We start from the raw sequence: 127,759 nt of genomic DNA, 5'->3' as shown, positions 1-127,759 counted from the left end.
AGCAAGAAATGGACTTCAGTTTTAAAATACTTTATCTCTGCTACCAGCAAGATAGTGTAACAAATATGACATTCTCTTTAACAAACAGGCTGTTGAAGAAATACACAATTTCACAGCACTGCAAAGTCTTTTTTTTTTGTTTTGCAACTAGTTCCTGCTTCATCAGATCCTCTCATCTAAAGGTATCAAAGCAGCCGAAAAATGTGGAGTAGGTTAAGCTGAATGTATGTTGTCACTTGTACTCCTCTGGTTGGGAGATAAGTACAGTTCAGCATTAGAAAATAGGCATTTTTATTGCAACAGTGATCCACCAAAATTGGTCACAATGGACCTGAATAAAAGTCCATTAACATCCACAGAAGATGAAAGTTTTTTCCACTGATTTAATAGACCTTTAATCAGACCTACTGCCTCTTCTACAATATCCATCTACTCTAATTTTAGAAAGAGGAGATTAGTACAAAGCAAAAGATATACATGCTGCAATGAAGGTCATGTGCGCTGATCTGCCATAGCATGTGCCATATGCAGAATTTCCTGTACCTTGAGTTGACATCAGGAGCAATTCAGAGTTAGAGGAGAGTATTGAATAACAGCCTTTTAAATACAGTAATTATAAGGTCTTTGAAACAAATACTGGCGTTGTGATTTGGGGAGCCTGAGGAATTTAATCAGCCATTCTTGATCTAATTGCCAGTGTGATTTTCACTCTATCAGATGTGAGTTGTAATTGGTTTTAAAAAGTTTGACATATGATAGGCTTCTGGGTTCTCCCTACTTAAATGCTTTATTTATTTTACCAAACAGCTTTCTAAGTAGAATAGGTACCCTGGTCTGAAACTCTCACCCTCTTTCCTAGGACACAGTGAAGTAGATGCTGAAATGCCTGGAAGAATAGCTCTGGAAAGCTATCACGGCTAGTAAGGTCTGAGGTTTCAATATTTACAAAGGGCCAGAAACCACTTTCTGCTAGCATCCAGTATTTTAATTTTAATGGAAAGAAAAACGAATCTTTGTCTTAAATCCTACAGTAGAAGGACAACTTCAGGAAAATGAAAGGAAATGCTTCTTCCCAGAGTGGAATTCATTGCTGCAGGAAACACTGGAGTCAAATACTATGTCTGGGTTTCTACAGGACTGCAGTGGCATTACTAATAACAACTGTAATTTCAATATATGAGCTCAATCTTGCACCAATAGAGTCTTTGCAGGATCTGGGCTTAGATCTGCAGATTTGCTGAAGCAGGAACCTGTGTTCAGAATTATGACAACAAAAAGGGATAAGAAAGGCTGAGTTGCCACAGGCATTGTGGGAGGCTCCAGCAAAAGTTGATACCCTCCATCAAAATATCAAGGATTTCTGATATCTGTCTCAGGTGAAAACATTCCTTTTTCAGGTGCAGAAATTGCAAACATAATTGCAATTCAGGGGTAATACATCTCACACTTTTCTCTTCCTCCTAAATTTAGCATGCTGTGGGGACTTTGGAAAGAGCAGCAAGCTGATCCCATTATTTGGGTCTGATTATGCGGCTGCACCTCTTCCTATATGGCAGAAAACAGACAAGTACTTTCTGTCAACACAGGAGTGCAGAGAGGGGAACGTAAGGAGGCTGTAAGAAATGTGATGCAACACGACCTGGGCCTGATCCAGAGCTCAGCAGAGCCAATGGAAAGACTCGTAATGAGTCCTGGATCCCGGTCCAGAGGGATTGTAACTCTGCTCTGCCGGGAGCCCAGGACCCACCTTCACTGGCTGCACAGCATGCCCTTGTCTTCACACCAGGCAGAGCCAAAACCTGCAAAAAGGTTGTTTGTTATTGTTATTGTTATTGTTATTATTGAAAGAAGTATTTTCACAGCAGTGAAGGTCAGCTACAAATGATGACTCACTTGCACCGCAGATCTACACAAATAGCATGTGCTAAGATTACCATCTGGTATAACAATCTACATCACAAGACACCACATTTCCTGTTACCCAGGGTAAGTAAATTTCAAGCATGAGGGAAAATTTTACCAAGTTTCCCCAAGTACCTTTGCAGAAAGAATAATGTGGCTTACACAGAGGGGGGAAGAGAAAGGGAAATTATGAGGTAAACGCTATTCCCCTCCCTTCTGCCCCCTCATCTCCCAAGAAGAAAAACATATTAAGTTTGCAGTTCTCATTTCTATCGTATTTAAAAAGTCAAATCTATGTAATGAATACCTGTCTGGAGGGAGGCCAGCGGGATGCTGACAGCCAGGCTTTCTGGACACTGTGTGAAATGGAGGGTGTACATTTCACTCACTCACTCTCTCGCTCTCTCTCCCCGTCTCTCTTTTTCTACTATTTATTTAACGTCAGGACAGTGCGGCGTGTGCCGCTGCAGTGAAGGGTGTTGGATCTCAGTGGTGCTGATGATGATCTCCTCTGCACCCTGAGGGTCTGAGCCTGTGGTGAGAGCAGAGATGGGCTCATGGTAAGCTGAGTCACCCCAAAAATGGAGGAAGGACCCACTCCTTCCCCCCCTGCTGCAGTCTGACTGCCAGGGGTGTGCTGGCTATCAGCCCCTCTCGTTGGGGATGCTAAGTGGGGAACTTCCTAAGCAAAGCACAGAGGAAAACACAGAGATGAATCAACGTGGTATGTTTCCATGGATGACAGAGGCCTGGCTGTGGCAGGAGCTAAGAGTCTTTTCTCAGCCAGAATGGCACCCCCTGGCACTGCATCCACCCAAGGAAACAAGGGTGACAGTGGCTTTCGGTGACAGTGCTTAGCATACACATGCCACATGCTAGAGGCCATATTCATAGCCTGCTGAAGTTTTCTGGTGCCACTGAGCATTTCTTTTTCACCTCTCTCCATCCTATTTGCCTTTCCCATCATCTCTGTGTGATAGGAGGCTGTATGCCTTCTAGAAGCCCAGCCCAGGGCTAAAGCCACGTCCCAGAGTGATATTTCAGCCCCACAACCTTTTCAAGTTGCCAAACATCACAGCTCCTACCCGACATCTCTCTCTTCAGTTTTGGAACCGAATCCCTCCCCTTACAGGTCCCAGTCACCTCCCAGGAGCTGGCTGCTGACCAGCCGGACAAGGGACGCAGGAGGGCTCTTCCTCCAAAGAGGCTCACAAAACACGTGGCTCTAGGATTTGGCAGAGGCTGAAAGAAAGACCTGAGCCACAGGAGGAGAAATAGATAAGCCTTTTCCAGACAAAACAGAGGTGAATTAAACAAATAAATAAATAAAGCTGGGCAAACCACCAGATGCCAGAGGTACTGCACAAGTGAGGTGGCTGGGAATCCCCTTTGGGATGTTGGCAAGGATTTCTTTGGCTTCAGGGAGTTCATAATGTCTTTTGCTGTGACTCAGTGCCATTCAACATCAGCTGCAGAGACAGGCCTCAGCAAGGATGAGAGAGATTTCATCTCATGCTTGCATTTCAGACAAAATCCAGCACTTGGGAGGAGGCGTCTTTCTTATTGCTTGTTTGCATGCTAAGGGCTGAAGCCTGTGCTGTGGTGGAAATACTGGGAGACAAGGAGACAGCAGGCCAAGAAACACAGAGATAAAGTGCCAATAAAAGTGCCCTTCTTTCCCAGCCATGGGCACCCTTCCTTCCTGCCCTGCCCTGCCCTGCCTCATCACATCACTTCCAAATTTCTCATCCAAAACTCTCCTTTCTGTGACTCATATGTGTTTTAAGCCATCTCTGGGTCAGTGCTGATGCCTAGCCATGAGCACATCTCCAGCCAGGATAAACTCTGTGAAAGAAGCCTGAGACCATAATCATCTGGAGAGAAAATCCTTTGAAGTGAGAAAACTTGTCTTGGTTTTCTCCACAGCTTTAGCTATCTATTCTTCGGTGAAAGGGAAAAGATCAGGTCTTCCTCTTGCTCTCTTTTGGTCTAGGACTATTATCATTGCCAGCAAAGTAACTGCTGCTTTCTGAAATAAAAAACCAGTAAGTGATGCAAAGACTGGGAGTTGAGGCCTGCACAATCTGCTTGCTCACCATTTTAATCCATGACATCAACATAACTCTAACAAAATTGAGACCTATATATGATGTATACTGGCAGACCTTTGTATATCTCCTTTTGAATCTCTGTGAAAACTGCTGTCCAATGGTGCTGAGAGAGCTTCCATTTTGCATTGGCCATTTGGTCCAAACAGCCTGCAAATGCAGGGACTACACCTCATATCATATAAGGGATCAGCCAGCAAACATGAGAAGAGACTGAGTTTTATAGCTGGATTAGAGAAGGCCATGCTTTTCCACCCTGTGATCCAAGGAACCTTTTGAGAAACTTCAGAGAGTCAAATGCACTCATGATCTGGTAATATACACAAAGCACAGTAGTGTTCCCTGTGAAATGCAGCATCTATTGAATATACAATGAAATATTCTGATGCCCCAAAGCTAGTACCACCCAAAGTCAGGCCAACAACCCTTTTGTTTCTCTTTCTGTTTTATCAAGGTCTGGCTCAGACTTGTGCTGATGTAAATCAGACCTCCCTTGAAATCACTGGACTGAAGTAATGCAGCAAACTGAGACCCAGCGTGAAAGCTCAGTGTGCATCAGGACAGCTCGAGGTGTGACACAGTCATGTGTATCTTCATATCTTAGTGAAACAAAAGCTCTATAACCTCCAATTAGTTTTATATAATTTCTTTAAAGGATGATGCACTGGACACAACAGATGGGAAAAGTTTTAAAGCAGGACAACTGAAGGGATGTTACATTTGCCTTGAGGCTGAAAACTCGGGGTGGGGGCTGCATTTTTAAAGCTTTTTTCTTAGTTTGTAAAAACATTGCTTAAACCCATCTCTAAAACCTCAGTACCAAGAGCACAGCTTTCATTAGTAACCCTGCAAGAATAAAAATGTGACTTCAGCACTTCTGAGTTATTCTTAACATATGAGCCATTTTCTGCAGAATCCAAACCTTTGATCAACTTTATGAGAAATACCTGTGACAGAAAGAAAACATTTAATGAGCCAGAGATGTCAATTATGAGCTTTCAAGCAATTTTATACCCTATATAATGCATATAAACCAATATAGTTTAAAGCATATTTTATAATTCTATAAATGTCCTAAGCTATCCCTTTTAATATTTCAACTTTTTTTTTCATTTATTTGTTTCAAAGCATGAAAGATAAACCCTTTTCACATGTTCATGGTCTTTCATGACACAAGGCAAAACAAATTGGGAACAAACCAGGAGAACTGCACAGAGATTGTAAATTTCAAACAAATGAAACACTTCTGCATTTTTTATTTTAATCAAAATTTGTTCAAATGGATAAGTGATTGATGTTGATTTTGTGCTTTTTATGGTTTGCTTCTTTTTTATATTATCCTTTTCTAACCATTATGCTCCAGGACCCAACCCTGAATTACCAAAGTAAAGGAGAAACTTACCACTGACTTCAGAAAAAACGTGTTCATTGCTCAACATCTTTGAGAGATGATTTTAGACATCTTGAGTGATTGTTGGTGTCTATTTTCAGAAGTCTTACAGTGCCTTGGTTTTTAGTGAATGCTGAATTCCAGTCTCCTGAACTGCACAACCATTATGTGACCTGAAGACAGACGTTTCAAACAGCTGTTTGCTTTGGTAAATCTCGCTCTTGAGACCTGGAGTTTTGCAAAGCTGTCCATCAGAATACTAAGAACTTCTGATCATCAGTATAATGAGTGATAAAATAATCCTACTTTAGCCATTCAAAAGTCATATAGACCAAATTCTACCTTTTACCATTATCAGTACACTTTGACTGAGAAGGAAGAGGATGTTTCCCTTACACAATTTCCCTTAGACAAACGTCCTGGACAGACAAAATGTTAAAACTTCTGATTTAACTTAGGTGCTCAATCAACAGACAGGATAAATCCAGCTGCTTTTAAAGGGTTTTCATTCCTTCACAGTCTCTGGGCCTATCTGTAATACCTTATGCTTCCATTTTGTGAGGTTTCTTGCAAAACACTTCAGCCTCAGTAAGAACTCTTCAATTCCCACGGAGAATTACATTTCAAAATGATGCTCCATGCTAGTAAGTAATATTTTTCCTGGGCTTCCACATATGGCAATATTTATCTTCAAAGTTTTCCTCTTTGGCTCGTAGGCTGGTTTGCAAACCAGATGGTCTTGTGTGGCCTAATTGTAAGATGATTTGTTGTGTGATTCAGTAGCATTGTTTATTTGTACAGTGGTTTGATGGAATTTGTAAACTGCATAATATTGTTTTACTGTGTTTTCTTTTATGACAGAGCCACATCTTGCTCTGGCATTTGTGGCGGCGATTATAATTAAATGTAGTTCTCGAGATTCTTTGATCTCTGCTTGCTTACTGCATTAAACTAGTAACATAAAACACAGTATTTCTCATTTAAGCAGGGAACCAGTGCTGGATTTGAAGGCTGAGCGAATGCATCAAATTTTATCTTAAGAGAACCAAAAATACACTAATCAAACAAAAAGATATTAATTGAATGCTGGAAATTCTATGGCTTTTCAGCAGTGTCAACTTTATGATTTACTTGGAGCTAATCATAGAATCACAGAATAGTTTGGGTTGGCAGGGACCCTAAAGACCATTTAGCTCCAACTCCCCCACTGAGGCCAGGGATGCCACCCACTAGATCAGGTTGCCTTGGGCCCCATCCAACCTGGCCTTGAACACCTTCAAGATGTCCCCCTTCTAACAAGCCTCTTTCACTATGGGCTCTGCAGAGATGTCTCCTTTGGTTTTTTGAGACAAGAATAATTTTGCCCTACTTGATCACTTGCATCACAAGTGTTCCTTAGCTGTGAATATGTTTAGGCTTTCAAGTCTATAAACAGATCTAAGAGCTTTCTGGCCTTGCTACTCTGTTTCCATCATGAAAGGTACCTTCAGTGGCCTGTTTGGTTTCTGGTAGGCAGACTTGTGGAAGGGTGGCTGTGACTGGGAACTCAAAAAATTCTTTGGGGAATGGGCTCCAAGCTTAAGATATTGGGAGGCTTCTTTCACTTTGAGGAACCCAGCTGCAAGCCAACCCACTTTACTCAAAGTCACATGTGTCTCTCCTAGCTATCAATGGTCTATATAGGAAACTGATGGACAAACTTCAATGCTGTACACTGTTTCAAGAGATGTCAGCATCAGATACAAGAAAATCAACACCATGTGCTCATGGCATTGATACAGTCAAATCTCGGAAGACAGGCTGCATAATGACAAGATATGAGAATCAGATTTGTCTTTAGCCTCTGAAAACAGTTCCCTTAAAACAAATTGAAAATATTTTGTATGGATTAGGAATTATTTTAGCCCAAAGATGGTGAGCGTGTAATCTCTAGTCAGATTTGGAATAAATCAGAAGAACCACAGTCTACTAAACAAATCTTGTAATTATTCCAGCAGGAAATATGGGTGCAATGATGATTCACGCAGAAAGTGTCTATTTGACCTTTATTTTTCATTTGGTCATTCGCTACTTTTCATCCCTTTATACAAACACATTCTGTGGCAGATTACTCTTGAAAAGATTTCAAAGGAATAAATCAAGATTCAGAGACAGGCACATACCACCAAGTAACCCAAGTGCATGAGGAAGCTGAAACTAGACTGCGATGAAGCTACTCCCACGCAGTGCCTGGCCAGCCTGGGATGTGTCATCAGTTTTTGTAGGGCCTTGAAAGAGATAGTCACTGCTCTTGCACTTTCCTAAGCAGGTCTTTGTTTGGTATAAAACCTTCTAGTTCTGCCTGTTTGTCTCTGGAGATGCAGCTTACAATTCTTGTTCTTTGTGGTCATTTTTTGCTGAATGAGATTCCATCACGCTTACATTTTCTCTTAGGTCAGACAGTGGTTGAATATCAAGACGTGCCTGAACACAGTTTGTCTTCTTCTGAGATCTACCTCATCTCAGAGGGCCATCACAACTTTATTCTCTTGTCAAATTGCCACTACTCAGCAGTGAATAAAGGCCCAATTGCAAGTGAGAACCGCAGCTAAAAACTCCTTTAACCGGCATCTGACATCCCTTCCCATTATCTGATGGAGAGTATATTTTTTTTTATTTCTGGAAAGAATATTGTCAAGACTGAAAGCAGTTTAGATGACTAGCTATTCCTTTTCCCTCAGATTTCATTTTTTCTCAGCAAGAACCTGAAATCCTGACATTTTCATTTTTAACTACCAAAGAAAGAAGATGATGACCGTCTCACTTGTGGGACTTTTTTGCTGTATGCCAGAGGCTTGGCAGAAAGGCCATTCCTCTGAAAAGAGCATATTCTCCATTGATAAGCTACAAAGAGCCCAACTTCAGTCAGTTCTCTGCTTCAGTAATTCTGCAGACTCAAGTAGATGTTGCCATGTTAATTCAACACAGCTCACAGTTTCATTATTTCTTTATGGTCAGGAACATTGGGAACTTGCTTTCATGTTTGAAATGAAAACTGATACACTAATCTGACTATGACCCCATATGTGAATGACTGAGTTCAGCTCTCAAGTTGAGCTGTGAGTGCACAGCCTTTCTGATTGGAAAGTATAAGGCAAATATACTTACCTGTTCTCTCAGAAGTCAAAGATATCTCAACAAAGTCTGATAAAACTTTGTAGACAAATTTATCTCTGGGCCGAATTCCAATATCAAAAGTTCAGACTGAAAACTACTTAAGAACACTATAAGCAACTATGGAAAGGATAGTTTTACCAAACTATAGTTATATATTACACCCATGCAATAAATACAGCACAAGAACTGAATCCAGCATTAAAGAATGTTATTTTCAATACTGTTGGATGAGATAAAAATGGCAGCAACACCTTATAAAATCTACCCATTTGAATGATAATAAGATCAGTTTCCTTCTCCAGAATATTATCATATTCATCATCTTCCTAGATTTCAAATATAAACTCAAATATGCAATAGAAATGCCTTCTTGCAGGCTACTGTGGTAATCAGTGTTCAAATACTTTACAAACACACATGCTTTGTGTGAAGGCTCTAGTAAAATGGCAAACTGAGCCTGACTGTTCCTAGACAAATGACTTTAGAGTCTGGGTTGTCCCCTGTTGAAATAGTTGTGCTGGAGTAAAGCTGAAGTAAAAGAGCTGGGAATAAGACCAGTCAGTTCAACTCAGTTGCCTCCAAAAGTAATTTCCTGCATCCAGCAACGCAAGTTACAAACCCCAACTGCTATCGCTGGAGTAACCCAGAAGTGAAACAGTCTCTGAAATTTCCTTTTTACCTCCCTGGGGCCATACAGTAAGACTGCTAAGAATATAAGTAGTGAAACTATCCAGAAAGTGCAAAGATACTTAGCAAATAGAGGGAGAGGCTTACAAATATAGAAAAAAATATATAAACTTTGCAGCCCAATGCAAATTTTAAAGAGGCCTTTAAATTTATATACACCACTTTAATCTATGTATCCACAGAAATGAATCAAACATGACTTGATTCTTTCCCTTTTCACTATGTACATTCTTGCTTGCAACTGTGTAGATGGGGTTTTCCTATCTGCAACTCATGACACATATTTTTGCATAAACATATTCATCAGCTTCTAAGGATAAATTCCCCCAGCATGGGTGATTCCTCCTGCACTGCTTACAGTGGGGGGGAGGTCTGATCAGTGACATAGTTGTCTGAATGAGTCCATGAGGATCTTGTGGAGATCAAGACAGAATATTTTTGCATTTACATGTATAGCCCACTGTTGAGAGTGCATTTGAGGTCCTGCTTTGTGCACCGCCTGCAGAGCATCTGGTGTGTTACAGCACTGATTTAAGGGACCAGGAACTAGAGAAACCCGGGGGTTTAATGCTTGAGATCTCTCCCTCAGTCCTTAGGATACTCGCTGAGATTTCATATACTTGATAGACAACATCTGTTACCACAAAGCAGTGGAGGAACTTTTAACATTAAAATAAGAGATAGAGGCCAGAAGAGCAGTTAGGGGTGCTTAGCTACAGGAAAAGTTAATTAAGGTCTTGTTAACAGCTCATTTAAATTATGTCCTCTGACTGATAATGATCTCAAAATGTATCAGTGACTTTCAGTTGTTCCTAGGTAAATTCCTACCTCCCTAAAGACGCCCCTTTTCTCAAAGCATGGCCCTCTGTGCTGTGGAAGCATTCCAAAGCAAAAAGTACAACAAAAACTAGTACAGTTTTCCCGTGGTGCTATGTAGGGTCTGTACTTATGCTGACAGAAACCTTCTGTTGTGTTCATCTTTTCCCCTCTGCTTTCTGTGACCCAACTTTGTGTACGTCAGTTGGTCGTATTTGACAAAATCTGCTGTGATTCACCTCCTGTCTTACCCATCATAGCTGCGTATCAATGTGAAAAAAGTCAGTCCATATGCTTATTGACAGCCTTCTGCCTTTTCTTTTTTTTTTAATTAAGTGTTTCATAGAAGAGGTGAGGAAATAATATATTTCAGAGTATCTCAAAATCCATCTTTCCCTCCCAACTGTTCACAAATCGATCCAGACCACCTCTTTGAGAACAGGTTACACACTGCAGAGGAATGCATAACTTGCCCATGAACTGCTGCATATTTTGTCTTGTGTATTTACATTTTTCCAAAGGAAAAAAAAAAAGCAGTTTTTTCCGGATATTTTCTGCTTTTGATGGATGAAATTAGTCTGCATATCCTTGGAGACTGCCAACAAGTTTACACTAGGAACTGGAATGAAGCCATCAATTTGTTTCACGTGAGTTCCCTTAGAGGCAAAACCCCATCACATAGTCCCATAATGCTGGTCTTTTAATCACTGAAGAAGGAGGTGACCTATAACACTACTGGTTCTCTGGGAAGCACCTTGATGTGTAGGGACATTTTGATTGTTTCCAACTGTCATCTATATGAATGGCAATTAGATTTATGCATCTTTGTGCTTGGGAAAAAAAAACAAACAAGACTATTCTGTGAGACTTGCATCTGCAACGCTCAGAGCTATTCAAGTGCAAGAACTTTTGACACCTTAAGCTAAAAGCCCTACACACCCCAGCAACAAATTTGGTAATTACAGTTTGGTTATAAACTGGTGGCAGGGATTGGACCTAATTGAATTTTATTAAAATGGCTCAGGTTTGAACACTACGTAAGAGCCCCAATCACTTGATTTTGACTTTAGTAAAATGTGTACTCTCATGTTAACATTTTGGTTTCATCCATCTCTAATTAGCTGGATCAATTAGTATGGAAAAGCTCCTTTCTCAGACTCATGATGTACTTCACTGAACAAAAAGAGACTCTGGTCCCATTTGCCTTTTGTATCTTTCTTGTTCCCTTTCTTGTGGTAAATTTTTTTTGAATGAGTTGTATGGATCATTAAATCAGGACCTGCCTGTAGTATGTGCAAACAGTGCTGAGACCCAAAGATCAGTGATTACTGACCCTTCCTCCTGCCATCATCTTAGTTTGGCACTAAAACCCCCCATTCAAAGGAAATATTTGTTTCTTGGACCACCATATGTTTTAAGAAAGGTTTATACCCCAGAGGTTCTGTATTAGATTCCAGCAGGTTACTTCATTAAATGAGCATATCAAATTTGATTAGAAGTTCTCATCAGCTTTCTGTTCCATTTAATTTTATTTTTATACAGATGAAGAAATTACTGCTACACCCATACCCACTGACAAGCCAACTACATTACTTCACATCTACTTTATAACCACATATAATTACATAACCTCTTGGTTTATTTTCTTCCAGAACTCATGGCTCCTCATAGAATCTGTTCTGTCTGATCTAAGAGGCAGATTTTGGCCTAAAAAATAAGTTTCAAGACATTTACACGGTTTGGGTTTTTTCCTATATTGAATATTCCACATCTATTAACCACAATTTGATTCAAGCAGAGCAAGGGCTTCAGTGATACAGTCTAGAGAGGTTGTGTTAACTAAAGGAAAAGACAAGCCCAGCATCAAAATACTCTGCATAAGTCTCATTATCATGGGAGAGCTTCCATCTTTTCAGCCCCATGCTATAAAATCTCTCTTAGCACACTGTGTTCCCTCTACTTTTTTCCTTTTTAGTTACAGGCACCACGACCACTTTCCCATCTAAAATTTCCAATCAGCATTCCTCCTCAAACCCTCCTGTTCTTCACTGATTTCACAAATACAGCAGACAGGGCTGCAAAATATTCTCACCTCAAGGCAGTGTGAGGACTTCCTCAGATAACGAGGTTGGCAGATTACATTCATGTCAAAGCATATAGCTGTGTAACTAAAAGTAGACAGAATGAAAGTTGGTATCTAGAAATTTTTGCAGGACTATAGTTTTATGCCTGTATAAACTCACTGAAATCAATTAAGGCAGATCAATGTAAGGCTGAAGCATAACTGTGGTGAAATCATTCCTGAAATTGTTTTTAATGCTCATCCCAAGTTGCATTCTTAAACATATTGACAGACCACAGAGTCTATTTGTTATAATTAATCACAATAACTCTAAACAATATGACATATTCTTTCATTTATGCCAAGAAATCCTATGCACTCCTTAGATGCCAGAAAAGGCATCAGGAAGAGCAGTTCCTGGTCTCCTCATCAGCCTCTGGTCTGGAAGCATTTTCATATTTTATCAACTTTAAAAGTAATGATTCAATCCTGCAGTCCTTCCTCCCACCAGTTTTATTTGTTTAAGTGACTAGAGCCTGATAAAGAAAAGCTGCAATACCAGGCTTCTTAATTCCTATTTGCTTAGATAATACAATTGCATATTGCAGAGTGCATGGAGAGAGACTTACAACAAACTAGGGAGTCCTATTTTCTGTCAAAAAAACCACTTCCATGTGTCTACATGGTTGCTGATGGCAAACTGAAATAACTGAGGCAGTTGAGAAACAGCGTTTTTTGTGCTCTTTTAGCCCATGACAGAAATAGTGGTTGGGTTGGAACATGACTGTTTGTTTGGGTGGGCAGGGGTTTATGAGGTCTCCAGCCCAACCTCCTGCTCAGAGCAGGCACAGTTGGAACAGGCTGCCTGGAATCTTGCCCAGACAGTTTTGAGCATCTCCAAGGATGGAGAAGTCATGCCCTCTCTGGGCAACCCATTTCATGCCTTGGCCACCTCCATTGTAAAAATATTGTCCTTCCACGAAGCCAGAATTTGCCATGTTCCAACTTATGTCTGTTGCCTCTCCTCTAATACCCCATCTCATCCCATTGTGGACTATTTTGAACAATATACAAACCCAAGTTTGCTTCACTGTGCTTTCCTGTGGGATGCAGTGCTGTGGGATCACTTAGTGTACAGGCATCAGAAAACAGATCACCTTCCCATCTCCCACAGCATTACAGAAATGAGGAAGAAACTACTTTGAGATCCTATACCAGAGAGGAAAGCCTCTAAAAGTGGTGTCAGCTGTAACAGGCCTGCCAGGGTATGGTTCTAGTGAAGGATCAGGCACAGTAGGGCTGTGGAGTAACACAGCTCCTACCCAGGGCAGCACCTGTCCTGCACACACCCGGGACAGCACTGCTGCTCCGAGCAGTCAACCAGAAGCCAATTCTTGTCTATAGACCAAGACATACACTGCATGAGGGGAAAGCAATCCTCACAGCAGATGTGATTCATGCTCAGGATGGTTGTTCTTCACCTCAGCCTATGCAGGACCACGTCAAGGTCACACACACTAAAAGCCCACACCAAATCAGGCGTTGCAGGGATTAAGCTGAGCCAGAGCTGAGGGATCGCCTGTGCCAGAAGAACACTGCCATATGAAAGCAACACCAGCATATAATTGAAATAATTTATTTACCACTAGAGCACCACAAAACCAGACATACAATGTGTTAAAATACAGAGTAATCGATCACCAAAGTACAACACGGCTGTCCTTTAAGTTTCTTTTCTTTCTCCTTTAAACCACGCCAACCATACAGTTATAACACAGAGGAAATGCTGTCCAACCCCACCCAGCTAAGTGCTATGATTCCCCCTCAGCCCCAGTCAGCCCCTTGGGTCTGATCTTTCAAGATGCTGACCATTTACCATCAGTTCTCAGGGACTCTGCTCAGACAGTGGCAATTACCTCGCCATGATAAGGCCCATAGCAAAGTCCTTGAGCTGCTGCAGATCCATCTAAAGATCATTGCAGGGGTATTTACATCAGACCTGAGCAGTGCTTAGGACTCACATTACCCCACTCTGTAGAGGGGAATTTCATCCGTAAGTTCTGCACATTGTAGGATCAGGCCTAACACCCTTGGTAATTAAAAAGAAAATACATGCCCAATGAACAAAAAAATGAAAAAAAAAAAAAAAAGTAGGAGCTTTATAATAGAGAATTTCAAATACAATCAGTGCATTTTGAGGAACAAAAAAAGAAAAAAATACTCAACCTTGGGGCAATGACATGCAGAAATAGTGTTTTATACCTAAATTTAGAGAAAAACTCCAAATCAAAGTTTTCAGCTCCATCCAGCGCATAGTGAGTATAGTTGGACAACTATGCTATCTCCTATACCACATTTTCAAAACCGATTTTGAGCTGCATTCCCATACCAGAGAACTGCAAAATAACTTTTTAAGTTTTGTAAAATGTTCATCCTTGCTTCCTTTCCTGTCCAACAAAAATACAGTTCTCATACTGAACCTGATAAAACTAATTTTGCTGCCATATACAGCAAAATCCAGAGTATGTATTACCCTGAGGAGTTTCACTGAGTTCAGTGCATCTTCTCACTGGAGTTAGTCTGGCTCAAGCAAGTGTTAGCAGGACAGATTTTTTCACTTGTTCATCTCAACTCACTAAATAAATCAGAAGTCTAACGTACCTCCTCCTCTGCGCTGAGTCAATGGGTGGCATTAAATCATCTCTGGGGCTTTGTTTCCAACTAGGCAATAAGGACGGGCTCTACAGAAGTCCTGAGGAGCTGCATGTGCAAGCCACCATGGTATTTCAGTTTTGCATCAGTGTTCCGCTGAAGCCAAAGAAATTGCACTTCTTAAAACTGGAGCAGACAACATCAAGCTCAGGAGTGTCGTTCAACACTGCTCAGGACAATAACAGAAAACGCCCTTCCCATCGAAGTAGTATGCCTGTATTGCAGTTTTCCAGCTCTGCTGTGCAAAAGCATTCATCATGTGAAATGAAATGACTGTGCCTTCTTCATGATTCTTTTTTTTTTTTTGCTAATTTACGTTGGAGCTTTTTTTAAATGAAGTATGTGACGTGATTTTTTTTTTTAACTCCCTCAACAATATTAAAACGTAACAACAACAAAAATCTTAGGACCCCCCATGTTCCTTTTTCCTTTTTTTTTTTTTTTTAAGGAGTTTTAACATGAACTCAATTGAAAAAAAAAATCAGCAAGCTTGCAAAAATCAAGGGGCTGATCCTGCAAATCCTTACACACATACCAACAGCCTAAAGGGGCCTGCTGTGCCACTGCAGAAGTTAAAGGCAAACCTCTGTTACCTCAGTAAGAGCAGGACCAGTCCCACAGACCAAGTCCTCCCTGCATGCCAGGCCGACGCACGGCCTCTGACTGTGCATCGACCCCAAACATCGCCGCGGCAGACCCTTCCTACCAGCCTTCTGCACAGTGGTGAATGTCATTCTCTGCAAGGGTTTGCCTCACCTCAGCCAGGCTGGGACATCTCTTGACACCTCGCTCTCTGCCCATCTGTTTGAACGCCGAATGAAAACTGGAAGGCCTAGAAATCCGAACCGCATCGCGATTCAAGTGTTCTGAACAGGGACAACTGAAGAAGGAGGGGAGAAGGGAGGGAGAGATTGCTTTAATCCATCCTTTTTATGAAACAGAAAAACAAATGGGAGTCAGGTAGCTTATGCCATAATGATGAACAATATACAAAGCACATGTATAGCAATTATTATAAAACATGTATTTGTAGTGCAAGTCAAAATATAGGGACTCTACTCATACTGGCCAGCTAGAGGGAAACACATGATTCTGAGTGATCAAAAAGAGCCCCAAATTCAAATTCAAAGTCATGAGAGCTGACAGTATTACAGAGTACAAAAATATGGTGAAAATTTACACATTACACATAAAGTAGGTAATTTTTTAATAGTTTACAAATAGAGATCTACAGATATGTTTCCAATTAAGCTGGCTTTTACTACCCACCTATTGTAATACTCTAGGTATGGTTACATATACCAAAAGAACAAAAAAAATCCCATAGCATAGCTATACAGCAACATATTAAGGTCTGAAGATTAGACCAGTACATGTTAAATATTTCACTGGTTTACTAAACTGACATTTTAAATCATTTACAGTAAAAAAAAAAATCTTATAGACTTGTCTTTGAGACTGAAACAGAGTGTCCTTTATTAGTAAATTATTCAGTATTTAAAACAAGGGTTTGAGACCTTACAAGAAGTCTCTCTAGGCAGCTGGCACAAAAAATAAGGTATTTTAAAGGCAGAGTTTGTCAATAATGTAATAACTGATTTCTATTTTAATCGAACTAAACTAACCATTATTCTTCTGATTCTTTTGAGCTTGTGTTCCTTTAGGCTTTATATGTATTTCTGGCAGCTTATTTGGTCTCCACTTTGTCCACATTGGCTGGTTTTCTTTTTTTCCAATGGCGATACGGAAATGTTCATTTAATAGTTTTTACACACAAATAAATAATGCACTGTTAACTCTACAACTAAGAGGAATGGGTAGGATGCCTATTGCGTAACAATACAGAGAGATCAAGTAAGGCACGGGACAGATACAGCAACTCCACTTCATGGGATTTTCCTGTTTTTTTCCTTTCACATAGTAACACTAACAAATTTCTTCCAGTGTTTATTTTTTAAAAGGTTTCTTTTTTCTTTAACTTTGCTTCTTGTCTATCTCACACTATGTGTAGGTGAAATGTAGGAAAAAAGCCTTCAATGTTTTGCTTCGGATGCCAGTTTAAAAAAAAAAAACAAAACCAAAAACTTTCAAACAGTTCGGACTAGTACCACTTTTTTTCTTCTTTTTTTTTTTTTAACACTGATGAACCTGGGTTTTTATTTTTCTTTCTTTCCTTCTCGCTCTCTCTTTCTTTTTTTCCCTCTTTTTTTTTTTTTTAATAAACACACGTCATGCTGTTTCGGGGATATCCTTTAGCTGCACTTGCAAGACTTTACAATCATGTTGGACAGCTGTTCAATTTTGGGTGCTTTGCCAATGTAGTAGAGGATGGTGAGGGGTTCCAAATCCTGGGACACACAGCACGGAGAGGCAGAAGCTTCTGGATTTATGGTGTTATACAAGCTGAGTACCTAGAAGGAGAAACAAAAAAACAGATTAAGGCATCCGCCTTTAACAACCAAATTACTTTCTGCATCACCTCCTCCCACAGCACCTGAGAGAATACCCACAGAAAGCAGTATGAAGATTCCTGGATTTTAATATTTTTTATGTTTCTTCACTTCAATCTGTTGTCACAATATGGCCTCAGTTTGCTAGGGTTTTGTACATATAGTCTTAAACCTCAAAACAGGTACATGCCTGGAGCCTGCCTTTAAAGTGTAGCCCTTTGAATCAACACACACACTATATTCATATGGAAAGAAGAAAATGAAAGTTTTTTATCTGTTTAGTCAGATTGCCATTTGCTGTTTGCAGCATTTTGGCTTTACAAGTGCACCAAAGAGAGAAGTAAGCCCTTCACAACATAGGTACTCATCTGCTTTTACCCTCTGGCTATGTTAATTAAGTTCATTAAGGCCACCCTGCAAGCACCAGGACTCAAGATGCAGCTACTCCTGTTGAGAACCAGCTGTGGTGAAGTTATCACCTATGTCATGTTGGATTCCTATGCATGGTTCTCTGCAAGGGAAGTATGTAGGGTTAGCCACTGATGATGCATAGATATTCCCGAGGATGCCATTAATGTCTTAGCCAAACACCAAGTGACCTTTTCCTAGAACTTCAACACAACATTTGCAGTTTAGAGAGACAGAAGATCTGTTCAGGACAGCAACACTAACTACTTTATTAAGCAACTTCTGACTCTTTGGGCAACTATCCAAACCACATATTTGTGACCATGACAGTTATTCTTCCTCTTTCCTTTACAAACAAGTGCTGCTCCAAAATGTGTACACTATTACCCCACATCAGCATGGAAACATACTTACCTTATTTATACCTCTGCCTGCCAACATTGTATCATTAGCAATGTCACAGCCAGTAACAGTTACAAAGGGGTAAATTTACATCGTATCTCAGTTTTACTAACCAAAAGGAACACAAGCTGTCCCTTGGACATGGAGACTTCTCCCTGTCGGCCAACATGGAGCTGGTATTTTAAGGAAGGTTTGAAAAAGGGGAGACATCATTCTTAGTATGGACCTGAGGGTGAAATTCTTACTTTATGACAACTGTGATGCAAATGTCTGCCTCTTGCATTTACTGTCTAGACATCCCTATTGACAGTTGAGAGAAATAAGCACTTCTCAGCAGACTACTGCTCATCCTAAGGCAGTTGACTAAAATACCACACCTAATCTCTAGAAGTCCCATCTTAGACGACTATCATTTGGTTCTTCAATATCCCAGACATATAAATTTTCAAAGTACAAGAAAGAATACATCTTTTGAAGTAAAAGAAGGCCATCCATCAGTACATTTTCATGGAATTCAGCATGGCAAGTGCTAATCTTGAAATGGTAGGTCATAAACGTAAGTGATAACCAGGTGGTACACCACTCAGCCCTTTCGTTACTCTGACAGTGCCTTCCTCAGTGCCTTTGCTGACTGAGCTCATTGTGCCATCATCCACTCCTGCTCTATAATGAAAGGCCCTTCCCAGGCCACCTCCCAAGGCTACATATGCACAAAAAGCATTCAATTCAACCATATCATATGGATGAACACATACAAAAAAAATCTCTGGGTCAATACATTCCTCCTGCTTGAGGCCATGTGTGAGTTCCTCTATAGGACCACATTTCATCATCTTTAGTTATTGAGACAAACTTTGAGCATTGGTGCTGATGTCAGTCCCAGAAACATAGTTCACCCTGCAGTTATAAAACTGAAGTTACAGAAGCTGAAAATTAGCAAAACCACTACTTACTCTGCTGTGCTGAGTATCTGAGCTCCATAAATACGGGCAGGCTCCTGCACAGAAATTAGCATGGTATCCTTTAGGTTCATGAATCCATTTCCAGCCAAGATCCCTCTTGAAGTCAATATAAAGTGGACGCAGACAGCAATTATCCTGCACATTCCTTGGAAATAAAGTACAGACAAACCCATTGGTCATAACAAAAACAACACAGGGAATGAAAATAATCCAGTTCCTCGCTCCCTGAATGATGCTTTACAGGCAGGCAAGTCTGAGTCCCAAAAATTCTCAATCAAATCAAATCAATAGTAGCTTATACTGTAACTGAAATTGGATACCTAGACATGGCAGGACTTGCTTTAGAGACAAAGCTAAAGGTTTCTCTGGAGGACTTAGTCAAGTCTTTTTCCCCAGGTTCTACAGAGGGGACTCTATGAGTAGGTGAGCAAAGTGGAGGTGATAATTTGGTTGTAATTATTATGGGACTAATGCACTTGGGAATCATCTCAGATGGAACTCATCAGCCTGTGCTGCCTAAAGTCACAACCTCTCTCATCTGCCACTGTCTCTGCGGGATTGGAGACCACTGGGCAGACACCTGCTGCACAGACCCCGTGGGTCTGCAAATGAGGGGATGAGTTCCGTATAAATACCAACTGTAAAGAAACAATGATAAACAACTGCATGACACCTCACAGGCTGGTATGATTTTTTAAGTATATTGAATACAGATGCATAGTTACCTAAAACAATAGGCAGCATCTAGAGCACGCTTCTTCCGCCGACTGGGCTGTTGCGACTCAAGTCTGTAGGAGGGTAATAACATTAGCAGAAGATGTGGGGTCTTCCCACTGTATTTTTTCCTATTGGACTTTAAAGCTTTCACATCACCACTGGAATATGTGTAGTCATCAATACCTTCAAAAAATACATTTTGGTGATAAACATTGTGTTGCTTTTTCTTCACAAATTAAATAAACCATCTCTTAAAAATATTCTCTCAGAAACTTGGCCATGATGGTGTCAGCTCAGCATGTTTACCGGGGAAGGGGGGGAAATTTCAAACCAAGATCCCTAGGATATTCACAGTTCTCATGTTATATATTGTACTGGCCCTCCCATATTCACCACTGTTTAATGGCATTTCAGCACATTTACCAGAACTATTGAAATGAGTAACAGAAAAGATAATTTAAGTCATTGCATCTGCATTGCTTAGTTTCAAATGCCCCAAGCAGTGATTCTTTTGTCACGTCACTTAAAGCAGCATTTCTAACTTTAAACTAGCTATGTACCTTTTAAAACCTTTTAACATCATTAAAGCTGCTCTGTATACTTCACCTTCATTTCCCACTGCTTACTCCTATCCCATCAGTTTTCTCTATCACATTCGCTCCCCTCTAATACTTTGAAATTCTCCATCTCCCATTGCCAGTTTATTTAAATCTGCTAATTTTCCCCAGAAGTCAGTTATTCTAGTCCCTTCTTTTGTATGGGCATGGCAAAGACATTGATCAAAGTATTTCTTCTCTAAGCGGCAAACCATGACCTCCTATTTTGCATTTTCTCTTTGAACACAATCTGCCTTACTAGCTTCTTATCATGGCAATAACACAGGCAAGAGACTCAAGGTATTGGCCTTTCATAGTAGTCATGTTATGCCTTTTGCTAGGACTGTTTTGAAAATTAACCTCCCCAACAAGATAATACTATCTAAACAGAAAAAGATACACTTTTCTTTTTGTAACATTTGCAATTACAGTGACCAAACATCATACTAAGAATTTTTTAAATACACACAATGGCTTTAATCATATGTACAGTACATGTATTTACTTAGAGAAAAATTTCCAATGCAGTGAAACAATAGTTAGAAAACTTAATACTTGGAATACACTCAAATCCTTGGAACACGAGTGAACTAAAATCATGATATGCTTTAAAAAATGAGAACTGTATAAACAGAATTTGCATTAAAATTGGTTCTAATATACCTACAGTTTTATATGTACTGGTGAATGATAACTCCAGTACTGTCAATTAAATACTATTTCCCTTTTCGAAAGTGAAAGTTTAATGGCTTAAAAACACAAGGGAGCTTATATGACCTTGATATATTTACTCCATATCACCTTGTCTGCTGTCCATAAAAAGCACATATATCCATAACCCACACTACATACTGTTTATTTTTTAATATCCAATCTTTTCTACTAAGTCTGACTCATTAGAATACTAGGACGGACAGCAATCAAAGGGTTTATTTTGAAAATATTCAGCATGTTTTTCTCACTACTATCCAACAGGGGATGGCTTACTGTGCAACAGACTTCACTAAACCCCAAACTGTATGTATATCCTGTGTGCTTGCTACAAACTGTAACACAGCCTCTTAAGGACATCAAAGCTGCATGCAAGGAATGAGATAACTTATTCATGCCATCTCATTTTAGAATTTGTTCAGATGATATAATTTTACCCTTGTGCCTTTAATACCATTTCCTACCAGCTGAGAATCATGATTCTCAAAAGAGCAAGTTTTCAATTAGCTGAATGCCATCTAGGAGGCAGTAACAGCTTTTTATTTCCCTCCTCAATTAGTAAGTACTACAACATTTTAAAAAGTTGGTGTCTTTTCTTTCATTACCTGCAAATCTTGCTTCAAGCTCCTCACTTTTATTTGGGATGATATAATTATTGGAAGGCACGAAGGTACAGCACGGACAATGTAAGCTTATCTTAAATCCAAGATTCCTGTCTGCAAAACATAATAGTGAGTGGAGTTGGTTTTTACACATGGAATCAACCTGAAATACCGCTGAGTTAATGGAGGAGCAGTTAGGGCAGGAATGAAGGCAAAGAGCACTTGTTGTCACCTCTGTGATGGAGCCACTCATGTACAGCCTCAGTGACATCAAATGACAACCATTCTCCTTCAGCTCTTGTTTTAACTACTTTGCTGTCAATGTAGCGCTGTCCTGGTGATGATAATTCTTTAGATTTTAACACCTGCAAGAAACAACAAATAAGATTGCCTACAGGTTAACATTTACCTGGTTGCTATTAAAATGGACCACTAACATTATAAAACAGCAGAAGAAACTATTACAGTTCAAATCTCTATGCAGCAGACTTTTAGAATGCACATTTTTAGAAAGAATTTTCTTGTAAGGAGAAGAACATGATTTAAAAACACTCTAATGAAATCAGCTTATGGTCCCAAGCAAAATATACCATCACATAGTCCTTCATGAGAGAAATCACACGGAAAGAACTGCCCTGAAACTCATCCTGTAGTACAAGCAGTCAAGATATCAAAGTAAACATCAAAAGAAGATATTTTATCTTCTTCAGTAATACTTACACTGGCTAGAGCATAACAACAGATGCTGAAGTACCACCTGTACAACGTAGTCTGTACACTGAAGATATTATATTGCTCACCCATAGCTAATCCCTATGGTATTGCCTTATTCATGCTTTCAGCCTTCTTTTTGATTTCAGGTACTAATCATACATTAAACATATGGCCATACATGTATTTGTGCAACAGGTGATGCTGCTTCCATCCAAACTTTGATGCCAGCATTATTTGTATTTGTGTCAAATGTTTCAGCAAAGCTTGCTACTGCCTATGCAATAAAAAATACCCGTACAAAAGAAACCCAAGCCCTGCATGGCTAGAATTTCAAGTACCCACACTCTTCCTCCTAGTCAAACAATTCAGTGAGTGCCTTCCCACATACAGCCATAGCCTGCTATTATTTACCCTAATTCTAGGATGAAACCAATTGGACTTTTGGCTGCTAACAGGCTGACGGTTTCCTGGTTATTACTATGTTGATAGTTTTGCGATGCAGGGAGCTGGAATGCCATGCAACCTTAAGTCAACTCCAATGAAGATACCACAGGATAACATCACTTTGTAACTTTTGGCATGCCAGCTGTGCGACTTCATATACTGTTACGGGTTTTTCCTCTCTTTAACTATCCATGTCCATCTCCACATGAGTAACTAACAATGTCTCATTGTTTCCTCCTATTTTCTCAGCCCAGAACAACCTGACATCTAGCAAACACTGCTGTAATAAAGCCATGGTGAAACTGCATAATACATGTAAAGAAAAATATTTCAAAAGAGGTGTGAAACTATGTCATCGTGATAAAATTCAGCTTTTCGTAACTAAACAGAAAAGCAGGCTTGAAAAGATCAGATTCTTTCCAGCATGTAGAACCAGCATGTAGAGTCTCCCTATTTATTTCAAGTCAGTGCTGGACCTCTCAAAGGCCAACAGTGCGGCTCTTACAATAACATTTGTCTTATGAAAAGAAAAGCAACATGACAAGCTCTTTGCCTTCCTTCTGATCAACACATTTAGCAAAAAGTCATGAGAAGATGTTGGTTCAAGTCCAGAAGGTTACTAAGTGCTCCTAGTAGGCAATGCTGAGTTCTCCAGTAGAAACTAAGGGCACACAAACAGTGAACATTGGGACTCCTTTTTATGAGGCAACCTTCAAACAAAGTGTCTGAACAATTGTTTACAGAGAGTCTGGCAGCAGCAAGGGGACTACCATTGCTCAGAAGTGCCAGAGGGATGAGAGAATCCGTAATCAATGCTGGGAAAGTCCCAGAGAAGTACAAATATAACTTTGCCTTCCCTTTGGTCTTTATCAGGTCAAGTGTTTCTGAGGATGTAATGCAGCTGTCATTCTGCAAAGATGTTTTGGGGCTGAGGGGGGGGGCAGGGTGTGAGGCAAATGGGACACAAGGACTTGGCTCATTTCTCTTTCTTTCTGCACAGTCATATCTTTCCAAAGACTCCAGAAACTGCATACCTCAGTTTTGGCAGTGATGTAAGGACTAAAAAGTAAGTAATGTGCCAAAAGCAATCTCCTAATGATAACTACAATTGGTCTTAGACATATTTTGAAGACTCGGCTGTGCCTTGGTAGCAAAAATAAAATCTATTTATCCCAGTCTTTATCCCAATTGCTACCAAAAGACAAAGTCAAGGGCTGGCAGTGTGTACCTGCAATGAAAGGCATTTGTAAAAGTACAAGAAATCATCACTGCACATGTCCGATTCTACAAGGAAAATCCATCCTCACCAACGAGCTGAATGACTGGAAAAGTGTTTGCAGGTTTCAGAACTGTACAGCACTGTGGGAGAGGATATGATTCTCTGATTAAAAGAGCTGGATATGATCCATACTATGGTATCTATGATATCTGAAAGTAAAGTTTCTCTCTATGTTGTTTATGCTGCATGTTCAGGAAGAAAATTATGAAGAATGAGCTAAGTATGGGATAATTTCCACAACTGACACCACGGGCTAAACAGGCACTGGTCATTCTTAAGAAAAGGCTATTAAGTATGATGAGTGCCATACTAGGTGAAATTAGCTTGAATCTCCTTCTCCTGGGTTAAGTGCCTTTATAGTCTTAGGGTGATGTATGATCTTAACAATCTGATTACTTGTAAGCAAGAATGACCTTCTAGCTTCACCATTTCCATTTCTCCTTCTTTTTCTCTTACATTGTTGCAAGTGTGGAAAGCTAATGGATGATAAAATCCCAGGCTGGATCCTCAGAGTCTATTTCCTCACACAAAATAATCTGATTAAGAATTCTGCACTTCTTTTCCTACACTGCATTCTATGTTTCCATCCACACTGAAGCAATAGCACTCTACATGGTGGTAAACAAAGGGGCCATTTTGTAGGAATCTCTCAGAAATTTTCATGGATACACTATGTTCTTCAAATGAGTATTCCAGAAATTATTACATGAAACAAGCATTTTAGGTTCTCTCTACCATTTCCCCCCTTTGGTTTGGTTCTTTTTACTTTGCTCTACATTTCTTATCTTACCCTCCCCATCAGTAACATACCCTTTTCTTCCAATACACCCTCAAGCCTATATCCTCACTGAAAAATGTCTCTTTCAGTATTTTCAGTCCTTTCTTCCTACTACATCAACTAGTTTAGTTTCAAAAAAGAATAAAAGCCTTTCCTGTACCTCCCAGCTCTTGCACTTGAAAGCTTGTCTACTTCTTCCAGCTATACTGATTAGTCTTCGAAGAGATATTACCTTTAGCTATAAACATTGCCTTGCCTTACCCATAAGCACTACCTTACCTTTATGCTTAGCCCATCACAACCACATCAAACACTGCTATCAGAAATGTTGCTGAACAGCTTGTATCTGCAAGAGCTAAACGAAAGCCTTTGTGCAAAAGCTTTCAGTGTACTAAAAATATTAACAGAAGATGGGGCAAAAAAACACCCACATAAGAGAAAGTCTACTGAGTTAAACTTCCTCTTTAATCCTTTCTCATTTCCATCTGGCACATTAACCAAACATTGTCTCTTAAAGAGGTAGAAGGAGTTTGGTCTGATTTATAGGTCATGATGTGGAAGGCTAGGGTTTTCAGGCGGGGGATGGGGGGGGAGAACTGTGCATCACCAACTGCATGCAGAGACACAGATTCCATCATTTGCATGAGCGGGAGACAGTTTCCACACAAGCAGCCCCACCTCCCTCACTCAGGAGCAACACATTCAAACACCTGCAGGCACAAGCAGCTGATGATGCACAAGAACTGTGTGCGCACAGGCGAGAGCACGCACACCTTCACACACGCTTGAGTGAAAGCTCAAAATCAACAAACTCAAACCCCAGGTTCTGAACGTGGGGATGTTCTTCCAGGTGTATCTGTTTATTTGGCCTTGCTTTCAACAGAGTGATAAAGTAACACTGCCTTTTGTAATAAAGGATTATGCAGGCATCACATTCTGTGGGGATGAGCCGAATAGGTACAAGTGTTACCAAAAGGTTATCCAGCAGACTTCTAGCTCAGTATACAGAGTAATTTACATTCAGCAGTAGTGCTCTAAATTCTAAGAACAATTTGGGTTTTTTCTACCCTCTTTTTATGTGATTCCTCCCTTTCACAGGAAAACAAACAGCCAGTACACTTGTTAATCTCCTCTTGACCAAGTGTCTTGTACACTTAAGCCCTGCCTTCTAGCTATCTTTTTCTATGGCCTGCTAACCTTTCCCTCATATTTTTTTTTATTTTGAGGCTTCTTAAAAACACCTGGGGAAAATAATACTTTACAAATACCTGTGAAGGGTATCATATACATGCAGCTACTGCCAGCACATCAAGGTGAAACAAACACATGAATATATAAACAATGCAGTTAATTGCAGGAAATGGCTCATGAAGATGCCAGATGCAAACAAATAATTGCTCTTGTTTGCACAGCTCCATATGTTTAGGAAGCCCAGCTGGGGATCTTGGTGATGACAGCACTCACATGCCACTCTCTTAGGCCTGCCAGATTTCTGGTATTTTACAAATCCTGTTGAAATCTATTCTTCATGGGTCCTCCAAAGGTGTTCTGCTCAGTCTTCTGGGGGAGACCCTCTGCCTGGCTGGCAGCTATTTGTCTGTGCTCCTCCTCACTCATTAGAGGAGGCTCACCTCTGATATCATCTTGAAAGTGTATCCCAAATAACCAGGAACAGGGCACTCAGCAGTGAGAAGTTTTAGTTTTGTCACAAACTGGTTTCAGAAGAATGACAGGTGAGTTTCCAGAAAATACTGATTTCTAAATTACTTCTGCCACCCTGCTATGCTTGCTTTTCAGATCAACTGTAGATTTTTAAAAAAATTTAAGTATCAAGTAGCTGAAATCTTCATTAAAATATTGGAGGATGAACTGTTTATTTATAGGCACACATGTTTATACCCTCAAGTAACTATCACACAGTTCTGAGTATAAAAATAAGGACAAGGATTATCTTAGTCTGTATTTTATAAACTGTAAGTACACTGAGAACACTATATAATTCATGATAATAAACAAAGCAGAATGTTTACAAAATTAGAAGAAACATGACTTTAAAGAATGGGGTATATCAGAAGCTGATATAAGCAGAACAGCAGCATTCAGCGTCAGTGTAATTATACTGGTTCAAAAACAAAACCAGAAAAACCTCCAAACCTCAAGACTCTGTTAAAAAGAAACATAATTATTTTGCTCAAATTTTCCTTCGCCTACTCCCCCGCTCATATACTTAGGCAGCTAAAGCAGGGGATAACTGAATCAACACATTAGTGTATGTATTCTAGACAATAACCACTGACAGCAGACGCCAGAACAGCCTGTCTTCATGACTCATTACAGAGCTAAAAGGAAAAAATTTGACATAAAGATACACTGGTTCTTTCAAAGAACTAAAGCTCCAGAACAGCAACGGGCTTGGTTTATTTCAGATTCGATGGTCTGGCCAAAATCTACTTCTAAGTCTTCTATAGTCACCACAGTCAGATGCAGAAGAATGGGAAAACTACAATTAAGTATAATTTGCAGTGGAATAGTTTTGGCTAATAAATTCACCACCTCCTCAGCAAGAAAACAAGCAAACAAAACGCTGAATGTGGTTCAGCAGTGATGATACACAGGCTGATGCATCAATGACATACATTTGCCACAGCCAAGAAAACCCTGGGCACCCATCAAAGGCCAAGTTTTTGCAATAACAAGGGCACTTTATAGCTGGGTTTGAGAATTAGAGTCACCAACTGTTTGGAAATATTTTTGATGACTTACAGTTTCTTAAAACAAGTTGATGAACTTTCAAAACATAGTAATAAGATCATACGGCCACTTAAAAATATCTATCCTATCTGCTGTGTTGGCCTGGAACTTGAAATGGTTACTGCTGTCAGCCAGTGTGGGTTCTGCAATCACTGAGTAGCAGTAAATACGGCATTATCTTGTAAAAACCTGCTATAAATCTGTTTTTCCTCTCCATTCATTCTGGACTGTCTGATCTCCTCCCTCCAGATGCTGTTGGCCCCCTGATAACTTCCTTCCTTCCCTTCTTTTCTCTGTCATTTCAGGCTCCTGTGATGTTCTTGTGTATTACAACACCTTGGCAGGCTCACTACTCTTCCTCTTACTTATCAGCCATTATCCACGGTTTCCATTGGAACTTCAAGGCCCTTTTAAAATAATGGAAATAACCTGACATGTGCTTGTAAGCTCAAAGTAAATAAGCCCAAACAATGAGATCCAGTGGTAAATGATGTGCTAATGCCAGTTAACACAGAGCAAAGTTCAGCTATGCACAGCATGGCTGAAAATTGCCATTTAGGTTAACTTTTTCTGAACTAGAAGAAACCTGCAGGGTACTCCAGCCTAACCCTCTACACTGGAATAACCAGATTCCCAAGGTCTGCATAAGCAGCTTCTTGTCATTTCCAAATTCTTACACACTATTCACTCTACTGAAAGATTCACTTGCTGCCTGGTTCCAGATTTCAAAGGTCTCCTCAGACAGCTCTCAGAGACTTCAGCCAGCTCCTTCTGAAACTTAAAGTTAAAAAATGATCATGCTAATTCTCAATCCTTTCTCACTCCCTGGTTGAACTTGAGGCCTTTGATCCTATCTTGGACGCAAGGAAAAGCAAATCCTTAATTCTGTTGCAAACCTCTCCAGTTTCTTACTCATTATATGTGAAAACATATGTTGTAAAGTGCAAAGCCTCCATACAGTACCTTTTGCCAGATAATTGAGAATCTACTGGCTATCAAAATCTTAGCTGCTTCTAAGTGCAAGAGATCGACTGTGTATTTTTTTAAAAAATTGTCAGTGTGAATTTTCAAGCTCTTTCTGTAACCACTTCTGCAAAGGAGTAATTCAGACACTGCCTCCAGTGCTGTGAAGTTTAAAGGGCTTTACAGCCCCCCTGCTTATCAATGGAAGTCTTTCCATTACTTGCAACAGTCTCGGAATCAGGCTCAAACTGAGGGCAGAATCTTTGGAGACCAGTATATGAGATGCAGAGTTCCTGCCAAAATACAAAGGTATGGAGTACTTGCCAAAGTTTGTAAAAAAACCCATAGCTCTCTGATCCATCTGCTCAGAACTTGCCAGACACGTTCTTCATGCAAACTTGCAAATAAAAAGAACATATTGCACACATAACCCAACCTCCTTTATATCTGGATGGGCTACAGCTGCAGTAGGATTCTCTTACAGTGTTGGCCGATACTTGCTTAAAGGTAAAAGAAGGTGAAGTGTGAGGGGGGTAAAGAGATGAGTGCTTAAGCAGGTCAGAAAGGGAAGCAAAGTCAAGTATGTCATGGAATCACTGTGACAGACTTATTACATCACTCTGCAGTGAGGGGATGAGCTCTGGGAAGAGAATGGATCCTGAGATGGGATTTCCTCTCCATTTGTTCCCCAAGCAGGGCCTTCCTCCTGCTACTGAAGATACATGTGCAATGTAAGTTGGGGACACAGCCCTGAGGCCGTTCAGGCTGATTTATGCTTAAGCAGGCAGGAAGACTCTGCATTGTATAAGCAATAAACAAAAACGGGCGGGTCTGGGGTCCTTCTCCTGGAAGATTCTGAAATATTGAGGGCAATTTCCTGCCATTTAGGAGATTTTTAAGATAGCTCCAAAGAAAGATTTTATATAAAATGAAGCAAAACAAAAAAATCCCATAAACTTATCTAGTATTTAGCTTTAACTTGCCAGAGGCACATTATGTTTTATTAAAATATCAACAAGTAGGAGCCAAAGTCAACAAAACCAGAGTGGGTTATCCTGTATTCTAGCCAAATCCCCCAGATCCTGAAGGGTACTCCTGTGTTCATCTCCTCTTTACACACTGGTCTCCCAAGCCCTTTCTCTTCCTCAACCCTGTCCCTGACAGCCATATCTCATCTTCATGTGCATTTTACTACAACATTTTGGCATGCAACTTTCTTGGCTATCTGAATATTTGGACTTAGTGCTTCTTCTAAGATGTCATCTTCCACAAGTCACTCCTCTTTCTTCCCTTCCTCTTGCCTGCCTTCTTCCACATAACTCACAATTCTCCTTGTGGTTTTCTCTTCCCAGCACCTACAGGCATCCACCCAAACCACTCCCACCCTCCTCCATTTTGTGCCACCATCTATTCTCTTCATATCGGTTTCTCTCCAAGAAAGCTTCACACTGTTTCCTGTACCTCCCCAGAACAGAAGCACTACCTTCCCCCCTCCAACAGGCTCCCTAGCACAAGGCCAGCAAGCCAACCTGATGTTCCTCAGCCCAGTAACTTCCATGCTGAGGTGCTTTGTTCAAACTTGCTCATGTCTAAGCGTAACATAGACTTGGCCACACCACCAAATCCTAGCCCAAAGGGCAGGAACCCAAATCCAGCAGTTGTTTTCTGACCCATGGCCTGCACTCCTACCCCTCCTATAAAGTGCCTGCACCACATATGGCAATAAATCTATCAGCTCAGTGCCCTACATTTCTACGCATAGCAGTGTTGAGCTGGGACTACACGCTGGCTTTTGCCAGGAGCTAATGGGGGTATCATCTATTTCTTCAAGTTGTCTTCAATAACTGCTCTGTTCCTGGCAAGAGGTAGTTGCATATGAGATACACTTTCAACTTGCAGTGAAGATGATGCAGCGATAAATACTTCTCATCATGCTCACAGACTATTTGCCAAGGGTACTCTATACATGGTCTCCAATGTACTGACATCTTTTTGTAGGAGATACAGTATTTGGAATCAGAAAAGGGGATTCTGAAACAGGGAGAAAACAGCAATTCAACTGAAATATACAGCAAATTAACTTCCTCTGGTCCTGAGTTGTTGCTGAGGGGGTCAGGGAAGAAGAAGGAGGTTGGTAGAATAGAAAGTTATTAGGTCCACACTTTATACTCAGTTTGGCACCTCAAAGAACACTGCACATTTGCCATTTAACATAACCTTGCAACCTTTTGGATTGCACGAATCTGGTTTCAGGACAGTAATACATAAATTATGAGATCCAAATATACTACTTTAGATGTGGGTCACAGTCAATTATAACCAAATGCACCAGGTGACATCTGTAATACAGACATCCTGCACCAGCTCAAGCCACAAATCCTGCTTCATGGTATTTTCTTCCATGGCATTAGAGACAGCACTTTTTGGCAAGAAAAGAGAGCAAGGCCCCTCTGCTCCTGATTATACGGAGATCAGTCAGAAGAATCTCTGCTGCAGTCAGTGTAAATTGCCTCAGATTTGCACCACAGAGATTTGGCCCAAATCTATAGTAGCTCACTCTAAACGTATTTCCCAACTGAAAAACAAGACAAAACACTGTCTGAATTGAAAGTATTTGAACAACTGACTGTGGTTTAAATTTAAATCTGACTCATAATGGGGTAATATGTTCCACAGCATCTTCCTCCTCATACCTCCAAGTAGGGAGAGAGGTCCTTAAAGAAGTGGGGGTTACCACTGTCTAGAGGGCAGACGGCTCTTCCTACCCGGAGAAAGCTCCACAGGAGCTCTCGGCATGGACTAGGCCCTCCCAAACATGGAAAGACCAAAGGTCTGCTCTGGTTTGCTTCAAATTCTTCATTGCAATCTGATGTCCCACTCTGGGATTTAACCTGGCACCATTCATTTGCTCCAAACCTGTGCTCTGATATGTCCCATGGTACATCCTCCCCATCCACAGCCTCTCAGGTATTCCCACTCACTGCAGCCTCAGGTAATGATGACAATAAAACATAGCACTTCAGCTGCATTTTCTGTGATGCTTTATGATCTGTTAACAAAACATGGCACCACTTCCATAGGAAGCAGTTATTACTTGTTATTGTTTGACTGCCCATACATAATAAAAATATCTTAAAACAACACCACAATGCTCTCTGAAGGATGGCTTTTCACCCTGTGAGGGTTTCCACTAGTTCAGCTTTGCGGTGGTGCCTATTTATTTTCTGGAATGCTTATTCATAAAAGACAAGGGTTTTTTTGAAGGGTGCAGAGACTTTATTCATAAATACAGAAGCACCTTAATAAAAGAAAGATGTGATGAAGTCTTCAAAGCAGGCAAGAAAACCAATGAACAAAGACATTCCCATAACAACTGAGCTTTATCTGATCAAATTCCAATAAAGCCTGCATTTGGCATAAATCTTTAAAAACATAGCAAGGGCCACTGGAGGATGCTAAAACTTGTTTATTTAATATTATTCCTCCTCCCTTCCCCAAAAGCACTTTATCCTCTCAATATTTTCTGAAGTCTCAGTGCACATTGAGAAGTGATCGTGGTGCAGTGGAAGGACAGAAGGAGAAGCGCAGGAGAGCGCTCGCCATGTCTGAGGTCATGCCGCTTCCTTCCTTCCCTCCAGCTTCCCACTCTCCAACGTGCTGCTGATCAGCAGTATAACCATCAGATTACCCCTCCTTTTGGGCAGAAGAAACAACAGAAAAGACAGTGCCTTTAAAGAATTTAATTCTCTGTGGCTTCGCTTATCCATAGCCAAGAAGAGACAGAAGCTTTTGTATCAGCCTTAATTCCTACTTCTATGATTTTATTATTTTCCATCCTAAGACTACTTAGTATGTGCACTGCGTTTCCCATCTGTGCAGGAACACACAGATGTGGCTGACTAATCCTTAAACACCAGAAGTATTCTGGGTGAGAACAGACACTTTCTGCTCACGGGAATTACCATTTGCCCACTGGCTTCGCAGATGCATCCAGGGCACCTCCATGAGAATTAATCTCTAAGACTCACTGCCCAGAGAAATCTGGAGGGCAGCAAACCTGGCAAACAGATCCATAACCACTCACTCCCAGCATAAATATGATGGGGCACTCTGTGCTCCAGCCTGGACTCTGAGGTGGGAACAGGGTCCTGCTGCTGCTGCACCAGGGGCCAGGAACGAGGGGCCACAGCCCTGGCTTGCCATGCCAGGCAGCCCCAGAATGCCTTCCCAGAGTCAGTGCAAACAAGGGCTGTAGGAAAACACAAGGTCCCTTTCTGATGTGGTTTGGAAAAGGGAGCCAAGTATAGCCTGAGGAAAGCTTAGCCAAAAAGGTGCAGTCTTGCATTTCTTTTTTCGTTTTAAGGGGAGATCTGTAAGGTCACAGGACCACACAAAGAAAGAATCAGGAGGAGAAACAAAATATTTATATTCTGCTTGCTTATTTTTTCAATTTACCCTGCACATCTGTCTCTAGCTGTTCCTAAAATAGTCCTTGAGAGTAATGTTGTCCCTTCTGCACCAATGGTATACATACTACTACTAAATTTCCACTGGACTCAATCAGAAAGCTCTTGGAGAGCAGTTAGACTATTTCAGTGAACCACAAGAGAGCTATGACTCTCTTCAGAAGACTTCTGCCTCTCTCTTCCTGCTTGACTGAGAAAGACTAGGAGACAAAGGAACAATCATTCCCTGAAACTGCAGGAATGAGAGGAATTTCAAAAACCCTCATCAAGAAGATCTCCACAACAAAGCAAAACACTAGGCAACCTGAAACTTGGTCAGAGGAGAAAAAACCCCCTAATAATTAAATGTTGCTTATGCAAGATGAAAAACCACACTGTTCCTTCTGGGCACAACAGCCTTGGCAAGCCCAGCACCTATCTCACAAGACAGGAAGTCTTGCTTATGCACAGAGGAGGAGCAGCAGCTGCACATGCCAACTCCTCTAGCAATCTCCTCTGCAAGGCTCACTCTCCATGCATGGCTTTTCATGCTGGAATCAGATACCTGACAAAGTCTTCAGCCCTTACAGAACATATCTGCTTCTCCCACTTTCACTGAAACAACATCTTCCTCACTCTTCCCTTTTACCTCTCACATTTGTGCCTTCCTTTACTGCTAGACAACCCTATCTGCACTATCAATATATCAATACACAGCCCTGAAACTCCTCTAGCATCACTGTGGTACCAATGTCTCCTACCCATCCTTCTTTGTCTTCATCTCCACAGATTTTCTTCTTCCTAATCTCTAAGATTCACATACTAAGCTTCTTTAGGATGCTTTCTACGGCACTGTTCTACAGTACAGCATAGAATCATAGAACATCTCATGTTGGAAGAGACCCAAAAGGATCTTGGGTCCCTCCTTTTCAATTTCTTCCTGCTTTTGCTTTTCCCGTTAAACACTGCATGTTAACCTCGTGTTGTGATGGAGATTAGCTGCAGTAATATTTAGGGACTCTCATGCTCCTACAGTAGAGCTGCTGCCAAGGAACCCATGCAGCTCAGATTGGCCATCACAGAGCTATAATACCTCCATACAAGGTTTTAGGAAGAGCTGCATACAAAATCACAAGGAAAAAATATGACCAAAGGGAAATGCTCTGGAGATAGCTTGCCTCTCTACAAGCAAAAGAGCAAAGTAACATGCCTAAAATATGCCTGGCAAAACACATGCTTAGAGCTTGCTGCCTTTGGCTTGCCTGTTAGTTGGTGGAGAACAGACCTAATCCTACAATAACCTGCACTCATTACTCACCTAACACTTCACTTAGTATGACCCACCCAGCCTAAAAAAGAAACTCCCTTACTCACCAGCCATATATTTATCCAAAGGACCCAAGTACCTGTCTTGGATGCAGGTGTCAGTCATTTCCACGGGCACAGGCTTGCTCGAGTCAGGCTCTCCCAAATAAGCCCCAGCTGTTTCTCATCACAAGGCAAAATCCCAGCCAAGCAAAGGCCTTTTCTTCCATACCACTGCCAAACCCTTTGTGTCCCATGTTCCTCAAACACGGAAAAGCAATGAATGGAGCTCAGACAACCACAGCTGTACTCCTTTCAGGTGGCTGACTAACAGCTCTCAAAAGTAGAACAGAAAGCCCAGAGATGCCATCAGCACCTTTTAGGATGTCTGAACAGTCTGGCACTCCCTTGCCAGAACACACAATTGTTTCAACGGCTGGTGTGGCAGCATCACAGAGACCCACAGTGTATTTCTCTCCAAGGACTGTTAAATACAGGCAACACCAGTGACTCTCAATAAACATTTCTAGCTTTCTCTTTTAACAAATGACAGATTATTTCCTCTGTCTTCCAATTATTCTGCTTTCTTCCTTCATTGGGAAGGAAGGCATCCAGGTCACAGTTATGAAGACAAGCACCCAGTGACCACCTGTGGACCTGAACCACATTCAACTGGGAATCATGCTTTTCCTACGTTTAAACAATGTGTAAACATACCAGTGTGCCTTTTCCTGCTGTCAGCCTCCAGGATTAGCTTATACTGTCTCTTCAAGCAAGAATGTGAATCCAAATTGCCCCTTCTCAGCTCAAAGTTTGCCTTCCACTTGACCAGACCAGGCAGGAAAAGGTGAACATTGAAAGCGAGGGAGATGACTAACTCCAATTTGCACCCAATGGATCTGGCAAGGTTTTCAGCAGAACAAGTCACAGATTGCCAGAACAATCATGAGTTTTACTCAGTATAAAACTGCTGGGAGCTGGGCCCCTTTTAGTTGCTGTGTTTCTCAGCAAAGTGAAGTATGCTTTGGATGAAATATGCTCTAGACAACATTTATACAAATGCAGACTCTATGTTAAGTGAGGTTAAATGGCTTTAAAGTCCTTAAAGATTGAATGGTATCAATCTTATCAGCACTCAGGAGTGAGAGAGCCATGGGGCACGTTCTTCCTCACTCCTCAATCCCTGAATTGTGCACTCCCTTGCCCCAACCCCTGGACTACCATACAGAAGACAGTTTGCAACTGCTAAACTTTGGAATTGAGTTATTAATTCCATTTCCACAAGGAATGATTAAAAGGCTTCTCCCTGAACACACGCCAGAGAGAGGAATTTGACTTCTATGTAAACTACAGTACAGGCCAGGTGCTGGGAGACAGAGATCCTGGGGATGACTTTTTTGACGTCTTTTCCTGTCACTTATTATTATATGCCAAAAACCAGAATGACAGAATCACAGAATCATTAAGGCTGGAAAAGACCTCCAAGATCATGGAGTCCAACCTTTGACAGAAAATCACCGTATCAACTAAACCACAGCACTAAGTGCCACATCCAGTCATCTCTTGAATTCTTCCAGGAACAGTGACTCCACCACTTCCCTGGGCAGCCTGTTCCAATACTTGTCAACCCTTTCAGTGATTAAATTCTTTCTGATGTTCAACCTGAACCTCCTGTGGTGCAGCTTGAGGCCATTTCCTCTTGTCCTGCCACCAGTTGCCTGGGAAAAGAGGTCAACTCCCACCTGTCTGCAACCTCCTTTCAGGTAGTTGTAGAGATTGATAAGGTCACCCCCTGAACCTCCTTTTCTCCAGGTTAAACAAGCCCAGCTCCCTCAGTGGTTCCTCATACGACTTACTCTCAGGCCCTTCACCAGCTTAGTTGCCCTTCTCTGGACTTGCTCTGGACTCAATGTCTGCCTTACAGTGAGGGGCCTAGAACTGGACACAGATTCGAGATGTAGCCTCACCAGCACTGAGTACTGGAAAATCACTGAGAGGAAAAATCACTTCCGTAGTCCTGCTGGTCCAGCTATTTTTGATACAGGCCAGTATTGGCCCTCTTGGCCACCTGGGCACACTACTGGCTCAAAACTTTGGAGTCATGAGGCACAACCGCTAGAAAAATTTTGCACATTTCAGCGTCATATAATTTTGACTGAAATCCTTTCTAGGGAAGGCATGGAAATAAGAGGCTACTTTGGAGAGACAGGACCCAACTGCTTCTCCCCATGGTTTGTTCTGCCTGCTAGGTGGGTGCAAAGCGGGTTTGCTGATGAAAGATGGGGAGTTGATGTGTCCGAGGTGCCACCATACCTGGTACAGCTCTATCCGCTGCTCCGAGACCCGTGCCTTGGAGTTCTGCAGGCGGAAGACCCTGAACTCGGCCTTCACCAAATTGGAAGCATTCTTTTCCATTGCTGAGACATCAAATCTGACGATTCGGAAGTAAAGGCTGAAATAGTTCGGCGGGATGGCATCTGCAAGAAAGCAGTGTGATTTTATTACTTTTTTTAATTATAAGATACATTGCTCCTTCAAATATTGTAATACAAGACAGCCTGAGTAAGGGAAATATCTGAAGCATGATTCAGTTTACAATGTTCAATTTCATGTTATTAACAAATTAATAAAAATAAAAAAAACAACCCCACATGTGTTTATATAGAATACCATATTAATAGATATTAACAACTACTTCCAATTCTATTTTGGGTCATGCATTTAAACCTTCCCTCTTTCAACCTACTAGTGGAAAATCTCAAATCCTTATAAATAGGGAAAAAATCATAGCAAGTTGGTATCTGGCAAAGGCCCTCAGGCTTGCAGAGAGTTCATAGGGATCTGCTAACACAAAAAGTAACAGCAGCTCATCTGATCTATATGTACTCTGAAGCCCATTTCCCCACAGAATACGGAGCATCAATTAGCCAGCTTCAGATTTTGTTCCATATTTAGTTATGAAATCATTTTATTGGAACAAAATAGTAGTTCTGATTAAAGTGAAAGGGCTGGAAGAGAAGGGGAAGAAAAAAGGAAAGGAAAAGGTAAGCAGATAGTAGACATTATAAACAGGATTACATGAATTTTGACCAGTTGGAAGCAGTAAAAGGCGTAAATGTAATCACCCCTTACTATATATGGGGGAAAAGCAGGAAAAAAACTCAGAAAAACAGACTCAAGTCTTCAATAGCAGTATTAGACATATCAGTTTACGTTTCAAATCAGTCTCTTCCTTTTTCCCAGCTGTAAACACTGACTAAGGCTAAGGATCAAGGCACTTCTGCACAACCCAGGTAACCCTAACGGGTTCAGTCATCATCTGAGGCCCTTCCACTCTGTCCAGACTGGCAGCTCAAGGAGAAACTCACCCTCAGCACCACTGCCTGACACCCCAACTCCTCAGAGAAGAGACAGTGGAAGAGAGTGGAAGGAGAAAAGGAGACAAGCTCAAACTCCTCAGGGAGGAGATGAAATGACTCTAAGGCCTGATAAAAATCTCTATTCAAACTGAGGGAATGGTTTCCTCTCTTCTTACAGTGTGAAAATTGAAGTAGATAAATTAAAAAAAAAAAAAAAAGGGAAAACTGTATTTGGGAGCTGAGGTGGGTGGGCATTTTCAGCTGAGGAAGCACAGGAATCTCACCTCCCTGGGGTCTACTCACTACTGTGAGGGTGGTGAGGCACTATAAGAGGTTGCCCAGAGAAGTTGTGGATGCCCCAACACTGTGAGTATTCAAGCCAGGCAGGAAGGAATTTTTGGCAACTTGGTCTAGTGGAAGGTGGCCCTGCCCATGATAGGAACTAGTTGCTCTTTAAGGTCCTTTCCAACTCAAACCATTCTATGATTCTAAATAGATGTAATATACACAAGTTATCATTTCCATGTAGAGATTGGAGAAATCAACTCCAGTACAATTACCTTTATTTCTAACTACTAATGATTAAAGGTAGTTGAAATAAATCCACAGTAATGATTTATTCATATCAATAAGACATACTAATAACTTAAAGACCTTCTTCCAAATATTCAGTGTTTCTAGACAGGCTGCTATTAACAGAATTTATAAGCAACATCATTCAGAGTTACAAATTAAATAATCAATTTGTTCTAGCTCTTTGAGTAAGGTCAAACTGACCACATAATAAATGTAGCTATGAGAAAATCTCTGACAATAAAGAAATAATCTTGGCCTCAACTGTAGATATGTTTAAGTGAAACATGACAAGTTCTCAAAATACTTCAAAAAATCCTCTGAAAGAGTATTTCCCAAAGCAGACCCTCACTATGATCAAACAGGTAAAAGGTATAAATATGAACAGGAAGCTCCAGACTTCCTTATGATTCCATTTAATTAAAGAAACAAAAAGGTTCTCAGGTTTTCACATCTGCAGTGCTCAAAAATAAACCCCAAGGCATCATAACCACTATTCTTGGCTACCATGCTTATTGACAGGAAACTGCTACAATCTCATAGTGAGGACTCAAAGGAAAATGGATGCAAATTACCCCTAGACCAAAACTGCTCCTATAGCCCATCAGCAACACATTAGTGCTAGTCTCTCTCAAAATACCAAATGAAAGTCTTCTGAGAAAAGCTAAACTTTCTGAAACGATGATCCTAATCTTGATATAATTTGCAAATTCTTATAAAACCTACTTGGTTCAGAGATTATATCCTCATTTAAGAGAGAAATAATATCTTCAATTTATTTTTCCTGCTACAGAAAACTCTAAGACTACTACTTGTTCTTCAGCCAAACCTAATCCTACTAGGAATATAATTTGGCATAGTAATTATGTATATATAAGATTGATGTTTCCAGGATGAGCTGTAAGTTGTCCTTCCCTGTCATTTATTTGAGGTATCAACCTACCATTTTGTCTGCTGTGGACAAGCCAAACTAGCAACCATTCACTTTGCCCTGGCACAAACCAACCCTGTCCATCTTGACTTTATTTCAGATTGAAAAGTTCTATTTAACTGTCAGTATTCCTAGAACTTTCTTGTGCTATATTTTTAGTCCTTCTTTCCAGTTTCTATGGTTTAGATACTGTATATTACGAATCTGTGAATATGTATATGAAAGGATTTTCCTGAACCATTCGTGCATTTACATTTTTTCTCTTTCATATATAAAGAAAACAGAGAAGAAATACTCTTCCAGTGTGTGCATTTTTGTGTTTGCATATGTGCATTTTTATACACTGCAAACAAGTATTAACCTTCCACTGGAAGGCAGGCACGGGACACTTTCTACAAGTAAGAACGAATTCTTGTCCTAGAGAAGTTTCATCTCTCTTATAATAAGATAGTTTTATATCTTTATATGCAAAAACCCGCATAAGAAATTTTATTTCTTTTTTTCTATCATTCATTACAGTATCCATAGGAAGTCTGTTGAGGAAAAGGCATTATTTACAGACAGTTTTAAAAAATGGTTTTTACATGCTGGAACCCTTCATCTGAAAAAGAATGGCTGACTGCAGAATTGGGGTTTATGCGAAAATTAATCAACATAAGACTGAGAAATGACTGAACTCACAACTTTCTTTAAGGGAATGGTTAGAAATAACCCTATGGAGTCTACAAGGTTTTGGATTAGCCTTTAAGTGTTCTCAGATGCTGCAATTTATCTCTCTTTGTGACTCCACCTTAACCTGACAGTTGTATCAATTCTGACTCCGTTGGATACCTCCGGACTCCCCCTGGTTTTGGCCCAATGACTCCAGTAGACACCAGGATGACTCTGACTAAGTTAGTTTGCAAGCACAGTTACCCTGCTGCAGACTAGACTCTTTAAGTATTCTTTGAACCATTATCATTAATGAGTGAAATTAAATCAATATGTTTCCTGTAGCTAGGAAAACACAGATTTCTTTTGTTTTGGAGAGAGCAAGAATAGTAAATGCAATGAAAGATTATATTTTTATCATCTTTAAATTACTCACTAATTCAATCCTCAAAAAAACCTGAAGACTTCCAGCTGTAATATTCTTAATCAACAATCATCACAGTGCAGTTAAGACAAGAGTTCTAAAACACAATTGGAGAAGGTGAAGGCAGCATCCCCCCCTTTAAGGTTGTTCAACATCGAGCATCATAGGTTTAGCCTTTTTTTTTTTATTATTATTATTTTCTTTTCTCCTTGAACAAGCTTCAACTTCATCAGCTGCTTTACACAGGACAGTCCGAACTGCCAGGTTAAAATGTACTCTGGTATGTGAGTGATTAAGTGCATAAGGATACTGTGGTTTCTGTGCTTCTTACTGACTTTGTTCAATGTCCAGCATCTTCTAAGCTTCTGTGCCAACAGCTAGGACAGAAAGCAGCCCTGCTCTGACAGAGCAGAAAAGTACCAGGGGAGGGGTACAGGAGACCTATCCCAAAATACTCAACAGTCTGCAGTATTGCTCCAGGTTGGAACACTGTCAACAGGAGAGACTGAACACATTCTTTGACTGACCATCCAAACAGGCACATAGGCCTCCAGGAGCACCTGGGAAGAGAGCAAGATGTAGTCAAGCACTCTTAAACTAAAAGTGGGAATAGAAAGTTTGTTTCACGCTGAAGATGTTCCCCAAATCAGGAATAACCTGCATAAAAGGATGACACTTTTGCCTTGTACAGTTGTGTTTGATGAACTAAGCCCTGCATTCCCACAGCTTTCCTCACAAGTACTGCATGTACTGACATTTCAGGAGAAACAAAACACACTGTTTGACACAGCTCTTCTGAGAGTTGGGCTTTCGTTCTGGCAAGAAAAAAAGACCTAAATTCAATTGTATCCAAATGAGGCTTTTTTCCCCCCGCTGAATTTTCATTTCTGCTTTTGAAACAAAAAGAAATCAATTACATGCACAACCCAAGTTAGGAAATGTAAACAACTTTTCTTTTCTCGTTGGAAGAGGCCAGACAGGCCGACTTCACACATACACCCACACTGGAAACGCTGAGAGCTTCAATCTAATCCTTCCATCAAGGGCTTGTAATAAATGCTCCAAAGATTTATTTTTATTCCCTTTTGTGTTTATTAAACTTTGGAGGGTTTCTTTTCCTTTTTCTTTTCTTTCTGGTGCTTTGCCCATTCTTTATTATGGCAGCTACAAAACACGGAGTGCCCTTTTCTTCTCGCTCTCTTTCCTTTTTCCCCCCCTCCTCATCTTTCTAACTGCAGTACATGAATGACTGTGTAGTAGGCTTTGAAGCAGCACATGCAAATATTTATAAGAGTAGCTTGATTGTTATTAAATGCAGTTGTTATGCTTTCCACCCTCTGGCAAGCTTCCCTAACCTCTCTAACTATTAGGACCATTTAGCCTGTTTAGATTTCAGCTCACTGATAGCAAATTCTGCAGTCTTTTTTTTCTAACAAGCAGCATAATGTGACATGGTTTCTCCTTCCGTGTGAATTTTACTCTCTGCTCAACAAAGTGTCCCTCCACAGGCTGGGTCAGGCTGCCTTTAAGGACATCCAGATACAGTAAGTGAAGCTGCTGACTTTCCAGGGAAAGTCTCTCAAAGAAATCAGAAACTTGTTTAATGCATCTGGGCTCCCAAAGCCCATAGATAATTACCTTGCTCACCCCTCCTGACCCTGACATGACCACAAAATCCTGTTGGAAACTGCCTCTCTGCAATGAAAGGGGATCAAATAATGGAAGCTACAAGTCACATTCAGGAATTGGGACTGGCCCTCAAAGGTAAATCAGTTGTGCACCAGCTTTCCATTAGCTGTGAACCTCTGCCCTGCTCTGACATTAAGTTATGAGCACATCCATGATCTAGTCAGTGCTCTTGGACAGGAACACTTGCACCATTCTCCCCTCGGACATCGCTTCCAGGCTCTTGCAGCAAGGTCTCAAAGTCAGATGGTACAAAAGCAGTGTAAGAGACTTACTCCAATATTCCAGCTTTTACCTACAAAGCAGCCTCTGAGCTATTACCTCTGTCATCAACCATTTGCTACTGAGGAGGGGCACTACACCGAAAGTCAGAAAAAACCCACTGGGAACACAGTGGGGAAGGCTTTCAGCTGAGGCCCACTGGCTCTGGAGCAGCTCAGAACAGTGTACATGTGCACCTACACTGCAGTATAAGGCACAATGTTCACTACTGCACTTCTTTTTGGTGAAGCACCCATGGCAGAAGCTGGCAGCTAAAAATCTTCCACTGAATGATCCCCAGATACATAATTTATTCATGTCAAATGGACGTAGATGGTTCACAATTCCACATTCCCTGGTAACTTCAGTCTTGGTATTTATGGCACATGGACATGCTGACACTTAACAAGAGAAACAGGCAGGCATACATAAAGGAAGATAGAGCTTTCTTCATCAGAAAGACAGACAGAAGGAGATCATGCTGTAGGTCCAGCTCCTGGATGACCCTTTTGAGCATCAGAGCAACTGAAGACTGAAATCACTTCCCTTTACCACCAATACTGACCCCGGACCTGTCCATGCAGTCACACTGGGAAGCCTCAGTACAGCTTCACTAAGACAGTGAATTTTAAAGTCATGAGGTGATTCCCCTCGGAGAACAAAACAAAGAAACAAAACCTCACTCCTACAGGAACTACTGATGCAACTCTTTAAATATGACTTCCTCTCATCAGTTACACTAACAGAAATCAACCCTGAAATTTTCTTATTTCAGTAACTTCTTATACTAGTGAACTTTTTCTTTCATTGTAATGATGACACACTGAGCTCCTGATAATGCAGCAGAGAATCCATACATGTAACTATTATTTCATAATCTGGCTACAAAGACTCAATAGATATTACTAGCACACTCTAGAGCAAAGACACTCTCAGAGCAAAGACACTCAGCAATGCTCATACAGCACAAATGCATGTGTTGCTTTTTTCTGCCTACACTGTCTCTGTCAAGCTCCCTGTATCCAAAAATTACCCACCATCTCTACTAGCACATTGGAGCTGGATATCAGTCTTACAGTGGGCATCAAACTCTTCCTAGAAAAGCTCCCACTGCTGTTTTAATGCCATAACAATACAACTCATTTCAAAATTATTTTTTTTTTTGGTAATTGTTTTCCCTAGGCTGGGCTGGGTCAAATCATGTTGCAAGTTTTACCTCAACTGTATTTACATGCTGCAGCTGAAACTGACTTTGGATGTTCCTTAATTTGGTTTGGAGACCATTGTAAGAAGGGTTATATTTTTCCTGTATCATTGAACTGTCCGATTTAAGCGAATCTTATCAGCCAGAAAGCCCTCATTTAAATTCTTTTTTTTCACTGGACTTTCCCTGCCAACCTTTCACAATTACTCTCATGAAGCCACTAGTGCTTAGTACACTCAGTCCGAAACATCATTTCTCTCTTGAAATATCTCTCTTGAACAATCAGTGATGGTTTCTTCTCTCCTCCCTCTCTTATGGGTACTATATGAAGAAAAACCACTGGGCCAAGTTTGTTCACCTCCTGTGATGTGCAACACCAAGAGCCAAGAAGTCTGGGCTACAACAGATGCCGAAAATGAACTCTTCTTGAAGAAGGTTCCCAGCTATTCCATATCGAAAGGTGAAGCACAATCAAAATTTAATACCGAAGAGAAAAGGAGTGTTCTGCTTTATCCAAGAAGACGACCAAAAGTGTCAGACAAAGTCCCCACAATCATCCTACTGCAAATGACAGGGTGGCATTGCTGCCTCACACATTCCTGCTGCAAGGGGATGGAGAGTTAAGGTGGGTGCAAACTCCCACAGAAAAAACCCCTCTCCCCCATCACTGCTCATTTTCAAAGAAGATAGAAAATCTGGATGTGTTTCAGCAATAGGAAGAAAAATACTTAAGAAAAACGTACACAGTCCTTCCAGACAAGCTACACAATTTATTTTGGGGATAATCAGATGCCTGTGCAGGATCTCTTGAGCAAAAAGGAAACAATTGTGGAACACAGAGGAAGACACCTGGAAGTAAGGACTACAAGACTGCAGGCATGAGTTTATATCTGCAGATGTATGCTAAGGTACATCAGAACAGAGATTGCAAAAACTTCTGTTATAACTACTTTACAGCCACACAGCAATCCCAAGGTACCTACAAGACACAATCCTAGTCCTTTACAAAGTCCCTGTCCTGAGAGCGTGTTCTGTTGAGGAAGACTGAATTCCCCTAAGAAAAGGCAGTTTTCTTCTGCAACTCTGAAGAAAGTAAGGACTGCTCAGAGACTGGTTCTGCTATAAAACAAAATTCTATTAACTTATAGAAGAGTCTGACTGAGCCTCGAATCAACCGCCTGGATCCAAACTTCTGAAGCTGGAGGTGGATCAAAAGCCTGTTGAAATCACTGAAACCTCTGGCTAAAATGAAAGTCCAGTCTCTTTCAGGAAGGCAAAAGCAGAATTCCAACCCGGGTAGACTTGGTGTAACCTCTGCCAAATACTGCTAAAAAGGAGAATGGAGTCTCTCGCAGGGGATGGCACCTCTCGAGACAAAGTAGCACACCCGGTATTTCTCTCCCAGCAGGAAAGGCTATTCGCCTATTTGCAAAAGCTGGAGTAGCTGGAAAGAGGTAAACTAGCACCTTGCAGGGCAACGCGTGTGACTCCCTCTGAGGTGTATGGTGCTCAGCACACACTTTCTGTCCCTGCCTTTATGATTGCTTGAATATGAATTTCCTGAAGAAAAATCCCCTCATGTGAACTCACCAGATCCTCCTCTCTGCTTGTCTTTAAAGCTTTCCAGGCTGTTGGCTTGTTTTCCCTCATCCATGCTGAAATGTGGGGTTGGGTAATGTGAACAACACTGATGCATCACATGACAGCTATTTTCAGATCTAAGTTTTGAGCCATTTAAGCAAAGCTTAATTGGGGTAACTTAATTACTTGTGAGTATTCTGGAGTGCAGCAAATACTGAATTTTCCATTCTGGACCATCTTTCAGCATATACAAATCTCCAGGCATTTTACAAAGTCTGAAAGGTCTGACTGCAATTCTCCTCAAAGTCCTATTTACACATCACCTGTCATGCAAGGAGTCAAAGAGGGAATGTAAACACAAACCGTGGTGCTATCTCTGTTTTTCAACAAAGAAGTCTTAATCTTGTGGCAGGTTAAAACATATGGGGTAAAGAAACAGCACAACGGCTCGCTCTCTCACACATTACCCCTCTCTAATCTCACTGCTGCTTATGCAATATTGCAGTTTTAACAGTGAGACAGAAAAACACATCTTCAGATGTGTCCCTTGCTCCTGGATGCCACCATAGCAAGCCCATGACCATGCATTCCCAAAAGAAGCTGACTGATCCTCTTCTGCTGGCAAGATGTGCAACCAAGCCAACAGAAAAGCTGTTGTGTCTGTCAACAGACATTAGAAAAAGTTTAGAGTTACCAAAGCCTCTCTTGAAACCCAAGTTAAGTTTTAGTCCCGCTGAAGTCATGGACTAAACATTCCCATCACTTTCAAAAGGGCCAGGAATTTACCCCCACACTTGCAAGCAGAGAGATTTTCAGCACAAGAAAACCGTCTCCAACCTCTCTGCCTCCTGTTCTCTGTGAATTTAGCTTGCCAGCAAAAGGTCCTTCAGCTTTCAGCAGTTATTTTGTGAACATTCAGGGAAGAAGCACTCCTTTCAAATCCCCATCAGGATCCTTTGAATGAAATCCCAGGTTGTCATGTATCACCACTGAAATCAAATATGTAAATAGATGTGTGTTGTATTTGGAAACTTCTCAGGTATGTACTTCACTATTCTACTTACACTGGAATGTAAGAAAAATACTCCTAGTGTCTTTCATCTCTCTCCATGAAAAGCTGCTCCTCTTTCAGCTAGGAATCATAAGCAAGAATTGCAAGTACAATTGCCTATCTCATCTTTCAAAAAAAAAAAAAAAGAGAAAGAAAAAAAAGAAAAAATAAAATTTAAAAGGGGGGGGCAAAAAAACTCACCAGGGAACACAAACCTTTCTCACCGGCAAAGTAAGACTCAACTTGTTGGCACAGTTCAGCTGAGGTTTTATGGCTGCAATGACCTCAGCGACTGAAAACAGAGCAAATCAACCTTCTGCCATTCACAAGACTGACCAACAGTTTTCCTTGTTACAAAGATGTTTTTTCTCTTCCCTTTCCCAGTCTCCCTGTTGTTGCATGATTCTGAAGTGATGCCTTGAGAAGCAACCTGAAGACTTCTCCACGGGCAAGCTGAAGAGGCAGTCACGATCCCAAGCCCACACAGAGACATCAGGATGCTGACTGCAGTGCCTAAAACCCCCTAAGCAGTCAGCAAACCCCCAGCAAACACAGGTCACCTTGAATAATTTTTATCCAAGAAAATATTTTACCTCCTCAACAGCAGATTCGGTGTAAGGTTAGATTTATGTGTGTGTGTTTGAGAAAGTCTATGTATGTTTATTATTTTTTTAAAATCCTTCCTCTTCCTGGCACCTTTCTGATGAATTTCATATGCACTGACAGCCCAGTCAGCAGGATTAAAACTGGCTTAGCAGTGCTATCTCGGTGCCATTTTACTTATGAGCTATATTTTAAAAATACATATTGTGGACACATACTTCTATTAAATACATAGGACTCACACAAAAAATTACTCCTGTTGTAAATCTATTCTCCCAGTCAGTCTAAATGAGGAGCTTTGCACACAGCTTTGCATCTCTCTCTCCTCCCAGCTCCAGGGTTTCCACAGGCACCAAAGCCAAGGTGGCAAGTGGGATGGAGGCATTCTGTAGCTGTGGGGGGACCTGACACCCATGGACAGGATGTCCCTGTGCTTGTGGTGCTGTGCAGGTTAGGAGGAGAAAGTAGCACTCCTTCAGCAATGCCAAAGGCAGAGCAAGTCAACCAGCCCACAGCGTCAGGCCACTCGCAAGAGCCACAGGACACTGGTCCTGCAGGGACAGCCCAGGTCAGATCCCCCCAGACCTGGGGACCAGGGTGATCTTTTGGGGACTCCTGAAGGCAGCTCCAGGGAGGAGGATCATAATTAAGCCTGATACATGGACAGAAGCACAGGTTTATATTTTCAATGCTAGCATATTTTCAGTGAAATAAGGCTAGCACGTTTATAAGACTAACCACTCCAAGGAGATGGACTTAATATTTCTTCTAAGGTAAGCTGTAGTTACCCATTGTATATCTGTGTGTGTAAAATCAGGCCACTCACTAAATGTCATTTCAGTACAGCTTGCATTCTGACAGCAAATATGCTCACCACGGGCTCTGACATGTGCCTTTAGTGCTGGATGACTTGAGTTGAGTTTTAAGGCCATGAATATGCATCTCCATTTTAATTTTCTATGCAGAAGGGCTTTTAATTGCAAGTATTGTTATGAAATCCAAAAGGATGGCTGGAAATCTCTTGAGTATGTCCTAAGAATTATATACTGCCATGGCAGTGCAACTATACAAAAATCTATTTTACAAAAAACGTACCACTGCAGAACAAAGCTGCACTGGAGAGAAGAAAACACAACTGGAAAACATTCTGGATTATTTAAAGAAGTACGAAAACTTTCCCCAAATCCAATTTTCTCCAACAGTGTCACAACAACCACAAAGCCGTCATACATGACAAACTCAGTGATGTTGAAATCAAGGAAATGGCAGCAAAAAGACATTCTCAGGCTATTTCACAATTCAGTTTAAGCTGTTCATACTGCTATGTTTTTGTGTCTCTCTACCTTAGTACAGACTAATCCAAATATCATTCTCTTGTTTTCGAGTCCAATGTTTTATTTCTCCTCTTACACATCTGCAGGGTGGTTCACCCCCCCGGAATTGAATGTATGTGAGATAAGTGGTAAAGCCAGTCTGAATATTTAGTAGAATAACAGTGCAAGAAGCCTATCACTCTGCTTCGGAGAAAGAGCATAGGCATTGGCTTCACTTTAAACACAGTCCTGTCAGTCATCCTATGAGCTTTTCTATGCAGCCATGTGCTTAAAAGATTATTTCCTGCCTCAGAGCCCCTAGCAGTGAGAGAGAACAGGTTGAATCCAGACCTTATGGAGCTCCTCAGACTGAGGACAGCCTACAGGACCAAATTTTTCATTTGCCTAACTCTTGCGATGTAATTTTTGCTACTGCCTTCCCGAACTATCCAATCTATGTTTTGGAAAGTGTTCCTCTGTGCATGAGCAATAGTGGGTGACAGCTTTCCTGCCTTCCAGTTGATACTCCTGGTGAAAGAGATGATCTGTGAGCACACAAACATTGCTCATCCCATTCGTCTCAAGGTGGCCAGCGGACAGCCACCTGCTACTAAAACTCTGCAGGTCTCCCCATCCTGGATTACAATCCAGTCTAGACAGAGCCATACAGTCTCCCCAGAGGTTTTTTTGGTTTTAATATGGGAAGAGAGCACAGTTTTAACTGACAGAAGTTGGTTAATGGAGGTCCCTTGCACAGATATTAAATTAAACAGTGCATCCCACAGTACTCAGCAGGATAGCAGTCTTTGCACCATCATGGATGACTACTGAGTAAGAGTATACTATAAATCAAGTTGTCCTAAACTGCCTTCCCCATTAACATGGACCTAGAAAGGCTAGTGCCCTACTGCCAAGGGTCTGGAGCACAAAGTCCTGCCTGTCACTTATGGCTGCAGGTTACCACACATAAGGCAATACACCTTTGAACTGCTGCCTCCTGAACAAACTGTGAACTGTCCTTGTCCTCCCTCTGTCTACGTACTCATACAGTCCCACAACCACAGTTTTTTAAGTGAACATCTAGCATTCATCACAGTTGGTGGCAGCTCTTTTGCTGCCTCATCTCACTTGGAGCTCTCCCATAATTTCATTCCCTTAAACCACAGAGGCATTTTCCCTCTTCAATTAGTCCCTTAAAACTTTCCTTCCTCTTTAAGCTTATGATTACTCTTTCATTAGTGCATTTTGTGGTGCCCTCTAAGGAGAATAAAATGAAATAAACCTCCTTTCCCCACAATTACACTGTCATGTTCTGAATAGTGGAATAATGTACAACTTGTAAGAAACTGAGCCAATACACAGACTGATAATGAAGGTAACACCATCAAGCTTCCCCCTCTTCTGGAAGGGGAAGAGACTAAAATTGAATATACAGTCATAAACCATAGGAAATTAAATAGGTCTCTGCAAATGAAAGTTGACTGTGAAAATAGTTTCCAGGTCTGTGGTTTTAATTACTACATAAATGAATGGAAAACAGGATTAAGGAATTTGCACAATTGTTACACATCATATTTGGAATCACAGCAATTTTTTTCAGCTACAATAGCATGAAGGCATAATCCAATAAAGTCCAACTGAACTAGATCCAGCTTCTCCCTGATATTTCAGTTTGGTACACAAGAATCCAAAATCATTCTTCAGCAGCACTCACATGGGACTGCAACATGCAATATCAGGATGATTTTGCAAAGCTTGCTCATTTATACTCTGGCTTTGGATTTTATGATTTGCACCCATTAAAAACATTTATGAGTTCCAGTTTTTCAGCTTTGCTCATTTACCAACCCTGTTTGTAAACAAGATTTCAAGTGCCGATGGACCACGATCTCCTCTAAAGGAGAAGTCCTCTGTGTAAATAAAGCCATCTGGAAATCTAAGAAAAGCAGGCCCATGAGCAAAAGTGTTGTAACCACCCTTGTGCTCTCGTAAGAATCCATTCATGTTTGCAAACACAAAAGCTTGGGGCTTTTCATCCACAGTAGAGTAAGCCTTTCTTTTTTCCCCTCCTTCCTCTTTCTTGTTTTTCTCTTACTGCAATGCACGTTGATTTTAGTCTGAGCAAACTGTCCATGAGTGACTGTTCTTTACATGTCTTCATGTAAGTCAATTACCCTGGAAGAATTTAGCATGTTGTATCAGTTCATTCAAGCCTTTCTTCCTCAAGCTTAAAATCTCTTAACTCTCTTCTCCTTCACAGGCCTGTTCTTCACCTCTAGCTGAAAAGAAATCCAGTAAGTATTACACTTACAAGGTAACAGGTCTGGAATGTAAAGCATCTAGACCTCAACGGAGTCTCTCCTTGGTATTTCAACGTATGTACCTTGTTGCCTAATGTCAAATAGTAGTTGACTGGCTTTATTCAATTCAAATCAAGATACTGAATCCCAGGACTACATAAACATCTTTACCAATCAAACCCAAAGTTAAGAGAAATGCCTTCCTAAGAGAAGAGACAAGCGCTACGTGCCTTTTTAGAATGCCTGAAAAGCACAGTGTCTCAAGTAAACCTTTCAATCTGAATAAATGTTTACATTTTTGTTATCATCCTTCATAAATTAAAGACGAGAAAGAAGATAAGGACTGATTTGCCATGCTTTGTCCTCCTACAGGAGCCTTCCCTGTGACATTATCATCTGCACAACAGCAAGGGCCAACATATGCAAACCTCTGGCATTTTTAACTGGGTTTACAGAATAGCACTGAGAGCCATCTGAAGGCCTTTCATGGATGGAGGGTTCTGGCACACATTTGACCACTGCCCTTCCTATACCTAACTTGCCCTACCAATGAATGAACTAGGGAAGCCAGACTGAAGGTACCTGCTCACGGCTCTCTTCCACAGCTTCAAAGGCAGAAGAGGATGCATCTACCTGGCTTTTGCTTACATGCAAAAGATACTGCTGATATTGAAGAATAAGAACAGAGTCATAAAGCAACAACTAAGTTCAAATTCTCTTTACAATCAAGCATTATTGATTGGCACCACACAGCAGGGTTTGGAGGAAAACTCCAAGTATTTCTCACCTTCTAACATAGGGTTGTATCCACACAGGCTCAGTCTTGACAAATGCTAACTTCCAAGTGCTCTGTTCAGAACTACAACACCTCCTAAGGCTGGAAGAGCTCTTCTGAATTTAACATTTCCTTCTACTAACTTAACTGCATGGATTAGATGCTTTGTGTCCAGCATAACAAGTTAGGAAGAGACAGCATTCTCAGCTTAAAAACTGCTATCCCATGGGAATGCAATGGCTGGCCATGCCAACAGGTACTTTGCTCTGAATGGTACAGCTGGCTACATTCTAAAGCTTCTTTAAGTGAGATGCACTGACTTGTTCAAGAAGCATTTATAGATCGGGATGGGGGAAAATGGTAACACAGAGTGCAGAATTCAAAATGAGGGTAAGAAATAAAGCCATCTTTCTCCTTCCAAAGCAGTTGGTGGCCTCAGAACTTTCTTGGCGCCACTATAACTAAATGTAAATGGTTTTCCTCTTGTTGCAAGTTACAGAACTGTCCACCTAAAATGTGTACCTGAGTGAAGCTGTAACAAGCCGTTGAATTAACAGTATCTGTGAAAGAAGCAAAGAACCCAACTAAGACTCCTACATAATACATGGAAATTAGAAGTGTCCAATATTTCCTCTGAGAGGTGCCATTAATAATGAAAGTCATCTTACTTGGTGGTGGAAAGTTTATCTGAAATATAACTTGACTAATTTATGTAAAGGCTACATGGTGTTTGACCTTGAGGCAGAAAGTTATGCCTTGTTAACCTAATCCTCAGAGGCATGAAAGCCCACTGTGGTCCTCATGTGTGAGGAGTGCATTTCTCTGCTGAAGCCAGGGAATAAGGACCCCTCCACAATGACATGCCCATAGCACAGCTCCAGTAGGGCTAAACAGAATACAAAAAAATTCTGGAACTGCATTTCCCTGCACCAAAACACAGGTTTTACCTTTCAAAGTTCAAAGCAGAAACAAGCAGAATTCCTTTGAATCTGAAAAGGCACCAGTACTCATCACAGATGTTTATGCAAGAACCTCTGACTAGAAGGAAGATGTGGGAAGACCATTGCTTCTCAGACCCTGTTGTTCCATTTGAACTCTTTTTTAACCCAACACTAGAAATGTTCTAGATACTGATGACTAAAAGTGTTTTATTCCAACAGCCTACTTTTTACTCCAAACCACCTTCTCCCAGTCTGACCTAACTTGTGGTCTCCAGCCTTTATCGGTCCAAGCACATAAAGAGTGAGTACACAATGGCCATTCTGAGCAAGTGAGAGCCTCCCCAGCTCACTCTCAAACAGTGACATGATTTTAAAAATTTAAAAAATAAAAGAAATGTATTGCCTAAAAAACCCCCACTAAACAAGTCAAGAGCTTGAGCTTTTCAAGTTCTATTTTTTCTTATTGCTATTATAAAAATTTTTTATTTGCAATATTCTTGAAAAAAAAAAAGAAAAAGAAAAGATGAAAAAAGAAGAAAAAAGTAAAAAAAAAAAAAGTTAGAAAAAAAAGAAGAAAGAAGATTGTTTTTCTGAATCATTTCAAGCTAACACAGCAAGATTTCCTAGACAGTTTTTTTTGAGTTTTAAAACCATCCCATTTCAAATGTTGGTTAATGTAAATCTGGAGGGTTGCCTTGTCTGAAGTAAAATCATATACAGGTTGAAAAAGGATTAAGTTTTTTGTTACAACATATGCACATTTTATATTTTAACCTTCTAGTGTCTGAGATGGAAGATAATTGGGAGAGCTGGGAATAAAAAGAAGAAACAGAGAATGGCACAGTTCACTGCAATGGCTGCTGCTGCTGCAGGTACAGACTCTCTTTTTTCATTACCCAAGGTAGCACGGGGCATTACAGACACACAACTGTTACTTTACAGTCTGGCCCCTCCTTGTGATAGGTTAATACACAAGGAAATGGCAGAAGTTCATACTATAGTGGGTGCTAAGTTCTTGTCTGTGCTATTCATAGCTGAGAGTTCAGGTTTACAAGGCTAGACTAGTTTTCCTGTGTCCAAATAAAACAGCTAGATGGATCCAGTTGGATTTTCCAAAGGGTAAGATAAACGTCTTTCCCTGAGATACTACAAATATCAATCACTTCGAGTGCCACCACATACTTCAGACTCATCTGCATAGAATTGACTTTTAGACAAACATCAGCAAGACTGAGTTTCTGATCTCTTTTTTTATTGGTGAGTTCTATCACCGAGGGAAACATCATGATAACAAAACCATGGTGCAGGACAGTTCTGCACCAGAGGTATCAGCGTGCCAGATGTACAGACACACATCATGAGCAGGCTCACAGTATTGCCAAGACAATGGAACTACACCCAAGCTTAACAACAGATGGCTTATTGCCTTCTATTTTAATGGCAGGTTTTGCTCAATTAATTTCAACCCTTTGCCTCTACTTGGAAGTTTCACCTATTTTGCTTTAAATTTTTACAATAATATCCCCCAAAATTGGCTTCATATTTGCAAGCAATTTACTTTCTGCTTTTTTGGGTGTGCATAAATGTTTGAGACAAAATTCTCTAGAGAAAGAGGAGTGCATACAAACAGACACACATATATGCACACGAAGAAACGAAAAATATAAAAGAATATGTTTCAGACTAACAAGATGACATCCAACTAAATATTAGAAAAAGCTGTTCTGACCATTTATGATTCAGAAGGATCCAAAACTAACGCAGACTCCAGACAGAGATCACATTCAGTGAAAGAGCTCCACAAATTGCATCATACAACACCATGACTGCGATAATGAATATGGATAGCAATTACAGGGTCAATGTCTGCATTTCTTAAAGATCAAAACAGACTAGGAATGCATCAGCGGCTTCTTGGAACTAGCTAAAGAATGATTTGAAAACACATTAGTTCAAAGGAGCATGAAAACCATGGTGGCTCTTCACAGCAAGTTTTAAATTTTCTGCTCTACATGCATTATTAGTCATACTTCCTACTGGTGGGGCTCCACAGGTATTCAGCTGACATGTGCCTACAGAGGCAGGGCTCCAGAAATAAGTCTTTACTGCTCTAGTCACATGACACGGACACAAATTACACAGGATACTTAAGCTTCAGGACTGTATTCAGACAGAACATCACGCTAGAAAGTGGTTGTGAAACAGGGAACTGTCCAAAGAGTTTGTTGTTGAGCTGGGTGTTTTGTTTGAAGTACTGGTTGCATGCCCTGGAGGCAGTGTGCTTCTAAACACTGATACAAAAGAACATGTGAAATATCATACCTATTTATACAAAACATATGCTTCAGGACTATTCTATTACTCCTCAACCCAAGGCTGACCCACAATCAAAAGGAAAAGCTCCCCATTTCAGAGGTGAAACTTCAGAAGGAAGTTGTCTTTAAAATTCTGTGATTCTGTGAAAATACACATGTGAATTACATGAATAATGAGTTGACATCTTTGTTCCGGCTTCGCATATTTGATAGAGAGGTACTATTAACACTACAGGATCAGAGATTCAAATGAGAAGTATGGGACACCAGCTAACCACCCTAGAGTCATACCAAGTAACAAAGAACAATTTTTTGCCATTTTCAAAGTTATACAACAATAGGTTACTTTGCATACACAAAAGCATTCCTGGAAACTAGAAGGCAAAAAACCATAATAAGAAGTAATCATAAATATTAAAATGACTGAGAAAAATAATTTAAAAAAATGGTTCAACTGTAAGGACATGGCAAGACAAGGGTGGATAGTCTATAGCAGATAAATGAGTTCCCACTGCACCACTGCAGCAAAAATAATGTGCTCTCAGACTGCAAGGAAAAGTGAAGCCTTTTACTACAGAAATTAACTGGGATCACACACACAAAAAAATTTTTAAAATTCTTCCTTTCAGTGCTGCACATCTCTTTCCAACAGGATAGTGTCAAAGTGGAGAAAAATCAGAGCCAAGCAAGGAGATCCAGTGGCTCCAGAGTGTAAAAAAAGAAAACAAAGACTGAATACCTACAGTTCATTTTGGAAATAAATTACAAAAGAGCTAATCTAACAACTAGGTGAATAGCATCCACTTTCCTAAAGCACTGCAAACACATAATGCCTCCTTCTTCCTTGCCAGCTACTCCAAGGGTGGAGGGAAGGGCACCTGGATACAGCAAGGGAGCCACTGAGACTTGAAGCAAAAAGGAAGAGAGAGGAAATGTAAAAAAGGATAAGATCATGTGCAAAGTAACATAATCCATGGCATCAAATATAGGTCACTGGAAAAAAATAATGCTCAGAAAGCTCTATTAATCAGAGGAGATCAAGTACCACTGTCTTAGAGAACTGGGCAGGGTACTGTGCTGCCATGAAACTCGAGTAATCCACATCCAAAGAACAAAAGTGCAAAGAATGTAGACTATTATGTTTCTCATAAATATCAATTGTATGTTCTGGAATAGCAAACCTAGCCAATGTTGTACACTCGGTCAGAAAGATGATACAGTTTTATTTTGATTTCTTGAAAAGAGTATGGAAAAGTTACTTCTTAAATTCATTCAGTTGTTTCAAAAGAGAGGCCTGAGAGAAAATGCTTAGAAGTTCTCTCTCCATTCTTTTCATAGTTTCCATTTTTTGAAACGGCATCAAATCCTAATTCCATCTGAAAAAATGAACAAAAATAACAATGTGAGATGGAGAGGATCACAGCTGACCTCTGTTCCTCTCAGTCGAGGTGCCTGTAGGCACCTGTGGAGACCCTTCAGTAAAAGATACTACAGAATACTACTGTAGATACCACAGACACTATTCATCATTCCTCAAACGCATTCTGAAAACAAAAAAAATGTTATGATCGTGACCCTGCTCGAATTTGACAAGTGACTTTTAACACATAACCAACAACTCAGATGGCTGTTTGCAATATATTTCCACAGGATTCCCAAGCTCTGTCTTGCTTCTCCAAGTACGTAGCAAGCTACAAACCAATTAAAAGACCATCTGGTGAACAAGGGCAACAGTACAAAGTAAAAAACCCCAGACACAGACCGTGATTAGAGGCAGAGACCCAGGCAGTCTCTCTGACACAGACATTCAATCCTTCTCTCCATTCTTCTACCTTTCTTACACAAGCAATGCAGATCTAGTGCATAGCCTGGAGTGCAAAGGACTGTGGACACCTGTACATTTTTCTACCACTTACCTAAACTTTTGAAAATATCTGCCGCAAATTAATACATTACTCCTTATCTACTTTGCTGTTCCTTATTGCTTCTAGTAGCAATTACATAGAAGAAAAGATAATTTTAAGTAAAGTGTCAAGTGCCAGAAGATTGGAATAGAGCAATCTATGTTATCTATTAAAAAATAAAATAAAGGGGGACATGAGGGGAATAAGAAGTTGTGAGGAATTAAAGACAGCAAGAGAGTGGAAAAATATTCAAACAAACAATGTGTTAGCACCTGGAAGAAAATGAGGAGTTGGGTAACTGCTCACATGGACCTGTCAGAAGCAATTACTGTCCAAACCACCTGAAGTGCCTTCAGGATGGGATAACAAATTTTACCAGTAGAGGAGAAACCAGAGATGACATTTATCTTGACTTCAGTAAGTTTGAACACTGACAAGCCCGTCAGCAAATGAAGGAGATAAGGTCTAGACAAAAATACACAGTAAGTAAGCTGCAAGACTGGAAAACTGCCCCGAGAAAGCAGTTATCAGTGGTTCCTAGTTAAAACAGAATCATCTACCCAACCAGGTGCTGCAGAAGAATGAGATTACTACAGAGCTATCAAACTAATAAGTTGGGTTACTCAGTGTAGTGGGTTTCAATGGCTGGGTTTTGGTAGCGGGGGGAGGCTACAGGGGTGGCTTCTGTTAGAAGCTGCTAGAAGCTTCCCCTGTCCCATGGAGTGAATGCCAGCCGGCTCCAGGACGGACTTTCTGCCGCTGGCCAAGGCCGAGCCAATTAGGAGCAACAGTAACACCTCTGTGATAACATATTTAAGAACAGAAGGTTGTTGAGCAGAAGAAAATTCCAGCCGGGGAAGAGCGGAGTGAGAACATGGGAATAACAATGTAGACACCAAGGTCAGTGCAGAAGGAAGTGGAGGAGTGCTCCAGGCGCCGGAGCTGAGGCCCCTGCGGCCCGTGGTGCAGCCCATGGTGGAGCAGCTGTGCCCCTGCAGCCCATGGAGGAGCCCATGCTGGAGCAGGTGGATGCATGAAAGAAGCTGTGACCCCATGGGAGGCCCAGGATGGAGCAGGGTCCTGCCAGAGACCTGCAGCCTGTGGAGAGGAAAGCCCACGCTGGAGCAGGTTTTTCCCAGGTAGGACTTGTGGCCCCTGTGGGGAATCCATATTGGTACAGCTCATCCATGAAGGACTGCACCCCATGGAGGAGAGACCCACGGGACAGGGTCTCTCAGTTGGGAAGAACTGCTGCCCAAGGGATGGACTTATGGTGGAGAGGTCCATCAACGACTGTTTCCCTGGGAGGGACCCCATGGGAGCAGGGGAAGGAAGGACTCCTCTCCCTGAGCAGCAGCAGCAGAAATAACAACTGACCTCAACCTCCATTCCCCATGTCCCTGCACTGCTGGGGAGGGAGGAGGGAGAACATGGAAGGAAGTAGGGGTGGGGGGAAGGTGTTTTTAAGACTGTTTTATTTCTCACTCTTTGGCTCTTATCCTGTTAGTAATAAATATAAGTACTATCCCCACTTTGAGTCTTGTTTTGCCCATGAAGGTAATCAGTCACTGACCTCTCCCAGCTCTTATCTCTACTCATGAATTCTTAGCTGGTTTTTTTTTTCTCTCTCCTCTGTCCAGTTGCAGAGGGAGAGTAAGAGAGTGGCTTTAGTGGGTATCTGGTATCTGGCCAGGGTCAACCCACTACAGGCAGCCAAAAGAGTCAAAATGTGTTATGTAAAAACAGCCTTCAGGTATGTAAGCATCTGCCACAAAAAGCAGAGGAATGATCCATTTTCCATGTCCACAATGGATAAATTACAAGTAGTTCTGAGTGGCAGCGAGGAAAGTTTGTGCTAAATATCACGATAACCTTCAGAAAACAAGGATAACAATGCATGAAATTACAGAGGGAGACTGTGGTGGCGACTGGAAGCCTTTGTGAGAAAGTTACACAGATACTTCTCTGGAATATCATGGCTACAGTCCACACCCTCTTCTAAAGCAGGATCAATGGAGCAGCTTCTTTAAGTCCCTCCAGCTCTGTGTTTCTTTTCTGATAACTGTTGGCTGCAATAACTGTTGGCAAACAGCTCACATTCCCGAACAAGCTTTACGGATACATCTCCTGATATCTATACGTGCCAGATATATTTACACAAAGTAATTCCAGAATGTATGTCATTAGGTCAGGTCCCAGGGGGTGCAGATCAATACATGAACTCTACGAACACCAACAGACCTGCACTCCAGGCAGCCCCAGCTGCACTCGGGATGCTGCAAGGTAAGAACAGCTGGGAGCACAGAGCTGAAGCTGCCATACATAGAAACTCCCACTGCAGGCAGAGTGAATGGTAGGCTTCTAAAACTCTTCCCGTGAGAATGGTTTTTACACGCTACTAATTACAGACATACAGACAGCTAACTTAAAAATTTAACAATGTTTCTTCGAAGTATTCTGTTTCCTGGGTAACGCACTTGGAAGTCTCCTGCAACTATCCTGCAACAGCTCCTTAAGTTAAAGAGATAAGCCTTGTGTTAAAGGAATTTATACCAGGATACATGAAATGTATAATAACGCAAGTATGAATAAATTCTCTGTGGTATTAAAATCAACTTCATGCTAAAACAATACAGTAAATAATGAGAACTGATACTCTATTCCCTGGTCTTGAATTCCCCAAAATAGGATGCTATCTTGTATGACACTTTCCTCCACTAGTGAACCATTATCTTGGGATTGCTTGTTATATTACTTGAAAAGTTATATTCAGTGTGAAGAGTGATGGCGAAATTTTAGTAAAATTACTCTGATATACTTTTTTTTCCCCCTTAGTCTTTGGCATTATTTCATGCTAAACTTTGAACTTGCTGCTTTCATTGATGTGCATTTCAAGTTTAAAATGAAACAGTCCAATAGCTGAAGCCAAAAGTTTGACCTCCATTATAACTGTTTTAATCTTCTGGGAAAATATCCTCTTGACTCTAATTTCTCTTTTCAGACTCACCATGCTGCTGATGAGAAATAACAGTTATTGGGGCTGTAAGGCCAAGATTAATGTCTGGCCCTGGAAAAAAATACAACCCCAAATCAAAACAAAAAAACCACCAGTAGCACTGAACGAACACATGAAGTTTCTCCATTTCTCATGTACGATCACTTCGTAGATAAGCATGCTGGATGAGATGATGAACACTATCACATGAACAAATATTTAAGATCACATGAAAGTCTCTGGTTTCAGGCACACATGCCTTTTGCAGTGTAATTGATAATACCACAGAGCATCATTATCTGACTTGTCAGTTTAGACGGGAAGGTCTATAGGGCTGGAAAAGTACTGAGAGATCAACAGTGCCTCACGCAACAGGGTCCTGATCTCTCACTGGGACTTCAGCAACTACTGTAATACAAGTATTACAACATTCTTCACTTTGCCTCAATTGGATAGTGTTGTTAGATGGATGCAGCATGTTTCTATCAAGAAATATTTGGCTGCACTTCTAGTGGAGTGAAATGATCCCTGTAAATACATGGACAAATTGTGGTTGGCCCTTGGCTCCACACATCAGAAAACCTCTCTGTCAGCAGCTGCAATATGGGGTGAAAGTTGGCTGATGCACTAGAAGGACCAGAATGGGAGCAAAGAAAAGGATCTCTGTTACAGGAGCTGTGGAGAGCCCTGACTCACTAAACACGGGCAGTTACAGCCTCCCCAGCCGAACTGCTCCCACCCATAGATGTTTTACTTAGCACCTCTCAATAACATGAAAGGTGAAAAAAAAAAAGGAATATCCATAGTGAACTTCTTTCTCTATTTTTCAATTTTTCTGGCATAGAAGAACAAGACTGCTTTCACCCAGATTTTTTGCTTTGGTGACAGCAATAAAAGTTTAAAGTTCCTTGACAAAAGTGATGAAAAAATTATAAACAACACAGAATAGCTGCCAGTGCCCTCGAACTAAGAGCGCTCATGCCTACCTGCCTAGCTGTCAGTACCCAAAAACAGTACTGCTGCTTCATAACGCTAAAAGTAAGATGGGTATATTAGAATTTACTTAACATTAACAAAGCCTCTAAGGCAGAAGGATCCCAGGCTCTCACAGGCTTTCCAAATTCCAGTCAGAGACATGAATTCTTACCAGAAAGGCTTTGGTGGAGTAAATGCCATTTGCACAGCACACATGATGTACTTGCTCTTGATGGTATTGGCTGCTTTTAGCCAAGTCAGCCACTGGAAGTTTGTAAAGCTCACCTCAGCATACCCAGACTTTCACAAAAGCAGATAAACCAAAACTCTTCCATATGTCAAACAAATTGTTTCTTCCCCCTTGGAAAACCACATGGGAGGATGAGAGAAGTTTCCTCATGACATTGAGGCTTTGTACTGCTTTGAGATTTTCCATCACTATTGATGCAAGTGCAGAAATCAGCTCCTTGGGTGAGTTATCTTTTGTCACCAGTGGTTAGGCCAGCTGTGACTTAAGGTAAAGCCAGGAACCCCTCACCATTTGCTGACTTCACTTAAGGTTCACGGTAAAAGCTGAATCAGTACATATATAGAGAAATGCATCCCTTACGAAGGCAGTATGAGAATCCACAGCATCTCCAGGTATTGCTGAAGTGCCTTAGGAAAGAGGCAAGCAAACAGTTACAGATTTAGGTATGTCAGACTTGGAGGCAAATAAAAGAAAGCCTTCTCCACAGGAGTCACTTTCACACTGAGACCTCTTCTGAAACATGTCTGTTATGAAACCAGAAAGGGGATAGAGACTTCCAAACTTTTTCCCAGAGGCTTAGAAGAGAAGTCTTCTCACTTGTGTATTTCTGATAAAGGTCCCAGCAATGGAGACCAAAGAATTAAGTTTAATTAAGTTTTACGAGGAAACCTGCAAAACTGCATTTCGAAGAATACTCCAAGAAATAAAGGATTTTCAGTGTTGCTGACACCAACTTGTCTGCAGGTGTCCAAAGCCAGAACGCAGTGCTGAAGCCCTTCTCCTGCCCAACACTTCACCTCAGCAACAGGGTTCAGGTACTCTGTAACATCCAGGGCTCCAAAACCAAACCCACAAATCCAAACATACCCATAACTTCGGAAAAGCAAAAAAAGAAAAAAGATACGGGAATGAGAACATTACAGCACATCCAACCCTAAATATGCTAATTATAATGGAATAGGATAAACCATAGACTTAGATCCTATTCTTAATAAAAAAAAAAGGTCTATGGATGATTATACAAAAAGTGGACTCATACCAGGTGATAATGATGGTGGCCAGGCACGTGAGAGCACTCAACTCAACTTCTCTTTCTGGGTATTCAAAATCACGCACAGAAATCTGCGCTGGATTGCCAAGCACGAATTAGCGTTTTTCATCTACTGCTGTTTAGAAGAGCAAGCTGCACTCTCCTCCTTCATATATATATATTTCTATAAATGAGTGGGCCTCACTACTCAGATATTCTAACTGGAAGACCTAGAAGTGGTCAGGAAATTTCAGGACTGCCTTGCAGAGAGGGGAGGAGATGAAAGCAAATCCCACGGCACAGGCTCTGTTCCTCTCGCCCCACCTCTGCCAGGAAGCGCTCCTGTTTCCCTGGCAAGCAGTGCAGCTGGCTGCCTTCTCCTGCTCGGCCAAGGGTCCAGAGAACAGCCTTTCCAAACTATTCCCTGGCTGAAGGAAGAAATGAAAGCAAGTTATTTTCAAGAAAAGCAGATTGGATTGTCAAACCCTTTCACTCTGGGGAGGGAAAAAGAAGAAGAAAGGCAAATTCTACAAGAACTAAAAGTGTAATGGAGAAGGAAAAGCAAAAGAAAATTATACATTTTTTTTTGCATTGCAGAGGAGTCAAGATTCACAGATTCAAAGCACAGGCAACACATTAAGATAAAGACAGCAGACAACACACGAATGCTAGAGACAGAAAGAAGTGAAAGTTTTAAACCCCATTAAAATCGTGCAATCTTTCCTGCTTTGTAACAGTAATTACAATCAAAATGATTTACACCCTAGTGCAGTGTAAATCAGGAACAGAAAAGCACTAAGATTTTAAACCTTAGGAAAAACTGTAGGCAGGAGAAGTTGATGCCACTAGCTGCCTGCATGCAGCAAACACACACCTGCCTGCCCATGCAAACATGCTCAGCTTTCAACTCCTTCCTCTACTTTTCACCATAGCTGGCCTCAGAAGCTCTCGGGCCACTTCTGAAGATCCCTAAAATGTTTTATGTACTGCATGGGAAATGTGTCTGCTCATTAAGCCCAGAAACTACTACAGAGATGGACATGGAAGGATTAGGAGCTGCAGAACAGACTGTACAGTACAATAAAGCTTGGAGAAGCTCATCTGCAGAGCTTTACCTACTGCTAGCCACAAATGGTGCTATTGTGGAATTCTGGCTATCACAGAATAGATTAATGTACAGTAAATGGTCATTCTCTTTTATACAGTAACTCGTAAAAAGCAGACTGCTCCCTGAAGATACTTGCTAGAGTTGCTCCAATTTAGTGTTAAGAGGATGGACTCAATGACAGTATCAACTCTTATTAAGTACAGATAACCCTACTAACAAGGTCCTTTTACTAAGTCTCAATTACTAGGATGACTTACGATCCATCAAGGCCTCTGCACTATTTTTAACAAAAGTGAAATTTCTTTATAGGTTAAGGGCTCAGACCTCTGGGTGGGGTAGGAAGAACATATCCACTAACTACTTTGCACATGGAGTCACCAACTGAGTCAGTGACTTGGAGGTCTCCCATGTCTTGTGCTATTGAACATGGAAAAGAAACCCAAAAATATTATTTGCCTTCCAAAATTATGGTTTCTGGCAAAAGAAGTAACCTCACAGCTGGAGTGTCTGGCCCCTTGTTTCTCTGAGGGAAGAGCTGCCAACACTACGAGCCCTAGATAACCCGTCACCACCTACTCTGTAGTTTGGAGCCATGAGTGGCACTGCTTTCGCCATCACAAGGGCCACCAAACTCTGCCAGGCCACATCTTTACATCTGGTTCCTGCTGAGATATGGTAACCCTCTGATGAGCCGGTTTCTACAGAACCCTTATTTTACGTCCCTGGCATTTCAACAGAGCGCCAGATGTAGGTAGTGTTTTATTTTGAACATGGAAGCGAGGTGCTTGACAGGCAAGATTCACAGCTTAGGTAGAAGTGATCACCTCATGTTCTGCACAAAACCAAGAAGACCCAAAGAACTGAACACACGTGGGTTTAGTATTATGAAGGAGACATCATTACAAAGATGATATAACCATGAGCTGAATGAACTGGACAGAAGTGTTTACAGAAAAAACTTGAAAGCATAATGGACCAACATTTAGTTTGCTGAACGAGTAGAAATGACACAGTTCCCCAATCAACAGATAAGACCACTCGGGTTAGAAAACTGTCTCTGAACAATGAAACCATAAGAATGCAACTGTAAGAAGACAAAATTAAAATATGCAACTATATATTACCAAAAAAAAAGTAAAACTAAAACTAATAGCTGCTAAGAACTACTATAACATCAGAAAATAAGAACTGCAGATAACAGATGAGAAAAAACAAACAGGCACACCAGCTTCATGGCCAAGAAACTTAAAGATGAGATTTACTTAAGTACTAAGGAAGCTTAACAGTGATACTCATCCATTATATGATAAAAACTGTTGAAACAGTAATACAAAAATATGAAATATATTTCCGTAGATAAAAAAGCCAGGCAAGCACAAGATGAAAATATCTTTTTTTATTCCAGCAGCAACTCAGAAGGTCTTAAAACAACACTGTAAAACAAGCAAGACCAGATAACTTGCCTGAAGACTTTTTAAAGAGCTGTCCAAGGAGCTATCTTAATTATTAAAACTAGTTTTCAATAAATCCTAAACACTGAAAAATATCCTAAGAGGCAGAACATAATTGCTAATACACAATCCTAAACAGGCAACCTGTGATACTGCACATATATAGTCAGCTTTATATTGATCCCAGAAAAATCATGTAAAGCACAGGAATGAGAATCAGCTCAGAGAAACGGAGTATAATCCACACCAGCTCAAGGAAAATACTGGTCCAGTACCTTAGTGAGTGACACTGGTAGGCCTATTGGTAAGACAACTCTTTTAATATAATGTACTTGGGCAGCTGCAAGACATCTAAGCTGGCACTACATGATTATTTCATTAGGAAACAGGAACAACAGGACACCACTAAGGCCAGGCAGTAAATGAATAAAAACCTTGCGTTTTCATGAGACTCAAAATACAACAGTAGGCAGCAAACCATCATTGAGAGGTAAGCTTCTACCAAAGTCCCACAAGGCTCAATTTTACTGCACTCTACTATTTAATACTTTTATTCATCATCTGGAAGGAAACTAAATCCTTACTAACTGTAGATGAAATAATGATACATATGTGTCAGATAATGAAGAAGGTGCATCACGAAGACAGGGACTTGAAAACAGTGGCTTGAATTTTGAATTATCAAGATGTAAATATCAGTAAAATCAGTACGAGAATAAAACCCTAGGACAGAGAAACTGGATCACACTTACAAAGTAGGAGATGCCATCCTTAGAGTCAGCACCTCTGAAAAGAACTTGGGGAAGAACAGGAAGAGACCCTGGTGGATAATTACCCATGCATGAATTTTAACTTTTCCTTGTAGAGCTCCTGACAAAGTTACTGCCAGAGTTAGATCCATACACTGTAATACAGAGCAGAGTCTGCAACATGCATGTAAATTGATAATGGCAGAGCCACTCTTGAAACAGCATCCGATACTGTTGTCCACAATTTTAGCAGAATAGGAATAAAACAGAGGAGTTTCAGAGCAAAACCATGCGAATAACTGAAAAGGTTAGAAAGTATCTCACGGAGCACAGCGTACTGAACTTAAAAGAGCTGTGGCTCAATCACAGTCTACGGATCCGAAAGACACTCAAAGTCAGATAAAGCAGCCCATCCTGAGCTCCTGGCTGGTAACTGCATGATCTTCCAGCAGCCATGCCAGCTTCCTCTCAGCCAGAGCAGTTCCCCTCTGCAAAATTCCATTTCCTGTGGGTACCTACAGAATGCCCACAGATTTAACAATGGGTCTTCAAAATAGCACAGTGAAGGTTTAAACCAGATTCAAATGCTAGAACTTGAAGCTAAACAACTTAAACCACAAAGACACTCATTTCTAGTGTGTGTAATTAATCACTGGAATAATTTACCAAGCGTGAACTCCTTTTCAAAAAGGAATTAATTCAGCAAAACTCAATGGCCTGGAATATGCAGGAAGGGAGACTAGGAATCCATAATGAGGGCTTCCAGCCTTTTTAACTTTTCCATTCTACCATAACTCAAAGCCTCCTAGAGCAACGTCAGTCTCGTCCTTTCTAAAGTACAGAATGATATCAACTAGTCATTAGCTATGATTGTGAACAGACCTGGAAAGTTATACTCTGAGAAGAACATCCCATCCTTGTTGAGATAAGCATCTTCTTCAATTGTAAGGCAACATACATGCTCATTCATAAAGCTGCCTGCAGGTCTGGCTGTCATTATATTAAGGCACTTTATCCTCTGTGACATTATAATATTGCCATAGATTAAACAAGAACCAAACCATTTGGTTTCAAATCCCGAATCAAATGTCTTGGGATGAAATCTCATCCCACCAGGTAGACTGAATACAAACCCACACAAAATACAAACCAAGCTTTTTTCTTTACTTGTTTTTAAAAAACAAACACACAAAATCCCAACTACCTGTGGTGGATGTTGAGTCCTTCCAGGCTTTGAAAAGTACATGGTAGTAGTATAAACACGATACAAAACAGCATTCAGGACATTTCTAAAAAGCAAAGCAGATTTACCTACCACAGGCTTCATCTGAACAAAAGGTTGGGATTCTCAAAGGCTACAAAGGAACCACTCCTTTAGATGCTGCTTAAAACCCTGGCCACAGTGACTGCTTTTCTTCCCTAAACAATCACTGCACAGAATCCAGTTTTAACCAGAAAAAATCTGGAGTGACTTTATTGACTCAAATCAAATTGCTCCAGCTCCTCATCCATGAAAAAAATGTATCTCAAAAGTTAACTCATTATTTTGTGAGCCACTTAGAGACATATCAAGTCAGAGAGGCTTTATGTAAAACCACATGCACCTTCACGCTATAAGCACAGCTCATGTTCCCAAACTACTTGGCTTTCCAGCTTGTAAACTCAGCATATATCATGTACCAAACTGACTTTCAGAAATGGTTCTCCTGGCTCCAGCTCTATAGAGAACTGACTTTTAAGATTTTATTGATAACATAAAAACACCTTGTTGGCTTAGCCATGACCTTTCTTTACAGTCCACTACACAGAGATTTGCCACATTCTTATTCACAGGCTTTAGATTAGTCCCTGCTCCAGGCACTGAAGTCTGATTTTGCACATGTTTCTAAGAAGTGTCTGGATGTGGAGTGATGAGATTCTAGACAAAAACTCACTGTGGAGAGGATGATAAAGATGTATTATGGCATGTTTATTTGCCAAGACCTTTGCTGTCAGATGGTCATTTATTTTTGACAGAGGGAGATGTGGAATACCTAAGAAGTACAGGACTTGAACTCATTCCTCCTTCCCTGCATTCTGCAGTTCTTGCCATATTGCCACCATATGCTGTTCCCAGATGACATCTGCCATCAAATGATTCTATCAATAAAGCAAACTATGGTGTTTATTTTCAAAAGTGAGGTTTGTGGGGTTTTTTTTTGCAAGGCCTTATGCAGAAGAACATCTCCAGTGGCAACTCAATAAAAGAGAAAGTACTGCATTACAGTAATACATCCCAATATATCTTGAAGATGTGGCCATTACCTGAAACAAAGGAATGACACTTAATACCTGACCAAAGACTTCTGCAGTCAACGGAAGGACTTCCAGTGTTTTCAGCAGGCTTTGGACCAGGTCCCTTAATCTGGGGAACATATTCTCAAAAGGCAGAACAATTGAAAGGTTTGACTGTATCACATGTATAGCTGGCCTGGTGGCAAGTGTGCATGAGGCAGATTCCTTTCCAGACTCTACCTCAACAAACACACTTTCAGCCAGAGAAAATTAAGTCTCCCAATAAAGTGGGTAGATAATAGGACTGCAACTTGGAAGGAGGTAAGTTCCTTCAGACACATGATATTGTTATAACTCAGCCTCTGGCCACCTTTGTAAAGATCTCTTTTTCTAGATTATTTTGGGACTCTTTTCTTCCCTGATTAGCAAGGGGAATGTGAAACTTCCAAATACATGGCTCCTAGCATCAGGGAGGAATGCAAGCTGGGATGAGGGAATCCAGATTCAAAGAGGGACAGAAAGCTCAGGCCCCCACCAATCTGTTCTGAGTCCATCCCAACTGGGGCAAAGCTGCTTGCTTAGCTCCCTTACTTTCCAAACTGTATATCCTGGCAGGGAGCCTCTCAGTTCCTATCACATCACCAGATCAGAACAGCAGATTTATTTTCAAGAAAGCTGGAACTTGTTCCCCACTCACAGACCTAAAGATGTATGTATGTCTGCTGCAATAGCCTGCCATTGTAGGCTGGATAAACACGCACTGAGTGCAATAAATGAAACGTACAGATATCTTTCAGCATACCTCAATGTTGAAATGCAGCTACTTCACTTCCAAAGCGTGCATCAAGAAAAATTTGAGCATAAAGCAGTGATTGGCACAAGACACATACAGCCCTTGCTCTGCCAGGGAGGCCCAGAGCCAACTGCAACAGCCAAGAAAACTGGGCTGGATCTCTCAGAGATTGGGCGAGAACAAGAACATCAAGGATCTGCATAGATCCAACACATCTCTAGACTGTTCACAGTGTCCAATCAGGTTGGAGAATACAATTTATCATTTATCCTTCCCTGAAGGCATGAACTTGAACGAAGAAATGAACTTCAAGTACTGCATATGCCAATGGACCTGAACCCTGGCATCCATAAATTTTGCTTACTAGGCATTCATTAAGTATTCTGTTTCAGTATTATCCACTCAACTGGATCAATTCCTGCACCAAAATCTCAAAGCATAAAGGCCAGGAATTGTGATGCAAAGGGCGGAGCTGTCCCTCCACAGTCACATTCATGGGAGAGCAGAGACATCTCTCACCTTCCATAGAATCACAGAATCAATGGGTTTGGAAAAGACCTCTGAGATCATCAAGTCCAACCCTTGATCCAACTGCCATGGTTACCAGACCATGGCACTAAGTGCCACATCCAGTCTCATCTTAAAAACCTCCAGGGACGGTGACTCCACCACCTCCCTGGGCAGCCCATTCCAATGTCTGATTACTCTCTGATTACTCTCTCTGTAGAAATTTTTTTTCCTAATATTCAACATAAACCTCCTCTGGCACAGCTTAAGACCATGCCCTCTTGTCCTACTGCTGGTTGCCTGGGAGAAGAGACCCACGCCCACCTGGATACAACTTTGCTAGTCTGGGCCACCCATGAGACCAAGCAGAGGGGGGACAAGGAGCAGCATTCTGCCACAGGCTCTGGTGAACACTAGACGCTGACCACGCTGTGCCTCATCGCCACTTCTGCCATTGTTTCAACCCACTGCTGCATCCGAAGAGGCTAAATTTGCAGCATTGTTTTTACATGCCATTTGGAAGATGGAAAGATTTGCAAGTGTTCTTCTTTCAAGTATACAACTTGGCAGTCCTGGAGGAGATCTTTATGACTGTTTGTCCAAAGCCCAAAAGAAGTAATTTTATACATATTGGACAATGCCCACTCAAATAAGCAACAACTACTTTCTGTTCAATTTGGGGTACTGGAGATCACCTGTAATCACAACTGTGAGCTCAGGATTAGTAAGTATCATTGTGCAGAAGCCTTTATCAAGTATGTGATTGTGAGGTACTCTCTGACCACTTCATAAGAGTCAGTGCTGCTAACATCTATTAGTTTCTCAACCTTCTTCATACAAAGTCCACCCACAGGGTTGGGGGTTTCTGTGGATTGGGTTTTTTTTCCACCCCAAGGAATGAAAACCAACATGTTCTGATTCCTATCTTTCAATCATCACTATGGGTAAAGATATGCTACCATCACTATTTCAGCTGAGCTAGCTGATGAATTGCAAATGCTATATGTAAACAAAAACAAGTAACAGAAGGAACTTCAACAGGCTTAGCTCGCGTTTAAAATTCAAAGCAGGGGTTTAAAAGAGATGAAGCCAGGGAAAACATTGCATACTAACACCAGCCAAACAGGGAAAAATAACCAAGTTGTAAGCCTGAAAAACTGAAATGGAAAGAATGACAGATTTACTGCTGCATTTGATGCACATAACCACTGATAGACTCTCCCCAGGAAGTGTTGAAATTACCATCACTGAAATGAATCCAGAAGCTAAAAATTAAATTATCTTTCCCAGAACATTCCAATTTGGGCTTTGGCAATAACAGATGTTTTAATGCTCTTGAATATACGCACGCGCGTGTGTGCACGCATGCACACACACACACACACACACACACACACTTAAGTACAGTATCCTCTTTCACGCGAGACCTCCCTCTTAGCTTTCACAAAGTCAGACTGAACTTACGGTCATTCTGCAAAGTCTTTGCTTCAAAGTCTCTGCTCAAATGCACAACTGTCAGATTAAGCAACCCATAAGGAGTCTTACAGCAGCTCCAAGTTATGAATGAATGGTTATTTGTGAACTTGCCTGTCAAGACAGATGCGGTATTTGTCAGTGCAGTGTGGGTTAGATATGATGGGAAGGAGCCAAACAAGCAAAGTGAAAGGTCAGTATCACAACATTTCCCTTCCCCACCCCTCCTCAGTTTGCCTAAAACTATGTCACAGCTTTTGCTGAAGTCCAATACAGTAGTCTATTTTCATGCGAGTTACCATGCTTATTTGAAAAGAAACATTCATGCAAGAAAAGCAAAAGAAAAATGTGTGCAGAGGAAGAGAAGAACGGCAACATTTTTGTGCAAGAAAGTTACAGCAGAGGGACAAATCCAAGACTGACAGAAAACAGCACATCTTTAGAAATATGGTGATACTTGAATCAAGACCACCCTGTGGAAGTTGAAATATAATGCATTGTTTTTCTTGTTTTAAAATGTACTATTACAAGGATTACAAGCAGGTTAATTCATTTTGGAAGGGACATCTAGTCCAACCTCCAGCTCAAAGCAAGGTCAGCTTTGAGGTCAACTTATCTTTTATAATTTATACAATTATTTTTAATAACCTCAAGTCAGCATCACGCTCTACTAGGTCTTACATAACAATACAAAGAGGACCTCTCCCTAGGGGTCATTCAGTGGGGAAAAGCTCAGCTCTACAATAAAGATCCCGAATATTCAATGAGCATCACACATGAAATGAGAAGGAATCCTCACTCACTGTCCACATTAAAACTTGAACAAGGGAGAGATGTTCTAAAGATCCTCTCCACACTTTCTGCTGTAAATCTGCTGCAGGGATGCCTGTGAGGTCTAGCATCTCCTGGAAACCAAACATAGATGCTAGAGAATACAAATAGCACCACAAGATGTATTTCAGTGGAGCCTGTCTCATCACAGTGAACAAGCAGTCCCTCAACACTGCTGCCTAAACTCATCCCACATGACCTCCACCACGAGGAGCCAGCAGCTTTCCAAGTGGCATGTAAGAACTGCCACACGGTTCCCTTTGGAAAAGCTGACTGGTTTAAAGAATGCTATGCTACCCAAAGAGGCAATTTCGCTACTGTGGACCAACTTGCAGAGCACCAAGAATACGTAAAAACCCGCTCACCAGACAGGTTTACGAAGCCAGGTCTAGCACTTCAATTCTGCAGAGCCAATCCTGTGCCATTCGAGCTAAGAGAACCACAGTACTAAACAAGGCTCATGAGTCATTCGTAAATTCAAAAACTGGTCACACTGGGAGAAGATAAAACACAACCCTTGACGCTAAGTTTTTTTTCCCAACATTTTATCCTCTTGTTACAGACAAATCTTTGACTTTCTCCTCTACACCTTGCAGCTGTATGTCTTGTACAGTTGGGTGCCCAGCTGCAATCACTTAACACAGAAAAGACAGCAAGAACAAGCATGGGGGGGATGTTTTAAGAAGAAACATAGCTGCTACAGATTGACTACTACAGGGAGCCAACCGGCAGTGATGCTGGAGCTAGGTACCTACTAGTACACATCACAGCTGAAGGGGAAACAAGCAACAGCCTGTGGTGGAAGGCAGGGTGCAAGCTTTCCCTAAACAAATGACCAAACCAATCCTTTTAATCTAAACAAATCAGCAGAAACATCTGTAACACAGCATTACATTAAATAATACCTGGGGAGCATATCATCCTCAAGCTAAAAACTGCCTGCTTGAAAATGTGCTGCATGTGGTTTCACAACAGGAACGGAAACATTTGTGTGTCTTCACTCATGACTCGTCTTGTCACCATACCCTGGGGTTCCTCTCTTTATCTGTAATACAGAAGCAGTCTAGCACATCAGTGCAAAGGCAAAAGAAGCCAGCTGCCCAACAGGGAAAGCCTTCTTCAGGATCACAGGAGCACTGAAGAGTTTCTTCTTTCCTCTGTAAAAAAATCCTGTAAAGCATTTCCTTCTCACTGGGCTCTGATGCCCAAATAACAGATTTCAACACAGTGAGAGGGATTTGAACTGTCTGGCTTTGTTCATCCCTGCAAATGTGCCATAAACAGGCCCCAATTCAGGAAGCTAATTAGGCATACACAGAGACTTAATGCTAATGAGTCCATTCATGTGTGTGAAGCTCCGTGCATGTTTCAGAACTGTGATGAAGAAGCTCACTGAGAATGACAGCCAGTTCTCATTCATCCTTTTGCTCAGCTCCAGTGCAGACAGGAATCTCAAACTGACAGCAAAACGGTGGAAGTAGTAACTTCAAAGCAACACAGCCATTCTGGTGACCACTACTGTTCTCACACAGAGCATGATTTTAGCCGGGCTAAAATCAGTAGCTAATGAAGATGTTGTTCTGCTTTCTTCCCTCAATCACCTATTCACACCTTGTCCTGCAAGTGGAGCCAGCAAGAGTAGCACTCAGGGCACTTCCTGCACATCTTCAGCCATGAGCAGAAAAAAAGGGCACATTTTCAGAAAGGTCTCTGGGACAATAAAACATTCACGCTGCCAGTGGGCTGGAGGGTGGGGAGCATTGGGGCAGTGCTGCATATTCACAAAAACTGGAACGGGCTGCCCAGGGAAGTGGCTGACTCATCACCTCTGGAGGTATTTAAAAGTTTAGATGTGGCACTTAGGGACATGGCTTAGTAGTGGATTTCACAGTGCTAGGTTAAAGGCTGTACTCAGATGATGTTAAAGATCTCTTCCAACCTAAATGAGTCCATGATTCTATCTAACCTTCTCACCAAATTACAGTGAAAAATGGCTCTAAAACAGACACCAGAAATAAACTTAAGGCAGGTTTCAGAAAGGACTTGGGAATATAGCCCTATGTTTCTGTCTTGCAGTTCATCTGACCTTGCAGTGTTAAAGACAGTGGTCTTTAGGTATTTAGCTTTTCTGTAGGCTTCATCCTCTGGAAAAAACTCAAGGACCATGTACCATGCCAGACTGGCTCTTAGACCACCCCCTGCTTCCCAGCTTGGCACCCTGCTTACAGCAAGTGGATGGTGATTCAGAAGCCTGGCAGGAAACACATGTGGAGCTCCCCTTCATTAGTGCACTAGAGCATGTTATTTTATTATCCCTCCTAGTATGCAGAGGACTACTGCCTAGAAAATTACCCTGTCTCTTTTTAAAGCCATTTGCAACTTCCTGAGTTTTTTTCATAACCAATTAGGAAGAATGCACTAGGTGCCATTCATGAAAAAGGAATAAGGAACTGTTCCTCCCATGTCTCCCCTCAGGAAAGCCTTCACATTGCTGCAGGTAAGAAAGCATGCCTGGCAAATGCCTCCTACAAGAGGTACTCCAGAGCACAACCATAGGTCCAGCATAGCTAGATAGATTAAGCTCTGTGTTATGTTAAATGCAAACACAGGTGAGCTGTGCAGTCGTAGTTGTTAACATCATGGTAATGATGCGGCCAGTGCCGGCAGCTACGTCTGCACAAGCAATTCTGGTACCCTGAAGACAAGGAACCCACATATGTGTAATTGCCAGTAAAGTGAGTCCCTGTTGATAAAGTAGAAACATGTTATTGTGCTCTGCCAGCTTATAATGTTGTCTTTCATGAGGTAAATCTTTCACAGAGCGATGGCCTTTGTAAAGTAATATTCATGGTATAGGGCTCTTGAGAAGACTAATCCTAACACCAAGTGCAGGCTGGAACCCATGGAGGCTCCTTCACACTAAAATGTGTCATGAGTAGCCTAAAACCCATGCAAAACCAGTCCCAAAATCAGAAGACCTGTGATTTCTAAGGTTACTGACTACTTACAAACCTCTCTTCGAGAATGCAGAAATTTAAAAATTTACCTGCATTGGCCTTAAGCCATCAGTACCAACCAGTTCACTGACTGTGGTAAAAATTGCTTTGAGTGAAGATGATAGAACGGGCCCCTGCCTTCGCATACATGTGTGTGTTGCCTATTTTTCTCAAGTATCCCAGTTATGCATTAGCATTACAATTCACAATCTTTAACTGTGTTGGCATTAAATTTCTGTTTATTATCAGTGCAATGTCAATCGTCACCTAGCTGAAGTATCGGGGCCTAGAAATTCAATGACGAACTGATAAGTAATAAACTTCTAATGTTATCCAGCTTTCACAAAAATCAGTTTTAAGCATTTACTGAGGTAATCTCTCCTGGGCACAAAATTCCCAAGAACTCTTTCATGTTGTGCTCAGCTTCCATATCCCACCTTCCTTTGTAAATTGGTCTGTAAAAAACCTCAAATTCTGACTGCTAACTGGACTTAAAAGAGATCCAGTCTTTCAGTATCTAATGCATACTGTCGTGAGCACAACGCAAGCAGGAATGTTTTTCAGACAAAAGCTTTCTATTTTTTCCAAATGTCTCTGTAGTATTTTTTTCTGCCACTTCTTTCCCATCTGTTGCTTACAAGTCCGGCAGTCCCTGACTTGTTGAATTTCCAGGTATATTCCAATGTGTCCTCAACCTCATGTGGACTGTCAAGCCAGATGCCCCCTTACTTCCTCAGTGCAAACTATCAGTAAACCTTAGCATAACTTTAGTTTGAGCCTTAAACTAACAGCATGTGAAAAGATTAATATGAATAATTTCAAAACTAATCAGATCCCTTCTTTAAATGTTGACACAGTATTATTTATATCCCATAAATACCTTCTTGACTAAAATTCATCCCAGGAGATTGGCATCTTGCCAGTTCTATTCATATTTACTGTATTTATACAGTACAGTTGGCCAAGGATAATATTTAAGACAAAATATGCCTTAGGGTATATACAATATCTCTTATAGCTTTCCTTTTAAATCTCCTCATTGCTAAAAATATTTAGTCTGAACTTTACAAAATGCCCCACAAAGACCTATCAGCGATCTGTAGTGATATATTGCTGACTATGAGTATAATTAGAGCATATTTGTAATACTTGGGTTGTAGTCAGTTACTGAACGCTAACAACTTGTGGTAAAAACTGAACCACTGATCTTTCCCATGCCTGCGTTCCAGCAGCTTCTGACCTTCAGTGCATTCACACTGATCCCCTTCTCTCTCCTGCCTCCCTCCAACACAGCAGAAACCATAGAGTTAAAAAATTCACTCTGAGACGCCTAGGAGAAAGTGCCTGTGGCTGCCAGAGCTGTGCTTTCAATTTCTTCCTTTAAAATATGGTGGAGCAATTTCTTCCTTACTGTCTTTTTTGGAAAGGTTCGCTCCATCCAGCATAACTAGAGAGCAGTGGAAAAACAGTTAACCTACTTACTCTGATGTTAGCGACAGCCCTTGCACAGTAGTGCCGGATCTACTGCTAACTGGCCCTCCGATCCCAAACGTCTGATGCACTCTGTTGGTAGATACCTGCAATCTCCTTTGCTCTTCCAAAGCCTCAATCGATACTTCAGAAGAAATCTGGCCTCTGACAACGTTTTAAAAATAGATGCTTTTTTGTCAAGACCATCCAAGTCACACACCACAGATATTTTAATTTTCTGGAAAGTATGCAGCTCTTGGTTCTTTGTAGTTTGTTCAAGCAAGGAGAAAGGACAGATGTGCTCAGGATGGATGCATTTTACAATTCTAAGAGACTTCTTGTTACCGGGTCAACTCCACAAGCCAAGGCACTGCTATCGGTCTTCCTAACCTTTGCCCATAGGTGTTCCTCTGCCCTGGGTATGATCTGACAGGTCTCAAAAAGATACAGTACATCAACGTGGAAAACAGACATGACTTCTGTGTTTTTGCTACAGCTATGAATTATACTGAACCGCTCTGCTCATACCCACTTGGCTCCAAATACGTGTTTTTTTTAAAAAAGAAAGTATTTCTTCCCCAAGGGTAACAAGGGCGGAGTGTATTTATCATGGCTATTAAGGATGGTGCCATAATTACAATAATAAAATGGCTCTGAGTGCCAGGATGTCCTGTACCTGATGTTGTCATTTAAGACTAAAGGAAGAAGGGAGGCAGCTGCACAGAGCGTGGGGTTCAGATACCTTGGCTGGCATCCTAGGACTATCACATGCAAGACAGAGCAAGCCCCAAAGCTAAACTTGCTAAACTAAAAATAAATAAGGGGAAAATGCAATTAGAAACTCTAGGATAAAGTTACCAAGATGGCTGCATTATCTATTTAAGCAAGAGCTATGAGCTTTTCAGAAACAGACAGCAACTATATAGGGCATCAAGTGGTGGGGGAGGGAAGAGCTAGAAAAGCAAGCTGAATGAAAAGACAAGGGACTAGGGTTCAGATATGTGAACGGTGAAGTTATTTTCTGCTTCTGGTATTCCACTTTCCTCGGTATGATGATGATCTAGATTCCTTTAAGGCAGTGCGGTGCTTTTGCTTTCTTTTTTTTTTTTCCTATGCACTTAAGCTTCACTACCAAAACAAAAAGGCACGTCGTTATGATTATTAATCATTCTAAGTGGATTTGGTCAGCCCAGAGCATTTGTATCCCCTTTTTTTTTTGTGCAAAACGTGGCATGGATCACCAGAAGGTCGTTAAAAACAGCAAAAGGCAGACGGGCTGAGGCAGGTTCCAAGAACCGAGGCTACCCAGAAGGGAAAAGTTTTTCTGTACCTGAAATGAAAAGTGCCCATGAACCGAAAGGGGAGGCTAGTTAATGTGGGAAGAGGAGGGAGGACGTCTATGTCTCTGTCCTCGCTGAGCACCAATCTGAATAGCAGTCTGCGGGACACTGTTCTGGAGGGACACAGACAAGACGAGCCGGCGACTTTTTTCTCTTTTTTAAGACCTCCTTTTCTTTTCGGTTATGGAGAGATGGAAACCTGCCCGGTCCAGACACTCCAAGGGAAACAAGAGCAGTGGAAAGATATTGGCTCTTTCTGGAAGCTGTACACGGGGCTGCCGGGGAGCTAAACCCGGTGCTGGGGAGGGAGCGGGACCCTGGGCGGGGGGAGCTGTGTTCAGGTACGTGGTGGTGGGCAGCAGAGGCACTTTGAGGGATTCCTGGCTGACTTCAAAGGGGACCGGAAACCTCACGAGTCTGGGGGAACAGGTGACCACCCCCAACGCATCCACCCAGGCATACGTATATCCCACCACCTGAGTTAAACCCTAGAAGCCTCCACCTAAGAGATGCTGAGGATGAGAGGAAGCCGAGCGAAGAAGGCACGTTACGATGCTTGGGGCTGCTATTTAAAGGTGCCGGGCACCGCTAAGCCTCGGGGGCGAAATTACGCACACATGCACAAACAGAGACGACTTACTTTCGGGGTAACCAGGCTGCATGTCTATTTTGTAAACTTCTTTGGCATAGTATTCCTCGTCGCTCCTCTCTCTCTCGCAAGTGGCAGCTCTGTGGTTGGCTTTCTCCTGCAGCAGGTCCCTGGTGCTGTTGTAGATGGAGATGACCTCCGGGGGCACCTCCTCGGGCTCGGGGTACTCGTCCGGGGGACTGGTGAGCTTGAGTTTGCTCAAGATTTGCCCCCGGATAGCCTCGATCCTCTTGCGCATAAACTGATCCATGTCGAGGGTGCTGCAGGTAGACAGGCTGAGAGCCACGGTGGCCAGATCCACTGTGAGGAGCACGCTCAGGAGATAGCAGTGCATTTTAAGTGTTTAAATACAGCGCCCCCCCCACCAAAAAAAAAAAAAAAGTCACTTTAACAACGAACGACAACAAGAAAAAAAAAATCAAAAAATAAAAAGGGATCCGTGCAAACAAAGGGGAGATCTGCAGACAAAATGCTGTTAAAAACCGGGCTGCGAGGGCGGCTCGCGATCGGAAAATGCACGAGAGGCGCCAGTGAAAAAATATCAGTAATAATAAGGAAAAAAAAAAAAGCCAGCAAGTTGCTACAACTAGATAAAATTCGGGGGTGGAGAGAGCCGGACAGCAAAAAAAGGGGAGGAAAAAAGCCCCCAAATAGATACAACCAACCTGCGAATCAAGTAAATGGAAGAGAGGCTGCTCTCAGCGCGCTGGAAAACAAAACTCTGAAGGGGGGGAATAAAAAACCGGGGGGGAGGGGGGTGGGAGAAAAAAAGAGGGGGAAAAAAAAAACCCCCAACAAACCAAAAAGAGAAGGACTGCGGGGAGAAGGCGCAGCGATGGGTATCACAGAGCGCTGCCGCAGCCGGCAGAGAGAGGGTGCCGGCGCGGCGCTGAGCCCTGCCGTGCGCCCGCGGCGCCCGACGGCTCCCGGCGGGCAGCGGCAGCGGCGGCGGCGGCACCGCCCCGCGCCCGGCCCCGCTCAGCCCCCGCGGCGGCGGCGAGAGCCGCGCACGTGCGCGCCCGGCGGCGCCGAGCTCCGGCCCCCGCGCCCGGCCCGGGCGCGGCGCAGCGGCGGCGGCAGCGGCAGGCGGCGGCCCCGGCCCCGCGGCCCCGCCTGGCCCCCGCGGCGGCGGCAGCGGCGGCGGCGAGCGGCGATCCCCGGTCCGGCCGCGTCCCGCAGGCTGCTGCGTGCGCCCCGCGCCGCATGCACCGACCCACCCCCGCCCGGGCCGCTGCGCGCCGCAAGAGCTCTTTTCCAGCTCCCTCCTCCTTCCTCCTCCTGCCGAAACGCCAACCCCGCGCCGCGGATCAGCGAGGCAGCGCCGCCGCCCCGGCAGCCCTCCCGCGGGTCGCAGGCGCGGAGCCGGCCGCCCGGCGCTGGCCGCCGCGCTGCGCCGCTCTCTCCCCCCGCCGGCCTCCCCCGCGGCGCTGGGGCTGGGGCTGGCCCCGTCCCCGGCGGCTCTAGCGCTCCGCCCGGCGCCCCCCGCCTGCCGCCCCCGGCCCCTCGGCTCTCCCTGCGCGGAGGGGACGCGTGCCAGCAGATAACATCACGGCCGCGCAGGGAGAGGGAAATTTATACGATCTCCCCGCCCCACGTGCTCGCCTCGCTGCGAAGTGACGTGGAGGGGCTGCGGGAGCGGAGGGCTCCGCGCCGCCGCCCGGCTATTTATTCCCCTCCGCAGCCCGGCCGCCGTGCCTGCCGCTGCCGAGGTGCCTCGCCCCGGGGCGAGGAGAGGCGAGGCGAGGCGAGGCAGCCCGGAGCCGAGAAGAAAAAGCAAGTCCTGCCAGGCTTTTATATTATTTTATTTATTTTTTAAATAAAGGCTTCAGTCCTTCTTTCACCTATTATTAAAGTAATTGGGCCAAATACCACTCTGGCTTTAGAGGAAGAATAACACGCCTCTTGGACACCACTCAGATGCGTTCCTATTATTCAAGGTTGTTAAGGCTCTGCCCGCTGCACCGTCACAGAACGCTCTCCGCACTGCCCCTCCGTTTCACTTCCAAGTGTGTTTTGGGCAACTCTCATTGCTCCCCGGGCAGCTTGGTAATCGGTACTACTACCTAAGTAGGGAGAGCGAGAGATGAGGAGGATTTGCTCCTTCTCCGAGGTCTCCTCTCCTGTCAAAAGCGTGCAAATACATCCTCATCTGCACTTGACAGAATCTCTCAAGCCCCAAATGCTTTGGCTATTCCTGTAATTCATTTTTTCTGCTGCCTCTTTTGGCCACAACAAACATCACAGGCTCCCTCCATACCCTTCTCTGCCCTAGGGAAATCACTCTACAGTCTACTAGGCATCCCTCAACTTAATGCCATAAAGCTTTTCCTTTACAGTCCATTTATCACCCCTGTACATTAACTTTATAAAGTGATCAAGTAGCCTTTTTCTTTACTCTCACCCATTTTAGCCTTATATTCCCTTCTGAATTAAGTTGTCACTGGTTTAACTTGCCAGAATTTCCAATTACACCCTCCTAGGTGGGTCAAGGCTATTTCTGAAGAAACTCTACATTATTTCCAGAGATGAAAAAGCATGGAGAAGAGGGGCCACAGATGTTCTAAAGAACAGCTCGGCTATTGCTGGCCATATTATGGGTAAACACACATAAGAGAAGTTAGATAGGATGACTGGGACCTATCTGAAAGCCTAACGAGAATCATGTAAGACCTAAACCAGCCAAACAACACCGAAGACTTCCTCCAGCTGACCACATCTCAGGAACCATCTTCTTTCTGCAAAATGTTCGAATGTTTTCTGAAGCCGGATAATGGCAGTCCCCAAATTAAATGTGAATTTTCCAGTGAGGAAAAGTGCTTCCTCCGAGCAGCTGTGGCTGTGTGCTGGGGTGATGGAGGCACCCAGCAGCATGGAGCTGCCACATACTGTTTGCCTTGGCAGGGCTCTGCTGCAGGGAAACCTTGCACCAACACGGCCAGCTAACCTCGTATTGCTGTGGATACCAGCAATGATGAGATTCTCCGAGAGATGAGGGAGCTAAGAAAATATATTTTTGAAAAGGTATGTGTACACACACAGACTCTGAAAGTAAACTTACTTTTCATTCTTTAACAGTGTGTGGGTAGGTACATACACAGCCAGGACTGCAGTCTCCTGATGCAAGAGTTAATGGTGCTTTCCACTTAAATCCATGAATTCCTGCAAGGCCAGATTAAACGTCTCTGCCACAACATCACACTTTTACTGCTGTACATGTCAATGTCCTGCTCCTGCTGACCTCAAAAACACAGCTGCAGTGTCAGGAATGGCAATGTTTCCAAAATTACTCAAATAAACAAGCAAGCTCAACATGTAGACTCAGCTGGTTTCACTTCTGCAACACACCTGTACAAAACCAAGGGGACAGTTCCTCGAGCTGTTACATCTCACAGCTCTGCTGCTAACCAGCTGAGGAATCAGCTCCGTTACACAAGGTACCTCAACCGCAAATACTTCCAAAGAAAAGGGTTATTAAATTATTTCCTCCAAAAGCTACAGCTGAAACCATGGAGAAATTCCTTATACAGCAACTATGGCCCTGTAACACTTTGCTGCTGTAAATGTGCTGCCTGCCACTCACCTCGAGGGCTTCAGAGCAGCGAGTGAGACAGTCCTCGATACCCTCCTTCTGCAGGGAACCTCCCAGCATCTCTCAGGATACCTCTGCAGATACAGCCCTACCAGCTGGCAAAGTGTTTTGATTCTTTATTAGTGGTGAAAAAAAAATTAAAAAAACCCCACCAACCCAAGAAAAAAACCACACCAACCCAAACTGCAGTGTCTTTCACAAATCCTGGAGCCTTAGGGATGAGATACTGAAGGCCATCAACCCCACGTGCTCGGTGCCCGTCTGGCCAGGCTACCTGTGCAGCTGGAAGGAGGTCTAAGCTCCAGAGGAGCCCTCCATGTAAGCCACCAGAGATCCAGCCAGGGTGACAGCAAACCAGTTCGACTGGATTTTGAAAGTTGCTGAGATTCCTTCAGATTTGTCAATGATTCCTCAGTGTCTTTTAGACCAGCTAGGAAAAAAAGAGAATTAAGATAAATCTTGGGTTTGTTCTCATTTGAGACAAACCCTTTTCTTCTCTTCTGACCTTTTCAGTGTGACACAGGGTGTCAGGCTTACCCAGGTGCATGTCTCCATTTTGCCTCACCACTGCAACAAAGCTTGATTCCCTAAAACTTTCTGATGTCACCATGGTGATGTTTTTGCCAGGCACAACTTCCCAGGCATAGCAGCATTCTCCATTTCAAAAGCCCCAGCCACTTGAGCTAAATCCCCAGCAGCTGCAGAAGCCCACCACACATGCCTGAGCTGCTCCAGTTTGCTCCAGGAAGGGACATCTACCTGCTAGCCATATCATTCAAATACACACCCACATTCATAAACATCGACTTTCCATTATGTAATCTAAATGGAAAATATCTGGAATGTGTACATCATGATACACCTATCTTATTTCTAAAATCTCTCCCCTGCACATTTAAGGGCTTTTTTACCACAGCAGTTCTTTAACTATACTCAAACAGGTGTCATTTCTACCTTGCTAAAGTGAACAACAACAGAAGAGGCAATGAAAACTTGTCAGAAATGACAGAGCCAAACTGTGGGCACTCTATAAAGCTGGATAAAGCATAGTATCATCAGAATCCAGTTGTAACATGATCTTCTGCCTAGGTAATCCAGCTTCAAAACTCTGCTGTTAATTTTCAGAACTGATACATCTGTCAAAGTGATCCCAATTGTGGCTTTGTATTTTAGCCTGAAAAGCTTTTTAGTTTTGATTCATTCTGAAGTAGTTTTTATTTGATGACTACCTGTTTCTTTCAAATGCTCCTGGGATTATCAGACACTGAAGTTTAACTCAGCTTATACTTATCTCTTCTTTGTGCTTCTATGAAACGGCCTTGTCCTCTGGGGCTGCTGTCAGTGGAAGCTTTGTAAGTCAAAAAGTAGGAATGGGCCCTTAGCGTGCACATAGGGAAAGAACAGAAGTTATCTGTTTTGGAGCTTTTAATTCAATACAATACTGTCTTTTTACATATTTTTTTTTTTAATAAACAGTAACTGTTTATTAGAAAAACAGAGACACCTGGAAAGTTACTTCACTAAACGTAAAGGTTTCATGTTTCCTATTAACTTAAAAATTACGTGGTCAGGATTTTACAATTTGTGGTTTCTTTTTAGATTGTTTTGGTTATACGCAAATGTGCTGTGCAAAATACAAAAGCAATAATCTTTCTAAAACTGCTGACGACCAGGTCATTAAGTAAGGTGGCTGGCCAGATTTCATAAACTAAAGAACATTGTTGGAAGAGGAATAACTTTTAAAAGTTAAGAGGTGACTTTTGTAAATTCTCACACTGATGACGAGCGTAGGATGATTGCACAATTAATTCTTTGTGACACGCAGAGAAATCTGCAGTCGTAATTGTGGTTGTGTAGAATCTCAGTTATTCTGATGCAGGCTGCTAGGGAAAAAATTTTTGAATTCTCCTTTTTATAAAAATACATGTATAAAGGTTCAACTCGTAGAGCCAAGGTGGCACCTAATAAAGGTGAGGCAAAGAGGAGATGACAAATAATGGAAAGTTGTAATATATACCATAATAAAACCTTAGATTTTACTGTTTATTATCCTTAGTGAAGTAGAAGTCCATACCTCTGTGCTGCACATTTCATTAGTGTGTGCAGTAACGCCTGGATGAATTTGAGAGCAAACCCTGCTGACCTTACTAATACAAGCAGCCCCACTGCCCCAGGATTGCATTTCACACAACTACAACCCATTCCTGCAACACTCATGTTCCAGAAGATAAAGGCTACTTTATAGAACATGCTGTTCGACACGCAAGACTGCCATCCATATATACATATACATATGTAACTACTTGTCAGCTTGCAAATCAAAGGTTTCTGATATATATATAGAGAAAAAAACTTATCTGTATGAACCAGATCTTATTTTATATATATATATATATATATGAACGAATACAAAATATGTAACAGGAGTAAGAACTTTTTTATATATATTTATACACACACACAATTTTTGCATATTTATAAATATACATATTTATACACATATCTATAAAAAAAAGTTCCTGTTCACACAAATAGATTCAATAACTTCAGTGAAAACAGTCACAAGTCAACAGGACCTGATTCAAAAAGCTATCACCTCTTTGATCTTATGGAATGGTATTCTCTTTGCCATCCAGTGAGAACACGAGCTGTAATGTCCACACAGTGATGTACAGTCTGTGTGTTTAAAACTACACCTTAATAAATGACATCTAGAATGCAATTACCCCCAAAACCCCACAACCACCCCACCTCCCCAAAAAACCCCAAAAAACCAAAACCCCAAAACAACACTAGAACTTTAGCCAGGACATCTCGAGCCAGAATGACTAAAATCTGAAGGAAAGGGGAATGTTCAGGAGATGCTGAGATATTACAGCTGTCCCTTAGAATAACTCTCCCCTCCCCCCACCAAAAAAAAGTCTTCCGAATAAAAGTAAAAAGGGAACAGAAAGGAACATCACCATTAGTCTGTATTTCAGTGCTAAATTATTATTCACAATTTTACATGGCTTGGATTTTACAACTCATAAAATGGTTTCTAGGTAGTACAGTTGCAGCCTCTCTCTAAAGAGCACAGCCAGACATTAGGGGGACTAGGGAAGGAATGTAATGATCAATGGTGTAAACTCCTTATCCTAAAAACATACATGTTCTTTAAAGGCTGCACATATCAGTGCTGCATCCAAAGAGGTTTCTGCTTCCAACATCCAACTTGCACCTTTGAATCAGTTAAGACTCAAGTCTTCATAAAAACTTTGTGTATGCCAGAGAAGTTCTCCCATGGTTACACCTCCCAGAGTTTGATCCCCTCCTGTGCTTTCCCAAATCTGCTTGTCAGCCCTGAGGATGCCACACTAATCTTCTCTACATCATCCAGTTTTAGTCTATATGCCACCAAAAAAAGGCCTTCCTTAATCCTAGCACCTGTGGTTTTAATCACCACAGGAAATCCTGTTTCCACTAAAGTCAGTAAGACTTAAATATCAACAGAGGAAAACTCACCAACTAAAAATAAAAATAATTTCAAAAAGACAGAGAAATATAAGCACGGTGGTTTATACACCAGGGGGTCTTGACATCTACTTATAGCAAGCACAACAAAGTAAAGACAGTAGGGGAAAAGTCACCCCTTTAATCCCAAGGTTTGAACTCATGACCTGCATCTCTTTGTCAGTATTACAGCTGTTGCCTTCTATTTCTGAACTGCTCAGTGATGATTTGGGTTATACCTCATTAACTAACACACAAATGATACCTGTAAATATTGTCTTCCTAAGAGAGCATCTACTGGAGTTTATTCAACAAATTAAAATCCTGTAACTCAAGTTAGAATGTGCACCCAGATCGCACTACTGAAGTTTTTAAGAAAATTACGTATTATAGCAAGATTAATTGGCAGCAACTTAAAAAATGGGTTAGCGAGTAATGCAATATTTTAAGTCATATTCTGCAGCTACAAAAACCAAGTAGCTCTGAGTCTGGCATCCTGACTTCTTCACAAGCTGCCTGTGCAGTCTGCACAGATGAAAAGCTCTAAGCTAACACAGCTTCAGAAATGTTTTTTTCCTAATGGTTTTTAAGCAACACGAGTTCAAAATTATCCTAGAAAGTTCACAGAAAGCAATGCACTGTTTCACATTACCTCATGAAAAAAAACAAATCCACAACCAAACCAAACCTCATGCAATACCAAGCTTTTGTGCTGCACTGACCAAATTAGTGCAGAGGTTTTTGTGTTGCTTCTCAGCCTTACACATTTTTAAATGCATTTTCTGTGACTGGCTACTGATGTCAGTGAGAGCAGTATTCCTGAATGACTGACCAAACTACATCCTTCCATCTAGATGTTTTGAGCTTGGTGACTCCATCTAGAATTAGAACAGAAAGATCCATTTCTGTGTTAGTAATAATTTTGATACTTATCTACATTTTAGAGCTGGATCTTGAACAGGCTACCTATACAGAGTGGCAAAGATGTTCAGTATCTGCTTCTAGTGAATCAGTGATCTTTTAGACAGGATTCTCCCCTAGTTTTCAGCTGGGCCCTGTGGATCCAGCACGCTACAGTATTTACACAGTTGCTCAGCTTTCCCATCAACAGGGCTTCCAAGCCCTGTATCCAGACAGATACTCTGTGCTTTCCTGATTCATGCCAGCCAGAGGCACTAGTTTGGGTCCAGGCTGCCAGAGGAAGCTGAAGAGCAGCTCCACCTGCACATCTGCCAGCCCCACCCTGGAGCTGAACATGGTTCCCTGTTTGGCTGTAGACCACACAAAGAATTTGTGCACCTTCCCTCTTTGAAACTAACAGCACATGTGATCCCCCCCACAAAGAGGGTGGTTTGCATTGGGACTGTGCTCAGTGAAGTGTTCTCCAGCAGGAGGACCACCTGAGAGCACCTACCCTACCGTTCAAGGCAGGCTGTGGGTTAAGGTCAAAGATCCTTATAAGCGTAAGGAAGATGAAACAAATTGTGGTTTTCCACAAATTTAAGAGTCCTACATTTTCTAGAAAAATATGTTGAGCAAACAAGATTTAAGAACAACAGATATGGGAGAACTATCTTCATTAAACATACCAAAGTCCAATCTGTACTTTGGACATTAACTTCTAAACTTCCCCATCATGGCTGTAGACTGACAGCTGAAATGCCTCCTCTCAAAAATTCAGGTGTTTTGAACGTCCACCTTATTAACAGTAAAATCAGAGTGTAAAAGTGCCTACATATTGGCTGAAAATGCAGATGTCAAACCCAGTATTGTCTCACATAAAGGACCCGAGTTCACAAATCCATCACTCCAGTCTTCTGAAATTAATTAATTCATGACAAGGCAGACAGTTCAGCTATGTGCTTCAACAGGAACTGAAGTGAATGAGAAAGACAATGGTTTGTCTCTGAGCAGCATAATATTGACATTATAGAAAGATACACAGGTATCACCTTTCCCTTCTTACTTGAACTATCTTTTTCACATAAAATGTATTTCACTTCTTCTTTAATTCTAGGCAATGACACCAAAACTTAAAATAAAAGAACACTCCAGTATTTTTTTTAAAGAAGGCAAAACATAGCAGATGGAGAGAACAGCAGTGGCACTCGCAATCCTGATCTGAGCTGCTGGTTACACTGGTACATGAGGAAGGTGTTCAACATCTTGCAAGGCCTGACTAGCCCCTTTGCTAACACAGTCCACTTGAATGAATACCAATATATCATCCTCTGAGGCTGGATTTGTTTGACCAATATTCATACTGGAAGTGTATTTATACTCACATCTAATACATTGTTTTGGCTGAGTAATGCATTGAGGATCATGTCTGAAGGTTATGAAAATGGTCCATAGTCTTTTTCTGTTATCATGAAGAGACACTCACTTGAGACTTTCATGAAGTCTTTTCATAATAACAAGTATTTCTTTCATAAGCATGTAACACATTTCAGCAGGTACTGTCAAGTATTTCACTCCTCCAAAAAACAACCATATACACTATTGTTACCTGTTGTACTACTACATTATTGCAGCTGTGCAATATGAACCTTAAGCTCTTTTGAAACTCACTGGGATTGTAAGTGAAGGTGCAGAGGCACACAGTGGTGGAAAGGTTAACAGTGTGTGTTTGACTGCCCTTCGCCTCTAAGGAGCCCTGCAACATGGTGACTAAACAGTTGTTATGGTCAAAGCCTCAATTACCAAAAGCTCAGGTACTCAGCCCTCTAGTAACAGTTTTCATTCAGCTGCCTGACTTCAGGCACCCTTCCCAAAACGGACGCAGACCAGTTCTTGTCCCTGGACATAGGGTACCTTAAGTAAAAGGCTGCTTCATTTCCCACAAAATTTGCAATTTATGGATCGCTTAAAACCCAGAGAAAATCCTCTTGAGATAAACTGTACACAACCTTGAAGTCAATGCAAAATCCACATAATCATGAAATCTTTTCACTATTGTTTTGCTTGTATCAAGCAACACTTGTATGCCTTTCTGTTCTGAACAAGAATGAGAATGTCCTCTGTTACCAGGGTAGAAAAAACAAAGTCCAAAGCAACAGTGATTGAATAACCATGGGCATTCAGTCACAATCTCCAAGATTATATTCATAATGCACTTTATAAAGGGCTCATAAGTGGTTAGTAGAATCTTTAAGTACTTCAATATTCAAATAGGCTTTAAAACTATGGCAATAACCGTTTCTAGATTACGCGTGAAGTTTCTGATATGTGTAACCACTTTATCTTTTAATGAACTATTTCTATTAATTATTCAGCTACTTCTGAGAACACTATAAGAAATCTTAGTGATATCAAAACTTCAATGCAAGTCTGATCGAGGTTAGCAGTTTACAATTAACACATTTACTGAAAACAGAGTTAAGAAACACTAAGAAGATGTTGTAAAATAATGCTTCAGAAGTTCATTCACTGGCATGAGAGAATGGGCTATTGAATCAACTGAGGCACTGTGAAGAAATAATGCTTTTTATGAGTATTCCTAAATCACCTTCCAAAGTGCCTCTGGGAAGACACTTGTGCTCATGAATTCACATTCGAAAGCCTGATGAAAGTGCCCTAGTTCATTTAACAATTTGGTATCCAACAGGTTAAACACATGGATTTAAACAAAAATAAATCATTTCAAGGGATGAAGCACTGCACAAACACAAGCACCTTTCGTGTTGAGGCTATTCAGTTTGAATGGATTTTAATTTTGAACATACCCCTTAAGACAGAAAAGCAATTGAAAAGATGCATTTGAAAACAAAATGTTTTGTCTGTGCAGTATCAGCCACCGTTATCAGTCTGAAAAAGAATGATTAAGGAAAAGCCTTTATCTGCTAGATCGCTTATGGAGGTGAAACATTTGAAGCTTACATACCGCAAGAGGTTAGAAGCCACTGCTTTAGAACAGCAGTAAATGAAATCTGCAGTCTTCCACCATCTGTTAACTAAAAACTTGTCCAGTCTCCAGTGTCTGTCACTGAAGTTTCAGACTCCCGATTTAACATCTTATTTAGCATAAGGACCCTATCTGTGTAACGAGATCCTGATTCTTCACTACCTCAAGCTTTCTCCTGGCCCTCTCACTCCTTACCTCAGCAAGTCTTGAAGAAATCATTGAGCAATTCTCAGGGGTTGGAAGTGAACAACACTGACAACTGCTCTGTGTGTATATTAACTATGCCAGGACTCATTTCATAAGAATGAGAAGTTTGTCATTTTAAGTTGTGCAGAGTATTGTGTGCCAGATGACTTCTGCCTTCCTCCCTAGAGACAGCCACTGAGCCAGCACTGAACAGATGCAGCTGTATAGACCACCTTCTTCTGGAAGCATCAGATAATCAAAACACTTTTATGGCCTCCAAACAATCAATTTCTCTCTTTAAAACAAATCACACACACACAAAACATTATCTTCACCAGGAAGCAGCTTCCAGCTCTTTTGTTCTGCTCAACTTGTGAACCCAGGAGAACCTTACTCACAGCTGCAGAAGCAGGAGCTCTTCCCTCCATGTTTTAGCAGGGAAGATGCTGTGGTGCAGCAGCATCAGGCAAAACAAGGATATTCCATCACCACTCCCAAAGTGTTTCCCTAACAGGAGGCTGAAGAAAAGCACGGAGAATATAGTTATTTTTTTCCATAGGCCAACTCATGCTTTCCTTGCTGAAAAAAGTTAACACAATTGACGTGAATTGTGCTGGGGGGGAACAGGGGACAAGAGACATGGGGAAGAGCTGACCCTGTGCCTTCTCTTGTTAAACAAAGCTGTTGCTTTGCATGCAATCCATAGAATATTAAACTCTACATACTCTGGAATTGGCTTGAAGCCTAATAAAACTGGAACCACCCCATCCTTATTGGCTTTATATAGATAGGTACAGAAATATACAAAGTTGAGATGATTCATGCTCTCTGGAATGAAGGGCAGCGGCACAGCTTTGCTTAAGCAGAGATATTCATGGGAGCAGGAAAAACAGACCAAGCACTCTGACTGCTGGGAAAAGCTGCTGAAGGTTGTTCTTGGTAGCTATGGAAGAGGAAGAACATTACTGAAAAAGGGGGTAGGGCAGCTGATCCCACAGCTGAGAGAGGAGACTGGAAGGTGTCTGGGTCAAACAAAGTTTAGATCTTTTGAACTGCTACTCAATAAAAACAAAACTTGTGAAATAAAATAGCCAACAAATGCCTAAAATCAAAATACGTAGTTAACAATTTTAGTTATTCTAGGAGCTTCTCTGCATCTGGCACAACCAAAGGACAAGGCACAGTACAAAATTTAAATAACTACTCAATATACATAAAAATATAAGTATTATGCTTCTTAAAATGTGAGAAATGCTCTCTACATATGTGAAATGGAAGCTCAAAATATTTTTAGCAATATTGATATGCTCCACTTTTTTCTTTAACACGAGTCACTTCAGTGCTTTAATCAAAACATTACTCCAAAAATGCACAAATAAACAACCAAGCATTCTGAAAGTATTTGGAAAGTATTCCAAAATTTTTAATAATCATCTCGGGATGTCACAGTTCCTAAGAAAAACTTAAATTATTTTCCAAAAGTCTCTTTGAGAGAGACAGGGGATATGAAACTAGAGAGGAACTGTAGATTTAAGGGTGCTGATGTAATTTTTTCTCACAAAGTTACTGAACACTGTAGAAAGAAAGCAACGACAGATTAGAATATTATGCTGCTTCAGAGACTCAAAATCCATTGTGGCATATTTTTGTATTGCACTAATGAGATGGTAACTCTCACTGAACAGCTATACAGATGTCGAGCCTTCAGAAGCCGGGATAACCATATGTCAAACTTCTGTGGTTTTGCCACTTGATATTTTGAGTGTATGCCTTCGTTTGAGATAATAAATATCAGGCCACAAACTAATGTCTCCTCAGATATCTAATATGTTTAACACTCAAAACAGCTTGAAAATCTAAACATTTCTGCTGTTAGCTTTGAGTTCTCCTCAAAGAATTATGCTACAATATATACCAGATGAATAGGCGAGGGATAACACAACGATTGCCAGTTGTTGGGATGGGTTTCTCTACCATTTTGTGTCTATATTTTTTATCCTGCAGTAAACACAAACACCCTCTCCCTTCTCAATGTCTTCATTAGGAAAATCTATATCCACTGTCCTACTGCACATTCCATGCTGAAGGCTGAAAGTTTCAAAGTTGCTCCTAATGGTATCCTGCGTGTAAGCAGGTACAAAGAAAGGTTTGTACATAAGGCATCTGCAGAAATGGACAGAACAGTACTATGTATTTTAAGTATCAATTAATAGGCCCCAAGGCATTTGCTTCACACAGCAAATGGGGAAATGTGATAGCAAAGTTAAACAAACGACACAGCATCAGACAGCCAGTCTGGAACAGTGAAGGCAGCAGAATTCATCCCCAGCCTCTCATTTATAACACCTTAGTCACAACACAATTCCTTCTGTATGCATATGCTTACATAGAATATATTCTTATTATATATGTTAGCTTCTACACCTTCACAACCAAACAACGACTGAGGAGAAACTGCTGTAGCTTAAAGCCAGTTGTGTTACCCTGACAGATGTCTTCCAAATTTCTTCTCGTTTGACCCTTTACAGACCTGAGGAATTAGCATTAGGGCTGACTAAACCCATAGGATGTATCTCAGAGGTCCATCTCCTTACTGAAAAAGAACTGCAAATGAAGCAACAGGAACACAATTTCATAGAGTATTGTTAGAAAAGCCCTCCCTCCCCCATGAAACCAATAGCAATGACTGTCCTTTCCTCTCCTTCCAGACTCTTGGCTTATACAACTTCAGACTTACAATGGAAAAAACACATATATATAAATTATATATATAAACCCCAATCAGTAGGGTCAAGTCTCTCTTTTTACAATTATGTCTCCAGAGTTGTCTCCAATCAAACTAATGCTCCAAGACCAGAACTATCACATTAATGGTTACTTTTCTTTATTATCTACAGGACCTTTTCTGGCCAAAGTAGTAAAGACTCTATAGGAGTCCGATAACTTTACAAGGTGACGGCATTTCTGTGTTTATTGTAAGCCATTTCTATTGCAAATTGCAACAACTTTTCAAAGTGCAACACTGATTTGGAAATGCAGGCATGCTAATACATCAATTGCCATGACTAATGTATAAACTTTTAATGACCTTGGCAAAATCTTTCCTTCATTGGGCAAGTGCCACTATTTTGACTGTACAAAATGTTTTGGAAATATGTTGAAAATTATACTTGTTTTGGAAAATATTTCAGGATTTCAGTATAGCAAATGGAGCTATATTAAATAAAAGTTTGACATGGAGGAGAAAACACTCCAAGGTTGTGTAAGTCTTTTTTTTTTAAAAAAAAGAGGTATCCTCCAAGTCTTGTACATTCACAGAATGCTGACTTTTTATCCAAACAAAGTTAAGAAGATAAGACATTATCTTGAATTGTTTTCAGTTTCATTCAGTCACTGTCATCTTCTTGTTTCAGACCACCTCCTTGCTCAGTATCACCCTCTCCATCGCTTTCCTTGTCCCAGTCCTTCATAGATGCTCCCATCATGAAGTCATCACGCAGTATATTCCACTCTGGCCCCTCTTCAGACTTCACTTCACCCTGAATGTTTGAGGGGAGAAGAGGGAACAGGGGAACATGAGATGAACGTGAAAGGCAGTAAAAGATGGAAGCTCTTCAGGCAATCAAAATAACACCTCCTACAGTTTGCACTGGCAGACCTACCAAGGGCTAGCTCTTTATGCAAACAGTACACAGAAACATGCAGGACAACCATAAATGACTTGATGCTAAAAAGCAAACTTCTTATAACCAACCAATAAAAGAAATATGGAAACAAAACAATTATTCCTCGTGGATGAAACAGTCAACCCTGGGCATGGCTTCCTTTATTAAAATCTTTCTTGGCAATCAGAATGGATTTATGATATCATTTATTAACCCCCAGGTGCTGCTTCATTAGAACACTTCTTGGCACATTTCTAAAACATAAATATGGATTTAATAAAGGCTTAACCCCCCCCCAATTTAATATTTAACATATTCTGTGATATGTGAACCAAATCCCCTTTATGTGGATTATTACCTCACTACCTGGGCTTGTCATACTGTACAAAGCTGCCTCTAAAAGAAACGAAGTTGATCTACGCTTAGCAAGCCAACAACAATTTACTCCAAGTTTCCTACCTCTTGAAAGTGAATAAACTGAGGCCCACTACATGGACTGGTGAATAATAGAGAAAAGGGATAGGAGTGTAGTTTCAGGTCAGCACTGAAAACAGTGCTTGGTTGCAGTTCTTTGAAGTGACAGATCACATTTGGGCAGTGCAACAGCCCCATCCTGTGGCAACAGTTTTAAAGAACAGCTTGAAGCTATTCCTACATCTTTACTTGAAGGAAAATACTAAAAGCTGTTACGTGTACTGAAGAAGGATTTATTTCAGTGGTTTATACCTTAGTAGCAAAATACTCCCAAGGAACAACATGGCTCAGTGTCCAGTAGGCAAGCAAAAAATTGTCCTACCAAAGTGGAATTAGGGACACTGAAAACACTTGTTTTGCAGGGTCTTTGAAACATAGTTAACACTGGCATCGCAGGTGTGCTTTCCCCACTCCCCTGCTCAAGAGGATGGACATCAGCTGACTCACTCTAGTTTAAGTGACTAGCACCTCCTGATACCCTACAGTGGATGGGGTCACCTGTTGCAGCATCCCCTGCAGACAAAGACTTGCCTACTAGATGCAAAACCTGCAGTAATCACTGCAGTGATCACTGCAGACATTTGTTCATGCCTCTTTTTCGTCATGTATCTAGGAATGTGAAATTTAGAACCACTGCATATTGAATCTGATGTTTGTGCAGTCTTTGGGAAAGAGCAACATATGGAATTTAATAGCTGGAGAATGGAGGAATAAAGAAAATGTGAATCTAACACATCACATCACACCAACAGAAGTTATCTGAGTGCAAAAAGTCTGACAAACAAGGTGTGTATTTTTAATAGGTAATCAAAGCAGAAATGCCAAATGTGATTTCTCCTACAGTTCTTTTTGAAACATTACACTCACAAAAACAGGGTAACAAGTCTTAACACTTTCCTTCCCAAAAGGAATCTCCCAGGGCCCAGCCCCAAAAAAGAAACTCCACAGCTGTTCCTGAAGATGTTTGCACTGTGTTTTGGTTTGGGATTTGCTTTTGTGTCTTCACAGCTGCTCTCATTAATGCCTACTCCCATCCAATCCCCCTTTTCCCCAGGGTAATGCCTCCTAACCATTTTCCACTCTTGCAGCAATTCACTTCAAATGCTATACCCAGTAAAGTTTAAAAATCATTTCAGACAGGACAATCAATTACCTGGAATCAAAGAGCTACCGATAAGCTGGGTGAGTCCCTAGGCAGACTTTACAATGTTCACGAGGGAATAATGTGTATTAGTGCAAACAGAGCTACTCTGTTCTGGGATGCAAGGAGAGGGTAACTTTTTTTTTCCTCTTTTTTAAACTGTATTGCAGTTGGTTTATATGTTTACATTTGCAGAGTAGAAAAAGGTTAAAAAAATTACAAAAATCACCAAGCTTTTTCTTTTTTAATCTCAGATCTTTTGTAAATCACTGTTTGAACGATGACATTTAAGAGAGTTAAATATGAAATACCTAAGTGTAAACATCCCATATTCCTTTCAAAACAATTCATTTTCTTTTTTCAATAATAAAACCAAATTCCATTTTTTTCCCAGATGTGCAGAATAGGGATTTTTTTTTTCGCTGGCTTATTTTGTTTTGGGTTTTAAGCAGCACAGAAGCTGTAGATTATTGTTGGCAATGACAGTGGAAAGCTCAGGGTTTGAAAAGCCCAATCCTCAAATTCATCACAAGCTACTATTCAGCAACCATTAGCCTTTCTTTCTGGCTATGTCAAGTGAACAACAGGACAAAAGCAGGACCTTAACAAAAGAGGGATGCTGATCCTCCATTACCCAGTATGTAAGGCACCACAAAGGTTTGAATAGAGTTTTACAACAAGCCCTAAGGAGAAAGACAGAGGTAGCATGTTAGTGCCTCAAAGATGAAGATTAAATGCTTGAAAGCAAATATTTAATCAATTTTAAGCATGCTTCCAAGTGCATAAAATGCCTTGTTTAGTATCTTCATTCCTAACTCATTTGCTACTCTATTTTCCCCTCAGAATAAAAACTCTCCAAATCTACTGTATCAAAAAACATTCCTGAAGTCTTAAGAAAATATGCAGCAAGACTATTTGTATAATTAACAATTAGTTCAACTGTAACATCACTTCCCAACTTGCTTTATGTAAGAATGTTAATACAGTTGGGTTTTCAATGCCATAATCTGGTTTCATCTAAATAAAACAAAAATGATTCTTGGCACGTGGAAAATAAACCTTCTTTCACTCGACACAAATGCTTTTGAACTTCCAGTCAGCTGTTCATGCACATCTCACTACAACACTGAAGTCCCCTTTGAACACCCCCAAATGAAAACAAAGCAGGCTATATAAACATTAGAGTGTAATGCCACATAATGTGGATCCTTTGGTAAGGCAAGGAGTGAAAAATTGTGGTGTTGGTTTTTTTTCCTCTCCTCTTCTATACATATATTGAAATGGATTTGTTCTTTGCAGAAGTTGTGGCAACCTATTTCAAAATATTTGAGGTATTTTACTAATTGCCGCCCCTCGGGAGTCACTGATACATTGTAATGTACTTGTTATCATGAGATGAAATAAGACAGACCAAAACATGCAGTGTGGTTACTGTAGTGCAGATACTTGCTGTGATGGACTGATAGTCCAGTTGAAAAATGATCATATAAATAAAATAAACACTATCTTGCCTGCTTAGTGTGCCACCTAAGCTCTCATAGCGTAAGCTCAAGTCTCATACAAGTCTCTGTAATGGGGATATACGTCCCAAACTAATTCTGGTTTGAAGACATACCCTCTACAATCTGTACCAGGACAAGATGAACTGAAATTCTTAGCCAAGTCCTAATAAAACCATTCACCCTCCAACAAAGCTTAGTTCTATCATCTAGAAAAAAACAGGTGTCCCTTTCAGGATCCAGGCTGGAACTGCCTCCTGGATGTCTTAGAACAAATTGCTTTACAAAAGCCTCGTGGTAGCAGCAGCAGCTATATGATCAAGATCAAGTCAGAAATACCCCTGTTTTGATTCATTTCTTTACCACTGCAAAAAACTGGAGCTACATAATTTGCTCTTGGTAAATGATGTGACAGTAAAGTATCTTCAACTGAGACCTGCCAAACTCACACTGGAGTTGTGGCAGACAGCGCTGACACTGAAGTGTGAGGTCAATCCTCTCTACTCCTTCTGAAGCTGTCAGAAGCAGCAGCAGGATACTTGTAACCATACATAGCTGCTTCACTCTGCCAGTGAGTGCCTTAGCTCAAAGCCTTTTGCCTTTGAAAGCTTAAGGGAATTAAACTCAGTCTGTCTAAGCCACAGGACATTGTAGTTTTCATCTCCTGCTTTACTGGTACAGCAACATCCTAAAAACAGAGCAGGAAAGTTTGCCAGAGCTTTTCAAAACCTTACACTTAAGCAGACCAAAGTCCATAATGCTTATTGGTAAGTAATGGCATTAAAAGATGTTCCCTGAAATCAGGGCACACATGCAAAAGACAGCATTTCATTCCATCTCCCACCAGCTTGTGTCACTTGAGCACACTCCAGCTCCTGCTGCTGCAAAACAGCAAACATACCTACAGCACCATAGAGATTCCCCTACAGCCTGTGTCCAGAAAACAGTGACTGCAGGGTATTAACAAAGGAACATTTTTCAGATCTAGGAATTACAATCAGCACACTGGACTCCCACGCCTTTGTTCCGTGTAAAAGATGAAATGCCAGAGCTTGCAGGGGCATCTCTCTTAACCATCACCTACAATAAATGTTTATTTGTACCTGTCAGGGAAGGAATTTCTAACATAAATATCTCTCAAGTAACAACTTTAAGCCCCGAGACAACAATTCTAACGTGTCTAATTAATCTGAAATGCCCCCCCCCATCCCTCTGCTTTGCTCAATACAAACATCTAAGACCTTGAAATACAGGGAAGCTTTTGTCATGATGAAGTTAAAAAGTGTAACTGCCAAAAAGCATTCTCACATACATCTGACAATTATCTTCCCTTGCCAGCCTGCATCTTGCTCCAAATGATTGCTGCTATTCTGTGTCTCATCCCCAAGCAAGTCAGTTTAAACTGAGCTCAAAAAAATAAAAAACAGCACAGGTATACACTGAGGTGTGTTAAATCTCAATTGAAAATAATAATAATAATAAACCACTTGGCAGAAGAGGGGGAGGAAATGGAAAACAGAACACCAGAATAATCACTTCTCCTAAATTAATTTTCAGCAATATCCAAGCTCACAGGGTAAGAAAATAAGTTTCCTCCAGGCTGGGAAGAAATAAATAAAACTGCAGCTGAAGTATGTAAAGCCGAAGTATAAGCAGAAAACAAAATGTAATTATTTTTAACAGAAGAACGATACTTGGGATTGATCATAGGTGCTACTCACAACTTAATCTAATTTGAATTACAGCAAGATCATGACTCTAAGAAAGGTTCCTATGTAAGCCTGATCCCAAGCAGCGAAAAAGCCACAGATTTGCAAATCGAGATTGTAACTTGTACCGCTATTATCTTGAACTTCTGTGCTTAATTGTCACAGCAACTCACTTTAGGAAGCATTTTCAAGCTCACAGAACATGTGAGCTGCACAACAGAAATCTATTCTGCTGCAGCATAATTCTGCATGAGGATTTATTCCTTAGAGTGAGAGTTACTCAGTACCCATTTGCATCCTCTCTCTGAACGAGCTTTGTATACTTGAAGTGGCTGTCCATTCTGAGGACAGAAACAGTGGCACAGGAAATTCAGTCAGTTCACAAGGTCTCTCATACACACCAGAACCTGCTTTGGTAATTCTAGTAAATAAATCCAAGAATGAAATTTTTTTACAGTGTGTTTTGAAACCTGCTGTTTCTGTTCAACCTTCTCTGCAAGTAACACACTGGAATTATTACTACAAGCACAACAAATACTGATTTTCCTTCTGAGCACAGCCAGAAGACCACCCAGAGCTTAATGACCTCTACGAGGAATCTCCCCATCCTTACATCCCCCTCTAGGGTTTACTACAACTGGGGATGTGCGAATGAGAAGGAATGCTTTGGGTTGGCACGCAGAGGCTTAAACATGTCCCAACTTTAGAGGGGTCAGAACTGAATTACAGATTTTCTAAAAACAACCATTAATCTGGGCCCAAGCAAAGAAGATAATTCATTAGCATCATTATTAAATGCTCAGTTGCAAAGAAAAATCTTAGGAAAAGCTGATGAGAGAACAGATTTCCTCAGCCTTGGTTCATCAGAAGCCTCAGAAATTGTTATTTCTGTCAGAAAAAAGCAAAAATATTTTAAGAATTCAAGCTTAACACAGGGCCCTTCTGTATACGGGATGCTCTGGAACTCCTCAGCCTGTGCCATTCTTCAGCAGCCATCTCAGAAACCCTTCTGCTGCACAAGGAATTTCACATGTTGCTGCAAGACACGTTTGGCCATACCAGCATCGAGATTCCCTTCACATGTTTTAATGAGCATGATGAATAGCATGGGCATGCTACACCAGAAGCTGCCCACAGAAAATAAAAACTCACTTGAAAGTAAGACTCACCTAAATAATCCTATAGATAAGTTACGACTCAGGTATGAAGTGTTACCTTTACCCATACCAACAGTTCCCCTTGTGGAATACATTCTGTAATTTGTAACTCATGTTCTCTTAAATACAAGGCAAAATGACAATGTTGTAAACATCAAGTAACTACACTGTCTTTCTACTTGTCAGGCCAAAACACTCCACAGACATTAAAAAAAAAAAAAAAACCAAAAAAACCCTGTCCACAAGTAAGCATTTTTAAGAAAGTACCAAGTAAAGATAAGCTCAAAGTAGATTGCAAGTTATTCCAGAGAAGATACCTGGAAAAGACAGAAATAGCACATTCCCTGTATGAGGTTATCATGTAACACATCAGGGTAGAAAAGTTATAGCCCATACATTCTTTCAGCATGCCACCACAACTCATTTTCAGTCCTGCTTGTTTTTATCTCCTGTAAAAACAAAACTGCTTCATCTTCCTCATCTATATGCTTTTACCTTTGCATCTGCAATGCCTGTTTATCAGTAGTTATATTACTGACAGTGAAACTCCTGTCTACTGTCCTGGCCATTACTATCTGTGTATTCACCTGTTACTTGCATACTTTATTCACCACTAAGTCTCCACACAGCTTTCATGGTTCATGTACTTGATAGACAGAATTCTTAGAGCAAACACTGCACAGCATCAGGATCAATTAATACTTGACATAAAGACCCAACGAGTACTGGTTGAAAACAACATATAATCAAGACTTTTGTATTTAAAGCCATACATTACACTTTCATTGTTTATTAGACAAAAAATTTTATAGCAAGTTATGGTGTTCAAACTAGTTGAATTGTAGTTCTGACTTGGAAAAGACAACGCCATTCATCAGAAAGAACAGCTTTTCTTGCTAGCTAGTCATTAACCTCAGCTAAACTGTCTGCAAAATATTGTTCATTTTGTACTAGAAAGCATACTGGTTAATTACCAAGAGCAATCTTATATGGACAACTCCTTACCAGCTTCCATCATTATTACTAAAAGGAAGATTATGTACCAGGAGTTTTTCTGTTTGGATGGTATTCAAGATAGAGGAATAAAGAACTTTTCTACATATGTAGCACTTCAAACCAGAAATAAATGCCACACCACTTCTCACATGTAATAAAAAAAACTTCTCTCCATCAGCTGGTCCTACATTTCTTAATGCGTATTTTCTCCAGACAGAGTTTAAAGATCAACCTAAAAAATACAGAGATCCACAACATCCTTGCTTCAAGTTGCACAGTTCCTGAACCATCAAGCTGCACCTGGAAAATACGCAGGTACTGCAAGAGTGCGTGGTAAAAAGCATCCAGTCAAGACTAAGGCCTTCAGTGTGCTGTCCCTCAGAAGTCATGTACTCATGTCTTTCAACAGTCTACTTTAGATAAACATTTTCAAGTCATAACAGATTTTTCTCAGATGTCACCCTTTATGCAAGATACTTGTGCACTATCTCAACTGGGTACTTAAATTTTTCTGCAGGTTTTTATAAAAGCTTGTCTGTTGGCACAGTTAAGAAATGTGCAGACCTGCAGCTGTTTGGAATATTTTTGATTTTTTTTTTTAATAAATTAGCAGCTTGAAAATTTTTGAATTATCTGAATATGACTCAAATTATTTCCTACAAATGATGCTGAAATCCTTCAATTTGTCATTATGATTCAGCAAGAAGCGTAACAGAGAGATTCCCAAAAGCCTGTCTCAAACAATGAAAGCTACAGTAATGACCATGTCCATCACTTCCAGCTGATGAGGAAGAAGCAGGGCTAATAAAAAGCCTCCCCTTCCTGACTCAGGATTTCCACTTACATTTGAGTCCCAAAAGAAGTGTAAGGATCCAAAAAACTATGAGGTAGGAGGGTGAGGAAAAAACTAAATACCAGAGCCCACAAGGAACTAGCTTTTGTGTAATTTTATTACTAAATATGAAATACCTAAGTTTTTATGTCTACTAAGCAGCTTGTCAGACTAAACCTCCCTACCCCCAGTGCCCCTGCTTTTACTTAAATAGCTTCTGCAACATATCCTAAAGGTCTTCAAATCCAAGTCTCTCTGATTTTATATTCCTGTAATTTCCCCCACACTATCACATATGAGTGGCAAACTCATTAAGGAACAGACTATACCCCTCAACACTCCCAGGCTACTTTCTAAAAGCAGCTTAAACCCGATGAAGGAATATGTAAACCGCCCATGATCCCAATCCCTTATCTTAGCCATCTGGCTACCCTTTCTCTGCATTTCTGACCTTTCCATCTCCTTCTGTGTTTCTGTATGGGTTTTCCCAACAGCTGCAGGTGGAGAAGAAATGACACAGACCACCTGCAGAACACTGTCCAGGGTACAGCAATGAACCAAAAAGAGGTCAGATCTTTCCAAGAGGCAGCTTTAGTATAATTTGCAATAATACTAGGTTAAAAAAAAAAAGAAGTATAATTTCTAAGCTTTCAGTAAATTTCAGAAACACTCATTAAAAACTGGCCAGATTTTCCCATACAAAAAAAGAAATACTGAACTCAGCAAATCTCTAACCATTGAAAGCTGGAAGCAGTTTCACCCACCACTCCTTAAGTCTACCAAGATAAACAGATGAGTAGGTGCCCACAGAGGTCATTTATAATACACATCTGCTAGTTCAACACTCTAGAAATCAGAACATTTTATACCTTAATAAAATTTCAAAGTAAAGGAATCACTTTTCAAGATAATTTCCAATAGAAAATGCTTAGATGGGGGAAACAAACTTGTTCAGATAGACAAGCTCCACTCAAACTCTTACTTCCAGAGGACATTTTTTTATAAAACTTTATGAAATGTTTAGATGTTTTTTTTCTCTAAGTATATTGCCCTGCCTATAAGAGTTATGAACAAAGCCAAAAGTGGAGAGCTGCTTTTATAAGGCTTCCAACTCGATTTACCAGATAAAAGTCTAATAGGATTTGACTCTTAGTGCTTTGTATACTTACGGGAAGATCAAAAGAAGATGTATGCCACAAGTTTTTCAAATGTGGTTGTTTTAGACACAGTCTTACTGAAAAAAACCCTTGCAACATCTTCTGGGAAAAAAACCACCATCAGAGTACCCTGTGCACTAATAAACAAATAGCAAGGCAAGTTACTTTCAAATATGACAGATGGAGCTGTCTCAGTATTGCCTGACATTTCAATCACAAGTCCCTGTTTATATTCACTTAAAAATTTGCCAAACTTCAGCCACTTGGTGCTGAAGGCTTTTGCAATGTTTCAACTAAAATCACTTCATTCCTTTTCACAGAAAGACAAACTTAAAATATTTTGTCTTCAGCTCCAAGAAGGAAAGAGACATTTCCTACAGGAATCCATTAAAACCTTGCATGATTCATTCTTTTTGAACTTAAAAATCAGTTAAGGATGTATTTTGCAGCTGGGAACATATCTTTTGCCATCTCCATAAACATTTGCCTGGACTGGGACAAGTTATAAACATCTGGAAGACTGCCCTCCCCAAACCTCAGGTCATCACCTCAGTAGATACAACAGGCATTTAGCATCCAAATTCTCTTAAGATATCTGTCCTCACTGATCACATACTATCATATCACATACTAACGCATTGTAGAAGACAGCATTAAGCTGGACTGTGCATGACTCATGATGACAAAGAAGGTGTCACTTCTGTGAGAACAACTGTCAGGGTTGCCCTCACATCAGGCACCAGGATGCTGGGCTGTGTGCTTGGTCCTCAGGTGCAGGGGGAAAGAATCTGTTAGGAACATAAAACAGGAAGAGGATAAAGAGAGATAGATGGGAGCAAAGTGCAAAATCACAGTCTTTTTTCCTTTCTGACTTCTGATCAAGTATTTGGAAAAAAGAGAACAGAAAGGGAACTCTGAGTATAAAACACAGGAAAAAGGGTTAACCTGGTGAAATACAGCCCATCCTTAATCCTCTTATCTGGAGTTGAACTCACGGTGTCAAGTTCTTGACATCTATCAATCAAATACACATTTAAATATTGACAAATATTGACCTACATTCCCACATTAACACAGATGTGTGTTACCAGCTATGGCAACAGATAGGGAACTGAGCTTGCACATCTTAAAAACCTAATCCTGTTGATACCCAAACCGTTTAAGTCAATACGTCTTCTAAACAGTAAAAAAGTAAAAACATCACCATCCAACAACTTCTAATACTTCAAAACAACTCTTTACCTTAAAGAGCATAAGGACTATAGGATATAGCAAACTGGTGGCAGGCTACACTGCATTTGTCTCTACGAATAAAAAGCAGCATACAGCAACTGAGCTAGTCAGCAGCCTTCTGGTACAAAACCAAGAAACTAACTTAAAAGCATCAGCTCCAAACATACAAGAGGTGACTTTCAAGAGTATGTACATACATTTGGGAAAAAACAGGTAAAAATGCAGCATCCAGAGGAATCCAAATTAAAAGTTTCTGTGCACGTGATGGGAAAACATCTATTAAAACTGGGAGAACACATCTATTATGGCTGCAGCTGAACTAAATTAATACTTGGCTGCCCCCTCAAATCTGCTGGAATACATGCATGCCTGGTTACTCCTTCAATTTGTTCTGTAAAACCAGCACACAACATTTGTAATAATAAACTTCTGCTACTCTGCAATGCCATTATCACCTAAGGAAAAAAAGTTTCCTTTTAAGATTAAAAAAGATGTTGATACACCTTATCAAATTTCTAGAAATCATCTCTGCCTTTATCCATACTTCAGAAACAAACTATTTCCTACAGATAGTTAAAGCAATTGTTCAGACCATTGTAACTTCAAACAGATTTATGGATGAAAATAGTATTATTTTCTGCCCTTCCTCCCCATTTCTATGCTGTGGAAACAGTGGGGAAAAAGCAGAACACGCTGATGGCCAGTACTCAGGTAGCTGCAAGAAAAAGAAGGCACTCTCACAGTTTTTACACAGACCTAACATTTAAGCTGAAAAGCACATTTTATATCCTCATTTAACTTGAAAAATGAAAGCTCCAATGCCACTTCTTGTATCCCAGTAAGAACAGCAGTCAAAGTCAAGTGTAGTACTCCTCCTGCCCTTGAACAATCTTTAAACTACTGCTTAAAATTAGTCTTATGAACACAAGAAAAATCTATAGTAAACCTGACTCTAATCACTGTGCTTAAAAATTACTTACCAACCACTAGGAGCATTTATAAAATATGCTTCAGGCAGAAGGAACTTTTCTGGAAAAGCACTTTATTTCAAATCCCATATGAGCAATAGCTGATATGAAATAGCACTTGTATTCTTCTCCACTCATCTTCCTTCCTATCAATAAATTATTTTAGAATAGGTACTATTTTGAGACCAATAACCAATTTTTTCCAGATGTCATCACAACACAGGAAGCAAATTGTACCTTCAGGTCATGTAGGAGCACACTTACAGAAAAATTACCTTACAGAATCTGGATCATGGTTACTGAAGTAGGCCAGGAAATCCTGCTCTTACTTCCACCATTGAAATGCTCTGTCACAGATCTGGTGTAAGAAAACTTACACGTTGAAGCAAAATCATGCTACAAAGGCCTAATTGAAAATGAAAGGTTCATGAGTTCAGGTTATGCTTGTCATAAAGAGTATCTGTAATGTTCATGCCAGTTGTTTATATGTCACTAGAAAAATGTTTTACCACACAGTAATGCTTTACAGGGAGTAGCACAAATGACAAGCAAAAAGTCAAGATGAAATCTGGTACTGAACAACCCTGTTGTCCTGACACACAGTAAGGGAGAAAAGGTGAGGCTGCTCTGAGAATGCTAACTCTGAAATTCTTTGTTTCCTTACAATTAAGATTTCAAGACCTCTTGTAATTCACTACATCAGCCAACGTATCTGCGCAACTGTAAGAGATCAGAAACTTCATTCAACCCTGGAAGCAAAGGTACTTCCTCAGAGCACCCAGAAATTTCTTCAGGACCTAAAGAAAACAAAAGATTCCTGCAAGGAATCCTTTACTGCCACTACCTACTTTTGTATTTCTTCCATAGACATAAAGATGACCTCAGCCTTCAGGGTTGGAAAAACAGCATCTCTGATAGGTACCTTTTCTAAACCTGTGGTTTAATAACATTTCTTACAATGTCTTACAGGTGGGAAGCTGCAAGATACGACCAACACGTACTGAAATGAAAAATTGGTCTGTAAGGATTGTGTTGAACAAGATTGAAAGCTTTCATATCTGCCAATAAATGCTTCCCAAAAAAACCCACCCCAAAACTTAAAAAAAACCAACTAACACGTAGGATTTTTTTTAAAAAAGAAAATTATTATATGTTTCTCCCACACTGCAAGGCTTCAGACAAGGTGGTGAGGGGAGGAATATTAGATGATCTTAACCAGAGGCAAGCATCATGCACCGTCCCTTGGAAAAAAAAACAGGATAAAATATTACACAAGTCAGCTGGCTCAGCAAGGATTAAGAAATACCTTGATAAACAGCTAATGATATGAAAGGCAAAGCTTTTGGCTCCAGCTCAGAAAAGTAATTACTCCCATCTGGGCACACGAAACCCCAAGAAGGGCTACAGTTTCACAAGACGAGCACAAGAAAACTTTCACAGCCTTGAAGCCTTTTTTTCGCAGTTACATTGGTGCTAAGTAATAATGAGGCCAATGACTAAAAGTATACAAGACTATAAACAACGTTCTCAAGAGCACAGGTTACCTGCCCTTCCCATCAATGTCTGAAGCTGATAGAAGTAGAGAACCAAATTCTGCTGCAGATGGGCCTTTACAGAGCATTCAATTTCTTTTTCTCACACAAAAATATACTTGACTAAGAAGTCAATCAAAACAGAGCTTTATAAGGGGTTTCTTCAACCATCCCTGACATCTGGAAGAAACCACCAAACTTTCAAAAATACGCAGCAAATTCTGCATTTAAAAAGTACTGCAGAGTAAGAAGAAGCATTAGCCCATTCCCACAAATACAGTCAAGTCTCCTGTCACAGCACAGGGCTTGAGTCAAGAAGGGTTTGCTTTCACTGGTGAAACTTTATTCTGCTATTTTTCCTGCTGACTGCTTGTTTCATGTGGGTGGGGTTGTGTTTTTATTGTTCTGGACTGCATTTTAATTGATGGCAGAATGCCTGGAGTTTGGGATTGGCATCTCTTCCATTGTTTTTGTTGAGATAAATAAATACATTTCACCCCTCTTTTCTAAAAATTAAATACACGCTATACTCTCAAGTGGTAAAAAGAAAGCAGGCTGCTAGAAAGAACAAACCCACAAAACAAACAAACAAACAAAAGCTTTCAGATGGCATAAACAACTACCAAACTCCTGTTGCAAGGAATTCACTACCAAAAAGCCTCATCCCTGCTTACTACCCTCTGATAAACCCCCAAAGACCAAGAAGCAGAGCTATGACAGTGGAGGCCAACAGTACTGTTCAGTGGCTAAATGTCTCTGTAATTCTAAAGAGAAGACTGCAGATCAGATTTTGGCCTCAAGCTCAAGCATTAACTACCAAGATGGGAGCCTGCTAAACGAGTAAGATATGTTCTCAAGAGAAAATAAGGAAGATTAAAAACAGCTTGAAAAGGAGTTATTGAAGAGATTGGTTCAGTATTGAATGGAGAGTCACTGAAGCAGAGGCAGCAAGGAAGAGAGGAAGAGGGGTGGTCTATCTAGGCAGACACACTATTTAAAAAATCCAACCAAAAACCTCTATCCCTGTCCAGTTTTTGTTCACAAGCAATGTGAAGGCAGCATCTACACTAATAGTCAAACCCAACACTAACCAGCCAGCCTCTAAAGCATCTCCAGAGCACTTGAATGGAAATATGCTCTTACTGATGCTGCCAAAATAAGACTTTTTTTTTACAGTATAGAAACATTTGCAATCTACGTTTTCTGACCTACTAATTAGAAAATTGTCCTGCTACAATCTGACACAAAAGAAAACAAAGGTCCTAGTTCTTGCTCAGCTATTGATTCAATGCTGACTACAACACTAGTTGGCACTGCTATTGTTCTGATATTCTGCTATTCCAGGGGAGGAAAAAAAAAACCAAACAAAAAAAAGAGAACCACACACATGCATGCCCCCCCAACCAAACAAGCAAGCTGGAATTATTTAAGGAGAAATAAAGTGTCAGCACCAAGCTAAATTGTTCTCATTATCTGAAGAATTTAAAAAATACTTTAATATTACACTTGCATGAAAATTGTATGAGCACTTCATGCTAGGCAGTGTTTCAGCATGTTCCCCAAGTGCACACAAACAAAAAACATATGACAAACTGTTGTCTCCCAACTGATTAAAGTATTTCTTCCTGGCACAGAAAAGCACTTAGTTAACTGCTGTGAGTCTGGGCCAACAGCAGTATTCCACCCACTACTGAGCACAGAGTTCAAACCTGAACACAAATACGCTTCAAAAACGTGCAGCTTCTGAAATACGAGAGAGAGTACGTCTGAGGAACTTGTTTTCAACCCTGAGCTACTTGGTGAGCTGAAAGAATCACTGAAGAGTTGGACAAGTCTAACTACACCACGTCTCAAACACGTTAGAAAAAGTGAAGTGTATTTCTTTCCAAAACATCGTAACAGCAACGAAGCCACATCAACCTAAATACACATACAGAATCAAGGAAAGAAAAGCCTACATATAATGTTTAATATGTCTCTATTTCTTTCTGTTGTGGTATTCACTTTGTACAGCAAATCCCTTCAGTTCCGGATACCGCAATCATCCAAAGGAAGTGAGTTTGACATGACTAAACTCTGGGTACACACAAGTAGTACAGTCTAATACACTGTGTAAGATGAAGAGCCTCCATGTCTTTAACAATTTTTAAGGAGCTATTATTGGCCAAATTCCAAATGTCACGACCCACTAAAATCTAGCAGTTTGTTCCATGCTTGATGCAAAACCCAAGGAAAAAAATCCTATATTTTTTTTTAACATACACCACTTTGTATTTTGATACTCAAAATACAGAGAAAACAGGCTAAGAGCTACTTGTTCCCTTGCTAAGAAGTCTCAAAACACCCCAGCCATTTGGATCACAGCTGTTATGAAGAGCAGGCACATTAACAGACAGTAACTATACTGAGAAGGTATCTTGTATGCATTTTCTTCTCACAGATGAAGCCTACCTCTTTACATTTTGTGGCCTTTCCATCATTCTTGCCTCCTTTAGCACCCTCCACGTTTCTTAAAACGTTGATGAAATCTTTCTTTGAAACAGAAGACAGCAGTTTAGCACGCCGCCTGTCAGAGCTCCCAGCTTTCTTCATCTTCTCATCAATGTTCTTTTGGTGCGCCCTGACAGCATTAAATAATTGTACAACACCTCTGGGATAGGGGAAAAAACAACAGAATAAATTTTTTAACTCAAGTTCCTTTTACAGAAATGAACCCCCTACCAAAGCAACTAATTGGTGCAGATGCTGGACAGCTTCTAGCTCCCCAGAATGGTTAGTGGGAACCTCAATTTGGTTAAGAAGTAACATTTGCTATAATGTTTACTCCTCCTTTACAGGTATTGCTAGGAACCAGTAACAAACAAATCCACACATAACTATTCAGACCCTGAAGTAAGCATAGTAACTTGGCACTGAAATCAGTACATGAGCATGTTTCATCCTCAGAAGTACATTACTCGTCCTACAACCAGATATTAAATTCTTCAGGCAAGATCTCAAGGGCAGCTGAAGTAAGGGGACAAGGCAGAGGAATGATTAAGGAGGCAGACACAGGCAGTCCATCAAGGTGTTCAACTAGTTCTGTGACACCAAACTACTGCAACACTGAACAGACTGAACTTTACAGCCATCAGTCTGGTGAATCCTCTGCAGAGAAGCAAAAAACCAGAACAGTAGAAACAACTGTTCTGCATTTTTAAGGCATTAAATTAACAAAATGATGGGATTCAACAAAGCACTCCTGTTAAGCAAATATTAGATTCCCATCTAAATTTTTACTCTTTCATAAAGCTTCTGAAATCTTTTGCTGAACTTGATACCGTACAATGCAGACCTGTATATAAATCTCTCGGCTCCTGGAAGTCACTTCTTAAGAGTTCAAACTGATTGGAAACAGATTACCTGCATAAGCCTTTTCTTCCCCTTTTCCTCCTCTTTTTGATATACATATATTTAAGGAAAGCATTCAGAAAAACTCTTACCTTGTGGCAATTCTCTGAAGATTTCTTTCTTTCTCTCGGTCTTTGACAACATCTGGCTTCACTCGGCACATCATTTCCCATTCCCGCTTTTTATCGAGCTGCATTATAAATATTGTTATGAGAATGCAGCACACACTGATAGAGTATGTAGCAGGAAGAAAAAAAAAATCTGCAAAGTTCAGTTTGGTTTGAGGGTAAGGGGGGCTCCAATATGGGGCTGGACAACAGGTCTGAGGTAAGTCTCTTGCGTTGACACACCAGGGCCCACAGTCAAATCTCAAAGAATCACCTGCTTTCAGTGACAAAAGTCTAGAATAAAAATGCTTTCACGCTAACTGCCGTGAGCAAGGAAATTATTCAAAGACCGCTTTCAACTCCAAGACTCACAAGCTGATCACAGAGAAATTCATACATAATAAAATCCTGTGTCTACCAAGACAGGCACATCACATTTTGAGCCTTGGGAATTTGACTTTCCCCACAGAATTAATCCCAGTACAGCTCTGTGACCAACAGTGAGGCACATCAAAGACTGCAACAGGCAGAACTCAAGCACCAGGAAGAGCACCAAGTGTCCACCAGACAACAACTCATGTACAATACTGATTTTTGTCTTTTTCTTTTGAGTCTCTGTTTCAAAACCAAACTGATGCATTTTCCATTACCAGTGGACACAATATCACCAGCTTTGTTTCTGCTAAAATAGGAGACCACTGTATTTCACAACCTCTGCTTCAGGAGAAAGGTAGTGAAATTTTTTCTTCCCCTTTGAACAATTTAATAGTGTTCTAGGCCTAGTGATGTTCCATTAAATCTGTTTTATGCAAGAAGTTTTTAGTGGAATTTCAGAGTCCTTATCTTTATAATTCCAGGCAAACCACTATGAATTTCTGAGTTTATGACCATGTTTTGGCCTTTGATCAAAAGAACTGCCCTATCCTACCTTTCATCAGCAAGCAATCAGTGGAAGGCAGAGTGCTTTCAAGTTTTCCTAAGGTAAACAAGTCAGTTTGGGGACCTGTAGCCCACCTCTGTTCTGCAGTATTCCCACATATTTACTGGATGAGAACAGGTATTTAGGACAACCAGAACCACGCAGATGCTGTACTGAAGCATCTCTGCATTTAAAAGGCAAGCTGTGGCCCAACCACAGCATGTCCCAAACTGTCAGGTGACTAACCTGGCTATCCCACTGAAACAGAACCGGTAAGATGAGACATTAGTACCATTAATGTATTTGTAGCCTGAAGGTAAATCAATCACAGCCTGGAATTAAAAGTTCCACTAAAGACACAAACAAAAGACTTACTTGCCAACATAACTTTGCTCTCTTCATAACAGGTTCAGAACCAGAAGCTATTCAGGGAACAGACACAGTTTTCTACAGTAGTAGAAACAGTAGTTTCCAGTCAAGAAAATCATTGAGGAGAGCAAACAAGTATTCACAACCGCATCAATAGTTACTCAACCTAGAGGCCTTGATTTCGGATGTTGTGGCATAATTTAAATGAAGGAAGTTTTCTTCTTTTTCTCCCTCTCACTTTTTGTGATACAGAACTATTTCGACTTTTAATTCTGACCACGTGAATTTCACTCCAAACTAACAACGGAATTAGAAAACCAAGCTTAAAGCAGCTGCTTTCACCCTCTCAACAACAAAAACACCTTAAGTCGACAGACTGGAACAGTCCTGCTGCCAAAGATCAGCCTGCCTGATGACCCAGAAAATGCAGTAAGGGAAAAAGCCCTACACAGCATGACTGGAAAAGTAAAAAAATTGAAGTTATTTGACATCACTGTGGAAGAGAGATTCCAAAACTGAGATAGTCTCAGAGCACTCTCCCAAATCTCTGCTGAGACTATCTTGCATGTAGTAGCCCACCTGACTATGACTACATAGGAAATACTGCATCTTTTTCTCACCTTCATCCTCTTTTCCAGCCTTTCTTGTTTTTCCTTTTCTCTCTCCTTCTCCAAGCTTTTATTCTTGGACAAGATGGTGGACTTATTCTGTGGAATCTTTTTGTTGAGCACTTTTGCCATGGCATCTGCCCAGCCTGAACTTGGGCCATCTTTGGAGGTTGTTGCCTCTTCAACCACATTGCCAGGGGCTGCTGTTTCATCTTCATCATCACCATCCAGAGCTTCATCTCCTGAAGAGTAGCTGTCTTCTGGGAGTTCTGAGCTTAACTCAGAATCTAGGGATCAAAAAAAATAAATTATCAGGAGTTCTTTTTCTGGTAAGGATCCCTCACTGGTGCAATTTGCTCCATATGTAAATGTTATCTGAGTCCAGGGCCACGTACTGCTGCACATGTAGTGTCACAATTACTTCCTCAAGCAGGCAAACACCATCATAATGAATTTACTAGAAACTATGCAATGCAAGTGCTTGCTTATCTCAGTAATGATTTAAAGTGATTGAAGTGGATGGTTAAAAGGGAAAAGGTAGCCTTGGATATTTTTTGTTAGAATATGAATATTTTTATGTTTAGGGCTGGAATTGTGGGGGAAACCCCCCCCCCATATTTCCCAGTTCAGAAATTATAATTTATAAATGCATATACATACATATGTGTATGTATACATATGTGTATGTACACACACACATACAAACTGCAACAGTGACATCTGGTGTTTGAGTGCAAACAGCCACAGGGATTAAACTGAAGCTGGGAGGGCATTCCTTATGTGAAAGAAAAATCTGCCCAGGGAAAACAATGCCATCAAAAATACAATTATCAAAGTACAGTGAACACAGGGGAGACTGTTTTGTGAAATGCAGAATCAAAAGAGTCATCAGGTACTCAAAAGAAACCAGAGGCACTAAGGTCTTCTGGCATAAGTAACTGTTCAAGTTCTTCATACAGAAATAAAACACCCCCAAGTTTCCTTACCCTATGAGCCCTTCAAAACAAAACTAAAGGAGCTGAAGTGACAATATTGAGGTTAGTAATCAAGCAACATCAAGAGAGCACAGAACAGCCAACTAGATGGCACATCAAACACATGAATAATCTGCCATTTCCCTCATTTGTCTGTTCAGTGTGTCAAATTGCAAAAATTAAAGTCTTTAATGGTGCATATTAACTAGAATGAAATGGGCTGCAAGTTTAGGGTGGGCTAAAATTTGTTTGGTTATTTCAGTGGACCCACTTTATCACATAATGAAGAGCACAGCATACATATTTCCTGCCACTATTAACTACTATTCCACTAATATTTGTGTCATGTGAAATTTTAAATTAATTTCCTTATATACAACTTTCAAGGGCACAAATCAAGTGCTGGACAGAAGGAGGCTAGTTTCTGACCCTGCCCAGTCCCACTAGCAAGGGGCTAATTTCCCACCAGTTGACTCACTTTCATCCATCTAGCACTCACACTACTTGAAAAAGAGTACTACTACTACTACTACTACTACTACTATTACTGCTGCTGTACTCACAGTACTACTGAGCCAAGTGCTTTACTTTGTAAGCACTGCTATATGCCATGAACTACCTTTATCAATTAAATCATTAAGAGAACGAAGTCAGGACTGCTTCACTAGATCTGTTTTCTATAAAGCCATGCAGACAGCTATTAATGATATTCCCCATTAATCAACTGTCTTTTTAATTACTTAGCAAACATAAACATACACTCTGTTGCCAGACTTATTCATTATTCTGCCTTCTCCATGTGCCTTTTTAAACCAGAAAAATACAGCCTGACATAGCAGCAAAACAGTGGCATTAATCAATTTAAAACAAAACCTCTAATGCCCAGGCACATTTAGAGGCTCGGAGAGCATTTAGTTACCATCAGAGACAGGAGTAAAATTATATGTTTACAAAACAAATGTGGAAGAGAAATAATTACTGAGTACTTAGTCATGATCTAGGTCAGGATGACTTTTACTAGCATCAAGGTGCACACAGTGTTGTGTCACACTCCACTTGAGATAAATAATGGGTTTGGTTTTTTTTTCAACAGTCCTTACTATAAAGTGGAAATTTAGAAGCTGCAGATATGTTCAACACATTCACTAACTACTTAAAGGCATCCTTTTTATCCTTTTATATCCTTTTAGATATCAGTATGTTTCCATATCCCGAGTTCCAGATTAAAAAAAAATAAATTCAAACCACTGCATATGAAGAAGCTGGTGCATCACCACAGCCTGGTTCCTACAGGTAAAATAATGTCAACTTTTCATCCCTAGGCCTTGTTCATGCTAGGATAACACTATCTAGTTTTTAAACAATGAATCAACCCCCACTTATGACTTTTTTATAGATACAAAAGCTAACTACTAACAAAAGTCCAAAGGTGAATTCCCCAGTTGCTTGACAGTTAGCCATAAATAACAGATCAGACTTATAAAAAGGAAAATTGCAGAATTATGTATTCATTTCCTTTACATAATATTTTCTGCCAGTAAAATAGGAGGATAGTGCTGGATAATACCAACATTTTGCTTTCAACAATTACAGAGAGATTAACAAGGCTTCAAGGACCAGCCTTAACTTACTCTTTTACATGTCAGAGTATCAGACAACCATGAGATAAAGCAGAGGTATTTCAAAGTAATTTAGACTAGATTAACTCTATCAGAACTAGGACCTGAGGCTCTGTTCTGAACTGCAAACCTTAAAGCCTGGTACAGGTTTAATGTAAAAAGTCTTAATTGTGTGTGTGGGAAATGCACATTTCCATACTTTACTCTTCTAATATTGCTCAGTGATGAAGGTGTAGACGCACAGTTAAATATAGAAAACATTCCAAAACGAGCTCTGAAAGAAGCTCTCACACAAAGCTTTCCCTTGGGTTCAGTTTTGACCCTCAAAGCAAACAGAACCAGTGTGACCTACAGCTCCAAACGGCCACAACCTTGATTCCTCCCAGAATAAAGAAAAAAAAGTAATCTAATTACAAGATACAATTAAAAAGCGATCACAACTAGTTAGGTACACCCTCTCAACTCACAAGGAGGCAAGAACGAGCGCAGAACTGTGCGTAAAGGATGGAGTACGAGTGTTTGCGCTCTACTGGTGAATCACTACCTTGCGTGTCCCACGGATTTACTTCGGGATAGAAGCAGATCCCGGTCTGGCACAGACACGGAACTTTTGCAACTCTGCACAGTCGCTCCCCCCGCTCCCAAGGAAGCAGCGAAAGTTATTTTGGTGGGCCCAGGGAATTAACCAGCTGCTGTCGGTACCCCATAGCTGAGTAGAGAAGGGCAGGAGCTGAGGGCAGGACCAGGCACGACACCGGGCACAGCGGGAATGCCACCCACGGGACCCCCGGCTGAGAAGGAGCTTCAGCACGTGGCTGTGCCGGGCCTGAGCCCCCATCCCCCGCGAAGACGGCTCCAAGCCCCGGCCCAGAGTTCGGAGCGGGGGGGCTGAAGGGCCTCGGACCCACCGGCGGGCTCGGACGCGGCAGAGAGGAGAGGCCGCCGGGGCCAGGGACGGCCCACAGCGGGGCACACAGAGGCTTTAGAAGAAGAGAGAGACCCACGCTCCGACCCTCCCGCCCTCGTTACCGCTGTCCGTGCCCGCGCCCGCCGCCGTCCCGCGCCCACGTGGGCCCGCCACGGCCGCCGCCATCTTCCCCGGGGTCCGGCCAGCACCGTGCTCCGGCCCGGCCCCCGCGCCGCCAAACTGCGTTCCGGCTCCAAAGGTTCCGGACGGATGGAGCGGCGGCTTCCGGGGCGGGTTGGGGAGGAAAAGGGGACAGAACTGAGCTGATGAATAAGGCAGGGAGCGCCGCCCGTGCTCCTGCTCCCCCTGGGGCGCTGCCTGCCGCTCCTCCAGAGCAGGGCAGAGCCCAGCGAGAGCCGGGGGCCGCTCCTGTTCGGGCTGTTCGAGCCCTCGGGGGCGCCGCCGTGGGGTCACGGAGAGCGGACACGGACCGCGGCCTCGTGGGGCCCGAGTGCGGGAAAAGGTGGAGAGCGCCCTGGGAAACCCTCAGACCCAGCAAAGCTCAGCCTGGTTCACAGAGTCACAGGGACCTTTAGCCCTGCACGGGGCCATCCGCAGGAGCCACACTGTGTGCCCGAGAGGTTGTTGGCTTCCACCTCGGGGAGCCAGTGTGGGTGGGCGCAGCAGCGATAAAAATAAATAAATTAGTGTTCTGTTTATGTAGGTTGCCTGGTGGGAAGAGGAATTTGGAATCTCCACAGTGCTGATGTCCCCAAGGACGCTTAGCCATGCTTTCAAACATTCCTTTAAGGCCCAAAAGGAGTTTTGTCATGGGGAGGATTGAAAAACTGAAATTCATCTTTCATTGACTTTTCAATCAGGGGAAAAAAAAAAAGAAAAGAAAAAAGACAACTGACCATTTACTATATCCCTAAATGTTTACCATTTTCACACTGATACCACATACTTTCTGAAGTCATTTTTTCTACACTAGAAAAAGATTTTCTCAATCTTTAAGGTTGGTCTGCCCTAGCTGGTATCTGTGGAAGGGATGAGCTCAAATTTCCTTGGACACCAAGTGGGCCCCAGATAGGGTAGGTCATGGACCTTTTGTAAACAAACCACAGGTCTCTGGGATGGGCTGTGCTGTTAAACTTCACTTGACAATTACTGTATCCACCCAAACCATGCTGATCTAATGCTTAGCATAAGTAGTTTAGGTCATAGATCACTGACTATGCTATACATTCTTTTACAAATTTTTCAGATTAAGAGTTTTGGATGCTAGAAGTTTTTGCAAGCTCCAGTTCATGTACTGAAATCCCTTTCTCTCAATGGTAGTATTTGTTGTTGCACTGGGTGTTCAGAAGAGCACACTATCCCCCACGTGTAGGGAAACAAAATTTCTCATACCTTAGGTTAGAGAATTTCTTATCTTAGTAACACTTATTTTCTGTCACTTCACAGCCAGTGAACGGACACACAGATTTTAAGACCAGACTGTAACACTACCAGTCATCCAGTTACTCAATTGGAGGCATCTGTAAGAAGTATATCTTGAAAAAAGCACCACCTAAAACACCAGAACTGTATAAGAAGCAAATCTTCTTAGGCAACCTCTTACATAAAGGTGCTCTAAACTAAACAAACAAAAATTAGTTATCAAGAACTGCTGTTCTTGTAGCAATTAAATGTGCTGGTAGGCAGAAGCTCAGTATTCCTTGGAGCCCTAAAGTAGTGCAGTGCAAACAACCTTTGACATTGCAAAGTACATCTATAGATATGAGCGAAGATAGAAATGTGTCTGAGAAGATTTGACCCAAACACTTGCTGTCTTACATCATAATTATTAAGCAAGATCCTATGGATGAAACACTGCACTGCTCTGCAACTTTGCTGACACCTTAGAGAGCCTGGATACATGAACAAGTATTAAAATAAGGAATGGTGGCTCATATTGTAAATGAGGTGCAAGGCAATGCTTTACCTGGCTATTACTGATCTTAGACTAGTGGATTGATTTTAAGATGACTTGGTTGCTTTTTTAAAGCTCAGTTATCTTATGGTGGTGCCTCCAAATTACTACCGGAGAAAAATGTTACATGCAGCGTATTCCTCAGTATTTTGCAGGTTTTAAAATCTTAAAAAATGTTTCTAATTTTCACATCCTGTATTTTTGTGAATATTTTTTTGTTGTTGTTGCAACACTGCACAACAAGTGACCTTTGTCTTTGTACTTCTGTCATTCCACATTTTTTTCCTTAATGATGTGGGTTGCAGCCAAGATAGCAAATTTTATTTTGCTCACTCAGTATCAAGTGGGAAAATTAGAGGTTGGACAGAGGTCAGAAAATGGTGACAGAAATTCTTACCTGGCTGGGGAAACAGTTTCAGAGGGAAAGATTATAAAGGCTAAGTAAGTGTGTCTTGGTTAAGTGCTGGCTAAGGACAATGGTACTGGACTTCTGTTTCTGTCATAAGCTGTCTTGCAGAGCAGAGCTACTTGGAAAGAATTTCAGTCTAACTCATTGTTACAAGCAAAGAGAAAACTCATGCTGAAAAATTTGGGCCAGTGCTGTGATTTGCAGAGTAAGAAGGAAACTATAAACATCCTCATGATGTGTAATGAAGAGGCACAAGCACTACAGGAGATGTAATTCCTAGTGTTTTACGCTGTAGGGCTCAAATCCTACCGTGTCTGCCAATAATAAGCAGTAACCATTTGGTCAAGTCTGCTATGTGATGATAAAGACACTTGCCATTTGCTTGGCATGATTCATCTCTGAATCATGTTGCGTCAGAAGGGACACTGCTAGGAGAAGGTTATTAAATTGCATAGACAACAAGCTCTTTCAGTATGGCAATTACAGTCCTCATTTCCTAGAACATGCACCTTATTGAACATGTCTTACTCGTGGTAGCATATTTGTCTTGGAAATATGTCAAAATCTTCAGATTAAGTTCTGTAATGGGCTCCAGTAAATGACGGGTCTGAACCTTCTTCCCTCAGACTGAATTAACAAGTCACATCTCTGAGAGCATACTTCTCTCCACAAGCATTATCCCAAAGCATTTGTCAGGAAATTTGTTGCCAAACCTCATTTCAAATGACTGTCATTGTCTCCCATCACTCTGGCCTGAATGTTTTTCTGTACTGAAATTGTGGTCTGAAGAACACTGGAGATACAACTGGCCTACAAAATCTTTCCAAAGCAGACAAAGCAGCAGTTACCTCCCAATTTATCATTATCAGCAGCAGCTGAAGAGGAGCAGAGGCACAAGCTGACATTCTGCATGTACAGGTCTATAGTAAAACCATGGCTAATGAAATAGTGCACAAAACTTTGACCCATGGATGCAGCAGAGCCATGGGTCTGGCACAGGAATTTGCAATCCTAACTCTTTTTTAATAAGATTTTAAATGTGAGGTTTTTGTATTTTTTTTAGCTGAAAGTTTAAATATCAACAATACTGGGAAACAGCCCAGTTAAAGCAGTTACTGTGTATTCCTCATTACAAAGATAGCAGCAGCAAAATCATAGAATGATAGAATGGTTCAAGTTGGAAGGAACCTTAAAGATCATCTAGTTTCAAGCCCCCTTGCCATGTGCAGGGACACCTTTCACTAGACCCGGTTACTCAAACATCCATCTAATGTGACCTTGAGCACTTCCAGGAATGGGAGATCCACACTTCACTGGGCAGTCTGTGCCAGTGCCTCACCACCCTCACAGTGAAGAATTTCTTCCTAATACCTTATCCTAATACCTGCTCTCAGTCAGTTTGAAGCCACTACCCCTATCACTACATGCCCTTGTGAAAAGTCCCTATCCAACTTTCTTCTAATCCCTTTCAGGTACTGAGAGGTGCTACAAGGTCTCCCCAGAGCCTTCTCTTTTCCAGGCTGAATAACCCCTCTCTCTTGGTCTATCTTCATAAGATATGACAAGTAAAGACAAAACCTCCCTTTGGTTTCTCTTTGGAGTGGTAGAGCTCCTTTCTGTCCTGATCTGTTCTAGAATTGCAAAGAACACATAGATCCCAGCAACATGCTAAGCAAATGACCGACATCTGCTGTATGCCTGTTGTCAGTTTGTCTCTGGGAGAGAAGTTTGCACTTCGACACAATGCATAAACACATAGGAAAACGTGTAGTGGGTTTATGTAAAAGAAACCAAGGTCAGAGAAACATACCTTGTGGTTAAGCAAGGTAGTAAAAGTTTTGCGCTATCCTTATTTCTTGTAGAAAAGTACTCCACAGGCTTGTCTCATTCTATGCAAAGGAACTCTTGCCTAGGCAGACAGGATTACTGTGCTGGTTTAAAAGTTAACCAGCAGGGGGAATGAACTCAACTCAAAGGAGAGATTATAAGTCAGAATAACAATTTATTAAAATAATACAGTAAGTACAATAATACAAACAAACAATTGGTCTCAACCCACAAAAACCCAAATGTATAACCCAGTGCCCTGGGGCATGAACAAAGTGGTGTTCCTTGGGCCCTGTTTGAGTCCAAAGTAAAGGGAGAGGGGAAGAACCTGCTGGTGGGAGAGCTGCTGCAGTCTGGCCAGAACTGGTGATCGCAGTCCAGTGGTGGTCTAAGTCTGGTTGAGAGCGATGAGATGCAGCCGTCCTCTGGATCCCACGAGTGGGTTGAAAAATGTTCCAAAACTCCAAGATTATATATCCTCCAGTTCAGGCAGGAATGTTCAGTGCTCCCCTCAGGGCGGGGAGTTCACAAAGGGTGTGAGGACAGAAACATCCTCCTATCTCACAGGCCTCTTAACACCTAGTTTATAGCCTGAGGAGTCAGGCTCTATGGGCAGAGGGTGCGAATAGTCTATTGACAACAATAGTCTAGTTTCTGGGAAATGACATGGAAGGCTATAGAATACAGTTTTGGGTCACACCCACCATGATGAACTGATCTCAGCTGTCCTAACTAGGACAATTACCCTTCCTAAAAAAGTTCAGTCATTCTTAGTTATCAGCTGTGATCTTCATCCCAGAGTGTAACCTCTCAGATATCCTGGGTGCAGGCCACCAAAAGCCTTAAAGACAGGAGTTCAGTTTTGACTTAATTGGATAGGTGTGGAAGTAAACTAGAGGCCTGCTGCCTCCCATGGCCTTTGGATCAAGTTCTTCATGTTTAAATTTCAGTAGAATAGAAATGAAAAAAATTATATAATTACAATAATTACTAATGTAGCCCCTTGTTCTGTTCTAGAAATTCTTATGGGCATCTGTGAGAATTGAGCATTGTAGCATCCCTCACATATTCCTGTGGCATTATCCTCAGCTTCCCAAGGCCTTAGTATCCCAACTGAACAGCTTTGTGTTTCTGATCTGTCCAGCTGTGTTTTCTTTTCCACCTGTCCTCTATGGCTGCTACTACCACTCTCTTCCCATCCCGTTTATGAATAAATTGCCTTGCACACATATCTCCCAAACAGTTGCCCTTTCCATTCCAATGAAGGCTGAATTCCAAGCTGGTATAATAAAGTTTAAAATCTTTGCCACTTTTGTAGGTCATATTCAGAGCCTGATTCCTGCACTAAGAGAGATCAATAACACCAGATAGGAGATGAGCATGATAAAGCTCTCCAGTGCCCCAAGATTTAAACATGTTTATTCTCATTTCCATTTCTTTGGTTTAGCTGATGCCATGTTTTCTACCCAACTCTGCAGGGTATCTGCAGATGAAGAAAGAAGGGCAGTTCATGAGTAAATCACAGAATACTGAACTGTCATATAACAACTACTGCTCTAATCTCATATTCAATAAAACTCATATAAACTGACATTTAATAAATCATAATAAAGTACTACCTGGTCCTCTGCAAATGTTTTGCCTCATGAAAGTTCTAGTCCAGCTCCCAGCAAGGTCAGTTGGAAACTTTGTACTTCTTTCCCTGTGAATTCACTTGGTCCCTAAGCCTCATAACACCATTTCTGTTGATGCTTTTAGGATGGAGATACAGAAGGATAAATACAACATTTGCAAACTTTCATGACTGTATTTTTTGACGTAAATACCTGTTTTTAGACTTAACTGAATACCTGTGCAATCGTGGACTGAAGATTGATGCTATAAAGAAACTGTGACATTTTGCCCATTGAGTGTGGCAGGTTAGCACATTGTGTATCCATGAAGTGATGCTGGGTAATCTTAAAACTGTGTTTTCCTAACTTCAAGTGCTTGAGTTTGCAACTATCTCTGTTATTTGACACAATTTATTCTGCATGTGGTTGCTAATTGTTATATATCAGCTTTCAACCAATACCACGGTGCCATTTGAAATACATCTTCCTGGTTTAAGCGATAGGTAAGTTTATATGTCATGTTGAGGAGCAATTATTAATTTATCCCACATCAATATGAGAAAATGAGAGATAAAAGGGCTTAATGTACCTGGTAGCTAAATCTTAAATTCTTCTCTGTTTCTTCTTCACTCACTCCATTCATTAATTTATTCAGGCTCAATAATCATTCTTATTCCTATATTTCATAGGAATTAATTATGGTAGTGATGTATTACCTGACATAATCAGGTTCAAAACATGAACCAGTGACTGGAATTTTAGGAATTCATGTCAGATTTTCTCCATTTCATCAATATCTGCATCACAGGAGTTAGCTGGAGTTACAATGAGCAAACGAGGAAAAGAGCTTGTGCCCAAAAACGTGGATTTATGTCCAGAGCAGACTTTAAATGTTTAAGGACTTGTCAAGGAGGGCAGGTGGGAGAACAAAAGAGTCATACTGAATATCATATCCAAATATTTAAGGCTTTAAAGGTGGATGGGTTTATATTTAAATTATTGTCAGCTATATTCATCATATCTGATAATTTTAAAGAATTCTCAGTAATGTCTAGAAAAGAGAAGAAGAAGAAACTTACATATATGAAAAGTCAGAAAAGCTTAGGTAAGCTTAGAAAGTTGCCTCCTGCTCTCTGGGAATCACAGAAGAGACTGTGACTTGAGCCTGTGTGTAGTAGAAGATTATCCAAATGCCTAACACCCAAGCCATAATTAAACCTCAAAGTGTGAAAAAAGTGCCAGAAAAAAGTGACTTAGCTTGTATGCACTGAGGGTTGTGCAGGGACACTTCCTGTAAATTCTGACAATGGGAATGTCCTACAAGTTATAAAGCAACAAAATGCAGAGAAAGATAATTCTGTAAAGTGATTAATTATGAGTAATTTATTACTACAGAATAGTACTTGTTACCTAAATATTTTTAAATTCTGCCTAATTATTACTTCAAATAGTAAAATTTTCCACATCTACTTGTTCATTATTATAGCAGTCTTCACAAAACCACGGGAAAGCTCACTGCAGTGATTTCACATTGGCCATAAAAGTCATTATAAAATAGAGATGCAGAAGGGTTAGCCAAAAACATTATTGCAACTACAAAGCAAAATCTGTATTGAGATAATTGAGGAGGATGAGATAATACTCTTGTACAACGGTGTAAGAGCTAAAGAAACATCACGTTAGACTAGTTTAAAATTTTCATAATATATTTCTTTGAAATGCAAGACAAGGAAATTCTAGTTTTTAGCTGGACTTGACCTTTACTTTCAAATTTGTTTGCACAAGATGAGCAAGTGCATGTATATTTGCTCTTCATTTAATACCAGATTTTGATACGCTTATATCGTATAGCACCTAATTGCCTCAGTTAGCCTACTCCAGTGGGTAAAATTAAATACCTAAAATCTCACTTCAAAAAGCTTCTAAATCCCTCCTTGTCAAAACTCATATACCTGTGAACTCTCAGTGCATGAATTCTCTCCATGAGTTCTTGTAAGCTTGAAACTAAGCCTCTGTGTAATTACCTTGATGAAGCCTGAATACATGAGGTTGCAGGCATGTGAGCTGTTACTAGGATCTGCTACTTGCACCTGAGTGCTGATGAAAAGCCATAATTCTCATATGAGCAAATATTCTGTAAAATGATTAAGTTTTAGGTTTTTTCTCCTGTCAGATGAAACACAATGGGAACTGGTTTACAGTGTTTCCTTTCATACTCTCAGGTTTTCAAGTAATGGTATTTTTTTTAAAAACCTGAACTTTTCTAGTAGTAAGGTCATAAGAACATTTTAAACATAGGAAACTAAACTTTGCATTCAGTTGTATTGTTGCAAACGAATTTATTCCTAAAAATTAATTCCTCTTCCTTCACTCCCTCCTCCTCACAGTGGAAATCATTTACAAATCAGCGAATCCAGCTGATAATCCTTCATCTGGATGAGAACTTGGCCAACAACCATAGTTAAGAGTTATTTAAACAAGGTGAGATCTATCAAGAGTCTTACCATGCCTGGGACATATTTAGAGGAACCTAAACACTTCAGTGAAAAGTGAGTTATGTATGTTTAGAGATGTTGAAGTAAAGGTAAAGGAAGAGATGTCTATCAAGCCAAAAGCCTATTCTGTTAAGAAAAGTGCTGGAGAGATTCATCATCCAATCTATCTTCATCAAGATTTCCTCTCCCTGTGTTCTTGCAACAGGCACCCTTCCAGCTAACACTGGGTTTATTTTTCAAAGTGTTTTAGGAGGCTTTCATCTTTAATGAAAGACAAGTGGATAAATTCCTGGTTCCCCTGAAGTCAGTAACAGATCCCTCATTATGTTCAGGGAAAATAGAATTACATACCGTATTTTGTCCTTGTGCAAAAGTGTAATTACTAGTCATTGTTTGTCAAGTTCATTTTCTTACCTATGAACTTACACTGATTTACCTTGATGATGGAATTGCTAATGGACAAACCTGTTATGGTAAAAGTACTCTTTCAGCTTTCATCTGAATGCTAGCATTAACCAAATTTAAATCACTTTTTTTTTTTTCCCCCTGCAGCTCCAACCGAAATTATTATTGCAAATGAACTCCCTAAATTTCTTTTGATGCAATGAGTCTGGATGTTTGGAATAGGTCTAAGGAAATTATTCAAAGAACATGAGGTCAGAGAAATAAGCTGTACCTTTAATTTCAAAAACAGTTCTGTAAATGTTCTTGGTTTTGTTGTGACACTAAGTCCTACTGAGTAAATCAGGCTCATGGGGCTCTTCAGTCTCTACCTGAGTGACTCTCCCCATGCTTACAGGATCTTCACTTGTTCTACAGGAATGTGGATACCTGGAAGTCCCATGGTGGCAGCAGGAAAAGCAACTTGGCCTTCAATATAGGGACAAAACCATGTAGCTAAATCTGGGATTTGTGAAGAGCCAGAGTAGAGGATTTTTGTTGATCTTAACCAATAGATGGACAGAATGCAGTGTTTTGTATGAGAGTAATTTTTCAAGTTACCTGTCTTCATTTCTGTACTTAAATGTCTCATGCTGGCCTTTAAGAAGGAAAAGAGGTGGTGTGAGGGGTGGAGGAAGTGATGCTGGAGAAAGACTAGAAGTCTGGCAGAGAGATGTACACTTCTTTCGGGTTGGGGTTTTTTTGGGGGTTTTTTTGTTTGCCTGTTTGTTTGGGGTTTTGGGTGGGGATTTTGTTGTCTTTGGTGAGGTTTTCATCATTGTTTGGAGATATTCTTGAATCTGTCAACCTGATTTTTCAAGTGTGAAGATTCAGCTATAGGAAAATAGGAGGGGGTGTGCATTGCTACTTAAAACCAGACCCAAGGTTTTGGTACTGTTGCTAGAAATAAAAGAAAGATACCCGCATCTGTCTGAGAAGACAAATGTGAATCCTACATACATGTGTGAGTTTCTAATGAAGCTCTTTCTTCCTTTAGAAGAAAATGTTTCTGTTTATCTTTAATAGAAATCCATTGCGTGTAGCTATGTAATGGAATCTCTCATTTTTTATTTGCATCTGTTAGCTTTTTATTGCAAATAGGGCTCTAAATCTTACTTTAGAAATGAGTATTGCACTATATGTCAGTGCATGTGCAAAGGAAACCATTAATAATGTTCGTTATGAAAACCTGATCATAAGTGTTTTTAGTCCATTAGCCATTCAACTTTATTTATGTCCTCTTTCAGGAAGAATTTGAAGCCAGAATTCAAAAGATGAAGTTTGAAAAAAGAGCCATACATGAGGTCATAAAAAGCTGTCACATTCAGGATGCTAGAAATTTCTTCTCTTTCTTCAAGGTTTTCAATAACCTTTAGAAAGACAAATGAATATTCACCATCTACTACTTTGCCATCATTAAATTACAGTGCTTTTAGGAAACAAAACTCTGGTGAACCAAGCCAAAGTAATCTGCTAATTTCACAAAATTAAAATATATTGTACCTCCTTGGACTGTTTAAATGTACTGCAGGTAGCAGCTCTTACATAGTCAATCCCTTCCCCTCAAGGCTTACATGACGTATCTTTATTCTTGAGTTTTTGTTCTGACTGCCAAAATGTGTAGATTTCTGATCTCTTTTAGGATAAAAAACTTTTAAAATAAAATACTGGGAAATGTGCAGCCAACTTCTCATCTTCATAGACTTACTCCAACTGACTTTTTTTTTTTTTTTTTATGTATTACTGAAAAAGATTAGGCCCTAGCTCTAAAGTGTCCTTTGGTCCTATTTACAAAAGACACCATCAGGAACAAAATTTTGTACTAAAAAATCCTCATGAGCTAGCTGAAAGCATAATCCTATTGAAAAAGGAAAATGTTTTTTTCTCTTTCAAATAACAGTTTGATATCTCTTGCATTTTTTTCTTTTAAAAATACTGTGGCATTTGCATGATTATCAATATAAAACTGTTTGTAGTTGCTATTTTGTCTGAGAGTAAAATCACCTTGTACCATTGAGATTGGGAAAAAAAAAAAGTTTTCTTACATGTTCCTTGCAGTATAGTTACTGTCAGCTCCGGAGATTTCTTATGTATGTTTACTGTTTTAATGTATCCCTGAAGCTATGACTTGATCCCCTTGCATTTAGAAGTTGTGTCTGGGATTTGAAATGTCAGCAGAAGAGCTGCTCTCAATGCATCACCGCTGCCATAGGTAGTGGTGGCTGTGGCAGCCACTTTGAGGAGCTGCTGGTGTTCATAATTTCACCAAAGCCTCAGGAAAAGAGGCTGTGTGAGAAATAGGGCAGCGTAAGAAAGAAATGATCTCAGCTAATCTGTCTTCATCTTTGGTTAACATAGTAAGAGGCAAGTTGATTGTGTATAATACAAATTATTTTATGATGTATAGGGAGACTTTTTTCCTCTGATTTGCATAAAAATGCAGTAGCTAGCCTGACGTAATAATTTGGCATTCAGTGGTTTTCGATCGCCTAACGCTGAAAGGCTGAAGTGGTTTTTGCATGAAGAATAGGTCACTAACTTCTGAATTAATTTCTGTAGGAGACAATATGGATGCAATGTTTTTAAAGCTTAATTTAGATTCAAATTAATGTGAAGACAAGCTCCTTGAGTCACCTAGTCTTTCTCTGTGGAATCATTTCTAATTGAATGTTAAGATCAAAGTTTAAGTTTATAAGAAAGAAAAACAAGTGCAGATAAATAGTTATTATCTGACATCCTTATGAAAATTCATGACCTGCCGCTTTATCAGAGACCTTTTAAGAATTCTAATTGTGAAGTATGCATAACTATTAAATGGCTAGAGCGCTTCAGTCTCTTGATAAGAAGCGAGTTAAATAATTGTCCTGTTTAACTTGTGCTTGTTAACCTTTAAGGTCAACTAGTTTGAACATACGTTTAATGAAATCCTGGAGCCAGAATTTATGATACTGCTGCTGAATGTTAAATTGGACAATTTACATAAGCAGGACATTAACCTTCTGAGCACTAAATAGCATTTTAGCACTTAGCCGCTGGGGACAATAAGGGACATGTTCTATATATTTGTGATTAGCTTGCCTGGAAACTCTCATGATGACCAATTGGCCTACCAAGTTTAGCAGCATAATTAAATGAATGGACTCAGCCTAAGTAAATTATCAGTGCTGTGTACAGTATATCATTATAGTCCTAAGGAAAAAAAAAGATATGAATAATTTAATATTACATTACTAATTTATCAATGCTAAGTGACTGTGAGGAGGCTCTTTGTAATTCGTTGTTTTAAATTTGATATTTGATTTACTGCTGGTGTGATTAAACTTGAACCTACTTCATTTCTTTATCAGAAATTTATGATAAGAGTAGACTTTTTTCTCAGGGTAATGGATGTTTTTTTCATTTTCTTCATCTTTGACGATAATAGCAAATACAAAGTATTGCATATTGCCAAACTTGTAATTAAGCAATTTGTCATAACAAGGCATGTGTGTCATCTTTTGGCTGGCAGATCTTGTAGCAGATATGGGCAGCAGATCTGGAATTGTCAATGCTCCAAGCTGGAGGAGCAGTGATAGCAGCAAGAGCAGTTTAAGGTATGCTTTTCTCCCTGAGCTGAAAGATGGAGCACGATATCCACATTCTGCCCACTTAGCTATTCTCTTGTGGCAACTCAAGGCTGTATGTTGTAAACAAACAATGTGCATTTTTTGGCATAGGTGCTGTACTTGTTAGGACAATTACAAGTTTTGGGGGATGGTGCCTCTTCTTTGTCCTGTGTTAGGTGGTGCTGCGCAAACATGAATAAGGACATGTTTTGAAGGACAAGGTAGGACCTGAGCTATTTCCCGAGGAGGATGGCAAGAAAGCACCTGGTTGTTTTTGTTCAGGTGGGAGATGCCTTCAGATGGGTGTTACCTGCGGTCATTGTTGTTCAGGCCCACAGGCAGGAGCCACGCTGGTGGGCAGCTGACTTGTGTGTGGGTGCTGCATCTCCAGCCCAGCTCATCACCTCTGCCTAAGAGGTTACCCTTGGTCAGCGGAGATAGGAGTGTGTTCAGAGAACTAGAACCAAGGAGGACAGGATGGAGCTGGCTACCATTTCTGACACTTGGCTGTCCTGCCTGTAGACTGGAAAAGTGCAGTTTTTGCAGATATCGCTGCCCGAAGGCATTGCCACCAGTAAAGTACGTGTGTTACAGTCTTATAAAAAAGGGCACTGAACAAAAGAATCGAGACAGTGATGGGCATATAGTAAATTAATAACTCATGGATGTTTAAACACAGAGACAAAATAGCCCCAAGATCCAATTCTGGAATTGCACAATAAAGCTGTCAGGAAGATGCGATGGCATTGCTGTCCTTCCCTAATGGGATGGAGCAAGGAAGGCTGCTGAGCTCTGCTCTGTGTGCCCTGGGGACTTTGCTTAGAGTGCCAGAGAGGCTGAGAATTGCTAGCAAGCTCAGGTTATGTGCATGTTGGTGGTGTTGGGGAAGAAGCACTCAAAACCTGAGATTTTCCTGGCATTCTCCAATGTCCTACTTCAAGTTCTGCACTGTCCAGTTTCTTTAGCTGTAGAGAAAGGATAACAGTACTGGGTAGGAACTTAGTCTGTTGATGTGCCAGAGGAGTGTAAATTTGACCCACTGGTGAATTCACTGCTGGATGTCTAAGATGTACTCACAGAGTCTAGATGGATTAGATCTTTGTGCTCATTCAGCTACACTGACTTCCCTAGCATCATTTGTTGTGCCTGAGAAAGTCATGGTGTGTGAGAAATACAAGATATAGTTCATAATCCATGGATGTTCCCCGATACTGCCTCATTAAGGAAGAGAAGCGGTTCAAGCTCATGCAGGAAATTTCCCTCTTTTCTATGTATTTCTGGCAATGCATGAGATGGACTTGAATAAAGCTGCTTTTCATTACAGAGGATCAGACTGGTTTCTTAAGTCCTACTTGTTCCAAGTACTTTTGCTAGAAGGGAAAAGGGAGGAAACCTATGAACTCTGGTCTCTGAAAGAGCACCTCTCCTGATAAATGTAGTAGTGGTTTCTGAAACGGGTCAAACATTCATGGGCAGGAACAAATTTACAAGATTCCTGCCTGTTTCCCCTGGAAACCAGTTAAAATTATTCCTGAGAATACTGGTGACTGGTTAGGACATTTTTTGTGCTTTAAAAAAAAAAAAAAACAAAAAAAACAAATCCCCTTGTTTTCAACAGGCTAGGCAATTACTTGTATTGGTATTTTGGATGCTAAGGCTCTTAGTCTTTCTCTGGCTAGCCAATGCATGCCAGCCTTTAGATTCTCACTTATTACACCACAGTTAGAAAGTATTAATAATAAAATAGCAGAACAGGAAAAACACTTTAAGCCATCTAAGCCACTTTAAGACTTACTAATATGTCTGATCATATCATCCTGAAGATCATTCAGGATGTCATCTGT

At 40.9% G+C, this 127,759-nt stretch overlaps 2 protein-coding genes across 2 annotated transcripts; both read right to left on the bottom strand.

The window, feature by feature from the left end:
- Positions 1-13,741: 13,741 nt before the first annotated feature.
- TGFB2 (transforming growth factor beta 2) lies at positions 13,742-78,030 on the bottom strand. The gene is made up of 7 exons (XM_051782986.1): positions 77,115-78,030; positions 36,674-36,837; positions 21,914-22,046; positions 21,685-21,795; positions 19,781-19,955; positions 19,047-19,200; positions 13,742-17,244 (listed from the first exon to the last, which is right to left on the bottom strand). The coding sequence occupies exons 1-7, from the start codon at positions 77,455-77,457 to the stop codon at positions 17,086-17,088; spliced, it is 1,239 nt and encodes a 412-aa protein (XP_051638946.1). The 5' UTR covers positions 77,458-78,030; the 3' UTR covers positions 13,742-17,085.
- Positions 78,031-83,738: 5,708 nt separating this feature from the next.
- On the bottom strand, positions 83,739-113,746 carry RRP15 (ribosomal RNA processing 15 homolog). Its single transcript, XM_051782997.1, has 5 exons — positions 113,673-113,746; positions 110,063-110,337; positions 108,140-108,237; positions 107,109-107,307; positions 83,739-91,833 (listed from the first exon to the last, which is right to left on the bottom strand). The coding sequence occupies exons 1-5, from the start codon at positions 113,734-113,736 to the stop codon at positions 91,681-91,683; spliced, it is 789 nt and encodes a 262-aa protein (XP_051638957.1). The 5' UTR covers positions 113,737-113,746; the 3' UTR covers positions 83,739-91,680.
- Positions 113,747-127,759: the final 14,013 nt, after the last annotated feature.

The sequence above is a fragment of the Manacus candei genome, unplaced genomic scaffold (genome assembly GCF_025592945.1).
Source record: "Manacus candei isolate 608988 ecotype Guabito, Panama unplaced genomic scaffold, ASM2559294v1 h1tg000017l, whole genome shotgun sequence".
NCBI lineage: Eukaryota > Metazoa > Chordata > Aves > Passeriformes > Pipridae > Manacus > Manacus candei.
Note: the sequence above shows the minus strand (reverse complement) of the source record. Positions and strands in the feature narration are given on the sequence as shown.

Excerpts from the sequence above, each read along its gene's own strand:
- RRP15 (XM_051782997.1), bottom strand. The coding sequence starts at position 113,736 with ATGGCGGCGGCCGTGGCGGGCCCACGTGGGCGCGGGACGGCGGCGGGC. Across the intron at positions 110,338-113,672 it reads GGGCGCGGGCACGGACAGCG|ATTCTGAGTTAAGCTCAGAA; the intron begins GTAACGAGGGCG and ends TTTGATCCCTAG. Across the intron at positions 107,308-108,139 it reads CTTCAGAGAATTGCCACAAG|AGGTGTTGTACAATTATTTA; the intron begins GTAAGAGTTTTT and ends CCCCTATCCCAG.
- TGFB2 (XM_051782986.1), bottom strand. The coding sequence starts at position 77,457 with ATGCACTGCTATCTCCTGAGCGTGCTCCTCACAGTGGATCTGGCCACC. Across the intron at positions 19,201-19,780 it reads GATGCTGCCTATTGTTTTAG|GAATGTGCAGGATAATTGCT; the intron begins GTAACTATGCAT and ends TTTATTTCCAAG. Across the intron at positions 17,245-19,046 it reads CAGATACTCAGCACAGCAGA|GTACTCAGCTTGTATAACAC; the intron begins GTAAGTAGTGGT and ends TTCTCCTTCTAG.